The sequence below is a fragment of the Ciconia boyciana genome, chromosome 4, assembly GCF_034638445.1.
Source record: "Ciconia boyciana chromosome 4, ASM3463844v1, whole genome shotgun sequence".
NCBI classification, from domain to species: Eukaryota; Metazoa; Chordata; class Aves; order Ciconiiformes; family Ciconiidae; genus Ciconia; species Ciconia boyciana.
In genome coordinates this window covers 72,782,214-72,910,591 of record NC_132937.1, presented here as the reverse complement: position 1 = coordinate 72,910,591, position 128,378 = coordinate 72,782,214, and the positions used below count along the sequence as shown (strand labels likewise).

The 128,378-nt window shown below is 46.6% G+C and overlaps 1 protein-coding gene across 1 annotated transcript; it reads left to right on the top strand.

The window, feature by feature from the left end:
- The first annotated feature begins 41,794 nt into the window (after positions 1-41,794).
- Positions 41,795-105,768, top strand: LOC140650839 (neuronal acetylcholine receptor subunit alpha-7-like). Its single transcript, XM_072859640.1, has 10 exons — positions 41,795-41,873; positions 59,502-59,641; positions 75,752-75,796; positions 77,556-77,665; positions 80,116-80,195; positions 82,771-82,938; positions 85,025-85,219; positions 86,458-86,544; positions 99,923-100,032; positions 105,250-105,768. Exons 1-10 carry the CDS (start codon positions 41,795-41,797, stop codon positions 105,766-105,768), a joined length of 1,533 nt encoding a protein of 510 aa, XP_072715741.1.
- The last annotated feature ends 22,610 nt before the right edge of the window (positions 105,769-128,378 follow it).

The following is a 128,378-nucleotide window of genomic DNA, read 5'->3' as shown; positions in this document are numbered from 1 at the left end:
ACGGTAGCTGGGCAGGCTATGGGTGTGTTCAGAGCAAGATGTCTGAGGGCCCTGAAGCAGAGTTTTGGGTGATGTGGGGACCCTGGGGCACGTTTTGGTGACCAATGGCAGGATTTGGCATCTCTGGAGGCACTTGGGCATCATTTGGGATCTTTGCAAGGCCTGGCTTATGGTTTGGACAGGTTTGGGGGAAGTCTCTAGGGACCATGAAGCAGGGTTGGGTGTTCTGGGCTTTGGGGGCATGTTTGGGGGTGTTTGGTGTCACTTGGGAAGGGTTTGCTAGTGTTTGGGAGTCCTGGGGCAGGGTTTGGCAGCAGGGACTGCTTGGGCTAGATCAGGGGGTGTTTGGGGAGCTCTGGGGCAGGGTTTGGAGCTCATTGGTGGCAGTTGGCAGACAACTTTGAGGGTCCTGAATCAAATTATCAGGGTGTTTCAGGACCCTGATGCCGGATTGGGAGGGGTTGCAGTTACTTGGGCAGGGTGTGGGGGAACCTTTGGGAGCCCTGGGGCAGGGTGTGGGTTGGGTTGCAGGAGGGCTTTAGGGGACCTGAAGTAGGGTCTGGAGGTATTTGGGGGCATTTGGACCATGTTTGTGAGGCTTTTGTGGCTCTGGGGCAGAGTCTGGGAGTCTTTGGGGTAGGGAAGCTTAGAAGCAGGGTTTGTGTTGTGGCCTGGGAGTAGGTTTTTGGGGATTGTGGGGGCACACAGTCAGGGTTTGGGGGTGTCCATGGTCCGATGACAGCTCTGAGATAGGGTTTCAGGTCTTTGAGGGTCCTGAAGCAGGTTTTGGTGGTGGTTTGGAGCCCTTGGGCAGGACTGTGGGACACTGGGAATACTTGGACACTGTGTGGAGCAAATGGGGTACTTGAAGCACAGTTTGGTAGGGTTTTGGGGAAGTCTTACAGTGACCTGAAGCAGGGTGCAAGGATCTTTGGGAGAACTTGCACAGAGTTTGGGAGGGCTGGGAATGCTGGGACAGGGTTCAGGGGTGTTTGGGAGATATCTTAGCAGCCTGTGAAACTGGCGGGTTGTTTTTTTTTTCCCCCCAGCAGTGGGCCAGGTTTTAGGGTCCTTAGGGCATTTTGGCAGGCTTTGGGGGAACCTGGAACAGGATTTAGGGGCTGGAAAACATCTCTGGAGGACCTGAAGCAGGCTTTGGGGTGTTTTGGGGCCCTAGTGCAAGTTTGGAGATCTTTGGGGCTATTGGTCAGGGTCTGAGGGTCTTCAGTAGCCTTGGTCATGAGTTTGAGGGGTTAACTGAAGGTATTTTTGGGTTCCTGGGGAACACTTTGGGGGTTTTGGAGCATGAGGCAGGTTTGGAGTCTTTAGGGTCACTGGGGAGGGTGTGGGGCTTTCAGCATTGCTAGGAGATTTTGTGGCAGTGGTTGGGGTCCTGTGGTAAGGTTTTGGGTAGGTTTCTGAGTGTCTTGAAGTAGGGCAAGGTTTGCTTGGGGGCCTGGGGCAAATTTTGTGTTTTTTGAGGAAAATTGGGCAGGGTACAGGGTCTTTTGGAGACAGCAAGAACTGTAGCACGTTTGGGGATATTTGTGGTTTGGTGGGAGCTTTGAGACAGTGTTTGGACCCTTTGACATGGCCTGGGATAGGTCTGAGAAGCTTGGAAATAGGGTTTAGGGTGTTTGGGGCCACTTGGACCATTTCAGGAGGGTTTTTGGGGGCACTTGGATTTGATTTGAGATGTTTTGCTGACCCAAGAGCAAGGTTTCAGGGTGTTTGGGGGAAGCCTTTGGGGACCTGGAGGCAGGGTTTAGGGACTTTGTGGGCCCTGGGACAAGTTTTGGGCTGTTTGGTGGCTCCTGGGAAGGACCTGTGGATGTTCTGTGACCCTAGAAGGGGTCTTTGTGGGAAATTAGGGTCTGTGGGTCTTTGGAAGAGGGCTTTCAGAGCCTCAGAAACAGGGTTTGGGATTTTTTGGAGCTATGAGGCAGGTTTGGGGGACTTTGGGAGTACTTGGGTAGAGTTTGCAGGTATTCATGACGCCTGTATGACATTCTCTGAGGAGTGTTCAGAACTATTTGGGGGCCTTGAAAGAGGTTTTGGAAGCATACTGTGACATGATTGGAGAATACTGGAGATGCTCAGGTAGGATGTGGGGGTAAATGGGGGCATCCTGGAGCAGTGTTTAGAGTGTTTCAGGCTGGTGGCATAGGGATGGGGGTGTCTGGGGACATTGAGGTAGGTGTGGGGCAGTGGGGGGAACCAAAAGCTGTTGAGGAAGGTTTTGGGGAGGGGGCTGAAGGAGGGTTGGGGGTGTTTTGGGGCCCTGGGGCATCTTTGGGGTTAGTCAGGCAGGGATTCAGGGCCCTGAAGCTGAGTCTTTGGGGGCCCCAAGCAGAGCTTTGGGTGTTTGGGGCCCTGGGGCTGGTTTGAGTTTTTCTGGGGGCAATCAGGCCGGTTTGGGTGCATTCAGGGACCGCCGAGTACCCTAAGGCAAGTGTGGGAGTCTTTTTAAATTGAGGGTAAGTGTAGTGAAGGGCTGGCTCTGTGCTGCTGGGACACGTTCTGCAGGTGTCTCTGCCGCTCCCCCGGCTCCCGGCGGCGACGGTCCCCGCAGGCAGAAGACCCCCGACGCCCGCGGCCCCCCGAAGGGCGGCGCCCGCCTCGCCAGCGCCTCGCCCTCAGCGCCCGACCGTCCGCGCCCCAACCGCCTCCCGCGCGCCGATCGCAATGCCAAGCGGCTCCCGCCACTGCGCCTGCGCCGGCTGTAGGGACGGGCGGGAGCGACAGGTCGCGGCTCCCGAGGCTGCGCAGGCACCGCCTTCAGGCATGCGCACGGCCGCCGGCAGGAGGCGCCCCTGCGCCCCGGAGCTGCGGTGCGCGGTAGCCCTGTCCGTCCTCGGGCGGCTGGTGGCCGCAGAGGGGCAGTCGTGGTGCGCGGGCACCGCGGAGCAGCTCCGGGCCGCACTCACTCCCCGGTGACTCAGAAGTGCCGAGGATCGGTGCCAGTGGGCAGCGGCGGCAGCGAGGACGGCGGCCACGGCCGGTCACTTTTCTATTACCAAAGCGCAGGGAAGCCGTAAACACGCCCGGACGCAGCGCGCACGCGTGAGGGGCTGGCGGGTGTGCTGCGGGATAGCCCCGCGGGAGGCCGGCTAGTAGGAGGGTGCACATTCCCGCGCCGCGCACGCGCAGCCTTGTGCCTGCAGTAGTGCGGGCTCCGGGGGACTGCGCATGCGCATGGATCTGCCCGCACTACTGCGGGTGACTGCAGCGGGAGCAGTGCGCATGCGGGTGGGTTTGCCCGCTATGCTGAGGGCAAGATCGGCGCATGCGCATGGCTCTGATCGCAGTCCCGCGGACTGAGGGCAAGAGGGGTAGTGCGCATGCACACAACTCCGCGTGCATGCTGAGGGCGGTGTAGCCGTGCGCGTGCGTGAGGCGGTGCCAGCGACCTCGGGGCGGGAGCAGCGGGGTGGGCGGCGGCCCCAGCCCGGGAGAGGGGGAAGGCCGGAGGGAGGCACGGAGGGAGGGGGAAACGCTGCCCTGCGGCACGACTGCTGGACGGCCAGAGGGAGAGGGCGAGAGCAGTGGAGCGGGGGAGAGCGGGATCAGGGGAGGGACGGAGGAGTGGGAAACACGGGCGGAGTGAGGACACTGGGGCCGAGGGTGGAAAGGAGGGACCGGGAGACGAAAGGGACGGTGAGACAGAAAGTGGCATAGAGAGAATGAAGGAGGGACAAGGAATGGAGGAGGGGGTGAGTCTGAGAGCTTGGCAGAGGGATAGAGAGAGAGAGAAAAATTGGGATGCGACCAGAACAGAGGGGCAGAGTGAGAAAACCAGGAAGTGGGACAAAGACAGAAGAAAGGGGGTGGAGAGCAGGAAAGAGGGAGATGGACACCAAGATGGGAAAAGAAGTGTAGAGATGGGGAACAGGACAGATAAGAAGAGGAGATCCCCAGTCCTGCGGTCCCTCTGGAGCACATCCTCCAGGGCTGTGTCCTGGCGTTCACCACTCGTTTCCCCACCAAACCAGAAAAAGGACTCCCTTCCCTCTTCACCACCCCACACAGGCGTCAGGGGAAGCTGTCTCTCCAGGTGCCCTTGGCAGGCATGGCCAGGAGGGAGGGATGGAGCTTTGGGACAGCATGGCCGCGGCAGAAGGTGATGCTGCATCTCGGACGGTGTGTCCCTCTCCCGCAGGTCAACGGAGAGCAGGGATGCTTTTTGGGCTCTGCCACATGGCCAGGACAGCCAGGGCTGATTCCAGGACAGGGCCTCTGCCTCTGCACTGCACAGGAGCACAGTCACCCATCTTGGCTGCGCACTGCACAGACCCCTGTCCCTAGTGAGCCCCTGCCAGCTGGGGCAGGGGCTGGTAGTGCCCCCTCACCAGCTGTACTTCCACTATCCCCAGCAGCGCGGACCCCAGCACCTTGGCTTCCTGCTCCATTTGCTGCTTGCCACAGTCCACCGGGCTTGGTTGGATAAGTACCTCCATCACCAGGGGGGCTCCCCGCTGCCACATGCGCTCCCCAGGCCCATGGAGCACAACTGCCCTGGCTACTCGTGTTGAGCAAGGGGTCCCTAGTTCCCACGCACTGGGCATTTTCCAGCTCCTGCGCTTCCTCTTGCAGGTGGGCTAGTTCATGATGGAGCATCTGGGAGACAGAAGGTACCAAGTCCATGTGGCCACTACAGCCTTCCTCCAAAGCCTCCATGCTAGTGTGCACCTCCCCATGCCCTTGGCCCCTTGGCATGGCCCTTCTCTGCTCTTCTTGCCCCCACAGCTGCTCCTCCAGCTGGGGTGAGCACTATTTCTCCTGCCAAACAATGGGCACACAGTGCAGGGTGGCTAGGCTGGGACCTGGGGACACCTGACCCCCTCCAACCCTGGCAATGTATCCACTCACTACCTACCCGCCTGCTCCAGGGCTCAGGGACACCTGGTGGTGGCTCACAAGGCACAGGGAAGTGATGGACCCTGGGACTGATGCCAGGTTGTGGCTCTGGGAAGAGGAGCTGGGGACAGGGGTGAGCTCCAGTCACTGCCCAGCTGTGGCACATGGGCTGAGGAGGGGACCTCAGCCTCCCAGCTGAGCTCTGATGTGGTGCCCTGTACTGCTTGCTTCTCTTCCTCCTGTGTGGGGAAGGGACAGAGCAGGGGCTGAAGTGTCAGAGCCTCAGCCCCCAGGGACGAGGGGTCACTGCACATCTGCCTGACATTGCCGGAGCTCCTTGCTCCTTGCTTTTATCATGCAGCTCTGCTCCATGTGCCATTGGAGCATGCAGAGCTCAGGCAGCAGCTCGACCACCACCTTGGCCATCCACTGGGGCCTCTGCTGCCTGCAGAAATGGGGAGCCATGAGATCCCCAGTTCATGCAGACCCTCCTGCCACCATCTGCCTCCCGTCGCACCAGCACTGGGACCCCCATCACACACTTCCCCAGCCTCCCCGGTCCCAGCACCCAGTAGCATTGGGATCTCACCAGCTGTCTCCCTGCTCCACCAGCCAGGCATTCGCATCCTGCCGTGCCTTCCTGTCCTCCTCCAGCATCCCCAGCCTCACCAGCAAGGCTGCTCAGCCTGCGTGTGCGTGCCCTGCTGTGTCAGAGGGATCTCAGCACAGCCCTGCTATCAACTTTCCTTGGAGAGGAGCTGAACACAATGAGTAGGCTATACAGCTTGACATGCATGGGGAAACCCTGGCAACATTACTGATGATCAATGCACTGCAGAGCACATCTATGCCAGCACTTGACACCTTTGCCAGATGTTGTGGTTTAACCCCAGCCAGCAACTAAGCACCACACAGCCACTCGCTCACTCCCCCCCGGTGGGATGGGGGAGAGAATCAGAAGGGTAAAAGTGAGAAAACTTGTGGGTTGAGATAAAGACCGTTTAACAGGTAAAGCAAAAGCTGCGCGCGCAGGCAAAGCAAAACAAGGAATTCATTCACTAACTCCCATCAGCAGGCAGGTGTTCAGCCATCTCCAGGAAAGCAGCATGTGTAGCGGTTACTTGGGAAGACAAATGCCATCACTCCTAATGTCGTCGTCCCCCCCCCTTCTTCTTCCCCAGCTTTATATACTGATCATGACATCATATGGTATGGAATAGCCCTTTGGGGTCAGCTGTCCCAGCTATGTCCCTTCCCAACTTCTTGTGCACCTGGCAGAGCATGAGAAGCTGAAAAGTTCTTGATTTAGTATAAGCACTACTTAGTGACAACTAAAACATCCCTGTGTTATCAACACTGTTTTCAGTGCAAATCCAAAACATAACCCCATACTAGCTACTATAAAGCAAATTAACTCTATCCCAGCCAAAACCAGCACACCAGACTTCCCAAAACTATTTATAATACACCCAAACCTGGGGAAAGCTTTATGAAAATCAAAGGCTCTCCTGAAGATTCAAGACAGTCCTACGCCTTTTCCAGGGAATAAAAGCAGAGAGTCTTGTGCCTCTGCTCTTCGCTGGAGCCTGCAGTAGCTGACAAAAGCCAGCAGCTGCACTTTGCAGCACTGCCTTCAGTACAAGTGCTTTCTTCATCCTCCTTTCTCCTTGTTCAGCTGTTAAGTGTGACTGTGGCTGACCATCCTTTATTTGTGTTGACGCCCAGCCTCAGGTGCCGGGGTTTGGCGTGGAAGTCAAGCCAGTGCTGGAAGGGCTGACTGGGGAAGCTCAGCAGCAACCTTTGCGAGAGGTGGTGGCAGAAGCAGAGCTGGTTCTGCCAGTGGCCCACCTGCAGGCACACCCATGTGTAGAGGAGGGATGGCCAGTGCCAAGTTTGCTGCACTGCAGTGCTGTGACCAGCAGAAGCGACCCCAAGAAAAGGAGGAACAAGTCACATAGCTTCACAAGGTTAGAGCACAGCCTGAACCTGTAGGTAGAGCTTTGATATGGACCTTCTCTACAAGCCCCAGTCTGCAGTGGTCTATCCCACTTTTTCACAGAGGGAAATGGTGGTGAAAGAAAATGTTTTCCTCACAGCTCTTTGGTGGAAACTCTTAGTTTCTATACTCATTTTATCTGCTTCTATAGGAGAGGGAGGCTGAGCAATGAACCTAGCCAGAGCTGAGGGGCAGGTATGCATCCTTCCTGTAGATCTCAGCCAGAAGAGCCGGGTGTTATCATCTCTTGGAAAGCCTTTGGCAGTGGCAGCACAGTTCACATGAACAGGAGAGAGGAGGAGCAACACAGACTTGCACAATGAGCTTGCTCTCGCTGTTTCCTTCCTCGTCAGCAGACTGTGAGCAGGCAACTGCACCTCCAGGCCCGTGCACTGATGACCAAGCCCATGTGAGCGATAAACCTGACAAGGAGCCAGGCTCCAGCTTGGGAGTCCAGTAAGTTAAGTGCTCTGCCTCATAGTGCCAGTGCCTTCTCATGATTTTCAAAGGAGAAAACTTGTTCATGGTTTATCCTCAGTCCTCACCTGCCTGGCCTGCCACGATCCCTGTGCTGAAGCTGGCCGTTGCTGCTCACAGCCTGACTCCATGGCACCAGGAGTGGCCCCCAGCTTCCCTCTTCCCAAGTGTGTGATACAAAAAGCATCCATAGGTACATGTCCACCACTGCCTCCCAGGACCAGAGTCAGAAAGGATGATTTTTCACTATGATTTTCTAGGCTCCAGCATGTATATTTGGTAGTAAGACATGCTCACTTCTGCCACCTGGTATGCTTAAATGGCTGTGGGACAGAGCAACCCAGGCATTTCCAAGGATTCACTTGTAGCCTAATTTTGGAACATGATTAAGGGCTGAGGAGCACAAAAAGCCCCAGGATCCCGGCTGACTGCATTTGCAGGCTTAAAGCGGGAAGATGTAGCACCAGGTCTCCAGCTTGCAGGGAGCCATAACATACGTGGATTTGCCATCCTTGTGGGACCAACCACCCCTTCAGCCCAGCCCCCCATGAGACAGCTTCAAAATGGGGCTTCCCAGCTCTGGGAGAGGAAAAGTGGTTTCCAGCCCTGTCATGAGGAGTGGACAACCCTGTGCTGGAGACACGGTGCAAAGACGTATGGGATGAAAGGCTCAGAGCATGGGAACAGAGGTTTAGCAATGGCTCCTGTTCACAAGATAAGGAAAGCTATTAAAAGCAAGGGGGACCCTTCATGCAGCTAAGGCTGTGTGCAGATGGGGCAGTATGAAAGACCACAATCTCTTCCAGGTGAAGTGTAGAGACCGTTGGCCACAACAACAGGAGGAACACCTTGCAACAGCAGAGTGCAGCGGGTACAAAGGACAGTTGCTGCATAGCTGTGGCCTTACAGAGCCAAAGGCAAGGCAAGGCATGGTGCTGTTGGGGCTGTACTGAGCTGCCTCCCATGTTGGCTGAGGGGGCACCTGCAGCTCAGCATCCTGGTGCTGGGGCTTTGTTCTAGGGCCACCATCCAGCTCCCAGCCCTTGTGCTCCCAGGGACCTCACTGGGGCTCTGCAGTGCCCGCACGCTCCAGCCCTGCCTGCAGAGAAAAGTCCAATTGCTGTGGGGCAGGGGACAGGAAGAAATGCCTCCTATGTGGGCAGAGGCTCAGCACTGGCTCTCTCTGTCCCCAGAAGCCCTTTGGACCCTCCCGTCTCTGCTGCCTACATCTCCTGGCAGTCCCGAGGGCTCATCACCTCCGTGTCTGCCCCAAGCCCAGGAGCCTGTATTTGCAGCTCCTCTAACACATGGAGGACCTTTCCCATCCCCCACGAGCAGGCAATATCTCAAGACTTCCATCTTCAGGAGCAGAGGCAGATGTGCCTGGAGCACAGAGTGAAGTTGTCACATGTTGTGGCCCTAACCCTGGAAGGGAAATAATACTCTGGGGCTGTGTTTTTCTCTCTCACTGTGGTTTGGGGGTACCTAACCCTGTGTCAGAACGGTGATGAGGCTGTTCTCTTCCTGCTGCAGGGAGCAATTGCAGCTGCCTTTTCCTTTTCTGCTCTGCCTTGAGTGCTGATCCCCTCTGGGAGAGCTCTGGGACCCAAATTAAGGTAGGGACTGCCCAACTGCCCTCCCTCGTTGCAGCCCAGGACCTCTTAGGAGACTAGAAGTACAAGCTGATTGACAGCTAATTGCATGTAATTGAGAAACCGGTAAACCACTTTGATTCTGGCTGGTTTTAAGCCATGTGAGTTGAGCACCGTTCCCCTGTGACAATGGAGGAATCAGAATTAGCAAGCAGCTCTGGGGAAGGATGGCAGTTCAGTTAGCATCATTTCATGGTGCAGTGTTAGAGGCTGTGGTTACTCCAGGGAGAACATGTGGCCTGGCCTGTAACTGTGTTTGCACGCACTTTGGCTTCTCTTAGGGGACACCTTACCCTGCCACTACATAGTGCTACTCTTGGTAAAGGAAGCCCTTGAAGATTTGGGTCTGTGGCCAGGTATGGGCCTGTTTCTAATATCCCCAAGTTGTAAACACTAAAGGACCAGGTCTGACATCTTCATGCACAAATAAGCCTTCACATTTCACAATGGTTGTCCCCGAAATGTGCATTGCCCTAGGCTGCTCGTTAAACTCTTGGCCTTCTGTCCAGGGATGTGGAGTGACTGGAAAAGGAACAGATGAGGAAGCCCAGATCAAAATGGATGAAATCAATTAGCTGGAAGTAGCTGAAAGCATAGCTTTTTGACAACTCATTGCTCTGGCAAAATAATTTAAGTGTTCAAATAAGCCATGGATGCATGCCACCAAAAGGAAACATCCCCCAGCCTCCATGGGAGGGAATGTGCTGCAGATTTACACCATTACACCATACAGCATTTAGCAACTTAACCGTCAATGATGAGGTTGTGAGGAAAGAGATTTGGCCTTGTCCAAAGCTGTAGTAGAAGTCAAATACACTTCAGGAGTGGTGTATCAGAGTGTATCAGAAAAAATGCTTTTTCTTCCACCTCCATTAGCAGTATTGGGATTGCTCAGCGTATCACATTGCAAAGGAATCCCTTCCCTCCAGATGTTGATGTGGGTAAAAAGGCACTGTGATCCATTCAGCCATTGGTCTGAATATGTAATTTTGGGGTTGTTGCTTTTTTCATGTAATGGTTCAAAAAAAATCTTGCAAATCTGCAGTCCTATGGTAATGAACTTGGTCTTCATCTCTCTCTGGATCTGACCCCCCAAACATGGCATTTTCTTCCCCTTCTGAAGGGTTGCTGCAAGCGGCAGAACAAGGGCTTTGTCCAGAGTGCATGGTTACTCTTGCTGTGGTATTATTGCATAACGGCCAACATGGCTCCACCACGGGCAAATTGTGCCTGACTAATCTAGTGGCCTTCTACAATAGAGTGTCTGCATCAGTGGACAAGGGAAGAGCTGCAGATGTTATCTATGGACTTCTGAAAGACCTTTGATAAGGTCCCCACAACATTCTTGCTGCTAAATTGGTGAGATACGGGTTTGAAAGATGGACCGGTATATGGATAAGGAATTGTCTGGATGACCACATCCAAAGAGTTGCAGTCAATGGCTCAATGTCCAAATGGAGATCAGTAACAAGTGGGGTCCCTCAGGGGTCTGCACTGGGACTGGTACTGTTCAATATATTTACTAATAGCATAGACATTGGGACTGAGCGCACCCTTAGCAAGTTTGTGGGTGACAACAAGCTGAGTGGTGCAGTTGATAGGCTATAGGGAATGGATGCCATCCAGAGGCACCATGAACAGGCTTGAGGAGTGGGCCAGTGTGAACCTCAAGAAGTTCAACAAGGCCAAGTGCAAGGTCCTGCACCTGGGGGCAATCCCCACTGTCAATACAGACTGGGAGATGAATGGATTGAGGGCAGCCCTGTGGAGAAGGACTTGGGGATGTTGGTAGATGAAAAATTAGATATGAGCCAGCAATGTGTGCTTGCAGCCCAGAACGCCAATTGTATCATGGGCTGCCTAAAACGAAGCATAGCCAGCAGATCAAGGCAGGTCATTGTCCTCACCTATTCTGCTCTTGTGAGACCCCACCCTGAGTACTGTGTCCAGGTCTGTGTTCCCCAGTACAAGAAACACATGGACCTGTTAGAGTGCGTCCAGAGGAGGGCCACAAAAACGATCAGAGGGGTGGAACACCTCTCCCATGAAGAAAGGCTGAGAGAGTTGGGGTTGCAGCCTGGAGAAAAAACGGCTCTGGGGAGACCACACTGTCGTCTTTCAATGCACAAAGGGGGCTTATAAGAAAGATGGAGAGATACTTGGTGCCAGGACCTGTAGTGACAGGACAAGGGACAATGGTTTTAAACTAAAAGAGGCTAGATTTAGGTTAGATATATGGAAACAATTTTTTACGATGAGAGTGGAGAGGCACTGGAACAGGTTGTCCAGAGAAGTTGTGGATGCCCCATCATTGGAAGTTTTCAAGGTCAGGTTGGATGGGGCTTTGAGCAATCTGATCTAGTGAAAAATGTCCCTGCTTACAGGAAGAGGATAGAACTGGGTGATCTTTGAAGGTCCCTTCCAACCCAACCATTCTATGCTATGGCGGGGGGGAAAAGTGCTCAGGGACCAGCTGCCAGTGAGACAGGTGACACTGAGTCAAGGTCTTCGTCTTCTGTCTCCTGTCATAGGAATCAAGCGCTCTACCCTCACCACTGAGTTCAGCGCCCCCTTGTAGTTTTTCAGCCAAATGCCACTGGGTAGTGGTTTGTCTTTCAAAAACTGCATAGGGTGTCCCTCTGCAGGACTTGCTCAGGACTTCAGAGGACAAGCATGGTGCTCTACTATGCTTTCTACTTGAAAGCCACTTCTGCCATTTGAAATGCATCATCAGGTACAGCTGGTGGCCAGATCCACATCAAAGCAGGCTCTGTGTGCTGAGAACAGATTACTCAGGGCTCTGGGTTTCAGTACTGTGATCTTCTGTAGGAAAACCCTTCTCTCATTCTGCAACATGCCCAACTCAGGGGCTTGGAGGGAATAGACGTAGGGGAAGAAAAATATGCTGTTTCCATTGCCACATAAACACACAGCAGCACTCTCACCACAGGAAAATCTGTAAGCAGTACTGTAGCATCAGTAAAAAGACAAAAACCAGACCATAGTCCATCACAATGGCAGATAATTTCCTAATGCTCTAACTGAAAACTGTCTCATCTTCACCTGAAACTTAAAGATGTGTTTAGCAGCCTGTTCACTCACAGAGATCCCAAAGAAATCATGTAGAAAGACTTCAGGCTTCTATAAATCAAATACACATGGAGTTTTCTGTCTTATATTTGTGTTTGTCCTGGGCCTTATAACCAAGACCACTCGGTGTGAGTAATGACATTTTTCAGGAGGCAAGAACTTGAAGATAAAATAATGGCAACTGCCCTTGACTGTCCTCCCAAGTTCTTCAAATAATCCCTTCAAATCAGCATGGCAACATCAATAACACATGCTGAGATTGTCCGTGGTTATGCATAAATGCACCTTGATTTGTCTTCCACTTGTGAATCCTCTGAAAGTAACTGTACCAGGGCTCATTCTTGAAGGAAGGCAAAGGTATTAGGTGAGTCAGCAAGCAACCTAACAGCACTGCATTCCCAGCAAGGATTGTAGATAGTAATCTAATTTGATTTACAGTAGATCTTCCCTAACACTAGATCTAACCGTAGGGTTAGTAGGTCTACCCCTAACCCTAAACCCTAACCCAACCCCTTACCCTCACCCTACAGTAGATCTTCTTTTTTCATGGGATCTTCCTTCCCATGGAAACCTTTGGTGTGATGCAAATACAGTTTCTGCATATGGTATTGTCAGTTGGGGAAACCAAAATAGAAAGTTTAATTTCAGGTCATCATCTATCCCTGCTGAGTTGAACTTCACAGCTTTAGGAAGTGTCCCCTGTGTGCCCCCAGTTTTAGGAAAGCACCTCAGGGTCTCCTCTGAGCACAGAAGCAAGACAGACACACATATGGTCAGAGCAAAACAGACTTATTTTCCTGTTTTGTTGTGACAATCTGGTTCAGGGCTCCTCAGCAGGTTCCGTGATTAGCCTCACCCACATGATTTGCTTCTCCCTATATCCCTTTTTCCCCTCCTTGCCGTGTTCTTCTTTTTAACATCTTCATCCCCTTCCAAATATAGTCCATCATGTTGACTCATTCCATAGTGGTCCTGGGTTTGACAGCTTCATACCTTTACTTGATATTTGTGATGTGGTTGTCTTCATAATACCCATCGTTGGTCAGCAGCTTCTTTAAACTAGTAATCTCCTTTTTGGTGTTTCTCATTTCTACCATTTTTCATGTTTCTGTCTTGTAAGTGTAGGTCAGGGCTGGCTATCTGCATGCACAGATGCATTGGTATGTCACATACACAGACCTTCCAGCACCTTATACTTCCAGCCTTTTCCCCAAACCTTGCTCTTCAGCAGAACAATGTCCCTCATGTTGCACCATGGCTGAGTTATCCTGCGCAGAGGCCCATGGATGTGGCTATGCCTCCTGCAGGGCTCTACACAGCCTATTCATAGGGTGTTACACTGGGGGAAGGAGAAGAAAGAGGAATTAAAACACACAAAACCCTGTAGTGTTCAGGCTGTAGTAGCTCAGTGCCAAACCCACCTAAGAAGAAAGGTGGAAACATTTCAGAGAACTATCAGTCCAGAAATGTAAGGGGGAATGGTTTTGAACTAAAAGAGGGTAGGTTTAGATTAGGTATAAGGTAGAAATTTCTTATGATGAGGGTGGAGACACACTGGAACAGGTTGCCCAGAGAAGTTGTGGATGCCCCATCCCTGGAAGTGTTCAAGGTCAGGTTGGACAGGACTTTTGAGCAACCTGATCAAATGAGAGGTGTTCCTGCCTATGGCAGAAGGGTTGGAACTAGGTGATCTTTAAAGGTCCCTTCCAACCCACACCATTCTATGATTCTGTGATTCTATGAACTGGAAAGCCTGCTACATTTTGTAACTTGGTTTTAAACAATCTTATGAACAAGCAAGTCTGCCCATCTGCTGCACTTGCCTGCAGGCAGAGCAGATGTCCTCCTCTGTCCTGACACTTGCATCAGCATTTTGAGTCTGGCTGGTGCTGGATATATGTAGAAGTAGTGACTAAAACTAAACAGGGGCTGTCAAAGCAAATGAGTCAGCTTCAAAGGAGGCAATTAAACTGTAGGAATCAGTCAAGGTACAATTTCCTAGTTATGACTCTTGGAAATGTTTGTATGGAGAACCAACAGCCTTTCAGCGGCTCCATCACCCCTTCATTTCGCCTATTTATTTGTCTTCCACCTTGCAACTTACAAATTATCCAGACTGTTAGAACTCCTTAGAACTGAGAAGTGGGCCAAATTATGGTGTCTTGCAGAGTAAAAGCCCAAGGGCAAGGGAAATGACAGGATGTCTCTGAACTAGACTCAGTGGAGAAAGGGAAGCAAGTTTCTGAAGTTTCTGATCATAAGGTGGTTTACAGCCATCAATAATCCTCACCATGTTTAAGTAAAAAATATGCAAAGGAAGTAGAACCCACACCTATAGTGGGTAAAAATCCTGGGGTTGAGCCAGCAGGAAACTATTAATGCCTCCCAGTTTTACCGATGCGACTTTTTGGAATCACTTTACGATGGAACTTGAGATGATCAACAGTGATATTAAGGTCAATGGGTATTGCCTTCAACTTTTTCTTTGTGTTTTTATGGCAACTTTCTATGTGGTTTACTAAACTGGTGATATTGTAATTGACCTACTGGATAAAACTAGATTAAAATGTTGATTAATACATTGCATTTGTTTTTAGAAATACACATTACTCATGTGCTTGTGCCAAGCTCTTCCTTTTCTAGGGCAGTTTAGTAGTAAGGAAGCGTGTGATTCCCTACAAACACATCTCTCCTGTCACCAAGAGTTGGGAACGCTCTTCACAGGGTCAGCACTGACAGCTGCTCCTGAGGTGTAGCTGCGGAGAGTCTCAGCACAGCCAGTTTCTAAGCTTGTACCAGTGCCACTGAGTGTTTATTGCTCTACAAAGCTGTGCCCAGAGCAAATACAACTTACAGTACACCAACATCTACAGTTCTTCAGTGCTGAATGCCAAGGGTAATCCCTTTACAGAACTGGACCTAAATCACTATCCCTGCACTTTGCTCAGCATTGACTGTCAAGCAAGTGTCGGAGTGCACAGCCCCGAGCAGCAGAGAGCTCTGCCTGCCAGAAGAGACTACATTTACTGTTGCATCACTGCTGGCTCAGCCTGGTCTAGAGGGCAGGGAACAACCCCTGTACATGCACAGTCGCTGGTATTCCATTAGAGTCCTGGCTCTGAGCATTAGCATATAGTGAAAAGCTGTGGTTTCCTCTTTCTCTAAAAGGGTTTTGCTACACAGTCTTGTTCAAAGCAGTATGTATGTGGGGAAGGAGGAGGTGGCTTTCCCAGACTGGAGGCACTGCAGGCCTGGGGTCTCACATGGAGCAATAGCAATGAGTAGAACAGAACAGACTGGAACGGAATAGAATACAATAGAATAGAACAGAACAGAACAGAATCGAATAGAATAGTTCAGCTGGAAGGGACCTACAACGATTGTCTAGTCCAGCTGCCTGGCCACGTCAGGGCTGACCAAAAGTTAAACATGATATTAAGGGCATTCTCCAAATGCCTCTCAAACACTCACAGGCATGGGGCATTGACCACCTCTCTAGGAAGCCTGTTCCAGTGTTTGACCACCCTCTCGGTAAAGAAGCGTTTCCTAATGCCAAGTCTGAACCTCTCCCGGCGCAGCTTTGAAGCCATTCCCACGCGTCCTGTCACTGGATCCCAGGGAGAAGAGATCAGCACTTCCCTCTCCGCTTCCCCTCCTCAGGAAGCTGTTGAGAGCAATGAGGTCGCTCCTCAGCCTCCTTTTCTCTAAGCTAGACAAACCCCGTGTCCTCAGCTGCTTCTCACAGGACATGCCTTCCAGCCCTTTCACCAGCTTTGCTACCCTCCTCTGGACACATTCAAGTGTCTTAACATCCTTCTTAAATTGTGGGGCCCAGAACCGCACACAGTATTCAAGGTGAGGCCGCAGCAAAGCTAAATACAGCGGGGTAATCACCTCTTTTGACCGGCTGGTTATGCTGTGTTGGATGCGCCCCAGGATGCGGTTTGCCCTCTTGGTGGCCAGGGCACCCTGCTGACTCGTCGTCAGCCTTCTGTCAAGCAGCACCCCAGATCCCTTTCTGCAGGGCTGCTCTGCAGCCACTCCTCTCCCAGTTTATACTTGTGTCTGGTGTTCCTCCGTCCCAGGTGCAGAATCCGACATTTGGACTCGTTAAATTTCATCCCATGTAATCATTGCTCAACTCTCCAATCTATCTAGATCCCTCTGCAAGGCCTCTTGTCCCTCGAGAGAGTCAACAGCACCTCCCAGTTTAGAATCGTCACCAAACTTGCTAGTGACGCATTCAACTCCTGCCTCCAGATCATTGATAAAAATATTGAACAGGACTGGCCCTAAAACTGAGCCCTGAGGAACACCGCTGGTGGCTGGTCGCCAGCCAGATGTAGCCCATTCGCTACAGCCCTTTGAGCCCTGCCGTTCAGCCAGTTCTTCACCCAGCGCACCATGCATCTGCTCATCTCACAGCTGGACAACTTGTCCAGAAGGATGCTGTGAGGGACAGTATCAAAAGCCTGACTAAAATCCAGAAAAACTACATCCACCACCTTCCCTTCATCCCCTAGGCGGGTGACGTTATCGTAGAAGGGTATCAAATGAATTAAACAGGACTTCCCCTTTGTGAACCCGTGTTGGCTGTGCCTGACGATTGCACTGTCCTTTAAATGCCTTTCAACAGCACCCAGTATGATCTTCTCCACATTTTTTCCAGGTCCTGAGGTTAGACTAACAGGTCTGTAGTTTCCTGGGTCTTCCCTCATGCCCTTCTTGTAAATGGGAATAACCCTGACTAGCTTCCAGTCAGCAGGGACCTCGCCAGACTCCCAAGACCTTTGGTAGATGATGGAGAGGGGTCCTGCTGTAACATCCGCTAGCTCCTGCAGTACCCTGGGATGAATCCCATCTGGCCCCATGGACTTGTGAACGTTCAGCTGGTACATCTGGTCCCTTACAATTTCAGTGTCCACAAATGGAACGTCACTGTTCCCACAGTCGTGGTCCTCCAACTCAGAGGACGGGGCAGCCCAAGGTCTATTGGGGTTATTATTATTGGTGTTCCCCCCATCACCCTGCAGACTCCAGCCGGGGGATGCTGGGCCCCATCCAGCCCCACATCGGAGCTAGGGCCCAAGCACTATGTCCACCCCGGCCCAAGGGGCGGCAGGAACAGAACACAAAAACCCATTCGGAGAAGTGCCTGCGTGCTGTGGTGTCTCCACGGGGAGGTGAGGGGTGCAACCACCTTCGGCAAAGGGACATCCAGAGCTTGGGGCTGGAGGCATTGGTCTGATGTCTCAACAAGTAGGAGAAAATCCCCGAAAGCAAGCCAAGTGCTGCCTGCCTTTGATCTCCCATGGGAGGAAGCAGGGGAGCCCAGAGGGCTGGCCAGCAATGCTGGGCTGCGGGGAGAGCCTGTGGGACTTTGTCCTGCAGCCTTCAAGGGAGGCACGAGGTGTTATCGAATGACCCCTCTTGCCATGTGTGCCTGGAGACGTCTGCCACAGCCAGAGCAACCTGACGGAGCCCTGGGAAGACACGGCCGAGAGCTCGGTGTCTGGCGTGAAACACCGATGCCGAGCGCAAGACAAGCGATGGGGGGATGGAAGGGGCGGTGGCGTTGCAGTAACCCCGACGCGTGTGCGGGGGCCGGACCGCTGCCAGCGGGAGCGCCGCAGGTGAGGACGGCCCGTTGTGATGTGCCCGCACGATGGATGGTGCCGTCACCGAGCGACGGGTTCTGATGTCCCCGAGCGATGGATTGTGACCGCGCGTCCCTCGCCACTTGTATCCGGGCGCCGAGTCTCACCCAGCCGGCTCGAGCCTGCACTCCAGCTGAGCGAGGACGCGAGGTCTGGAGTGTCGTGCAAGGCTGCTGTTGGTGCTGAGGTCGTGCCTGGGGAGTTGTTGAGTGCAGCTCTCGGTGCCCGGCCCCAGAGCCATCGGAGGATTTTCCCGGCCCTGCCTGGTTCAGGCAGCCGGGGCACCCAGGAGGCGCTCGCAGCAGCAGAGGTGAGCTGTGCGGGGAAACCTCACCCCGGGGGAGTTGGGAGGGTTTCCTCCTTGAGGGACCTGGGCCCCAAGAAGGAACCCCTCCTTCCACCCCTCGTCAGGCCAGCCAACAATTGTGGCCTCTCTTCCTTTTCTAGTGTGACACCCGCTGCTGCAGCGGCAGTGAGAGGGAGCAGCTTGTCATCCCCAGCTCCCCCCAGCCCACCGCAGCACGTGGAGAGCATGGCCACGGAGTTGGAGAACCGCTGTCCAATATGCCTGGACAGCTGGGAGGAGGCCAGCTACGTGATGCCATGCCTCCACCAATTCTGTTACGAGTGCATCCTGCGGTGGGCTGAGAGCAACCCCGAGTGCCCCTCTGCAAAAGGAGGGTGAGCTCCATCTTGCACTCGGTGCAGGAGGACGACGACTTTGAGGAGCACGTCATCCCACCACCTGCGGCAGCATCAGTCGTCGTCCACCTGACAGGAGGAGCTGCCGGACACCCAGCCGCCCACAGCCTCCATCACCCTGCAGCAGCCCGGCCAGCAGCCGCGGGGCCACTGCCCTGGGCTCCAGTGGGTGGCTTCCACGCCTACGTCTGGGCCTCCCTCTTCCGCGTCTACCCCACTGTCCTCCGTCCCCTGCTGCCCTGGCTGCATCGGGAACTGGGGCAGCTCTTTGAGGATGCCCAGGAAGCAGCAGCAGCGCAGAGCCTCGTCACATCCAGCCTGCGATACTTTGGCCTGGATGAGGAGGCTCTGATCCAGCTGCTGCAGGCCTCCCTGGGCAGGCGCACGAGGAGCTTTGTCCACCAGCTCATTGACACCATCGTGCGCCTGTGCAGCGCGGAGGCCCGGCGTCGGATGGGCCTGGGAGACGGCCATGCTGCCGGGAGGCGGGAGGGCGGCCCTGCGGCTGCCCCCGGCCCCGCTGCCTCCCAAGGGAGGTCTCCTGCCCCCAGTCCAGCCTGTTGTGGGGGTCCCGGCAGCCCCCCCTCCACCCCCGTTCCCACCCGCGGGGAGCAAGAAGAGGCCCAGGAGGACCCAGAGGAGGCTGTGCCCGGGCCCTCCACGCGCAGCCGGGGCAGCGAACGCTCACCTAGGGGGTGCCGGCGAGCCCCGAAGAGGAGGGCCAGCAGCTCCAAGGACCCTTCCCAGCCCCCCAGGAAGCCACCCCGTCATCGGTGACCCTGGGAGAGTGCCTCAGGGGCCGGCTAAACCAGGGCCGGGCCGCAACTGGGGCACACACCAGCCCCTTGTGGTCCTGGCCCCCCAGATCTAGTTACCATATAATAAAAGAAAATGAAAGCATGAAAACGGCAGAAAAAGTCTCAGTATTACTACCAGTCCCGTTGGTGTCGCTATCCCCACCTGTGCTGCTTTCTGCCCCTTCTCCTGGTGGTGCTACAGCCACCGTTTCCTCACGTGTCTGCTGGGCCCTACGGCCACTGGGGTCAGCCTGGTGAGATAGCGGGTGCAGCGATGCAGCAAGGCAGGAGCCCCAAGAAGTTCAACAAGGGGAAGTGCAAAGTCCTGCACCTGGGGACGAACAACCCCAGGCACCAGTACAGGCCGGGGGCCACCTGGCTGGAAAGCAGCTTGACAGAAAAGGACCTGGGGGCCCTGGTGGACACCAAGTTTGAACACGAGCCAGCAATGTGCCCTTGCCACAAAGAAGGCTAACGGTGTCCTGGGCTGCATGGGGAGGAGTGTTGCCAGTAGGTCGAGGGAGGGGATCCTTCCCCTCTCCTCAGCACTGGTGAGGCCACACCTGGAGTGCTGGGTTCAGTTCTGAGCTCCCCAGTACAAGGGAGATACGGACATACTGGAGAGAGTCCAGCAAAGGGCCATGAAGATGATTAAGGGATGGGGGCATTTCTCATGTGAGGAAAGGCTGGGGAGAGCTGGGACTGTTCAGCCTGGAGAAGAGAAGGCGTCGGGGGGCGATCTCATCGGCGTGTATAAAGACTGAAGGGAGGCTGCAAAGACGTCGGAGCCGGGCTGTTTTCAGTGGTGCCCAGTAACAGCACCGGAGGCAGTGGGCACCAGCTGAAACATGGGAGGTTCCTCCTGAACGTTGGGAAACAGTTTTTCACTGTGAGGTTGACCGAGCACTGGCACAGGTAACCTAGAGAGGTGATGGAGTCTCTCTCCTTGGAGATCTTCAAAAGCTGCCTGGACATGGTCCTGGGCAACTGACTCGAGGTGGCCCTGCTTGAGCAAGGGGGGTGGATGAGATGACCTCCAGAGGTCCCTTCCAACCTCAGCCAGCCTGTGATTCTGCAATTTTGTGATACAGGCATTATCCTCAAAGGCTGTTGAGTTTCCCCCACTCTGCCTCCCCAAAAAGCCCTCCGTCAGTGACTGTCTGTGGGCAGAGCACTGGAGGGCGGGGCAGGAAGGCAGGCACTGAAAAGAGAACTGTCAGCTTAGTTTTGGCCTCCAAGAGTCTCCAGAATTCAGTCGTCACCAAGTAAATGTCTCTCCAGGGGCGTTCACTGGTGCTGTAGGCAGTTCAGGCCCTGCTCTGTGTCTTTTGGATGCTGCTGGCCATTGGTATCTGCAAGACTCTGGTCTGGGGCACAGAGCATCCAAAGAGAGGCAGAGAGACCTGGCTTTTTCAGCCAGGAGAAGCAGCAGCTTGTCACCCTTGGTAGCTGTTGCATGGGAAGGGAGAGAGAGACGATGGAGGCGGGCTGTCCGAGACTGTCTGCTTTCTCCCTGTCTCCCAGGAAAAGACCTCCATCAGCGCTGGGCAGAGCGCTGGGCAGAGCAATGCAGAGCACGGCAGAAAAGCTTGCAAAAAAACAAAAAAAGAGAGCCAAGGGCCTGCTGGTGTTTTCTTTTGCTGCATAACTATAGCTCCCACAGCAGGACAGGACGAGTGCTGATGCAGGAGGCCAAGCCCTGGAGAGGCAGGTGCCCTGATTAAAGAGCTGTGGGGCCTGGCCCACAGGTCTTGGAGGGTTTCCTTCCCCTCATTTGAGTGCCATGGGTCTGACCCTATGGACTAGTAGGGCCTCTTTGCACTGATTTGAGGGTCACTGAGCCTGGCCATCTCATCGTGCTGGACCTCTTTCTTCCTAGTGAGTGCCATGGGGCTGGGCCCTCTGCTCCTGCTCAGCCTCTTTGCCTGGATTCAACTTCCATGGAGCCTGGCCCTCTGTTCTTGCAGGGTCTCTAAGCCCTGATCTGAGCAGCATGGGTCCTTGCCCTCTGGTCTCGCAGGGCTCTTTCCCCTGAGTCAGCAACCATGGGGCCTGGCCCTCTGCTCTTGCAGGGCCTTTTGCTCTGATTCGAGTGCTGTGGGGGCCTGGCCCTCTAATCTCACATGGTCTCTTTGTCCGTAGCAGAGCACCATTGGTATTGCACAGTCTCCTTGCCCTGATTTGACTGTCATGGGGCCTGGACATGTGCTCTCTGAGTGCATCTTTCCCCAGAGCACTGCAGCATGGGTGCTGGCCCTCTGCTCTTGCAGAGCCCCTTTCCCTTGAGCAGGGTGCAATGGATCCTGGCTCCGCAAGACCACAGGGCCAGGACATCGTCTGAGCACCACAGAAACGGGTCCCCTGCTCTTGCAGGATCTGTTCCCCTGATTTGAGCACCATGGGGCCTGGCCCTCTGGTCTTGAAGGGAGCTTGTGTGCTCATTTGAGCATCACTGAGACTGGCCGACTGGTCTTGCTTTTCCCCTCATTCGAGAGCCAAGGGACTCAGGCCTCTGCTCTTGCCAGGCCTCTTATTCCTGATTGAAGCGCCGTGGCGCCTGGTGCTCTGCTCTTGCAGGGCCCCTTTCCCCTGATAAAAGTAACATGGAGCCTGACGCTCTGCTCTTGCAGGTCCTCTTTGCCATGATGCGAGTGCCACGCGGCCTTGGAGCGCCACGGGACCTCGGAGCGCCACGGGGCCTCGCCCACTGCTCATGCAGCATCTCTCTGCCGTAATTCGGGTGCAACAAGGCCGAGAGATCGCCCCTTGCAAGGCCCCTTTCCCGTAAGCAGGGTGCCAGGGGGCCTGGCCCTGTGCTTTTGCAGGGCCTCCATGCGCTGATTCGAATGCCGTTGAGACTGGCTGGCTGGTCTTGCTGGACCTCTTTCCTCTCATTCAAGTGCCATGGGACTTGGTCCTCTGCTCTCGCAGGGCCTCTTTCCCCAGAGCAAAGCTGCATGGCGCCTGGGCCCCTGCTCTTGCAGGGGACTTTCCTCTCATTTGAGTGCCAATTTGAGTCCTCGCAGGGCAAGTTTGCAGGATTTCTTTTCCCTGATTCGAGTGCCATGGTGCCTGACCCTCTCTTCCTGCAGGTTTTCTAAGTCCTGATTCATGTCCCGTGGGGCCTGGCCCACTGGTCTTTGAGGGTCTCCTTCCACTCCTTTGAGTGCCATGGGGCTGCCCTGTGAGCTTGCTGGACCCCTTCCCCTGATTCTGCCATTGCAGGGCCCCTCAGCCCTGACTGAAGCGCCACGGAGATGGGCCGTGTGGCCTTGCAGCCGAGCCCTGATTCAGGTGCCTGGGGGCCCTTGGAGCGCCACGGGCCTTGCCCACTGCTCATGCAGAGCCTCTTTGCCCTGCCTTGGGCACGATGGCCTCGCAGGGCCCCTTTCCTGTGTGCAGGCTGCCACGGGGCCTGGCCCTGTGCTGCTGCAGGCGCCCTTTGCCCTGATCTGATTGCCATGGAGACGAGCCTTCTGGCCCTGCTGGCCTCCTCCATGGGCCCGGCCCCCTGCTCAGGCAGGCCCTCTTTGCCCTGCCTTGGCCGCCATGGGGCCTGGCAAGGCACTCGAAGCAGGACAAAGAGGCCCTGAATGACCCAGGCCAGGCCCCATGGTGCTCAGCTCAGAGCAAAGAGGCCCTGCACGAGCCGAGAAGGATGAACATGCTGCTACTCTCAGACACAGGCTTGCTTTCCGCTCTTCCAGCTCCAGCCTTGGCACTGGCATTTCTTCTCCCCACTTGGAAAGGACCCTCTTTGGCAGGTGGGCACTGTCACTTCCCCAGCACCCCTCACCACCACCACCACCACCACCACCACCACCACCCCCTCACCATTGCATGCTGTCTGCAGGACTTCCCCCAGCACAGCTCCTCTCTGCTGCGAGTGAACCCTGCAGAAATGGCAGCGTATCTTCTCTGTGCTCTCCTGAGCTCCTTGCCTTCCTCTTACACACCGCTCTGTGACCCCTTCTGCAGCCAAGACAGCCACGCAAGATGAAGGGAGAGACAGAAGGCGGCTGCTGGGTTTGGCTCCGAGAGCTGCTGCCGGGCCCCAGATAACGACCCAGGTCCCAGTGCCAGGCCCACAGGTGATCCTGCATGCCTCAGGCATGCAGCAGGAACCTGGGGAGAAGTGGAGCAGGGTGAGGCTCTGGCGTGGGCAGGCAGAAAGCAGCGAGAGCAGGCCAGGCCCCACCACTCTGGGGCTGCACTAAAGGCCAGAGGTCTGCCCTGGGAGGAGAACCCAGCTGCAAGACACAGGCTCTCTCTGGAGACCGCACAATGCACGAGAGCAACCACCTTCAGGGGGGTCTCACGGGGTCTTACCACACTCCTTAGGCTCAGGAAGAATTCATATGTGCCCTCGTGCAATCCGCTACAGCAGTCTGACACAAAGCAATGACTTCTTTTTGAAGGGTTTTTCTCCCCCTTTATTTCCCTCTGGGTTTTTGTTCTTAGTGTCCGTACCCCCTTGCCCTCCCAGTTTCCTTCTCAATTTTGTGGGAAAGATGAAGATGACCCCAGTCAGCTACCAAATGATGGCAGAATTCAACCTGGGTCACTTTTGTGACCACTTCAACCACTTTTCCTCTGTCAAATCCAGGTAGTCCGCCAAAGGTATTCTTTGGCTGCAGAAAGTTGTTCAGAAAGCAAACCAGAACAACATATAGTCAACCACACCACACCTCCCCTCCCTCCCAAATTTGAAAGATTCTCTCAAAAGCTGTTGAACCAAATGAAAAAAGTGGTTTTCTGACATTGCAACATGTAGAAGTTGTTGCACATTTGGAAACCTTTCCTGCATTTCCCACTGGCAGTGCTTTCTCTTCCTGGACTTCACACGGCACCCCTTCACAGGCTTGTGACAGTCGTGCTCTGGGTTGTGCCACTCAGGTCTTGAGGACCTCCAGGGTCTGAGGGGATCCCACAGCCTTTTTGGGCAACCCACTCCACTGCTTAATGATCCTCAAGTGATTTCCCCGCCCCTTATCTCCTGCCTGAACCTCTCTAGTTTCAGCTGATGCCACTGTCTCTCACCCTCCTGCCAGGCACTGCTGGGGAGACTCTGTCCCCACCTCCCGGTCTCTTCCCCACAGGCACCGGGGTGTGCTGTTAGGTGCCCCAAAGCCTTTTCTGCTCCATGCTGAACCACTTGCCCCTCCTCAAAGGGCAAGTGCTCCAGCCCCACCATCTCAGTGGCCTCCCCTGAGCCCCTCTGATTTATTGACGCGTCTCCTGTCTGAGGCCCCAAACAGGACATAGGGCCTAGGGTGAGGCCTGATGGGTGCTGAGCAGAGGGGATCACCCCTGCCCCCCCTGCCCAGAGGGGAGAAAGATAGGAGAAATCCCTGAGAGCAAGCCAAATGCTGCCTTTGACCTCCCATGGCAGGTCATAGCGATGAATAGAATAGAACAGAACAGAACAGAATCGAATAGAATAGTTCAGCTGGAAGGGACCTACAACGATTGTCTAGTCCAGCTGCCTGGCCACGTCAGGGCTGACCAAAAGTTAAACATGATATTAAGGGCATTCTCCAAATGCCTCTCAAACACTCACAGGCATGGGGCATTGACCACCTCTCTAGGAAGCCTGTTCCAGTGTTTGACCACCCTCTCGGTAAAGAAACGTTTCCTAATGCCAAGTCTGAACCTCTCCCGGCGCAGCTTTGAAGCCATTCCCACGCGTCCTGTCACTGGATCCCAGGGAGAAGAGATCAGCACTTCCCTCTCCGCTTCCCCTCCTCAGGAAGCTGTTGAGAGCAATGAGGTCGCTCCTCAGCCTCCTTTTCTCTAAGCTAGACAAACCCCGTGTCCTCAGCTGCTTCTCACAGGACATGCCTTCCAGCCCTTTCACCAGCTTTGCTACCCTCCTCTGGACACATTCAAGTGTCTTAACATCCTTCTTAAATTGTGGGGCCCAGAACCGCACACAGTATTCAAGGTGAGGCCGCAGCAAAGCTAAATACAGCGGGGTAATCACCTCTTTTGACCGGCTGGTTATGCTGTGTTGGATGCGCCCCAGGATGCGGTTTGCCCTCTTGGTGGCCAGGGCACCCTGCTGACTCGTCGTCAGCCTTCTGTCAAGCAGCACCCCAGATCCCTTTCTGCAGGGCTGCTCTGCAGCCACTCCTCTCCCAGTTTATACTTGTGTCTGGTGTTCCTCCGTCCCAGGTGCAGAATCCGACATTTGGACTCGTTAAATTTCATCCCATGTAATCATTGCTCAACTCTCCAATCTATCTAGATCCCTCTGCAAGGCCTCTTGTCCCTCGAGAGAGTCAACAGCACCTCCCAGTTTAGAATCGTCACCAAACTTGCTAGTGACGCATTCAACTCCTGCCTCCAGATCATTGATAAAAATATTGAACAGGACTGGCCCTAAAACTGAGCCCTGAGGAACACCGCTGGTGGCTGGTCGCCAGCCAGATGTAGCCCATTCGCTACAGCCCTTTGAGCCCTGCCGTTCAGCCAGTTCTTCACCCAGCGCACCATGCATCTGCTCATCTCACAGCTGGACAACTTGTCCAGAAGGATGCTGTGAGGGACAGTATCAAAAGCCTGACTAAAATCCAGAAAAACTACATCCACCACCTTCCCTTCATCCCCTAGGCGGGTGACGTTATCGTAGAAGGGTATCAAATGAATTAAACAGGACTTCCCCTTTGTGAACCCGTGTTGGCTGTGCCTGACGATTGCACTGTCCTTTAAATGCCTTTCAACAGCACCCAGTATGATCTTCTCCACATTTTTTCCAGGTCCTGAGGTTAGACTAACAGGTCTGTAGTTTCCTGGGTCTTCCCTCATGCCCTTCTTGTAAATGGGAATAACCCTGACTAGCTTCCAGTCAGCAGGGACCTCGCCAGACTCCCAAGACCTTTGGTAGATGATGGAGAGGGGTCCTGCTGTAACATCCGCTAGCTCCTGCAGTACCCTGGGATGAATCCCATCTGGCCCCATGGACTTGTGAACGTTCAGCTGGTACATCTGGTCCCTTACAATTTCAGTGTCCACAAATGGAACGTCACTGTTCCCACAGTCGTGGTCCTCCAACTCAGAGGACGGGGCAGCCCAAGGTCTATTGGGGTTATTATTATTGGTGTTCCCCCCATCACCCTGCAGACTCCAGCCGGGGGATGCTGGGCCCCATCCAGCCCCACATCGGAGCTAGGGCCCAAGCACTATGTCCACCCCGGCCCAAGGGGCGGCAGGAACAGAACACAAAACCCATTCGGAGAAGTGCCTGCGTGCTGTGGTGTCTCCACGGGGAGGTGAGGGGTGCAACCACCTTCGGCAAAGGGACATCCAGAGCTTGGGGCTGGAGGCATTGGTCTGATGTCTCAACAAGTAGGAGAAAATCCCCGAAAGCAAGCCAAGTGCTGCCTGCCTTTGATCTCCCATGGGAGGAAGCAGGGGAGCCCAGAGGGCTGGCCAGCAATGCTGGGCTGCGGGGAGAGCCTGTGGGACTTTGTCCTGCAGCCTTCAAGGGAGGCACGAGGCGTTATCGAATGACCCTCTTGCCATGTGTGCCTGGAGACGTCTGCCACAGCCAGAGCAACCTGACGGAGCCCTGGGAAGACACGGCCGAGAGCTCGGTGTCTGGCGTGAAACACCGATGCCGAGCGCAAGACAAGCGATGGGGGGATGGAAGGGGCGGTGGCGTTGCAGTAACCCCGACGCGTGTGCGGGGGCCGGACCGCTGCCAGCGGGAGCGCCGCAGGTGAGGACGGCTCCGTTGTGATGTGCCCGCACGATGGATGGTGCCGTCACCGAGCGACGGGTTCTGATGTCCCCGAGCGATGGATTGTGACCGCGCGTCCCTCGCCACTTGTATCCGGGCGCCGAGTCTCACCCAGCCGGCTCGAGCCTGCACTCCAGCTGAGCGAGGACGCGAGGTCTGGAGTGTCGTGCAAGGCTGCTGTTGGTGCTGAGGTCGTGCCTGGGGAGTTGTTGAGTGCAGCTCTCGGTGCCCGGCCCCAGAGCCATCGGAGGATTTTCCCCGGCCCTGCCTGGTTCAGGCAGCCGGGGCACCCAGGAGGCGCGCTCGCAGCAGCAGAGGTGAGCTGTGCGGGGAAACCTCACCCCGGGGAGCTGGGAGGGTTTCCTTCTTGAGGGACCTGGGCCTCAAGAAGGAAACCCTCCTTCCACCCCTCGTCAGGCCAGCCAACAATTGTGGCCTCTCTTCCTTTTCTAGTGTGACACCCGCTGCTGCAGCGGCAGTGAGAGGGAGCAGCTTGTCATCCCCAGCTCCCCCCAGCCCACCGCAGCACGTGGAGAGCATGGCCACGGAGCTGGAGAACCGCTGTCCAATATGCCTGGACAGCTGGGAGGAGGCCAGCTACGTGATGCCATGCCTCCACCAATTCTGTTACGAGTGCATCCTGCGGTGGGCTGAGAGCAACCCCGAGTGCCCCTCTGCAAAAGGAGGGTGAGCTCCATCTTGCACTCGGTGCAGGAGGACGACGACTTTGAGGAGCACGTCATCCCACCACCTGCGGCAGCATCAGTCGGCGTCCACCTGACAGGAGGAGCTGCCGGACACCCAGCCGCCCACAGCCTCCATCACCCTGCAGCAGCCCGGCCAGCAGCCGCGGGGCCACTGCCCTGGGCTCCAGTGGGCGGCTTCCACGCCTACGTCTGGGCCTCCCTCTTCCGCGTCTACCCCACTGTCCTCCGTCCCCTGCTGCCCTGGCTGCATCGGGAACTGGGGCAGCTCTTTGAGGATGCCCAGGAAGCAGCAGCAGCGCAGAGCCTCGTCACATCCAGCCTGCGATACTTTGGCCTGGATGAGGAGGCTCTGATCCAGCTGCTGCAGGCCTCCCTGGGCAGGCGCACGAGGAGCTTTGTCCACCAGCTCATTGACACCATCGTGCGCCTGTGCAGCGCGGAGGCCCGGCGTCGGATGGGCCTGGGAGACGGCCATGCTGCCGGGAGGCGGGAGGGCGGCCCTGCGGCTGGCCCCCGGCCCCGCTGCCTCCCAAGGGAGGTCTCCTGCCCCCAGTCCAGCCCGTTGTGGGGGTCCCGGCAGCCCCCCCTCCACCCCCGTTCCCACCCGCGGGGAGCAAGAAGAGGCCCAGGAGGACCCAGAGGAGGCTGTGCCCGGGCCCTCCACGCGCAGCCGGGGCAGCGAACGCTCACCTAGGGGGTGCCGGCGAGCCCCGAAGAGGAGGCCCAGCAGCTCCAAGGACCCTTCCCAGCCCCCCAGGAAGCCACCCCGTCATCGGTGACCCTGGGAGAGTGCCTCAGGGGCCGGCTAAACCAGGGCCGGGCCGCAACTGGGGCACACACCAGCCCCTTGTGGTCCTGGCCCCCCAGATCTAGTTACCATATAATAAAAGAAAATGAAAGCATGAAAACGGCAGAAAAAGTCTCAGTATTACTACCAATCCCGTTGGTGTCGCTATCCCCACCTGTGCTGCTTTCTGCCCCTTCTCCTGGTGGTGCTACAGCCACCGTTTCCTCACGTGTCTGCTGGGCCCTACGGCCACTGGGGTCAGCCTGGTGAGATAGCGGGTGCGGCGATGCAGCAAGGCAGGAGCCCCAAGAAGTTCAACAAGGGGAAGTGCAAAGTCCTGCACCTGGGGACGAACAACCCCAGGCACCAGTACAGGCCGGGGCCACCTGGCTGGAAAGCAGCTTGACAGAAAAGGACCTGGGGGCCCTGGTGGACACCAAGTTTGAACACGAGCCAGCAATGTGCCCTTGCCACAAAGAAGGCTAACGGTGTCCTGGGCTGCATGGGGAGGAGTGTTGCCAGTAGGTCGAGGGAGGGGATCCTTCCCCTCTCCTCAGCACTGGTGAGGCCACACCTGGAGTGCTGGGTCCAGTTCTGAGCTCCCCAGTACAAGGGAGATACGGACATACTGGAGAGAGTCCAGCAAAGGGCCATGAAGATGATTAAGGGACGGGGGCATTTCTCATGTGAGGAAAGGCTGGGGAGAGCTGGGACTGTTCAGCCTGGAGAAGAGAAGGCGTCGGGGGGGCGGATCTCATCGGCGTGTATAAAGACTGAAGGGAGGCTGCAAAGACGTCGGAGCCGGGCTGTTTTCAGTGGTGCCCAGTAACAGCACCGGAGGCAGTGGGCACCAGCTGAAACATGGGAGGTTCCTCCTGAACGTTGGGAAACAGTTTTTCACTGTGAGGTTGACCGAGCACTGGCACAGGTAACCTAGAGAGGTGATGGAGTCTCTCTCCTTGGAGATCTTCAAAAGCTGCCTGGACATGGTCCTGGGCAACTGACTCGAGGTGGCCCTGCTTGAGCAAGGGGGGTGGATGAGATGACCTCCAGAGGTCCCTTCCAACCTCAGCCAGCCTGTGATTCTGCAATTTTGTGATACAGGCATTATCCTCAAAGGCTGTTGAGTTTCCCCCACTCTGCCTCCCCAAAAAGCCCTCCGTCAGTGACTGTCTGTGGGCAGAGCACTGGAGGGCGGGGCAGGAAGGCAGGCACTGAAAAGAGAACTGTCAGCTTAGTTTTGGCCTCCAAGAGTCTCCAGAATTCAGTCGTCACCAAGTAAATGTCTCTCCAGGGGCGTTCACTGGTGCTGTAGGCAGTTCAGGCCCTGCTCTGTGTCTTTTGGATGCTGCTGGCCATTGGTATCTGCAAGACTCTGGTCTGGGGCACAGAGCATCCAAAGAGAGGCAGAGAGACCTGGCTTTTTCAGCCAGGAGAAGCAGCAGCTTGTCACCCTTGGTAGCTGTTGCATGGGAAGGGAGAGAGAGACGATGGAGGCGGGCTGTCCGAGACTGTCTGCTTTCTCCCTGTCTCCCAGGAAAAGACCTCCATCAGCGCTGGGCAGAGCGCTGGGCAGAGCAATGCAGAGCACGGCAGAAAAGCTTGCAAAAAAACAAAAAAAGAGAGCCAAGGGCCTGCTGGTGTTTTCTTTTGCTGCATAACTATAGCTCCCATAGCAGGACAGGACGAGTGCTGATGCAGGAGGCCAAGCCCTGGAGAGGCAGGTGCCCTGATTAAAGAGCTGTGGGGCCTGGCCCACAGGTCTTGGAGGGTTTCCTTCCCCTCATTTGAGTGCCATGGGTCTGACCCTATGGACTAGTAGGGCCTCTTTGCACTGATTTGAGGGTCACTGAGCCTGGCCATCTCATCGTGCTGGACCTCTTTCTTCCTAGTGAGTGCCATGGGGCTGGGCCCTCTGCTCCTGCTCAGCCTCTTTGCCTGGATTCAACTTCCATGGAGCCTGGCCCTCTGTTCTTGCAGGGTCTCTAAGCCCTGATCTGAGCAGCATGGGTCCTTGCCCTCTGGTCTTGCAGGGCTCTTTCCCCTGAGTCAGCAACCATGGGGCCTGGCCCTCTGCTCTTGCAGGGCCTTTTGCTCTGATTCGAGTGCTGTGGGGGCCTGGCCCTCTAATCTCACATGGTCTCTTTGTCCGTAGCAGAGCACCATTGGTATTGCACAGTCTCCTTGCCCTGATTTGACTGTCATGGGGCCTGGACATGTGCTCTCTGAGTGCATCTTTCCCCAGAGCACTGCAGCATGGGTGCTGGCCCTCTGCTCTTGCAGAGCCCCTTTCCCTTGAGCAGGGTGCAATGGATCCTGGCTCCGCAAGACCACAGGGCCAGGACATCGTCTGAGCACCACAGAAACGGGTCCCCTGCTCTTGCAGGATCTGTTCCCTGATTTGAGCACCATGGGGCCTGGCCCTCTGGTCTTGAAGGGAGCTTGTGTGCTCATTTGAGCATCACTGAGACTGGCCGACTGGTCTTGCTTTTCCCCCTCATTCGAGAGCCAAGGGACTCAGGCCTCTGCTCTTGCCAGGCCTCTTATTCCTGATTGAAGCGCCGTGGCGCCTGGTGCTCTGCTCTTGCAGGGCCCCTTTCCCCTGATAAAAGTAACATGGAGCCTGACGCTCTGCTCTTGCAGGTCCTCTTTGCCATGATGCGAGTGCCACGCGGCCTTGGAGCGCCACGGGACCTCGGAGCGCCACGGGGCCTCGCCCACTGCTCATGCAGCATCTCTCTGCCGTAATTCGGGTGCAACAAGGCCGAGAGATCGCCCCTTGCAAGGCCCCTTTCCCGTAAGCAGGGTGCCAGGGGGCCTGGCCCTGTGCTTTTGCAGGGCCTCCATGCGCTGATTCGAATGCCGTTGAGACTGGCTGGCTGGTCTTGCTGGACCTCTTTCCTCTCATTCAAGTGCCATGGGACTTGGTCCTCTGCTCTCGCAGGGCCTCTTTCCCCAGAGCAAAGCTGCATGGCGCCTGGGCCCCTGCTCTTGCAGGGGACTTTCCTCTCATTTGAGTGCCAATTTGAGTCCTCGCAGGGCAAGTTTGCAGGATTTCTTTTCCCTGATTCGAGTGCCATGGTGCCTGACCCTCTCTTCCTGCAGGTTTTCTAAGTCCTGATTCATGTCCCGTGGGGCCTGGCCCACTGGTCTTTGAGGGTCTCCTTCCACTCCTTTGAGTGCCATGGGGGCTGCCCTGTGAGCTTGCTGGACCCCTTCCCCTGATTCTGCCATTGCAGGGCCCCTCAGCCCTGACTGAAGCGCCACGGAGATGGGCCGTGTGGCCTTGCAGCCGAGCCCTGATTCAGGTGCCTGGGGGCCCTTGGAGCGCCACGGGGCCTTGCCCACTGCTCATGCAGAGCCTCTTTGCCCTGCCTTGGGCACGATGGCCTCGCAGGGCCCCTTTCCTGTGTGCAGGCTGCCACGGGGCCTGGCCCTGTGCTGCTGCAGGCGCCCTTTGCCCTGATCTGATTGCCATGGAGACGAGCCTTCTGGCCCTGCTGGCCTCCTCCATGGGCCCGGCCCCCTGCTCAGGCAGGCCCTCTTTGCCCTGCCTTGGCCGCCATGGGGCCTGGCAAGGCACTCGAAGCAGGACAAAGAGGCCCTGAATGACCCAGGCCAGGCCCCATGGTGCTCAGCTCAGAGCAAAGAGGCCCTGCACGAGCCGAGAAGGATGAACATGCTGCTACTCTCAGACACAGGCTTGCTTTCCGCTCTTCCAGCTCCAGCCTTGGCACTGGCATTTCTTCTCCCCCACTTGGAAAGGACCCCTCTTTGGCAGGTGGGCACTGTCACTTCCCCAGCACCCCTCACCACCACCACCACCACCACCACCACCACCACCACCCCCTCACCATTGCATGCTGTCTGCAGGACTTCCCCCAGCACAGCTCCTCTCTGCTGCGAGTGAACCCTGCAGAAATGGCAGCGTATCTTCTCTGTGCTCTCCTGAGCTCCTTGCCTTCCTCTTACACACCGCTCTGTGACCCCTTCTGCAGCCAAGACAGCCACGCAAGATGAAGGGAGAGACAGAAGGCGGCTGCTGGGTTTGGCTCCGAGAGCTGCTGCCGGGCCCCAGATAACGACCCAGGTCCCAGTGCCAGGCCCACAGGTGATCCTGCATGCCTCAGGCATGCAGCAGGAACCTGGGGAGAAGTGGAGCAGGGTGAGGCTCTGGCGTGGGCAGGCAGAAAGCAGCGAGAGCAGGCCAGGCCCCACCACTCTGGGGCTGCACTAAAGGCCAGAGGTCTGCCCTGGGAGGAGAACCCAGCTGCAAGACACAGGCTCTCTCTGGAGACCGCACAATGCACGAGAGCAACCACCTTCAGGGGGGTCTCACGGGGTCTTACCACACTCCTTAGGCTCAGGAAGAATTCATATGTGCCCTCGTGCAATCCGCTACAGCAGTCTGACACAAAGCAATGACTTCTTTTTGAAGGGTTTTTCTCCCCTTTATTTCCCTCTGGGTTTTTGTTCTTAGTGTCCGTACCCCCTTGCCCTCCCAGTTTCCTTCTCAATTTTGTGGGAAAGATGAAGATGACCCCAGTCAGCTACCAAATGATGGCAGAATTCAACCTGGGTCACTTTTGTGACCACTTCAACCACTTTTCCTCTGTCAAATCCAGGTAGTCCGCCAAAGGTATTCTTTGGCTGCAGAAAGTTGTTCAGAAAGCAAACCAGAACAACATATAGTCAACCACACCACACCTCCCCTCCCTCCCAAATTTGAAAGATTCTCTCAAAAGCTGTTGAACCAAATGAAAAAAGTGGTTTTCTGACATTGCAACATGTAGAAGTTGTTGCACATTTGGAAACCTTTCCTGCATTTCCCACTGGCAGTGCTTTCTCTTCCTGGACTTCACACGGCACCCCTTCACAGGCTTGTGACAGTCGTGCTCTGGGTTGTGCCACTCAGGTCTTGAGGACCTCCAGGGTCTGAGGGGATCCCACAGCCTTTTTGGGCAACCCACTCCACTGCTTAATGATCCTCAAGTGATTTCCCCGCCCCTTATCTCCTGCCTGAACCTCTCTAGTTTCAGCTGATGCCACTGTCTCTCACCCTCCTGCCAGGCACTGCTGGGGAGACTCTGTCCCCACCTCCCGGTCTCTTCCCCACAGGCACCGGGGTGTGCTGTTAGGTGCCCCAAAGCCTTTTCTGCTCCATGCTGAACCACTTGCCCCTCCTCAAAGGGCAAGTGCTCCAGCCCCACCATCTCAGTGGCCTCCCCTGAGCCCCTCTGATTTATTGACGCGTCTCCTGTCTGAGGCCCCAAACAGGACATAGGGCCTAGGGTGAGGCCTGATGGGTGCTGAGCAGAGGGGATCACCCCTGCCCCCCCTGCCCAGAGGGGAGAAAGATAGGAGAAATCCCTGAGAGCAAGCCAAATGCTGCCTTTGACCTCCCATGGCAGGTCATAGCGATGAATAGAATAGAACAGAACAGAACAGAATCGAATAGAATAGTTCAGCTGGAAGGGACCTACAACGATTGTCTAGTCCAGCTGCCTGGCCACGTCAGGGCTGACCAAAAGTTAAACATGATATTAAGGGCATTCTCCAAATGCCTCTCAAACACTCACAGGCATGGGGCATTGACCACCTCTCTAGGAAGCCTGTTCCAGTGTTTGACCACCCTCTCGGTAAAGAAGCGTTTCCTAATGCCAAGTCTGAACCTCTCCCGGCGCAGCTTTGAAGCCATTCCCACGCGTCCTGTCACTGGATCCCAGGGAGAAGAGATCAGCACTTCCCTCTCCGCTTCCCCTCCTCAGGAAGCTGTTGAGAGCAATGAGGTCGCTCCTCAGCCTCCTTTTCTCTAAGCTAGACAAACCCCGTGTCCTCAGCTGCTTCTCACAGGACATGCCTTCCAGCCCTTTCACCAGCTTTGCTACCCTCCTCTGGACACATTCAAGTGTCTTAACATCCTTCTTAAATTGTGGGGCCCAGAACCGCACACAGTATTCAAGGTGAGGCCGCAGCAAAGCTAAATACAGCGGGGTAATCACCTCTTTTGACCGGCTGGTTATGCTGTGTTGGATGCGCCCCAGGATGCGGTTTGCCCTCTTGGTGGCCAGGGCACCCTGCTGACTCGTCGTCAGCCTTCTGTCAAGCAGCACCCCCAGATCCCTTTCTGCAGGGCTGCTCTGCAGCCACTCCTCTCCCAGTTTATACTTGTGTCTGGTGTTCCTCCGTCCCAGGTGCAGAATCCGACATTTGGACTCGTTAAATTTCATCCCATGTAATCATTGCTCAACTCTCCAATCTATCTAGATCCCTCTGCAAGGCCTCTTGTCCCTCGAGAGAGTCAACAGCACCTCCCAGTTTAGAATCGTCACCAAACTTGCTAGTGACGCATTCAACTCCTGCCTCCAGATCATTGATAAAAATATTGAACAGGACTGGCCCTAAAACTGAGCCCTGAGGAACACCGCTGGTGGCTGGTCGCCAGCCAGATGTAGCCCATTCGCTACAGCCCTTTGAGCCCTGCCGTTCAGCCAGTTCTTCACCCAGCGCACCATGCATCTGCTCATCTCACAGCTGGACAACTTGTCCAGAAGGATGCTGTGAGGGACAGTATCAAAAGCCTGACTAAAATCCAGAAAAACTACATCCACCACCTTCCCTTCATCCCCTAGGCGGGTGACGTTATCGTAGAAGGGTATCAAATGAATTAAACAGGACTTCCCCTTTGTGAACCCGTGTTGGCTGTGCCTGACGATTGCACTGTCCTTTAAATGCCTTTCAACAGCACCCAGTATGATCTTCTCCACATTTTTTCCAGGTCCTGAGGTTAGACTAACAGGTCTGTAGTTTCCTGGGTCTTCCCTCATGCCCTTCTTGTAAATGGGAATAACCCTGACTAGCTTCCAGTCAGCAGGGACCTCGCCAGACTCCCAAGACCTTTGGTAGATGATGGAGAGGGGTCCTGCTGTAACATCCGCTAGCTCCTGCAGTACCCTGGGATGAATCCCATCTGGCCCCATGGACTTGTGAACGTTCAGCTGGTACATCTGGTCCCTTACAATTTCAGTGTCCACAAATGGAACGTCACTGTTCCCACAGTCGTGGTCCTCCAACTCAGAGGACGGGGCAGCCCAAGGTCTATTGGGGTTATTATTATTGGTGTTCCCCCCATCACCCTGCAGACTCCAGCCGGGGGATGCTGGGCCCCATCCAGCCCCACATCGGAGCTAGGGCCCAAGCACTATGTCCACCCCGGCCCAAGGGGCGGCAGGAACAGAACACAAAAACCCATTCGGAGAAGTGCCTGCGTGCTGTGGTGTCTCCACGGGAGGTGAGGGGTGCAACCACCTTCGGCAAAGGGACATCCAGAGCTTGGGGCTGGAGGCATTGGTCTGATGTCTCAACAAGTAGGAGAAAATCCCGAAAGCAAGCCAAGTGCTGCCTGCCTTTGATCTCCCATGGGAGGAAGCAGGGGAGCCCAGAGGGCTGGCCAGCAATGCTGGGCTGCGGGGAGAGCCTGTGGGACTTTGTCCTGCAGCCTTCAAGGGAGGCACGAGGCGTTATCGAATGACCCCTCTTGCCATGTGTGCCTGGAGACGTCTGCCACAGCCAGAGCAACCTGACGGAGCCCTGGGAAGACACGGCCGAGAGCTCGGTGTCTGGCGTGAAACACCGATGCCGAGCGCAAGACAAGCGATGGGGGGATGGAAGGGGCGGTGGCGTTGCAGTAACCCCGACGCGTGTGCGGGGGCCGGACCGCTGCCAGCGGGAGCGCCGCAGGTGAGGACGGCCCGTTGTGATGTGCCCGCACGATGGATGGTGCCGTCACCGAGCGACGGGTTCTGATGTCCCCGAGCGATGGATTGTGACCGCGCGTCCCTCGCCACTTGTATCCGGGCGCCGAGTCTCACCCAGCCGGCTCGAGCCTGCACTCCAGCTGAGCGAGGACGCGAGGTCTGGAGTGTCGTGCAAGGCTGCTGTTGGTGCTGAGGTCGTGCCTGGGGAGTTGTTGAGTGCAGCTCTCGGTGCCCGGCCCCAGAGCCATCGGAGGATTTTCCCCGGCCCTGCCTGGTTCAGGCAGCCGGGGCACCCAGGAGGCGCGCTCGCAGCAGCAGAGGTGAGCTGTGCGGGGAAACCTCACCCCGGGGAGCTGGGAGGGTTTCCTTCTTGAGGGACCTGGGCCTCAAGAAGGAAACCCTCCTTCCACCCCTCGTCAGGCCAGCCAACAATTGTGGCCTCTCTTCCTTTTCTAGTGTGACACCCGCTGCTGCAGCGGCAGTGAGAGGGAGCAGCTTGTCATCCCCAGCTCCCCCCAGCCCACCGCAGCACGTGGAGAGCATGGCCACGGAGCTGGAGAACCGCTGTCCAATATGCCTGGACAGCTGGGAGGAGGCCAGCTACGTGATGCCATGCCTCCACCAATTCTGTTACGAGTGCATCCTGCGGTGGGCTGAGAGCAACCCCGAGTGCCCCCTCTGCAAAAGGAGGGTGAGCTCCATCTTGCACTCGGTGCAGGAGGACGACGACTTTGAGGAGCACGTCATCCCACCACCTGCGGCAGCATCAGTCGTCGTCCACCTGACAGGAGGAGCTGCCGGACACCCAGCCGCCCACAGCCTCCATCACCCTGCAGCAGCCCGGCCAGCAGCCGCGGGGCCACTGCCCTGGGCTCCAGTGGGCGGCTTCCACGCCTACGTCTGGGCCTCCCTCTTCCGCGTCTACCCCACTGTCCTCCGTCCCCTGCTGCCCTGGCTGCATCGGGAACTGGGGCAGCTCTTTGAGGATGCCCAGGAAGCAGCAGCAGCGCAGAGCCTCGTCACATCCAGCCTGCGATACTTTGGCCTGGGTGAGGAGGCTCTGATCCAGCTGCTGCAGGCCTCCCTGGGCAGGCGCACGAGGAGCTTTGTCCACCAGCTCATTGACACCATCGTGCGCCTGTGCAGCGCGGAGGCCCGGCGTCGGATGGGCCTGGGAGACGGCCATGCTGCCGGGAGGCGGGAGGGCGGCCCTGCGGCTGCCCCCGGCCCCGCTGCCTCCCAAGGGAGGTCTCCTGCCCCCAGTCCAGCCCGTTGTGGGGGTCCCGGCAGCCCCCCCTCCACCCCCGTTCCCACCCGCGGGGAGCAAGAAGAGGCCCAGGAGGACCCAGAGGAGGCTGTGCCCGGGCCCTCCACGCGCAGCCGGGGCAGCGAACGCTCACCTAGGGGGTGCCGGCGAGCCCCGAAGAGGAGGCCCAGCAGCTCCAAGGACCCTTCCCAGCCCCCCAGGAAGCCACCCCGTCATCGGTGACCCTGGGAGAGTGCCTCAGGGGCCGGCTAAACCAGGGCCGGGCCGCAACTGGGGCACACACCAGCCCCTTGTGGTCCTGGCCCCCCAGATCTAGTTACCATATAATAAAAGAAAATGAAAGCATGAAAACGGCAGAAAAAGTCTCAGTATTACTACCAATCCCGTTGGTGTCGCTATCCCCACCTGTGCTGCTTTCTGCCCCTTCTCCTGGTGGTGCTACAGCCACCGTTTCCTCACGTGTCTGCTGGGCCCTACGGCCACTGGGGTCAGCCTGGTGAGATAGCGGGTGCGGCGATGCAGCAAGGCAGGAGCCCCAAGAAGTTCAACAAGGGGAAGTGCAAAATCCTGCACCTGGGGACGAACAACCCCAGGCACCAGTACAGGCCGGGGGCCACCTGGCTGGAAAGCAGCTTGACAGAAAAGGACCTGGGGGCCCTGGTGGACACCAAGTTTGAACACGAGCCAGCAATGTGCCCTTGCCACAAAGAAGGCTAACGGTGTCCTGGGCTGCATGGGGAGGAGTGTTGCCAGTAGGTCGAGGGAGGGGATCCTTCCCCTCTCCTCAGCACTGGTGAGGCCACACCTGGAGTGCTGGGTCCAGTTCTGAGCTCCCCAGTACAAGGGAGATACGGACATACTGGAGAGAGTCCAGCAAAGGGCCATGAAGATGATTAAGGGACGGGGGCATTTCTCATGTGAGGAAAGGCTGGGGAGAGCTGGGACTGTTCAGCCTGGAGAAGAGAAGGCGTCAGGGGGCGATCTCATCGGCGTGTATAAAGACTGAAGGGAGGCTGCAAAGACGTCGGAGCCGGGCTGTTTTCAGTGGTGCCCAGTAACAGCACCGGAGGCAGTGGGCACCAGCTGAAACATGGGAGGTTCCTCCTGAACGTTGGGAAACAGTTTTTCACTGTGAGGTTGACCGAGCACTGGCACAGGTAACCTAGAGAGGTGATGGAGTCTCTCTCCTTGGAGATCTTCAAAAGCTGCCTGGACATGGTCCTGGGCAACTGACTCGAGGTGGCCCTGCTTGAGCAAGGGGGGTGGATGAGATGACCTCCAGAGGTCCCTTCCAACCTCAGCCAGCCTGTGATTCTGCAATTTTGTGATACAGGCATTATCCTCAAAGGCTGTTGAGTTTCCCCCACTCTGCCTCCCCAAAAAGCCCTCCGTCAGTGACTGTCTGTGGGCAGAGCACTGGAGGGCGGGGCAGGAAGGCAGGCACTGAAAAGAGAACTGTCAGCTTAGTTTTGGCCTCCAAGAGTCTCCAGAATTCAGTCGTCACCAAGTAAATGTCTCTCCAGGGGCGTTCACTGGTGCTGTAGGCAGTTCAGGCCCTGCTCTGTGTCTTTTGGATGCTGCTGGCCATTGGTATCTGCAAGACTCTGGTCTGGGGCACAGAGCATCCAAAGAGAGGCAGAGAGACCTGGCTTTTTCAGCCAGGAGAAGCAGCAGCTTGTCACCCTTGGTAGCTGTTGCATGGGAAGGGAGAGAGAGACGATGGAGGCGGGCTGTCCGAGACTGTCTGCTTTCTCCCTGTCTCCCAGGAAAAGACCTCCATCAGCGCTGGGCAGAGCGCTGGGCAGAGCAATGCAGAGCACGGCAGAAAAGCTTGCAAAAAAACAAAAAAAGAGAGCCAAGGGCCTGCTGGTGTTTTCTTTTGCTGCATAACTATAGCTCCCATAGCAGGACAGGACGAGTGCTGATGCAGGAGGCCAAGCCCTGGAGAGGCAGGTGCCCTGATTAAAGAGCTGTGGGGCCTGGCCCACAGGTCTTGGAGGGTTTCCTTCCCCTCATTTGAGTGCCATGGGTCTGACCCTATGGACTAGTAGGGCCTCTTTGCACTGATTTGAGGGTCACTGAGCCTGGCCATCTCATCGTGCTGGACCTCTTTCTTCCTAGTGAGTGCCATGGGGCTGGGCCCTCTGCTCCTGCTCAGCCTCTTTGCCTGGATTCAACTTCCATGGAGCCTGGCCCTCTGTTCTTGCAGGGTCTCTAAGCCCTGATCTGAGCAGCATGGGTCCTTGCCCTCTGGTCTTGCAGGGCTCTTTCCCCTGAGTCAGCAACCATGGGGCCTGGCCCTCTGCTCTTGCAGGGCCTTTTGCTCTGATTCGAGTGCTGTGGGGGCCTGGCCCTCTAATCTCACATGGTCTCTTTGTCCGTAGCAGAGCACCATTGGTATTGCACAGTCTCCTTGCCCTGATTTGACTGTCATGGGGCCTGGACATGTGCTCTCTGAGTGCATCTTTCCCCAGAGCACTGCAGCATGGGTGCTGGCCCTCTGCTCTTGCAGAGCCCCTTTCCCTTGAGCAGGGTGCAATGGATCCTGGCTCCGCAAGACCACAGGGCCAGGACATCGTCTGAGCACCACAGAAACGGGTCCCCTGCTCTTGCAGGATCTGTTCCCCCTGATTTGAGCACCATGGGGCCTGGCCCTCTGGTCTTGAAGGGAGCTTGTGTGCTCATTTGAGCATCACTGAGACTGGCCGACTGGTCTTGCTTTTCCCCCTCATTCGAGAGCCAAGGGACTCAGGCCTCTGCTCTTGCCAGGCCTCTTATTCCTGATTGAAGCGCCGTGGCGCCTGGTGCTCTGCTCTTGCAGGGCCCCTTTCCCCTGATAAAAGTAACATGGAGCCTGACGCTCTGCTCTTGCAGGTCCTCTTTGCCATGATGCGAGTGCCACGCGGCCTTGGAGCGCCACGGGACCTCGGAGCGCCACGGGGCCTCGCCCACTGCTCATGCAGCATCTCTCTGCCGTAATTCGGGTGCAACAAGGCCGAGAGATCGCCCCTTTCAAGGCCCCTTTCCCGTAAGCAGGGTGCCAGGGGGCCTGGCCCTGTGCTTTTGCAGGGCCTCCATGCGCTGATTCGAATGCCGTTGAGACTGGCTGGCTGGTCTTGCTGGACCTCTTTCCTCTCATTCAAGTGCCATGGGACTTGGTCCTCTGCTCTCGCAGGGCCTCTTTCCCCAGAGCAAAGCTGCATGGCGCCTGGGCCCCTGCTCTTGCAGGGGACTTTCCTCTCATTTGAGTGCCAATTTGAGTCCTCGCAGGGCAAGTTTGCAGGATTTCTTTTCCCTGATTCGAGTGCCATGGTGCCTGACCCAGGACATGGTCCTGGGCATGTTGTACCCTGTCAAGGCAGGAGTCCCAAGAAGTTCAACAAGGGGAAGTGTAAAGTCCTGCACTTGTTTTCATTGAAAGAGAAATGGCTGAGTGTGCAGAACAGGCAAAAGAATAAAAAAAGTCCCAAATGATGAATTTAATGAAATGTATTCAAGCCTTTGCCTTGCCTTGCCTTCTTCTGGGTGGTTAATAAAATGGACTGGGGAGGTAGAGGATCTGTCCCAGGGGAGTCAGGGTGTGTGCAAAATTCTATGGTCAGGAGCCAGCAGCAGTGGGCAGCTGGGGAAGAGGACGCTCAGGGCAGTGCTCTGCCTCTGGTGGAAGTTATTGCAGGAAGGGGTGCATCAAAAAGAGCAGGAGACTGGTAGTTTCACTTTCCCTGGCTTCTGTACTATTGAATCTCCTCAGCCACCTCTGCTGGGAGAAAGGGTAGGTGCATGGCAGAAGGACGATGCTACAGGTGCTTGCTGCAAGTTGTACTGGCAGCTGAGAGAGAGCAGAGAGGGACACAAACTCATTTTGCTGGGAAAGAGCTCTAGAGGCACTCGAGTGCAAGCACTGGAAGCACTGCAGACGTGCTGTGTCGAGTTAGGTACAATCTGTGGGGATGTGGAAAGCATCTCCCAGGCAGCATGCTCCCCCTCCTTGCCGTACACACACAGCTGTGTGCATGGATCACTAGCATTTGCTCCTGACCAAGGAGAGGCTCAGAGTGCCTGGGAATGTTAGTCCCAAGCAAAGTAACCAGCCCCTTTGTGTTTGGATTTACTGACCCAGCACTGAGCTGATTTGGCTCCTGGGGACTGGAGAAGCACACGAGCAAATGTACTTCTCTCTCCTGGTGGGAAGCTGGTTTGATGCCTTATTACTGTAATTGCCAAATCCGTCAGTCATTGCAGGCTGTCTCCAAGACTTCATCCTCTTTCACCCTCTGCTCAGGAAGGACAGCCAGCCTATTTTGACAATGCTCACAGAAAAGTGCTTGGGATTTGTTTATTCTGGACTATGTCTCTGGTCATCCTTGTTCCTGTCTTTCTTTAAAGGTAAGCTCATCCGTTGTTGTCCATTTTCTGGGGTTTTTTTGTTTTGTTTTTCTTTTATTTTTTGTAAACACTACTCAGATCCTACCCCAACTCTATTTTCAGAAGGACTTGTATCTGCTTGTAGTTTAAACTTTGTTAGAGTCCAGTGTTGGTCCCACTGAGTTTTGTAATCAGTTTGAATAAGTATGTGGATCTTACAGTGCTGGGCACCTTCTTTTAAGACAGGAAAAGGTTTTTAATTCACTTTTTAATGAAAAGTGAATCATTTTCACTTTCAGAAATTAATTGAAACGATTGAGTTTCAAAGGGAATATGTTCGTGCTCTCCTTTAAAAATTTAACATATCCATGGTTTTTTGGGAATGAAAAATTATAACTCCAGGCTGGACAGGATGGCTGTGAGAACCCTATAGGTCTGAGGGTGAAACGGTGGTGTTCTACAAAGAAAAATGACCAGAAGAAAATTCTTAACTGTTTACTTTCTATGCATCATTTGGGAAGATTTATAGCTGCATAAATACATACATTTACTATTTCTGATTTGCTTTTCTGTTCTAACTTTTAATATGTTTAATAAAGTCCTTCCAGGCAGTGATGGGTATAAGTTGGAAACATCTAATAAAAATAACAATGGGTTTCTGTAGCCTAAGGTTTCACCTGTGACCCAGCTATCTTCTGAAGTTTCAGCATGTTACTAACAAAAGTAGGAACTGTGTGATTCTTCCAAAACATGGAGGATTGCAAAGCTAACAATAAAGAATTTTTAAATGAGAAGGGAGATTGAAATAGCCGCAGTCCTGAAAGATATTCAGGATTCTACACAAAATGTGCTTTTATTGCTCCTTAACAGCTTGTTATATGAAACATGCATGCCTGCAGCAACTATAAATTTTAAAACTGAGTATTCCAGGTGTGGGGGACCATGTCATGTTACCCACAATTTATGCATAGAGACAGGATTGTCTTTTTAAAGCAGAGAAAGTGGTCCCCATATTTCAGAAGTGCAGGTGCACGGGAAACTTATGTATATGTGATGTTGCACTGAACTATTCATGCCACGCAGATAATTCCTCATTAGTTTATCTGAATCTGCAAAACACCTATGCATTTCATTACTACAGCTCCACATTTCAGCTGCCTAATGTAGCAATGATATTGCAGAAGAATGTTTCCCCACCTTGCTAAATTAAGAATCGTTCTATCTTTGTAAAACATTTCTGTGCTACTTCAGGAGCTGAACTAACAGGCAGGTGATGGCAGCTAGTTATGACATTCCTCACTTTGTGTGCAGTCCCATTTTGAGCAGTTGTGTATCGTGTAAATATCGAGTAATCACTAATTCATCAGGGGGGATGCTTAGTTTCTCTGAGTGGCACAAGAAGACATGAACTGCTTTTATAAATAATTCAGAGGATTTTTTTGTTAGGTGGTTTTACCAGCAGTTTACAAGTATGCACTTTTACAGACAACTGCTAAAGCAGAAAGAAATGAACCTCTGATTAAGATGGTCTGTATTTGACCTCTGCTTTGTGGATATTTTTTTTTCTTTCTAAAGAAAAGGAAAAAAAAAAAAAAGAAAAGCCCTGGGAATTGTGCAGTTGGGGCAGAAGAGAAAAAAGTCAAGATGATCTTAGCATGTTATCAGTAGCAGAGTCTTTTAACAGTTAGCTCCAAATAAACTCCCCCAGGATTCCTCAGTGTACCCACATGGAAGTCACAGTAAGTCCATCATAACTAACATCACTCTCACGTAGTGCTGATTGTTTCAACAGAATTCATAACAATTTCTCAACCACTGAAAATTCCTGCAGGGCTGTTTGACAGGAAAGTTGTGAAAAGGACTAAGTAAAAAACAAAACAAAACAAAACATGAAGAACTCGGTCATTTTTCCCAGTCCCTTCCACAACTTTTTGCTTCAACTTGCATCCACTTGCACTACTGCTAGGAGCCCTGATAGTCATGTCATTCATGTTAGATCATTGCAGCCCTCCTTCCTGAAAAGCCTGGAGCTAGTGATGCTTTCTTGGGACATGGGCCCTAGGGAAAATCAGGAAACTGGTCCTCAGCATCCCTGGATCCCAGATGACATCTCTCAGAGCCAGATGTCTCTTCCAGGCCAGGTGCAATCCTTGACGGAGCACCCAGAGGATGGAAGTACCCTGTGAGTCCCAGCAGCTACATAACAGCCTCAGGTGGAGGGACTTGAAAAACCTGCTCCAGGGAGAGATTGGAAGGGAGGGATCAGACGCACTCTTGCTCCTTTCTCTGGGCATGGTGCAGTCTGGGAGCCAAGGTACAGATGATCCTGCAAGGTAGCTCTCCTCTTGAGAAACATGTCCTGGTGACCACGTGGGCACCTAGCCTCTCCGAGGAGCATTACCTTCAGCTCAGTGCACAGGCACCTGCTGGGTTTGAACATCCAGGGAAGTTAAACATGCACTTTGCTAGTCTCCAGTCAACCCATGCATTCTAATTACTGTGCTTTTATGTGATTTTTTTAAGTGGGGCCACTGAAGCGCCGCACATGCCACACAGAGCAGAGTCAGACCTCTTAGTTTCTTTGCTCTGTGCAGCCTGACATCAGGCTCATACTCTGGCCATGTAGCTTTGAAAAGCCCAGCAAAGGCAAGCTGAGGACAGAGCCCCTCCTCTGCAGTCTGGTGAGAAAGTAAGTGCTTAGCAGTATCGGACAAATCTTATGGCAGGGGGTGCTGCAAGTGAGCTAATCAGCTAAAAGATGTAAATTACGAAGTAACTCAGCCTAACTTGGTGTACCCCGCTGCTGCAAAACAGTTTTTCTTTGGCCCACTCACAATACAGAGTTGAATTCCTGAGCTACAGTCATTTCATGCTTTCTCACTGCTTTGCTGGTTTAGATGAGCTTTAGTGACCACATCAGAACACAACTGATGATCTCTAGGAGCAAATCCTCACAAGGATACTGTTCTTGTTTCACTTCCATACAAGCAGGTGCTATTTCTGCAGCAGCAGTAGCATTGGCAAGACAGTCTCAAAAGGCCAGATTCTGATGCCAAGCTACAATTGCTTTAATGTGAGTTAGTTAGACTGAGGTGACACGAGTTTAGAGATCTGTGTAGCAGGAAGAACCAAGGCTGGTACTTAAATACCTATATATGGAGTCTAAGCTTCGGGCCTCAGCTGGGTAGGACTAATGGAACTGCAGTGAGCTGTGTTAATCAAACTGGTTTACTCCAAAGAGACACTGCTGAATAGATGTGAGAAGTCCTGTGCCTTAATAGAGTACAATGTAATGTCATTGGTAATTTACGTGATTGTTGAAGGAGCTCCACCTTTAGATCTCATAAATGTTACCAGACTAGAACCAGGTGTTAAAGTAAGTCAGATAATTTAGAATCTTTCATACTCTCAGTTTGAGGTCTAAAGGTCGCATTCACCTCAGTTCCCCACATTCTCTGTGTTGATGCTCTGAGTTGTATCACCGCTGATACAATGAGTGATACACAGTTTCAAAGATAACAATGCAGCTGATGCCAGTTCAAAATAGAAAAGGTACGAAGAAGACCTTTGCTTGTACAAGTAGGTCTTTTCTTCCATATTGGCTAAAAAGATGCCAAACATGTACCTTGCAGAAATGGGAAATTAACTGCCAGATCCCTGCCGTTACTATAACATCTGGGAGCAGAGACACCAGAGTCTGGTCACCCTGGATTCTGAGAGTGTGCTAAGGCATCACATACGCATGGAGTCAGATGGGATTGAATGTACTTGTCACAGCACATGTCTGTGTATAGGTGTCACTCTGCTCTGTGATTAAGAACACTAGTGCAGAAACATGTGTCAACACATTTAAGAGAGGCAGGCAGAGTCCTAGGCAAAGGGGATCAAATCATCTCTGAGATGATTTCCTGTGAGTTACTGTCTGCTACACTAACTTGCTGTACATGCTTGCCTCTTGAGACTGACTTTTCAGATCAATGAACCAGACTTCATGTTCAGTCACTAATCTTCTGTGTGTGTTCACTGGCACAGCTCTAAGGCTGCTCTGTATTATCGTAGGCACAGCTGCAACTGTGGAGCTAGCCGAAGCTTGTGAGAAGTTGCCAGGCTCCAGGAAAGTTGGAGGTATTTCTGTGCACATTTGCTGATAGTGATCAGGGCTAAATCTTCTTGTGTTAACTCTCCTCAAATCTCACTAGAAAAAGTGGGAAGGTCCAGAAAAAGCACCTGGGCCCTGACATCACCAGCACCTATTGTTATATGCATCTCTGCATGTAGGGAGGGGTATACCACTCTGCATGTAGGGAGGGGTCCAGAAGCAGATACAGTGCACGAGAAAGTAGCATCCATGTGGTGTTTGGGATGATGCTAGATGGTGCCTTGGGAGCCTTCAACCTTGCTCCAGTGCAGGGGGCCTTGTGATGGTCTCAGAGCAGAAGTTCCTGTTCCAGGCACAGGATTCATGTCCTAAAGACAGCTCCAGACCTTTTTTCTCCCTCTGGTTTGTTCTCCTAAGACATGTGGAGGAGAACGTAAGTTAGTGATGATGGTAACATATTGGATGATTTTGTCAGCAACCATAAACTTTTTCAAGCAGTAACAGAGGTATTTTATGTCTCTGTGGTGCAGTGAGAACAGTGAACAGCAGCATCCCTTCTCACACTTGCATGATGAAGTAACTCTTTCCACAGTCTAAGAATGGGTTACATCAGTCACAAAACAGGAAACATTTCCATCTGAGCATGATGGCTGTGATTTTTAAGGGAACACATGTACCCAAATACCATTCAATTTCACTGTATGTCCTGAACAAAGGGTTAGTGCAGAATTTCATTTGTATGTTACAAGCAAGGAGGGAGATATAAAGTCTCTCCAGCTCTAGAGTGTGATTAAAGTAGATCAAAACCCTTTGCATCACTCCTGACATGGTTGTTCAAGGATGCCTACTGCCGAGAGATCCTGCATAATCTAATTAAGGAAGAGAGCAAATCTGCCTCAAACAGGTAGGGCTAGCACTGGCAATTGGTAACACGCATGGGATTGAAAAAGGTGGACAGGAGTTTATTGCTGTCTTGGGACACACTCCTGAGCAAATATGGCATGAAAAAGAGTTTTGCTTATCAAGTACTTTCTGCATTGAGCAAAGCAGGTGATAACAAGGCTGAGACCAGAACCAGATGATGTGTTTGGAAATAACAGTCTTCCCACCTGGGCCCTGCAATTAAGTCAGTAAATTGCAATGGAAAGAGAACTTGTAGTCAGCATGAGTACTTATGCATGTCAACAGTAAGGTGGAGGTGACTATGTCCTGCCTTGCTACCAAGTGGCTTTGCTCAGTTAGAGAAGCTGTGTTTACCAGAGTGCTGAAATGGATGTCTGCAATCCTTATCACCTTCCAGAAATGGATGTCTTCAGTACTTATTGCATTCCAGAATGTTGCAGAGAAAGACACAGTCCTCCTTTCTGTCCTTAATGCAACATAGATTTGGACAGAACAAGGACTTAGAGGGAAGGACAGGCTTGAGGAGATCTCATTTCGCATTGAGGACTCAAACAGCCTAAAGCCAGTTTGCAGATTGGGCTAACAAGACTGTACACTGTGTTCCCTGAAGCTCAGTTGTGGCTACGTGGAAAAGAATCTCTGGTCACTTAGATGTCCACCATACCAAGAGAGAAAATTAAGTATAAATTGGAAAAGATATGTTTGTGGCAGCTGAGGTGAGAGAGGATCTGATCTATTCATAGACTGGTAGAATAATTTGGCTGGATGGGAATTCCAGAGGTTGCCCAGTCCAACCCCTCTTCTCAGAGCAGGGACAGCTCTATTAGGTTACTTCTTTGGCCGTCAAGCCGGGAAGATCTCCAAGGACAGTGGTACCTGCTATGGTGAGTGCCCTTCAGAGAAAAAAAGTCTCCCCTGATAACCTGGCAATGCCCCATGATGCAACTTGTATCTGATTAGTGCTGTCCCTGTGCACCTCCCAGAAGAGTCTGGCTCCTTCATCACAGAGCCCTTTTCCTCATGGCAGCTGAAGGCAGCCAATACAGCTCCCCCTTGCTTTCTCATCTCCCCCAAGCTGATCAAAGGCATGTCTCTCCACCTATCATCAGACATGCTGTGCTCCAGCAGCCTGTTGTCTCAGTGGACTCCACTTGACTCACTCCACAGGGTCAGTGTATGTCTTGTGCTGCCCTGGGGAGGCGTTATTAGGCACAGAGCTAACTTTGTGCCATGCAGTGGGTCTCACTGATGTTGAATGTAGGCTGGCTATAGAGGAGGATGCTGCTTAGTGTTTTCATCACCTCTGAGTCAGTAGGTTTGGGAAAAAAACAAAAGTAGGAGGTCATATAATGATGCAGAAAATATATTCTGTAATTCTTAGCCATCTTGTGCTCTTTTTGAAGAACTTCCTCATCTTGAGTCTGCAAAGTGGAAGAGCAGGTCATGGCAAATGATGGAGTACAATCCCTTGAATATTGTGTCATTTTAGAAAAGTCATCAGCAAACTGAAATCTAGCTTGAACAGCTGTAACAATAGGGAGAGGAGATAAAAAATGAAATAAATAGTTGTTAGATGGTTTGCAGTTGTCAGTGTTTCAAGTGGCAAACAGGCAGCAACTTTGAATTGGAGCCATTTTTGTTCAGGCTTCACCCACAATTCATAAAAGGCAACTGAACAGCTTCAAGAGCTCTAAGCAAAAGACTTGTCTTTCTAATATAGGGTCTTTCTAATAGACCTGTCTTTCAAACAGCTATCCTGCAGCATAGTCTCTGCAGCAGTGTTTCGTTCAAGGTCTAAGCCTTCTAATGTAGTCTCCAAACATCTTAGGGTCCCCAGTTTCCATTCACTTCATAATTCAAATTTGTTGGATTGGTGTCTCAGCCCAGGCACTTCAGCACTCCGGCCATCGTCAGATCTACTTATGCATTGCCTGGCAATGACAACGAGAGGGCAGGATGATAGAGAAAGGATAAATAGAATGGGAACAGGTCTGTGGGTAAGGAGTGGAGACAGCCTTCTCCAGAGGAGGCCTCTTCCCAAGTGGGCAAATCATTTCCCCTTTGGGTGAAAATGCTCTAGCAGACTCAGGAAGTCTGTATGCTGGGGAATACAAGAGGGCAGGCCAGACAGCACAGGGTCACTTTCTGCTTTTCAGGCTACTTTTGATCTCTCTCAGAGACTAAGCATCCTGCATCTGCAGGCATTGCTACTATATCGTGAGATCACAGTCATACTCAGCTGGACACGTGGGGCACCAATTTTGTTTTAATTTTGTTTTGTTTGCACTGACATAATTGAGGAACATTAGACTGATGTTACCAAAGCTTTAAATCAACAAAATAAAGTTAAGACAAAATCAGGCTCCCCAGATCATAATTGTCTGGAAGTACCTGATTTTCACTGTAGTTCATTTCTGCTCCCAGTCAGGATCAGTGACTCAGACAATGCAGGTTTGGCTGGCAGGGTGCAGCAAGGACACCCACATATTTTATTTCCCCACAGATCCCAACAAAAACAGGACTCGAGGCCTGTACCTGAGGAAAAGACAGTAGCATCTAGCATTCTGAAAACAGACAGATCAAGGCTAACCAATGCTCAACTGTCACTGAGACCTTGTGGCATTCAGAGTTTGGGGGAAAAAAACAGCAGTAAACTTCATGATACAGACCATGCTAAGCCACTTTATATGCACATAAGCAAATCTGGACCGAATCAGCCAAAACAAAGAACTTCTTACAATTTCACGTGTCCTAGGTCAGATCTCCACAGACCTTGTTTGATTGGTCACAAGTCTAATTTGCTCAGAGCCAGTCATTTACTTCATCAAGACAGTCTTAGAAGCAGCTTTTGTCTTTAGTGTGAAAAAAATTCAGACTCCCTGCTAAGAATTTTCATGCCTCTATTTACAGCTCCTTTTGTCTTTGAAGACCTGGACCACCAAAGGGGACTTCTTCCCCTTGGAAAAAATCCCTTGATAGCAGCCACTTCTGCTGCCAAAACCTCCAAACTATCACCAGCCAGCTAGCAGCACAGCATCTTTCACATAAACAGGCAGCCAATTTAGCCTGGCCTAGTGAAAGCTCAGCAGTGCTGCTTAAAACAGGGCTGAGTCTCATCTATAGAAGTTTTATGTAAGTTTTGCTTCCCAAGTGGGAAACTATTTCAGATCTGGGAAAATGTATCTTCATATTTTCCAGTTCAAGTACTAAGCACTGAAAAGGAGGACAAATAAGCAGCCATTCAAGATGCTCTCGAAATTTCCATCAGGGCAGCCCACATCCCTTTCACAGGGTTCTAACACCATGTTTCACATCATCCAGCATTTGAGTTTCTGATGTTGGAAAGACAAGCTTGCAACTTTCTCCGCAATGCCAGATCCATGTTCACTTTGGACATTTGTGCCTTGCCTGTGCCTTGCAGCCAGTGCAGCTCTCACTTTGCTCACAGGCAACAGCTGAGGCTTGAGTAATGCAGGAAGAAGGCAGGAGGAGCCATCACTAGCCTTGCCTATTGCATCCTTGGTACCTTTGCTGCTTAGCATTGCTATGCAAGTACAACTGCCAGGCTGGCAAGGCAAAAGTTCATTGTTCAGCAAACTAACCATCTCTGGGATCATAACCATTGCCACTGACCAGCACTGCAGAAGGAGAAGGGGAGAGAATCACTGCAACATCTTTGGGCACACTGGGGGGTTCACTTCCACAGTATTACTGTCTGTAACATTTCCACTCCAACCTGTCCTCTGCATTGCCCAGAGAAGTTAAACAATATCACCACTGCTTCAGTAACAACACACTGAGGCAATGGTTTTGAGGCAAAATCCCTCCCTCACCTCTGAACTATGAAAAAAGGAACAAGCTTTCTCTGCCTAGTAAAGGCATGTGTCTAACTGCGGAATAGCACTTGGGACAACTAAGTTTGGTTTTTTATCTTTGCTCTCTTCATGTCTTGCGGACAAAATGACTTCTCTTTCTCTTCCTGGGAGGTTAACTGATCTTCTTCCTCTTCCAGGGTCCTGCTGACCCTGGTGTGGCCTTCTTTCTAATTTGTGACATTTTCAGGGTGGGAAGTGGAGCCTGAAGAATGGTATTGCACAGTAAACTGAAGATTTAATTTCAGGCTCTATCACTGCTATTATCTGCACTGGGTTTCGGAAAAAACCCTCTTCCTACCTATCATCTTCTCAGCCCGAACCAGACTTGCCTAATGCTTTCCACGGAAATCATTATTACACCTGTCCGTTCACATATGGCTTTACCAGACCTGAGCTCTCCACATGTGCCTGGCATGGCATTGAGTTGGTTTTTGATGGGGAGGTGCAGATTCCCTGTGATCCTTTTCAGACCCGTCTGTGAATGCTGTGCAGATTGCCATGGCTACCTCATTGACAGCACTTGGCTAGTGAAGTTCATAATTCTTTCCCAAGAAGGGCTTTCCCTTGGTTTGCTGGTTTGGGTGCTGGAATATGTAGAGGTGAAGGGATGTGACAAGGTGCTCTGCAAGTCAATAGGAGTGGGGAGTCTGGAAGCCCACTCCAGTCCACTGATGACCATATCATCGGTATCTCACTTTCGTCATATGATTTTGTTTCTTTCCATTGGCTTCCATTACTGCTCCTCCCCACAAATCCCAGGATGGCTGGCAAGAGTCACCTTCAGACAGCCACAGCTCTCTGTAACATGTCTAGCAAGGGGAGTCCCCCTCTTCACCACTGCTCCAACTCCCTCCTTCTGTGCTCCCTCCACATCTAGTATTGTAGTAATTACAGTTATATTGCATGGAGCTAATGTAAACTAGCATTACACTAAAAATACCTTTTTTTCCCTTTCTACCTGTAGCCGGTTATGTTTCTGACCTGGAACAATGAGGCAGTTTAGATAAGTATCACACATTTGAGAGGTATCCCACTGTTAATATCTTAATGTGAGTCACTTCACCTTACACACATATCTCAGCCTTTAAAAGATCTGCACCAAGCCAGCAGGACCAAAAATATAATCCCATCCTTTCATTATGTAATGGCCTATATTCTCTTTTTAGCATGTTGTCATGTGCCTAAAGACTTTGAGATGAAACCTTTCCTAGCATACCCTTTAATACCCATCTCTGCTAGGAGCTCTTTATCTGCTATGAAAGAACAGAAATGACCAATATCAGGAAGATTAGGTCCTTTTTGCCTAGGAAAACATGGCATTTCTCACATTCCTCTGGGTATCTAACTAGTTTTGTGTGTAAGATGCAGAAACAATCTGCATAGCGAGAGCCAAAGATTAGAGTCAAAGATTACCCAGAAGGGAAGTAGATTAAAAAGAGGTTTTAAATGAGAGAGGTATTCAAATGCTCAACACACAAACACACACGCATAGACAGAGACACAGACACACACACAGGGTTGAGGCAGCTCATGCGATTCCATTGTTTCTTATGTGAGTACTCTTCCCTGAAGGTATGATGGCATGGATTTGAAATCAAAGGACGTCGAAAGAAATAATACATTTGCAGCCACAGATAAAAGCAACAACAAATGCGACACATCTGTGTCTCTGGGGATTAAGTGACATATGGCAGTGACATGCTTTACATTCTCAGATATCTGCAAAATATACAAAATAAGTGGGTGGGTTTTTATAGCTACCAAAGCATTAGAACATGCCATATTTTTGTAAGTGCTGTTGCCATTCCAATGCTTTATGCCAATGACGTTGCCTGTGAAACAACCTGCTTTTTCTCTGATATTACTCCTGTTTCTTGCCCCATAATTCATAATTGCATAGTGTGTGTGTGTGTGTGTGTGTGTCTTCCTGTGATCATTCTATTCCCAAAGAAGCTATTCCCAAAGAAATAGCTAAAAAAAGGAGGAGCTATGGCAGAAGAGTCTGCAGGTTGTTAGGAAAATACTTGGAAGTTCTAGGATTTAGGTCTGATACCCATAGGTTTTCCTAATGGCTTTTTGCTCTGTAAATGTTCCAATTATAACAAGATTGTATACAATCTTTACACAATAAAATATAACAATACTTCTCAGTATAATGACACTGTTTTTCAAAAAAGGCCAGAAATTTCTTTTAGGAAACAGTAAAACAAACAAACAAAAAAACCAAAACAGAGGGAATGTGGCAAAGTAATACAGAGAGAAAAAAATGACATAGATATGGTGAAATACCTGCAGAAAGTACAAGGGGAGTGAATAAATACCACAACCACAATATTGCTGAAGTTTAGGACCTTTTATGAAGTAGCAGGGGACAAAATATTTAAAAGCAATAATGTGATGGACCAGGAATAGTGCTGTTGATTTTAACTTACTGTGCTCTGCAAAGAAGTCGTATATGCAAATGATTCTAGGAGCTGTTTTGAGAAGGGAAGAAAAAAAAGGCATGTTTTGTAATTCAGAGACATGTTAGCATGCATATGTGTAAATACAAAGTGATATGGGAAGAATACGATATTTGGTCTGAAAACCATTGGTCCTTTAGGTACCAATAACTCCCATAATTTTGTATGAATAAAGTAATAACTTGTGTGTAAGGCTCAGGCCTCTGCCAAAAGAAATGAGCAACAGCTAGAAAACATTCAGCTAGCACCTGGCCCAACAAAAATTTCAGACTATGAAAATAAAACCAGGGAACACTATGAACTAGAGGTAGAATGATCAATAAATACAGGTACTGTGGCTGAAAACCTCTTGGAAATCCATGTCCTTCCATCTACCCTCTTGTTAATATTTCATTATTTATTCTTTACTGTGCACAGCAAGCCATTATGTGGCCCACACCAGGGATGTTCAGTCAAGGAGCTGACCACTTTTGGAACAAACCTGGGGAACTGGCAAGGGCTGAACTCTTGCCTTATAGCTCAGGGAACTCTGCATGCAAAGCTGAGCAGGAGGATCGATCAGCCAAGACCAGGCATGACAGCACAGATTCTAAGAAAGGAGGGAGCATCTGCCTTCCTGGGGATGGCATATGGATAGTCTGGCCAGAGCTAGCTGCAGTTTTGACAGCCATTCCTACCAGACAACACTGAACAGCCTCCAGCCCGAAGAAACACTTCCCCAGATCTGATCCCAAACCTACAGAAGAAACAAGGAGCATTATGGTGGCACAGTGGGGAGGACAGGATGACACTCAAGTATAGAAGTGACAATCCATGCCCAGAGGATCCCACCCGGACAGAGAAGGTGGAAGAGGTTTGTTGTTAGCCCACAGCCATATGCCTAGAGCCCTATGTCTCCTCAACAGGCCAAGCAAATTGTAAAGGAACAAACCAGTGCAACCAGTGAAACCATACACATCACACAAGGAAGGAGGAAGAGCTTTGCTAGTTTTAGTCAGATTTCTTTTGCTTTTGCTTTTGCTTTTGCTTTTGCTTTTCTTTTGCTTTTGCTTTTGCTTTTTTTTTTTGCTTTTGCTTTTTCATTTTCTTTTTTGTGATTTTTGTTGTTATTGTTATTTTTATGTTATTTATTTATTTATTTTTCTGTTTCTTTTTCTCTTTCCTTTTTTTTCTATGCAGAGGTTTGGGTTATTTGTTTTATTTTCAGCTTTGCAGCAGAGCAGATATCTGAGTTACACCAAGATCAGCATGTCTTAGATCACCATAAAACATGCAGGCCTATTGAGGCAGCTCTCCTTGCCATTACTGGCTATAGGACATGAGTTCAGTCAGAGCTTGAGCTTGGGCATGCACAGCTGCTGACTTGGAGCTGACATCAGCCAGTATCAGCTTGATCTAATTTAATTGCAGTGTCTCAGAGATTTCAAACCCCTTTATAGATACCATGAAGGCTCACAGTCAGTATGAGACACCATCTGTGCAAGCCTCATCAGAGGTGCCTCTTTCCCTCTAGCTATGAATCCACACTTCGTCTAAATACATGGATGCAGTTATTAGCTTGCTTCTAGGCTTGTTCTGAGGAGGTCTCTGCAAATTTTTTTTTAATATACAGTTGTCCCATGTTTCAGTCCTAGTCTCTCAGCCTAACCTGTCATGGATATTGCAACATGTCTGCATTTAATAAAGAGGATGAAATCTCACATGCAGACCATGCATGTGAAAGGAAAGAGGGAGCTCAGACTGTAAGTTAACAGCAAGATTACTTGCTTTATTTCCTGCTGAAATAATTCAAGGCAAGCATGTTGTGGTGGAAAAAAGGAGGCGAAGGACAGCTTTTCAGATGCATTTCAGAAATAAGCCCATAGGGAAGCTGCCATCTTCTGTTTTCTTGCTACAGGTTCTGCCTTCACATCATGGGACTCCCTAATCCAGCACAGAGGATACCACACAGTACCACCTTACCTGGGGAGTTCCCTAGTCTCACAGTAATGCATTTGGAGGCACCCACATTTTCTTGTATCTCCTGTTAGAGGAGGTGGTAGCATTCTGCAATAGAGAAATAGCTCCTAGGCAGGTTACCTTGCTGTGCAATTCTCAGCAATTCCATCCTAGAAAGAAAGATGAAACTCAACTATAGCATGTATTCCCAAGAGGTTGGTAGCAGGTTATAAGTTGTGTTGATCAGTCAGTGGGCTTCTTGCAGACTTCTTTGCACATGCAGAAGCATGGGAGGACATTCAGAGAGGTATTTAAGAGTTGAATGTAGTCCATGAATACCTCCGTTGTCCATAGAGCTCTTCACAAAACCACCAGGGGATTGGTTGCCTTGTGCCTCCCAATTGCTTGCAAACTCCTGGAGCAGTTCATGGAACCATTTCAGATTATTCAGAGAGTAAAGCTTGAGGGACAACCTAGTCCTTGGTCTAGTAACTCCATGTCTCCTTTGTATTGAGGAGCCCAGAACTGGACCCAGCACTCCAGGTGGGTCTCACCAGTGGTGAGTAGAGAGGAAGGATCACCTCTCTTGACCTACTGAGGAGGCTCTGCCTGATGCAGCACAGGGTGTTAGTGGCCTTTGCTGCAAGGGTGCATTGCCGGTTTATGGTCAACTTGGTATCTATAAGGACCCCCAGGGCTTTTCTGCCAACCTGCTCTCCAGCCAGTGGGCCCCCAGCCTATGCTGGTGCCTAGGGTTACTCCTCCTCAGGTGCAGGACTTTGCACTTCCTTTCATTGAACTTCATGAGGTTCCTGTCAGCCATTTCTCCAGTTTTTCAAGGTCCCTCTGAATGGCAGCAAAACCATGGGCTGTATCAGCCACTCTTCCCAGTTTTGTGCTGTCTGAAAACTTGCTGAGGGTGCACTCTGTCCCATCATTCATAATGACGTTAAACAGCATTGGCCCCAGTATGCACCCCTGGAGTACTGCACCACTGGCTGGACTTCACATGGACTTTGTGCTGCTGAATACAACCCTCTGAGCCTGACAGTTCAGCCACTTTTCAATCCACCTCACTGTTCATTTATCTAGCCTGTAAGGCATAGACAAATGTCTGTGAGGGTGTTCTCGGAGATGGTGTCAAAAGTCTTGCTAAACTTGAGATAAACATCATAAGCTGCCCTTCCCTCAAATTTTAATGAGATTGTATGTTTTCCTACTGCTTCAAAGATAATTCAGAAACAAGAGGGACACAGTCTGAGGCAGTGGGACATAAGAGGCTCTCTGTTGCTCAAAGATCCTTTATCTAGAAAGCGTCAAGCCCTTTGCCAGTTACTTGTACTTTCCTGTAACATACACAGGCAAGTAAGTCTGGCATTGCTTTTGGGAGACTGACCTGGCAACCTTAAATATTGACATCCAGCTTCCAGCCTAGTTTAAAAGGTGAAATAGTGCCACTGCTTTTCGTTAGATTTCTGTGGCTGAGGGGTAGGCAGTGGTAAAGCTTATTCTACCACTACTCCTGAGAGATCCAGACTTCCCCATCACCAGCAAGCACTCCATTTAGCACACAGAGATATAGTGTCACAATGCATTAGCACAAGCATTAGAGGGGAAAAAAGTAGAAATCTCTCTGGAGCATGAAACATTACGTATTTGAAGATTACGATTTAAAGCAACAGTCTATGAAAATACAAGTCTGACTTGTCACCCACCTCAGTTCCTTCTCCAAAGCAGCTGTAGCAGAGAGGTGGCAGTGTGATTAGACTAGCTAGGTCTTTGTGGTACCAACAGCTGCCATGGCTATTTCCCAGGACACCCCAAAGACTCCTTCTGAATCTATGTAATTTTGTGAGAAAACCATGCAGCACACAAACGTGGTCACCAATGCCAACTCAGCAGGCTAAGAATAGATCAGCTAAGGCGATGTTAACAATTTCAGATACAAGAGGTCACAAAGTAGATCACATTACAGAGGGGGGAGTTGAAGAAAGGATGGAAAACCAGGTCAAAATTGCAGTACTGGGCTACTTCAGCTCATGAAGTTTAACAGGGAAAGGGGCCTGGCTTCAGCATTGTGAGAGCACACAGTACAAAGACAGCTTCCCAAAGCATGCAGCAAAGGGTTATGCTCAGACGTCTCCAAGTCAGACCTCCCTTGGGGGGGATGCTTTAATGCACCATGACAGTGATGGTACCAGGGCACTCTAGCCGCCCAGCCGACTTCCAGGGACTGGTGAAGGGCACTCTTCCCTTGTAAAAGCTGAGGCAGCCAGTTTAAAAGGAAGGTTAAAGGCAAATATTACATAAGTACTCAGATAAGAGCAATAGTGCAGGCAGTCATTTCTTCCCTAAAGCATAGGAGCACGTGAGAGTGGTGGTGGTGGGGTGGGCAGGTGAGTGAAAGGACAGCAAATTTGCTCAAAGCACAGAGCCTCTTCCCATAGAACAATGTGTAGTGATTTTCACTGGTTTCCTTTCCACAGAAGGACCTTACAAGGGAGTTGGGGTCTGCTGAGGCACTAGAAAGCAAGTATTAAGGCCATAACAGAGGACCTAAATCACTGCCTTGCACAGGGAAGCTTACTTAAGCTGGTGAAGGAGAGATACTGTAGCCAGAGCTTGTCTTTGCCAATCGTGACAACATAGCATCCAATACTGACATGTCAGCGAAGGCTATTGGAGCAACGCTGACAGCATCTGCTCCTCTGGATCCCCATGATCATGTAATGTGTTACGCAAGAGCAGAGAGGGCCCATGAAGATGATATGTTGGTGTAACTTACCAAAATAAACAAAAGTACTCTTCCTCCTTGTTCACCAGGCACTGCCATACTGGAAAGCCACAAAGCTCCTTTTAGTATCAGAAAAACTGGAAAGAACATGAATTAAACAGACTTATAAATTGTTTATAAACTAAATTTATTATTAGCTTTAAAAGGCAAGGCTGCTATGTTGGCAGCAGCTTGTTCCATGCTTGCAAGGTTTGCTGAGCACAGTAAGAGTCTGGGGAAGGCAGAACTGGTTGTTATAGTTTGTTTGCATTGTCAAAAAGATACTAATCATAACCACTGTGAGAGGAGTCCTGGTCTCAATGTGCAGAGCTCTGCTCAAGAGTTAAAAGTCGCACACAGAGACCAGGAGCTGCAGTGGATAAAAAAATGGTTCAGTTGAAAGTAATAATAATTTAGAGTGCAGATTCCCTGCCAGGGATTGGATTTCTACAGTTCAGGGAATATGCACTCATGCTGACAGGACTGGTTTGGCCTCAGGGAACCTGCAGCCCATGACCCTCACTCTGTTAGAGGTGGCTCTTAGGTAGAGCTCAGGCTGCCACTGGCCAGAGCACCACCACCTACACAGTTTTGAGGGACCCAAGCTCCTGGGCAGTGCATCCCAGCAAAGTGCTCACCTTCCCATGGGAAGAGAGCCAAGCCATCACTGCTACTGTGCACCATCCATTAGACTTCTGCTGTGGCAAGGAAAACTTGGTTGCTGTGGCAAGGAAAGCTGGTCACACAGGTTAGATGGATGCTCTCCACACCCACTCCAAAGCTGGGGAACAGGGGCATCTTGCAATTTAAGCATAGGCTGAAATTCTGCTAGTCTTTAACATGCTCATGTGTTTGCATGACAGCTTCTGTGTTGAGGCTGTTTCCCAGTGGAAGCTAAGTTAAACATGTAACACCAGAAATTCAATGTCATTATACATACCTGTCAAATACTCTAGCCTTCATACCACCACCTCATTAGGTGTTAACAAGGTGTGCTGCCATTAGAAGGAAAAAAGGCAAGGGAAGTAACCCAAACCCTGGATAGACTGCCACACAAAACTGAAGAGGGTAAGAAGAAGGTTTGTTACTGTTTCCTGAGCACAGAAAAGGGCCTGATACATCAGCTCCAAGAAATAAGAATACCTGTTACTCATGCTGGGTAAACACACAATATGTCCAAGTAATACCAGCACTGGCTTACAGCAGACAGTCTCTAGGAAATAAGAACAAGCAAATAAAAGCACTCTGACTGCCTTCCAGGAAGCTGTCTGATGGTTTTGGAGCCACATCTCCACTGACCATCAGCAGGAGGGGCACCAAGGGCAGGAGACATTTACTCAGAGCCCCAAAGGCTGTTCACTAGTTCCTGAGTGTTGGTAATGACTTAGAGAGTTAGTAGTTAATTTTTTTTTTAAGAGCTCATCAGTCACATATGCAGAAAAGCTGTGTCTGTCACACCCGTGTGCAGAATTTGGGGGATATTTTGGGAACAGCTTTCAAATTACAAACCTATTAAGAGGGGGTTTTCAACAAAACAGACAAACAATAGGGACAGTGTGACCAGCCTGAATGACAAATGCTTTCTTTCTTTTCCCCTAGTCTCTCAGCAGGGGGAAAGCCAGAGACGCCTGTACAGAGAACTGCTGAGAAACTACAATCGTCTTGAGCGACCAGTAGTGAATGACTCCCAACCCCTTGTAGTTGAGCTCCAGCTTTCTTTGCTGCAGATAATTGATGTGGTAAGTTACTTGCTGTTCTGTTCTCTACGGCACCCGTCCAGCGTAAGAAATCTGATCGCTCATGTAGGGACCATACTTTTCCTCTTAATCAGGCTATCAGAGATGAAAGCAGACTGTCTGTGGCTAAGCATCCTCCCTAAATGCTGGAGTACATGCTTTGACACTTTGGAGGAGTGAATATCCTCCTAAAAGCACAGTCATCTCTGATACAACATGAACTGCAAGGAAATTAATTATGTAGTTTTTTTCATTTGTTTTAAACCGAAAAAAGAATTCAATAAATTAGAAGCCATGTGTTACTACAAATTATTAATGATACGTTCTTCTCAGAGCCATGCAGGATGCAATAACTGAAGACCATGTGCAGCGTTCAAAGCTGGCATCTCTGCACTTACATTTTTTCATTAGACATTATCATGGCATTGGCCTCTTCTCCCATGATGTCTTTACCATGCACTGCAGTTGAAGGAGCCTGCCCTGAGATGAGGTTAGAAATACATAAAAGCAAAACCTGGAGGCACAGACCTTTAATTCTCTTGACTGCAACATGCTTTTTCAGGATTGGAGATATGACCCGTGGAAAATTTTAACATAATAATCCAAATCCCTTTTTTCATCATAAAGAGGATTCTGTATGATAAACCATGATATATAGAGATTATTTCTTTCATCTAAATGGAAAAAACAAGCCAGGAGAACAATTTTGACCACCTTCACCCTGTCAACACAGCAAACATCTGAACATGTTAGTGCTTCTTTCCTCATCCTACCCTTTCCATAGTCCGTATTATGGGCTGGTTTCCAATACACCATCACTGTCATGGAGGGAACAAGGAATATAGAGGGAGATGTGCAAACCTTTGTGCAGTTGCAAACCAATTTGACAGAGGCCTCAAATATTAAACTTTTTAAAGCTCTCACACAATCTTTCTGAAAATGCATAGTGCACCAGGTGCTCTCCCTGGAGGGGTAAGCAGGACTCTGAAAGTCTAGCCCTTCAGCATTGTGTCCTACAAGTGGCAGGTCCAGCCAGTTGTGGTGTTCCTGGAGGCAGACAGCAGCCACTCAGGCAGGGTAAGCAGCTTTCTGTTTTGAAATGTTAGCAACTGCATTGAGCTGGAAGAGAGAGAACATCAGTACTCTCAACTGAAGTCACTTATTCACAGCAGGAGCTCACAGTCCTCTTCATGAACGAAAGAGCAGAGAAATCCTCCAGCTAATTTCAAGTAAATTTCAGCAAGCAATTCCAGGTTTAGCAGAGGTGTCTTAGCTCCAAAGATCTTGCTCCAGCCCTTCTTTTTATGATGGTATTTTCTTCTAGTGATTTGAAGGTTGGGGGTGGTAAAGGGGACTTTTTAGCCTTAGGGCTGTGACTGTACATTTTCGAAGTCAGTCAGGAGGAGTTACATAAAACCTTTTTTCAGTTGAGTTTCACATTCACATGTGAAACCCATCCTTTCAGGAAATCAGCATTTCTTTAAGCACTTTATCTACATTATGTCAATGTCCATTACAACAAATTTAATTCCAGTCTTTCCTTTTGATTGTCCACAATAAGAAAGAGGTAATCTAAATGGTCATACGTACCAGAAACAAAGCTTTGCTTCCCTCCATCTCTGCACACACTGCAGATGCTAGAAGTTAATCAGCTCGGAGCATTAATGACTTGTCCCAGGCTCATGATCTTGCAAACTGCAGTCATGGTGTTTTTTAAAAACATCCAGAGTCACCTGAAATCTTTATCTTGCATGATGTAAAAAGGTGCCTGTCTCCTCTGGGGATGGACAGAAAATCCCTTGGCAGTCAAGTCCCTGTAACAGAAGGGTCATTGTGGCATCAACAAGTGGCTAAACCAACCAGCCTGAAAATCCACAAAACACTGCTCCCGTGGGTCCCTAAATCAGGAAGCAATGCAGGACTATGCTAGCAGCAAGCAGGTCATGAGCATGGACACAGCCCCTCAGCCTCCATGGGTAGCTGAACAGACTGCAGTGTCTGGATACTCCAGCTGCTGAAGAAAATGTCTGTTTAAAAGGAGGGTCATCATAGCCACAGTGATGTAAAAAGTACCAGGCAAGGTACAAAGAAGCTGACACACCATGAGGCAAACCGAGCGGCCATCTCTCTGGGATGGGAGCCTCAGATGGAAGGCTGGGGGTGAGTAGATTCTGCACCCTCAGCTGCCCTGCCTGGCAGAAGACAAAGCAACTGCTTCTTGGTCGGGGAAGGGGATGGACAGCATCACAGTCTTGGCAATGGTGTATGCACTAACAAAGTGCAACGCTGCTCTTTCCGAGGACTTGTGTGTCCAGCATGCTCCGTTACCACAACAGAGCAAGGTGCTAGGCAAGGTCCCAGCCTGAGGGGGACTTCATGCACCATGCTTTCTGGGGAGGAAACAAGGACTCCGTGCTCAGGGGAGTATGGTGTGCCAAGGCATACAACACTACTGCTGAACTCACTGGGATGCTTTGCAAGTAGTCACTGCAATGGATGTGAGACAGTGGACCCTGGACTGATCTCCCTGTGGGAGAAAACAATGTAAAGAAGATGAAAACAAGTCTCCTGTTTTATTGTTGCATGAAAGGAAGAAGAGGTCTGCCACCGATACTTACAGAAACTCACTCCTTACCCTTGCCAAGACCTGGCATCACATCTAGTGCACTTCTACCTGGGACAGGTTCCATGACGTGCCTCCGTAAGTCTGTTTCCTACATATACTGTATTATAATCAAAACTAAATTAATCTTTTGCAGCCAGCCTGCTGAGAACAGCATTAACCACAATCTAGATTCACTTTGCTATATGGAGAGGAAAGACGGCTCTGAGGTCCCTGTAGTAGCGACAAATAGTAGTGACAAGTGACTTTACTTAAAATCTCACCTCCTCTTCTCACATCCATTCAAAGAAAATGTCAAAGCATGGCTACCTTGGATTAGGTTTTCTGCTCCTACCAGCATGTATTTGCCTGCACAGGATCTGTGTGGGTTTTAGCACTCAAAGACAACAATCTTACTCAAAGCCGTGAACAACATGTTCTCTACTTGTCACAGTTGTGGTAGACAAATGCAAGTGAAGGACTACTTCTCATTAGGGTTAGGACTTTTTCCAAAATTATATTAATTCACAACTACAGCCAAGACAGGCCTCTTACATCCGGGAAACAAATAAGCAGAAAGAGGGAAAGTTACACCGCCTGTTTAGCAGCAGGGCTCAGTTCAGTTTGCCTTGTCCTCTATGTGTAAGAACAACTTCATGCTGAGCTGTCTCATGTCTATGCAGTTTCTGAGGGTCACTTTTGCTTGGAGCCTGCCCTCCACCCTTCCCTGGCAGAAGCCAGGCACTCCCTGTGCATCAGCAGGGCATTTGACTGGTCATCTCTCCCACAGAGCACTGTCAGGACCTGCCAAGCCCTGCCAGCCCAAGCAAGTGTAGACCACATCCAAGAGTACAGGGAACAAGAATTCTTTTCTTATTTTGTCTAAGATCCCAGCCAGTTGGTCAGGCTAGAGCACTTCAGAAATGAGGCATGACATTTTTCACAGCAGAGGAAATGCAAGAATTTTTCCCTTGGCTCAAAATGATAGGAGCCTGCTAGGTAAAAACCATTTGTCATCATGAATGATGGTTTTCATTGCTGCTGTTGGCATTTGCAGCGGACCTTATCTGAAGGGGTCTACATCCTTTATGTGGATGGTGAGGTACTTAAAAAAATACAGTCTTTATTTTCCAGTGATACTATTTATCATTATCTTTGGGTCATGCATCAGTACCACTGCAACAATAACCTCACTTCACTTGGTGGTCCACAGGAAAAGCTTGTTTTATTAGCTTTCTAGGCTGCATGTTTCCTCAAACTGCAAGTTTACATGTACAAAGAGAAAAAGAAACCAAGCAGTCAACCAGCAGAAGAGTATGAAGAAGAAAACCATGGCCAGACCAGAAATTAATCACATGTTTTTATAAAACCCTCTAAATGAAGAGCTTAATTTTAAGAAGAGGGCTACAAGGTGGCTGCACAATGCTGCAGTGATAATAAATGCCTCAAAATCCCCTTCCAAAAGCAAACACACGTCTGAGGTTTCCAGCAGCTACTGTGTTGTTGCCTTTCAGAGGCTGTACACTGCTAAGCACACTCATTAGCCTTGTGCAAGAAGGAGGGCCTAGCCACCACGCTGTCCTTGATAATGTTGTCTTCTACAGAGCCACCCCAAGAGTCTGGCTGTTAGGCTCCCTGTGTATGGCGAAGTCCCGTAGTACTTTTCTCCTCCATGTTCACCCTTACAGCTGCCACTGACCCAGAAAACCAGCCCAGCAGCTGACAGGTTGCTGGAGTATGTAATGCCACATGGTTGTTCAGGTGCTCTTGTGGAAATTTCTTCCTGTTTAAGAGGGCATAACAACTAGAAAAAGGGACTGCAAGTGGCCAGTGGGAAGCCACAAAAATACTGAAAAAACCCCCAACCACCCATGAGTCATTTTGCACTTCCAGAAGCCAAAAAATACATAATTTTACTGTATTTTGGGCTGCAAACCCAAAACAAATGCTGTATCTGGAATATTTAGTATGTACTGTTTTGATTTGATTGAACAGTGTGTAAAATGATTGTACATTCTCGGGACTGCAGGATCATCCCAAACCTGATCACGTGCTTGCAAAAAACCCACTTAAACTGCAGATTTTGTTGCTGCAGTGTGTCAGACCTCTTGACAGGTTTGGAAAGCAGCAAGACAAGATAACAGAAGAGTTTAGTGGGACAACAAAGAACAAAGATTCAGGTTTTCTCCTGAAAACTGGGTCTATGCCTTGTTGTGCAGGGAAACGAAGGGAAAAGATCTGGATATACTTTACCTGAGCACTCAGATGCAGTCATTACCACTATAAACAGCATACTAGCTTAGCAGCACAGCAGTTTTTATCTGCTCTACCAGGAACTTATCAAACTGTTGGGGTCAAGCTTTAGTTTGCACTGGTTTTCCCCTAAATCAGAGACTGCAGCCCCGAAGGGGTGGGGTTTTTTGTGATTTTGGGCTGGTTTGGGTTTTTTTTGAGGAACTGTTTGGTGAGAGAACAACTTTCAAATGCAGGCATCTCTTCACATCAGAGGTGTCCTCATCAGCCTGCTCAGTTCCTGGGTGATCTGCTCCTCAGTTAGCAGGACACTCGAACTCAGTGCCCCAGAGCTGGTGTGCAATGAGCTCTTTGCTGGAGAGTTCTCCATTTGAGTGAGAATTGCCAAAGCTAGAGGCTGCCTGTCAATAGACTCTGTGCCATAAGGTGAAGGTGAGAAGGTAGGAGGAAGGTGATGCCCAGCCCTGTGGTACCTTCTGTCTGACACAGCCCTTGTAGTGTCAGTTTCTTCACATACTCTCTGTCAGAGCTGAATGCCTTTAGCCGTTGATTTCCTTGCTTTTAAGTGTTTTTGTTTCATAAGCTGCAAGATAGAGAAGGGCCTTGTTAAACTCTGCTAACTTGTGAAAACAACTCTGCTTTCTTATCTGAAAATGTGCTTATTCATTCCGGCACGCATTAATGTAGCGCACGCACTGTTTCCCCCTTTGCGAGGTGTGGCTGGAGGCAAGAGATGCCGCAGGGCTGTGAGGCAGCCAGTGCTGGCAGTGATGCTGCCACCAGGGCAGAGGAGGGCGGCAGCCAGCTGCACTGGCCCCGGGTGCTTCCCCAGGGGAAAGCCAGGCCATCAGCCTCCTAACCATCCTGTCCTCTAGGACAGAGGGTTTCTAGGGCTGATTCTGCAGGTGAATTGAATGGCCAGAAAGTTCGAGGGTTAAATTTCTAGCTCTAATTCTCCTCTACCTTCCTAAACTGACTTTACAGCAGCTAGGTCATCCCCTCTCACCTTTCATCCCAACGCCATCACATGTCCAAATCTCTGGACTGGGTGTTATGTAGCAAACCCAGATCAACAGACAAGTGATTCAAGGAAACAAATATAAATATGCCAGTACACAAAAGCACCTGTTCACATATTATTCCCAATATAGTATCAGTATTCACTAGATTAAACCATAATCCTGATAGTACATCCTGTACAAATCTTTTATGGATAGGTAACTTTAACAATGTAAGCTTGACCACTCAAGACTGAAACAAAGAGTATATGGAAGAGAGAGAAGTAATAAGGAAAGGATTATGAAGAGGTATTCTGAATTTTATTCCATTACAAAGCATTGATAAATGCTAGAGAGAGAAACTGACTCTTTCAACCCTTCTGAAGTGTCTTTATTTTTCCTCTCCTAGTAATGCCTTTGCATTTACTTGTGGGCTTCCTGCATAGCCTTTGCGAGCTATGTTTGCTCTGTTTCTCCTTGTATAGACCTACTCTACCAAACTACGTATCTTTCTATAAAGTTTTTTCTCCACCAGAAATTTCAGTCTCATCTTGCAAGAACAAATTCAGTAGACCAGAGCAGTGAGACTGATGCAAAATGGTGCAACTGAGAAGGAAAACAGACTGGACATCATTATAAAAGCTGAAAATCAGTAATTAGTGATCATGAATAGTAGTCATTAAAATTCCAGGCAGAAAAATTACAGAAAGGTTGCTAGACCAACAGATTCATTAAAGTTAAATCCCCAACTCTCTCTCCTGGTCATAAAGCTCACTTACTGTGACCAATTTTGAACTCTGGGAAGAAAAATTAAATAAATTTGCCTCTTCATTAGCATGGAAGGAGCTTGAAAAGTGGGAAAGCCAGGGCTAATTGAGCCATAAATTAGTATTTTGGCTGCCTTCTAAGTGCCAGGCATTATCAAAATATCAGTCTCACTAAACCAATTAAACACGCGACATGCGGGTTTCCTAGCACAAGGAATTTAGGCACCATGGATATTATGGCTTCCTGTCTAATATTACTTTGTGCACATACTTGCATGAAGCATTATGATGAAGCCTTAATTACCTGAATTTTACCTGCAGCTTTTTTTCATTGGCTTCTGCCTGGCTTAGGGCAAAGAGTGGAGTGGGCTCACTTAGTGAGCAGCAATTCAATAGTTTGCTTTGTCTCAGCATGGTTCCCCAAGCTGTACTTGTGGCTCTAAAAAAAGAATGGCTGATTTCCTTCTGGGGTTTTCAGTGGAGGTCATCCAGCTTGGGCGTTTCACAATAACTAACCAATTTTCTGCCTGCCTGGTGAAAAGGCTGTACTATGCTGTTAGAAGATGTGGGAATTTAGATCTTGAGCCCATGGATATTCCTTAATCTTGGGTAACTAATTTGAGCCATCAAGGCTTTTTAAGAGACTTTAGTACTTTTACATCAGCTCCCCAAGGTGCACAGGAGCAAAATTTATCTAAAGTGATATTTTCCTGATTATCACTCAGAAACTTAGCAGGAATGGCAGGGAAAGTGGCAGGCTTTGGAGAAGCACTCAGCTGCTTGAAATGGAAAACCTTTTCCACACCTCCTTCCAGGAAAGGCAGCAGAGTCCCCAGAAATCAGAGACTTCCTGGTCGTGCGTCGCTGTTGCCAGGGGACTGTGGAAGCTGTCATGGGGCAGGGGCACTGCAAATGGTCATGTTTCTAAAGCCACCAGTTGTAATAAAGCGGTTAAACCAAAGCTGTTGGGGTGGCCTTGAACCTAGTATTTCTTAGTTTCTCAGTGTTTGGAAGGTTAGTATTTTAACACTGAGTGTAACTTCTGAGAGACACTGACTTCAGCTCCTCAATAAAAACCTTTCCCCCATTTTCCATCCCTGATCACAGGCTTTAAGAGCTCACTTGAGTTTTGGAACAGGCCTACGTCCCCTTACTTTTGTGTGCTGTCACAGCAGCGTGCAAATACAGGAAGAAAGAGTAAAGGCAGCCTTGCAGATAGTCTGAGTGTGAGTCTCTGATAAGTAGTCAGGGTTGGCCTAATTGGGACCTTTCTCAGCCTTTCTCCCACTGCTTTCCCTGTGATTTCAAATGCTGAAAAAGGCAATGAATAATGAATAGCTTGGAATAATGATTTATGTCGAGTCCTGTTTATTGAAACACCTGCCAACTGTACACAAAACACGTGGAGGGCTATTTCAGAATGAGGTATCCACCCTGGAGAATATACAAAACACCTACATGCTATGTGTGGATGACTTGGGATTTTAATGGAGGACTGACTGCTTTTGGATGGTGACATAACATCCTTTCCCCCAGGAACCAAACATGTACATCAGTTCATCCAAGCAGTCAGAGAGCAGTGCTGTGCTGGAAAGCCATGTGAGGCCCTCTGACCCAGCTCCTGGCGTTTCCATGCATCTGTGAAACAGTGGGACAAAGCTGGTGGCTTCACTCTCCCCAGGAACCTAATAGCAGTGTGGGGACAAGCAGTCCCTGGAATTTGCAGGTCTTTCTTGAAGGACTTGAAGTCAAACAGTCTCAAAACCAGTACTGGAGTCTATAAAGTGACACATTTCACAGCAGTCCTGATCTTCAGGCACTGCTGAGAGGTGCATCTTGGAAAAATAAAATTAGTTTCCTAAGGCAGATACCTACAGTCCCAGGCTGTAGGTGAAGGTCATGTCACATGTGCAAGGCAAGAACAAGTCTGCCTTTTTTCACCCCAGAAGCAGTGTAAATTGCAAAATGTGGGCAAAAAGGCAGGTAAGGCACAAATCTGTAGGCTTGACAGACTCTCAGTCACCAGTTGTGTGAGTGAGTGGGAGGGCTGCTTCCTCTGACGACCTGGCTGGCAGCAGAAAATGGCATTTCTTCCCTTGTTCCTTCCTCCCGCTCTCACCTTTGGAGAATGCACAGGTTCAGTACTTCCTGCAGCAGCTTTTGCATCTAGGACTTTGCATTTAACATCCATACCAAAGCAACTGGTTGGTCTCTGATGTACAGGGAGCCAAAGCCTTCACAAGGCACACCTTTCACAGACTTTGTTGGCCATGCATTATGTTTCCTGAGGAACGTGGCTGGCATCCCTGCATCTGGAGGCTGTTCTCACACAGGCCCTGTTTGAACGCTGTGCCCCTCCCCGTACAGGGTTCTCTTAAATTCTCCACTCTCACCACAAGTGATTGCTCCTGGCTCCAGGGGTTTGCAAGGGGAGGAGTGTCATCTGACAGTGGCCAGACCCTCCAACATGTAAAGCTCCTGCTATGAAAGCAAGTGTGCAAAGGGCTGCTGTAAGCAACAGATAGGGGTGCAATGATAGTCCCCCCAGAATGCTCTTCTGTGGAGGAGAACACTGTGAGTGATTAGAGGCAGTAGGAACAGGCAGCCTCATACTGCTACCCAATCGAAAGACCAAAGGCAGATTGCACTGCTTGCCCACAGTGAAGGGACATGTGCCTCTCCAAGACAGAGAGGGACCAAGAAAGGCATGACCTCAAGGAGAAGCCAGTGGCAACAGATGGGAATGTGGCTCACTTAGGTGAAAAGCAGTTATAAGACGTGACCTCCAACCATTCATAGAAGAAAAGGCCTAAGCAACAAAATGAGAAAAGCAGAAGGGCATGGGTGTTCAGCTATGAGCTCTTAACTACATCCGCCTTGGCTTGACAACACTGGCCTGGCCGCGTCTCCATCCTGATGGGCAAAGAAATGCTCAGCAGGTGGCGGTGGATATTTGTTCATCCTTTGTTATTCCAGTGTATTTTTGTATCTCTCAACCTTTCACCTTGACTCTGGGCCATCCCCTCTGATTCCCATCTTCCTCCTGAAGGTGCTTTGTTAAAGGTATTGAGATGAGGTACTTAAGCATCAGGTAGCTCTTCAAAGTTGATGTTACCATGGCAACATTTATTCCAACTTTTTAATGAGACCCCTGAAATATAAAGGCTTCCAGCAATGCTTACTGAATGTTGCCAAGGCAACCCGGGTTTTCCTCAAACTGTCTGGTTTTGTGGGATTTCAACCATACAATGCATTTAAGCTGAGTTTTAGTTAATCAGCTGATGGTTGTGTGCAGATGGGTGTTTCAGCAATGGAAAGGACTGCCTGCTGCCGTTGTAGATTGAGTGTACAAGCATTTGAAAGCCTCATCAATTCCTTTTGATACTCTTGATCAAAATCCCATGCGGAGACCTATGCCTCTTCTAACAAAACTTTCCAAGTCTCCATGTCAATGTCTCCATGTCTCTTGCCCATATCTCTCCTTGTATTCAGGCACGAAAATAGTGATTAAAAAAAAAAAAAAGAAAGAAATTAACCAAAGTAGCCACATATGGCCTTTGGTGGCCTCTGAGAATTACCTGTTCAATTTGGGACTTTTCTGGTCAGTGTCTTGCAACAAATCAATGGCTGATCCAACTCCCAGTTCTGTGGCTCTGTGAGAGGGCAAGGATTAATGATGCCTGTCAGTCACCTGTTAACAAGTGCCTTGCTACGGAGATTACATGTTACCATATGATGTGACTACTGAACCAGGAAGGGCTTTGTTTTTTTAGTCCATGTGCTATGACCCAGGTGATTATGTGGCTGAGGGCAGTTACATTTTATCTAGATGTTGGCCTGCTAAGGGAAAATCTACTGACAGGCAGTGGTGCAAAAGGCAGGCAGACCTACATACATTGTAAGCTTCAGATTGAGAGCAGGGAAAAGAAAACCAAACTAAAACATTCACATGTCGCAGCATGTGCACCAGAACAAACCAAACTGACTCTGTCACTCTCCATGGGTGGCTGTAAGAATAAGCAGATATCCAGGGCAGGGGATTAACTGGGGTCAGGCTGGAGATAGAAATGGGAGAAAGTGACCCAGATAAAGACAGGAAGGATTTAGAGGACAACTGTTGCACTATCTAGTGACCACAGCATTAGTTTTCTAGCATTTTTGAATACCAGAAGCAAACTGATTTGTCTGAGCTGAACATTTGCAGCCCAGGGGAACTGCCAGGGGAGTGCTGGAAAAGCATCTCTGGGGGCTAGTCATCTCCAGCTTCACCTGGGATCTTAGCAGGGCTGCTTTGATTGCTTTGCTGCAGGGAGAGCTGGGAGCTGAGAGCCTGCCAAACGTGGAGGGAATGTCATCCCCAAGGCTGACAGTGCCAAGTGAGACAGAAACCTTGCACAGAAAAAGCAGGGTGATGGATTATTCAAGTTTTCTCCTGGGAGGAAAGGCATCCTCAGAACTAACCTTAAATCCCTCTGCACAAACCAATGACACACAGTGAGGCAAGCGCCTCCAACACTTCCCAAGCTCGAGAATTAACTTTTATTTAAGCAAAGCAGTACCAGCCAGCCACCTCTTGGGACAGAGTAAGGCACACACACGCTCTCATGGCTGTCTGTAATTGTCTTTGTAACAGACAAATACGGTCCCTCCTGTGCCCAGGTATCTCAGAGATGCACACAGTCCACAGATCATGATGAAGTCAGCAGGAGCTGTGATTCCTCCACAGCTCTGGAAAGGCAACGCAACCAGCCCACTCCAAAGGCCAAACTATTTCCTTACAGGATGCAAAGCTACATGGCTGAGTAAACCACCACATCTGCAAAGATGGAAAGCTCCATAAACACTTCTGCCCTTCAAAGCCTCTTGCTCTAACAGGGGATGGATTCAGACTCTAGACTCCCAGAGCTCTCACCTCCTGGGCAGCTCCAGCATGCACTCTTCCCCTGGCCAAGATCCTTGGGGTCCTTCTCTAGAAGGGGCTTAGCAAGAGACCTACACCTGGACAAATGCCTGCCCAGTGTAAAGTAAGCTTTGCTGCTGCTGCAAACCAGGCACTTCTGGCAAAATCAGATCCTTGTTTGGAAAACTTTCTGTTCCATCCTGTGATAAGAAGAACCCATCAGGCCGCATCTGTTGATCAGTGCTGAATACAGAAATAACATCTTCTGTGTTTTGCTGTCCATAAAGCCAAACATCCTTTGAAAGCTCAGCAGCCTGAAGGCAAGGATGAGAATAGACTCTGAATGGCTGTGAAAACATCCTGAAGTGACATTTTCTTCCCCCAAGGCTGAGAGAGACGTAAGCAGCCAAAAGCCCTGGTTAGACCTTTGTGCTCTTGCTGACTGCTGTTATCAAAAGACAAGACAAGGAAGACCACGCAGGGCATGGTTATGCTGTAGATAAACCTGTGAGAACTCTAATAGACAAGCTTTCCCTTTGACTACAAAACAAATTTGAGAAGCAGGACAAACATGGTGAGCATAATAGCTCTGTGAAAAGGAGGCAAAGCGTACCCAAGATAATAAATTTAATGCTACCTGAAATACATGGCTGATGAATTGCTTGGAGTCAAAGCTGATCAGTAAGGTCATTAGCATCTGAATTTGAACAAGGAGCTCACAGAGGTGTGACAGGGGATCAGGTAAGGGCAACAGTCTGTTTTGTGAAATACAGAAGTCAGCCCTAGATGTTTCCCTTTGCAGACATGGAGTCTGTTAAGTATAAACTTACTCTGTCAGGTAAAAAGGAGTTTCCTTGTAAATCCAGAGCCATACATGAAAGGCTCCTGACAGGAGGCATCTCCACATGCAGGAAACCCATAGGCCTCCCAGATCTCCATTGCACTTTAATGCATCACCCTGTGGCTCTCAGGTAGCCAACAAAAAGAGGAAGGTCCTCTCCTCCCCTTCCCTATAGAGTGCAATGTAGATGGGGAAAATCCTTTCTCTTTCACAGGAAAGGAATTTCCTAACTGTTGCAGCCCATCTTTTTGGTCATGGTGTTCAGGCTTCTTTAGCAGTATGCAGGAAGACTTTGCAAGGAGGACATGTGCAGTTTACAAGTATCAAGCAATTATTGATTGGCTAGCAACACAAAATATTGCTAGGATTTAATGAGCAACTCAGACAAGCATCATGCTCACCATCCCTAGAAGACACCTGAGGAGTCATTGGTGGCCAGGAAGGCATCAGTCAGATGGGGAAGGGCTGGCCTCTGAGGATCCCTGGGACACAGCCTCTGTATTGCTGGGTTGCTTTCATTTCCCAGGTCACTTGACACAAATAGCTCTGATGACTCCATAAAATACCAGCTCTGTTTTTTTTCACTTTATGATTTTATATCTTTCCAAGCTGGTGTTTAGTCCTTTGAATCCTTCAGCATCTAAAAAACGCTGTCTCAACAAGCTTAGTCCTGTGTGTGATTTTTTTTTCTTATTTTTCTGGAGACTTTCTTACAATTACTTCAGCAACTGCAACCAAGGGGACAAAGGGAGTTGCAGATGGGACAGGGCCTCTGGAGGCATGTTGTGGTTTGCACAACGAGGGACACATATTTGCTGCCACGATTTGGGGAGCAGCAGAGAGGCGAAAGGCAAATGTATGAACAGTATAATGTGATATAAATTCCCAGCTGATTTTTGTGTGGCATCTCCCAGCAGCAGAAGCAGTTTAGGCAGGTCTCAAGGGGACTCAAGTGGAGCAGAAGAGGAGGTAGTGTCATAAACAGTTTTGCATGGAAGACTATGGCAAAGGCCTATTTCATGCCTGAAGTTTGCTTTTCCTGGGGACAGGAGCCTGACTGCAGAGGATAATTCTGCCCACAGTGCCAAAACAATCAGGAATCCTCCAGATAAATGATGTCTCCCTTGGGGTGTTTCTGCAGCTCCAACAACCCAAGTGACAGAAAAGAGGAAATCATGACACAGACAAGGTTCATGGTAAGGGTTCAGCAGTACCAGTATCCTGTGTGCTGGAGAATCAGTAATTAGGAGGCTTCTCCAGGCAGTTCTGCTTCATGCATTAGCCTGGGAGTTTGCAGTCATGCAGTGGTTCCTGCATGAAACACACAAGAAGTAAACCCAGAGGCCTCACAGAAGAAAGCACACACCTAGTGATGCAGCTCAGTGTGAGATAATGCAGTCTGCTTTTGAGGAGCTCACATCTTTCCTGGCTCTTCTTGGGTAGTTTCTTTGCATATGAACTGTGAGGGGAGGAAATAGACCATGAATGTAGCTTTAAGGTGAGCAGACTGGTATTTTTCCAAAGTGAATAAGGCAGTTCTGGCTTTACTACTTTGTTAGCCAATAAGTACTGCAAAAAAATAGCATAATTTAGGATCAGAACGAACCAAAAAGTCCAGGCTACTTCAGGACTGTGGTTTACCTTGTGATTTTAGAGACCAGGCTTTTTGGATCTTGAGTGCCAATGAAGAGTAGAAGTGGCATGGACTCAAGTGGAGCAGGAGAGATGTAGTGAGATAGACATTTGGCATGGAGGACAATGGCAAGCACATGCTAACTCAGCTTCCACATTAAGGACATGACCAGAAAGGGCCTGCATGCCCAGGGTACTCTGTAGGGTTTAAATGCCTGCCAAGAAGTTTGCAATTGCAACATCTCCCACCCCAAACAATGCAGACAACCATATGCGCTTCTTAGGGCATGAACACACACAGAGACACATAAATAAGTAGCTCAGCCATCCAGAGGAGCTGGGCACTGGCACCATGTGGTTATCATCATGAGCCTGGGAAGTAACTTGATCAGGAGAGAGCCTGGACCCATGGATAGGCAGTGGAGATTCTTCTTTGAAATTTGCTAGGCCAACACATCATCTTGCATCTTGGTGAAGCTCCCTGTCTGGCTGTTCTTACAGCACACTTGCCATGAGTATGTGCATCCTGTTGGTGCCTCCATGATCCCACACTTCTGTGTTGTATCCCAAGGTTTGGTCACTGCAGTCCAGCAATGATGGGCTGGAGCTCACAGGGTTTGCTGCAGTTTCACAGCAGCTTTGTGTCATGCTAAAACGTACCTCTGTCCTTCAGAGATCTCCTTATCTTCCTTGTAATGTAGCTAATCTCTGGTCTCTGCATGGGTTCTATGTTTCTCCTTGGCTATGGAAGAATGGGAAGAGAACAATGAAACAAAAATTTGGCCTCTAATTAAAGAAGAGTAGGGTTTCAGATGCCCAAATCATAGTTTATTTCAACTTATCTATAGAAGAGGAGTCAAGTCAATGCACCATGGGGTGGCAATCCGGGATAAAACAAGTTGAAGGTGTTTCCACTTTGCTATGAACAACTGAGTCACTTGGGCCAGGCTGTGCCTTCCAACATGTACTCAAGAGAGCTGAGCTGAATCAGAGGGGGCTTTCTGGCATGCCTTTTGGCCAAGAAAATGTCATTTTTTGGAAGAGTGGCTGCATTGGTCAGGCCTGCTCCCAGCTACAGCATCAAAAACAAGTTTCAGGACACACCTGAGTCAAAGCTGCTCTCTGGAGAGATAAGGGTTGAACACAAGTGATGCTCTGAGGGGGAAGAAACACCTCCCCCTGGTGTGGAGACATCTGGGCATATGGTGAGCCAGCCCCACTGAGTAGCCCAGCCTCAGCTCCTGGGAAGTGGAAGGCACACCTGTGATGGTATTTGGAGCTGTGCCAGGCAGCAGTGCGTATCTGGGTATCTGCACCACAGTAACTCTGCAGCCCTGCTTCTTCATCCCTGCTGTGGCAGTAGCACTGCAGGGTCCTGCACCTGCAGGCTAACTGCAGCAAACTGGGCACCCTGCAGCTCCCCAAAGCACTTTGGAGAACAGCTGGGTGAGGCCTTATTTGTTTCTGTTGTGAGTCAGAGCTGCTTCCCCATGGTCTCTACATGCAGGTGTCCGAACCTACACACTTCTGCTCTCTGCACACGCCGTGTGAGCTCCCTTTCAGGCAGCATTTGTGTCCTTTTGCCATGTGCTAGCTTTTGCCCAAGGCCAGCCCTTTCTTCCCTTTCAGCCTGAGCTAAGCTACATAATGCCAACACTCCAAAGGAACAGCTCTTCCAGCACTGTTTCAACATTGTTTTGTAGTGGCAGCAAATACATCATAAAATCTCTCCAACTACTGCATGTGGTACTGGAAATCATCTTGTTTTGACCAACTACCTAGAAGGAAAAACTTGTGCTTTTGGTAAGCAGTCTGATTATCCCCAGCAAAAGAAGAGTGATTATCTATTATTTTCACTTCTGTTGTTGATCAGTTATGATAAATGCAGGAGGTCTGTATGTTTAAAAGATAGAAAAGAGCCATTATTGTCTCAGCTATATAATGCAGTTCAGTGGTTTTGCAGTGAGCTCACAATCTACTCCATAAAGTTTGTGTTTATTTACCCCAAGAGTCTGGGTTTTCTAACGGAAACAGAAACTCTTCCACCTGTAAGCAAACTGTACTTTGAGTCTCATCCCGTTTTCTCTTCTCTTCCCTTTCCTTTCCCCTTTTGTTCAAAGGACGAGAAGAATCAGGTGTTGATCACAAATGCTTGGCTGCAGATGGTGAGTAACCTGTGTTAATAAAGAAAAAAACCCTTTCTAATAGTAAGTGATTGAATGTGATTTTTTAGCTGAAAAGCAAGATTGCTGTCTTTTAACCTGTCTATAATGTGAAACAAGCAGGCATTTTGAGTCCTTTGAAATTTCTCTCGTGCTCCTTTTAGCCTTGAAAATTAAATGCAAGAGACTACATTAATCCTTTGGGCAGACCTGTTGGCCTTTGGAGGGTGAAACCAACTGTGTTGTTAAGCCAGTGGATGTAGGGATCTAGTAACAAAGAGCCCAAAGTTATGATCACACCGTAGCAGAAGGAGAGACTTTTTAAGGGGCTCAAGGCCCTTTCCAAGGCCAGTGACAGGGACTTGTTGTGAAGGAGCCAGACACCCAGTAAGAGTCTGGGCACCCTGCACTCATGGCTTCTGGGCAAATCCCCACCTCTGTCTGAAAGGGGGAGCAAGGGATGCCCCCATGGAGGGCAGGGCACAAAGATCCCCAGCACTTATCCCTGAACACAGAAACAATGCAGCCATGCTGGACCATGTGGAGACTGCTCATGCTGGGTGGTGGGGTGGCCAGGGACTGCAAGGAGCCCCATGCTGCATTGCTGCTGGCAGTGCTCAGGCACATCTGTGGGAACATTGCCTTCCCTCCTGCTTTACAGACCTCATCCATAAATATTCCTCGTCCCTCTTCTGCAACCTGCTCCACCTGAGGAGTGACCTGCACTGGTCACGCAGGATAAGCAAAACTGATCTTCACTGAGGGCTTTGAGGGAGGGATTTTCCTGTCATGTCTGCTGCTGGCAGTGTACAGTGAGAGATGTGGTCTTTTCTTATGGTGCGTAAACTGATCTCTCCTTAATGGCTTGTGCTCAGTAAAGATGCAGCTCTGGAGGGAAAAGCCTGTGAGAGACTTGAATGATTGAACTAATTCTGCTTTGGCTTTAGCAGCCAAACACTATCTCATGTTAATGGGTGCAACTGAACAGGCTGTTTCTTCCTCAGCTACCTGCTGGGATTTGCAGCAGAAATGAGTTGTTTTCTATTGCAAAAACTAACCCTGACCAACCTATGGGACTACAGGATTGTTAGGACAGAGCCTGTGGGTGTCCTGTCCCTTGCAGAGGTGTTCTTCAGTTATAGCACCGATAACTGTTTCCCTTGCAGCCCTCCCATAGAGCTTTGCTGTAAGTCACAAGGTTCAGCACAAAAGCTGTGCCTGCACATTTCTTGAATTAACTGTTTGTGTTGGGGTGGAGAAGGGGGGATCAGAAAAAACCCCTTGGGATATGAAGTTCACTTGCCTCCCTCTCATAGCAAGGTGGTTATTAAAAGAATCACCCAACCTTTGTAACAAATTAAATTATATCCACCAAAGAGGGACTCTGAGACCGTGGTCCATGTACCACTGACAATACCCAAGTCATTCAAACCACCTCAGCTCAGAACTGGCATGCCTCGTGGAGGTGCCTACTGCCAATGTTTCTGCCAGCCCACCAGAAAAGGTTTGGGATGCCTGGCTTCAGACCACAAGGTGGACGGATTAGACACTAAATTAAAATACAGCTCACAGCATTCAGTTGTCACACTGTGAATTCCTCAGTATATATACCAACCTTTCTTAATAATTAAAGCCGAGCGTTAAACTATTATCATACTACTGCTATTGCTACTGGCAAAATCCATTCTGGTCTCATAATATTCCAGACAACTTAGAAGACTTTTACCAGCTCATATAATCTGATGTATGTATTTGCCAACAGTACTGGGTTGATGTTTACTTGTCTTGGGATCAGTATGAATACCCAGGGGTGCAGAACTTGCGATTCCCAGCCGACCAGATTTGGGTACCAGACATTCTTCTGTATAACAGGTAAGCAAGATGCACAATGGCCGGTGGGAGCCTAGAACTAGAGCATTAGATGCTGGAAATCAGGCATGCTTCACTGATATTCTGGGGCTTTTGCCATCTGGGGATTTGGGTCTTACTCTTGAAACAGTAACAATAAAAGCAAACACGCACCAGCTAACAGATTTTTCTAATAGCCAGTCTAAGTATTCCTTGCTGTAGTTCTTCAGATGCCTTCTTTACCTTTTCCCAGTGAATGCAGAGAGAAAACAATCCATATTCTCCTTATAATTACCATGGCTCTCCTGGAAAATTATTATCATGTCTCTGCCGTAGTGTTTCCGCCTGAACTAAACAAATGGATTTTCTTCTCACTTTCCTCATCACTCATATTTTATAAATCTCTCTATCATACCTCTTCCCCTCTGAACATGCTCTAAACTGTTTTTCCTCCTCCAGAGCTGAATCCAGCTCTCTAGCCAGCACTTCTGCAGTGCTGAATGGAGTGGAAGCTCTCTAGACAGATGTCTCCTTAATGCTTTCCAGGAGGAAGGGATTTTGGCTTTGCTCTGATTAACATCTTAGGTTTGGACTTATTTTTTGATCTGTCACAAACCCCGGATGTTGTACTTCAGCCTTGCTGTCTTACTAGATTTTCACTGATCTGTCTTTCTCTGACAGTTTTAAGGGTAATACTTTCTAATCATCCAGACTGAATTTCATTCTGTTGGTTTCCCCAGTTCACCAAGATCCATTTTCCATTCCAAGGCCTCACTATAAGATATCCGAAGGAGGTTTGGAGTGACCTGGATTGTTTAAGTGTTCTTCTTTACTTCAGCTTTACTCCTCACAATCTCTTTATTCCTTTTCAGTCTCTAAAAAGGAAGCATATAGCCTGGTCCATATTACCGTAGTTTGTTTATAAGAACATGATGTAGCAAAGGCTTTGTGAAGTTCAGATTTATCACCTGCCTCTTCTTACTAAGTCAGTAAGAAAATTAGATTGATTTGATGCAGTTGGCCCTTGACAAACTGTGCCAGCTGTTTTCACCTCACTGTCTTTGAAGTTAGGCTGATGTGTCTATAATTTCACCTTTAAAAAAAAAAATCAGAATTCTCTTTGATCTTTCCTAATTCACTGAGCCCTTCCCTGTTCTCCACGAGCTCTCACAGATAATTGTTAATGGTTCAGAGGGTATTTCAGCCAGTCCCTTCAGTTCTCAAGAGTAAATTTCATCAGCCCTGCCAACTGCAATCTGTCTTATCTACATTTCTTTAACCTGTTCCTCCCCTATTCTGCCCTGGACTCCTGCCACTGGGCAAGAATTAATTGTGGTGAACCACAGTTTGTGAAGAGTGAAGCATAGGGGGTGCAGGATGCCACAGCTCTCTGCATCCTGTTGTTTGCTTTCCTTCCACAGCAAGTAATGGATCTATCTGGTCCTTTGTCTTTTCTTTGTTTCCTTGCATTTATAAAAACCTTTCTTGCTGTGTTTTATGTGTTTTGATAGTTATCACTTGTTCTGCACTTAGCCTTTTCGATTTTATCCCCTTTGTTTTGTGCTGGGGACAATACTGAGGACCAATGACTCAGACATTAATAAAGAGTAGGTCACAGGAGGGATGGAGGGTCTGAATTTTCCACATCTGGTTGTGAGATAGGGTGTGTAAGGTGGTGTAGTCATGCAACATAGACCTGCACATATAGCCATGACAGGCAAGGCTCTAGAGCATCAGCCAGGGGAACCACCCGCAATTAATCTCTTCGCAAGAGAACCTCTGGATCAAGCCCCCAGGCCTGCTTCCTTGAAGAATTCTTGTCCTTGCCTGGCTCATTACTCCCTTATTTTTATCAGAATTGCTAGAATCCTAAAGAAATTCTCTCTTCTTGGTCCCTTTCACCTGGTTTCTGCTCTTCGAGTCTCAATGAATCTCCTCCTACAACCCCCAAATCTAAAACAACTTCTCCCCAATGCTTTCCTCCATTGCTTGAAGCAAACCCTTGGCCCCTCTGCATCCTAACAGACTGCAGAATTGTTGCCTCAGGCCACCATTACTCTTACGACAGATGTCTGGGTAACAGTTAACAACAGGCACTGTGAGCTGCCTGATTCTGACAGCAACCCCAGAAAAGCCTCATCCTCCCGACTGTCTGGTCTTTGGGTACAGCTACTGTGACACTTTTGCTCCTTTCACTTCTGTCTTTGTTCTGAGACATCCAACAGCTCTGCCTCTCACTTCTTGGAGGACATTGCAGCGCACAACCAGCATGCCTGAGTGCAGGCCAACAGTGTCTATAAGAAGTCGAGATACTGATCGAGGGTGGACACTTCACCCAGGTGTAGGACCTTAATTCAGATATTCTGTGCATTAAATTCAGCCAAAAGGTTATTTTTATGTTGACAGTTGCTACATCTTAACTCAAACGTCAGCTTGCTTTTTCTTTGCTTTGTTTTGTTTATACTGTGTTATAGTGCGGATGAAAGATTTGATGCGACATTTCACACAAATGTGCTGGTGAATTACTCTGGATCCTGCCAATATATTCCTCCAGGTAGGGCACAGAGAGCATTTTTTTGCTTAAAGTCAATGTGTAGCTTTGAATAACTACAAGCAGTTTTCCTTCATGAATGAAACCAAGGTGTTTAGAAGCAATCTGTGGAAATTTTGCAAGCTCTATAATTATGGGACAAACCCACTGAAATAATTTAGGTCCATTATTAGTGGTGTATTTCCACTTCACAAATCAATAAATCAGTCTCTTGAGCAGTTTGCTTAGAACATTCCGAGGCCCACCTGAGGCATCATCTAAAGCAAGGTGGTGTGCACCCCCACATCACGTTTCATGTGCAATCCAATTAGCTCTTTCTTGAGAGTGAAGAGGTATGTGACCACAGGAGACCCCGAGAGCAGCACTCCCTTTGCAGTGAAATCCTTCCTGCCAGGCTGAGGCTACAACTCCAGGTGAAAAGACAAACTTAGATTGGTCTCAGCCAGCCAGACCCGAGTGTCAGCCTGCTTTCCATCTGTATTGCCAATTCAGTGCCTGTAGGGCCCAGCAGCCAGGACCTACCAGCAAATACACAGACTATCCCCACAGTCACTCGCTGTGGTGGACAAGAAATGCCCAAACTTTGTGTCATAGCTGCTGGCAGACTGACCCCAAGCATGTCCACAGGGCCCACCAGGGAACAAGTGGGTCTTCCTTGATGGCTGGTCCTCTGTTGATCCCTACCCCTGAGACCCCTTAAACCATCTCTGTGGTTTCACTGGGACAGGCCCATGGGTAAGGTTGCCCTCCAGGGAGCAACATGAGACAGGAATAAAATTGACATGTATCAAAGCAGAGCCTTCTCCATCCCTCCAGGTAGGGAGGTAATGCAGAGGGTGCCTATATGGGCAGATCTGGTGTCCTGCTCATCTCTTGCCGAGCTACAAACTCCATGGTGAAGAATTGGTTACTTAAGAACTCAATAAAACAGTAAAGATAGAAAAAGTAATAATGGAAATCTGTTGTGTAAAGCACAGGAAATCCTTTGTTACAGGGATTTAAGTGCTGCCAAGCTACTTTGCAAAATTTTAGAAGGAAAAAGTTGGTAATCAGCCTACTGACTGGCAACAAGGGGTCACAGAAGCAGCTAGTTTAATCAAGACAGTGGAAAACATGGAAGTGTGGAAAAGCTGGTGTTTCGAAAGCTTCATGAAAGTTTTATTTCTCATGACTGAGAGCATGCTGTACTCACTGCTGCTCTCCATTAGAGAAAAAAGATAGGTGGAGGAGTAGAGAGAAAGGACAAGAAGGGGACAGCTGTCTGCTAAGGAAAGGAGCAGAGCCAAGATTCAGGAGAAACTGGCAGAAAAGCCTCCATGTGGCCCATCCAAAAATGGCCATGATGGTGGGAGTCAGACCTCCCAGAACATAAAGGGACAAATGAAGGGAACCCAGCCACCCCAGAGCATCAGTGTTTGTGCAGGGACATGGTCTTGCACACATGGTTGTGCTACAATGCCCTCAGCCTTTGCAGCAGCAGGCAAAAACAATAATCAAGGATCTCTGTTTGGGGGATTTTATCTTCAAAAGGTATGGCTCAAGCACTTACTGCAAAACATCAGACTCTGCTCAGTTAGGTGACTCAGAGCTGGGATTCACGTTAGTTGGTGTTTTAGGGAGCACACAGAAACAATTACTGCAAACAGGTAAGCTAAGTGCAGTGTTGGAGATAATTTTCCAATGAAGCAGAAGCTGCCTCTCTTTCAAACTGTGCCTCTGAGCTGGCCAGCACGTGGTGAACTGGGGAGGTAAGGTGAAGGCTGCAAAGCTGCAGGCCCACAGGGGTAAGGGATGACACAGGGATGACCTCTGTGTTTTGCCACTGGCTGCCAGTCATGAAGGCTGCACAGATCATCTTCCCCACTCTCCAAGCCCTCCATGCTGCCGGGCACAGGCACAGCTGTGGTCCGAAGAAGAAAGTTTGGACCATCCATTAGGTTTTTTTCTCTTGTCTTAGCTGAAAAACAACAGCAACAAAAGAAATAATTAGATTGCAACAGTATAGAATTATTAATCTCTTAAGCTGCTTAAAATGTCACATGAAATAATGATAGTGGACTAGACACATCCAGAGTAAAATTCAAGGCCCAGGTTAACATACAGAAGATAAAGACCAGCACCAAGCAAGGTTTAGCATAACAATGTATTTTCAAGGGACTGTGGGTCTAATGCAGGGCCTAACAAGGAACTCCTTTCAAAGAGCTTGTCAGAGTACTTCCAGCCACAGTGCGTGACATCTATGTACTCTACGCTCCTGTCAAGCCCTGCAGCACTGCCTGTGATCTGCTGGGGACAGACAGCACTAGGAAACAGGCTGGGCTGCTCCTGAGTGGCCGGTGTCCTGGGCAACCTACCTCAAGGATGCAGTGAAAGAGAGAGGCATCTTCACCGGTGCTCCAGGAAGGGAGGTCATTCCACTCATGGCAGCATCTTCCACCTGTGCTACTTGTTTGGTTACCCCATGACTACATCACACAGACTTTTGGAGAAGAAAGTTGCTCACAATCGATCGGACAGATAAGGGTAGAGATGAATTGCAGCCTGCACATGCTTCATTCTGACTGATTTCTATCCACAGGCATTCTGAAGAGCACATGTTACATTGATGTCCGCTGGTTCCCCTTTGATGTGCAGAAGTGTGATTTGAAGTTTGGATCCTGGACTCACAGTGGCTGGTTGATTGACCTGCAGATGCTCGAGGCTGATATTTCAAACTACATCTCAAATGGAGAATGGGATTTAGTGGGTAAATTGGCTGGCCTAAAAATTTTTGGTAGTCTAATTTTCAAAGGCAAACCCCAAATATATAGAAATGATCAATCCCACTGGGACATGAAATACAGATATTAAAAATTTCTATGTAAGAGGCAGCAAAAAAAAAAAAAAAAATCACAGATCAGAGACATCCTTTCAGCTGCATTCACTGAACTCTGTCTGAAAACACTGTGTTCTGAAGCAATTGCCTGCAACTGAGTACGTAAATGAAATCTACTGGTCCTGATGCATCTGAGCAGTTTGTCAGTACTAAACTTGGATGTGTCTCGTGTAGGTGCACGGAACACTACTGTCACATCTACTCTAACATGTCAACCAAAAATTGATTGGTGTAAAAAACACTATTTCAGCAAAACTGGAATGAGCTTTTACAGAGATGAATCTCTCTCACCCAGAAAACCATCAAAGTGTCTACCAGTTCATAATAACTGCAAATAGCTGCAGTTCAGTATGTCTCTCTTCCCTTCTGTGCTTTGGAAGATACCTGTATTTTTAAAAGAAGAATCTATGCCCAGAACTACTTATTCAGAGTGAGCCCCTAGTGAGTTATTTTGAACCCATTTATGTAGGTGTAAGTCAGAAGCAATGCCATGGAAATTGATAGAGCTTAGACCACCTTAAGGACAGCTTGCAGGAAGGATATTTCATCTTCTAGTCTGCATATGGAGACAAGAAAATGTCATTAACTGTCACTAAACTGTCACTAACCAACTGCATGAAGTAGTTCTACCATTCAGGGCATCTGACAAATAATACAGTAAGAAACATAATCAGTATTCAGTTTCATGAGAAGCTGAAGGACTCTGTAGTGAATTCCTCCTAAAGTCCATCCATTTCAGAGCACTCTTGACATTCCAGTGCTCTTTTATAGTGGTTATTTCTGTCCAGTAACTTTGCATATCTGATTAAGAGACTGGCCTGTGGTTTATCTGCCTTCAACGCTGAACAGGGGTGGACAAAACAGGCCCTTATCTAGCTTATACAGCAAAAGCATTAAGTAACAACTCAGTCAAGCCATGGCCATAACCTTTATGGAGACTTTGCCATGCTCCTGCCAAAATGTACACATTGTCACATCTTACATCATATGCACAGAAGCAAAAAAGAGGTGAGCTATGATGGCATGAAAGATACAAGGTGCTGAGTTTTTCCAGCTCCCCTGACATTTCCTGTGCTGCTGCAGTCCCTGCCACACAGCATCTCAGACAGTCTACTGCAGCTGGGTCACCATGGCCAACCCTGCTGTACAGCTATATTGGACAACTATGTCTCTTAACCTTCAGATATAGCAGACTTTAAGCTTAACTTACACCTCTTTTGAAAATTAAGCTATATCCTCTTTGTTTTTCCTGACAAAACAAAGCAAATATGTATAAGAAAATAGCAGAAAAATGAGAACCGGTGGCACTTGTCACACAGAAAATCTGCTGCATGGGCTAGTGAACATGACATCAGCTGTTTGTCACCATTCCCTGGATGAAGGAAGGCAGAATGCATGTTTTACTGAGTTAATCTTTGTCCGCTGCTTGCAAATCTTTCCTTGTTGAGACTGGGATGCTCAGAACAGTTTTCATCTGGCCCAGATGAGCTTTCTTGGCTAAGCCAGGTTCTAATGACTCAGAAGGCATGAAAATAAACCCTAGAAAACACAGAAGGTAGACTAAGAACGGCAGACATCTTGCACTGTAGCCTCAGACGTTGCTGAAGACATTGACACACTAAGAGTTACCACGGCTCATTTAACCCTGTAGTGATGTATTTCAGCTTTCAAACAACATTGAACTGAGGCACATTGTCCTTTGTTCCCTTTAATCTATTCATCCATGTGTGCATCACTGGCCACAAGTGTTAGAAAATGTCTTTTGCCTGGTAACTGATTTGGGGGTGTCTTTTCTCCCTTGTCAATTGCCACAGGACACTTCAAAACACTCTTCAATGCACAATGTGTGGCAGAGATGCCACACATTGGCTCGTAAATGATCAGTTCTTGGACCATTCCAAGGGGTTATCCGGGAGTCCTGCACCTCTCCCCACTGCTCTGATCTCCCTCTCTGTAGGTGTCCCAGGAAAGAGGAATGAGATGTACTATGAATGCTGTAAAGAACCATACCCAGATGTGACATACACCATCACCATGCGCCGACGCACCCTCTACTACGGCTTGAACCTGCTCATTCCCTGCGTTCTCATATCTGGCTTGGCACTGCTTGTTTTCCTTTTGCCAGCTGATTCAGGGGAGAAGATTTCTTTAGGTAAGTGCAAAGAATTCATTTCTTTCATAAGCACTTCCTATAAAATGGAAAATAAATATCTCATGGTGCTTGATGAATAAAGATTTCCCTGGAGGAGCACTAGAAGCACTTGTTTGGTTGCAGAAACCAAGGTAACAGCTTTCTGTATGGCATTCACACATCCTGTGCTAAACACTTCTAAAATCTTTTGGATTTTACCCTGGGATAAGGTAGAACTTGTCACTGGCACAGGCAGCAGTGATAGTACTCCGTCGTCCCTGTTTTTCTGTTCTTTAGTACGTCTCAATGCATTTCACAGCTGATTAACTCTGTTTTTCGGATAGGACATACTAAGACACAGAGAGTGAAGGGTTGTGAGCAGCAGCAGCTGGGCAATGGATTTTCACCTTCCCAGTTCAGCTCCCAAAACACCAAGCCATGAGTCCCCCATGAATGCAAAGTAGTGACAGCCAAGGAAGGGCTAAATGAGATTTACTGTTGTGTGTGTCAATAAAGACAGGAGGGGTGCTTCCAGAAGAAAACAGGGGAGAGCTGGAAATACACAAGACTGGCCCGGGTGAGATCTTAAGAGTTAATTGTGCACAATTCCAATCAGGACAGAGACCTTTAATCACATGAAGTGCCCTCAGTGTTAGTAGGACAAGCAGGGATCTGAGCATCTGTCTTACAAGGAGTAAAACACAGGCTGTGGGGGATACAATTTCTGTCTATGAAAGATAGGATGGAAACAAGGAAAAGAATTATTTGAGTTGAAGTACAATGTTGACACAAAAATAAGAGGTAATAGATAGAACAAACAAATAGCTACTTTTAAAACAGGCTGCAGGTCTTTGGAGGGTGTTATATAATTTGCAATAGCCAAAAGCTAGATTCATGTCTGTGCAAGTATCTCCAAGCCCTTAATAAACATCTGGGCTTTGTTTGTGCTATGTTTTGGAAAAGCAATGTAGTTTACCAGTTCTGCAAGCTTCTTTTCACTCGGTAGGGAAGATTTCTCCATTACTTTAAGAGGAGCAAGGGTTTGGGTGTAATTGAGAAAAGTGAAAAGGCAGCAGATAAAGTTGCATCCAAAAATGCTCTCACTTTATGGAAGTTCTCATCTGCACTGACAGACATGACGTCATGCGTTCGGCTTAGCCATAGATCAGGACAAGGTTATATTTAATGGCAAAGACATCAGAGGAGCAGCTGCAAAGTCCATGTTCCTCATCCTTCCCCTCTGTGTTCACCCCCTGCAGGTATCACTGTCCTGCTTTCCCTGACCGTATTCATGCTGCTTGTGGCTGAGATCATGCCTGCAACTTCTGACTCAGTCCCACTAATAGGTAAGTTGGTTTTCTCTGCTCTGTGCACAAGGTATGATGCTTCTCAAGAGCTGTTCAAAGCCTATTTGAGGACTGACTCTTTTGGTTACTATAGTTTTGCATTTCAGCAATGTCAGGACTAAATCTCTGTCTGGGCTTTATTGTTTGCATGTATGAAAACGGCCTACATGAGGGATACAAAAAGGCTCTGGAAGTATCAGATAAGCTGGTAACTGCGAGGACTGAGGGGACACAGAATCAATACACAATGTGGAGGTTTGGGTAGGCAAAGCACAAAGCCAACACCACCAGTGCACAGGCACGAGTAGGATACTGCAATAGTACTCAGCCCTGGCTCTGGATTCATTGAGTCTGTCTATAGAGTCCCTTCAACAGCTCTTTGGATGAAGCTGTGTGCACAGAAAGCTCTTGAAGGTCTCAGTGCTGCTGGCTAGAGAAAATTAATCTTTCTTCTTCCGCATCACCCACCCTCCCTGCTGCTATGCATCTCTTCCCCACCTGCACTCCTCTTCTCTTCTCTTCTCTTCTCTTCTCTTCTCTTCTCTTCTCTTCTCTTCTCTTCTCTTCTCTTCTCTTCTCTTCTCTTCTCTTCTCTTCTCTTCTCTTCTCTTCTCTTCTCTTCTCTTCTCTTCTCTTCTCTTCTCTTCTCTCTTCTCTCTACCCCAAGAGCAACTCAAGGTACTACAGTCAAAATTCAAATATACCACTGGAGCATTTTTAACGTGCTGAAAACTATGGGACAGATTATCACCTTGGGAACGTGGGCCAGACAGACATTGTTACATCCTCTGTTTTCATAGGACCATCCCTTTACCTTGATCTCATGGGGTCTCCGTTTCTCAACTGTGAACTGCAGAAAGTGTTATTCCCTGACGTCATAGCAGGGTAGAGAAAATAAACCTGTTCTGGTTTACAAAATAAAGTATGAACACCACAGGAAAACTCAGAACCTGTTTAATTATCATCTCCTGAGCTAAGGTCTATCTTTGCATACAAATAATGACTAAAGTACACATTCCAGATAGTAGAAATAAACAAAATATTAAACAATATATCTATGTGCTGATGGAAGGTGCACCTCACCGTTGTATAATTGAAGCCTCGCACAAGTTATATCATGAACAGGACAACAGAGCATTTACTCAGACAACTTCATTATCTCACATCAAGGATTAAAACCTCAGACCTAACTGTGGGGACAGAGGGTGACTATGCAACAGTAAGGGCAACAGCACCCATACGCAAGAGTTTCTGAAAGCCCCCGAATAACTTGGACATCTTATTGCAAGTCAGCAGGCCTCTTGCCTCTGAGTCACCCCTTCTCCAGGTGAGTATTGGCTCAACTGTTAGGACCTCTCACATCTTTTCACCCTTTTTAGATCACAAAGTCAAGGACATGATAAGGGAGTCTCTTCTCACGAATATGCCTCTTTGACAGCATGTATTGTTGCACATTTTCTCCTAATGCGCAAATAATTAGAGCATATCAAATGTATTAGAAACGCACCTCTTGAAGTTGTCATATAGGTCAAACAGTCTGTTTCTTTCATCTGTTCATTAGACAAATTTTATCTTGTGAAACACTGTAAAAGAATAATCCTTGCACATGGATTCTTTGTAACACCCTGGAGACTGACTTCAGGTATCCAGATGAGGGATGTCTAAAACAATCCTGTGGCTACTGTCATCTGATGCTTCCCTGTTACAGCCCCAAAGCAAACTGAACCTTGACACACTGGGGTGCACTCAGGCTGTGTGTTCTGAAGCTCGACCATCCCTGTGCAATGGAAGCTCTTGTTTCATAGGATCACAACACAGTTCAGGTTGGAAAGGACCTTGGGAAGTGGAAGACAGTGTCAAAAACCTTGCTAAAGTTGATGTAAATGGCATATACTGCTCTACCCTTATCTGCAATTATTGTCATTTTATTATAGAAGGCAATCATGTTGGTCAGACATGATTTATCCTTGATAAATGCAGGCTGGCTGTTCCCAGTCCCCACCTTCTCCCTCAAGTGTCCAGAAATGTTCCCCAAGGACTTGCTCCCCAATTTAACCAGGGACCAAAGTCAGAAAGACAGGGCTGTAGCTCTCTGGATTGTCCTTTTGGACATTTTTTAATATGGGTGCAAGATCTGTCTTTCACCAGTTGTCAGAGATCTTACCCCAACTCCGTGGCCTTGCAAAGATACCCTTAGGACTCTTGGTGACACCTATCTGGTCCCATGGACTTGGGCAGGTTCAGATCTCACAATCAATCCCTGACTCCATCCTCATCCACTGCTGATTATTTTCCTCGTCCTTGAACCACGTCTATAAGCACTGAGACATAGGAAACCTTGATGGCGAAAACTGAGGCAAAGTATGCACTGTCTTGGTCTTATCTCTGTCCACTGTCACTAAATCATCCTCCCCATTCAGCAGCAAGCCCATGTTTTCCTTGTTCAGCTTTTTACTGTTTGTGTGGCAGTAGAAACTCTTCCTGTTGCCCTTGACTCCCTTGGCAGTCTCAGCTCCTGAGCTTTAACATTCCTAACACGAACCCTAATGCCCAGGCAATGCTTCCAAATTTTCCTTTTGCAGCCTGTCCCTGCTTCCCGCATCCCTCCTTCTTCTGCACTGGAGCTCCACCATGAGTTCCTGGCTTAGCCATGCTTATCTCCTGGTGTGTTTGCTTATTTCTCTGAGTAATAGAAGGGACTTTTCTTGCACTTGGAGGCCGCTGTACTTCAAGTCCTTGCAGTTTTCTTGTGCTGCTTTATCTTTCAGAGCTTCCTCCGGTGGGATCCCAGCTACTAGTTCCCCAAAAAATGAGAAGTCTCTTCACCTGAAGTCCAAGGTCTATACTCTGCTGTTCTCATTCCTCGCTCCCTTCATGGTCTTGAACACCACTATTTCATAATAACTACAGCCTAGGCTGCCATTGACTATCATGTTCCCAACCAGTTCTTCCTTGCTAGTGAAGAGCAGAGCCAGCTGTGCCCCACCTCTGGTTGGCCTGTATCTTGTATCAAGAAGTTATCACTGACATCCTTCAGAAATCCTCTTGACTGCCTGCATTACACTGTGTGGCCTTTTCAGCAGACATCAGGAAAGTCCAAGTCCCCTGTAACAACCAGGATCTGTGATACAGAGGCTTCCCTGAGTTACTTTAAGAAGGCCCCATCCCCGTATCCACTGTGTTTAGGTGGTCTATAATGCAATCCCAGCACAGCATCACTCTTGTTGGCGTCTTCACTGAATCTGACCCACAAGCTCTCCAGCAGCTCTCATCCATCCCATAGACGAGCCCTTCACATCCAAGTGGCTCCTTCACATAGAGGGCAACCCATGCAGTCTTTGCTCTGTTCCCCCTGAAGAGCTTGTACCTATGCATGAGAACATTCTGGTAGTGAGAGGTGTCCCTCCACACCTCAGTTGTCCCACCAATGTTATTGTTTCATGACCACACGCAGAGTTCCAGTTGCTCCTGCATATTTCCCAGACTTCATGCATTTGCTCACTCTGCAGGTGAGCCCCTCCACCTTGTTTCACCATTCCTTTCTTGCTCTGGCCACCCAGCACCATTTTCTTTCAACCCTTGTCCACTGTTTCTCCATTTGAATTTGGATTGTAATCTCCCTTCCACAGTATTCCTAGTTTAAAGGCCTGCTCCTAACTCCTTGCTCCACCCCAAATAAGCAGGGAAAGACTGCTCACCCATTTGACTTCTGCACCCAAACAGCCCTTGTTCAGCAAGTGCTCAAAGCTGGGCTGTGTGGTTTTACATGATCTTAAGCTCTGAAAACCTTATCCTTACTCTAACAGGGTAGCACAGCATAATCTCTCCACAGTCATCTTATAGGTGACCCCAAATTGGATATTTTAGCTACTGAACTGGATATACCAGGTTCTTCACAGTTCTTCAGTGTGACTCTCTGGTCCAGTTGAAAATTTTCAGGAACTAGTGTCAGGAAAAGGAAGACGCTTGGACAGCTTGTTCAAGTTTTGGAGAATCAGCATGGTTAGCACCAGGTTACAGGAATAAACAAATATTCTAAAGCATGTGGTTTGAGTAGGATGCAAATAATTTGATCTTGAAGTAGAAAGATCCATTGCTGGCCTGCAGAAAAGCCAGTGTTGCTGGTCTTCATGCATGTGGGAGCAGATATGCTCTGAATACGTGACCCTATGCACTTTAAAAATCTGCATTATATTCTTAGGGTCTGGGTTTCTAAAAACAAACACGCATCCACACCTACCTGGACCTGGATGAACACTCACAGCCTTTGCTAGTACAAAAACACTAGTGCCTAGCATGCTGTAGGTCTTACTTTTCTCTGCCTTCTGAGCTCAGCTTTAACTACTTAACTGTAATAACACGGGAAATTCTCACAGCTGCTGTTTGGACTGTCTTTGTGGAGGGAGAAAAGGAAAGCTGGTCTAATATGACACCAAGAAAAGAACTAGCTTCTGAGGTCTGATATATTTGCAAAGAAATGTGGAAATCATATCCTGATTCTTCTTAGGAAAGGCCACTCTCCCTTGACCTCAACTTACATTTACAATAAATGAAGCACCTCTAGCCTAAATAATCACAAGCAAGCAGGTGGGGCAAGACACTTGCTTTTTTCTGCCTCTCTGCAAAGTGGCTCCCCCCTTCCTTGGTATGTCCTCTGCATTCTGCATCTGTTTGTAAAGCTGCCCAGAGCAGAGACTGTCTTACTCCGCACATGCAACTTCCCCACACGATGGACTCCCATTTCTGTGTAGCCTACTGACTGTTGTGTTAATACACCTTAAAAACAAGCCAACTTCTTTTCTGTAAAGAGCAAGTGACAAAGCTTAGCCTAGAGATCAGCAGCAGGCTTCTCAATGCCTTTGAACACCAGGACCCTGCTGCTCCTCTACACTGCAGGGTGATGTGTAGAGCTTTCCTTTCCACAGTGAGCCAGCCCCTTTCTGTGCCAAGAAATATTCCAGTTGGACAGGGTGCGTCACTACATTTGCCCCTTGCTCTCACTCAGCTTTCTTGGGAGCTTGCATTCATGTCAGTAACTAGCTACTCCTTGCCCAGCAGCATGTCTGCTCCTGTCCTTCTCCAGGAGAGCCTCCCTTTTTGGGGGAACAAGATATTTCCAAAAATCAGTTTTCAGCAGCATGCATATGTGCAAAGCAAGGCACAGCAATCTTTCAAAAATTGAATCCTGCCCTTCTGCAAACTCCTCTGCAATGCCAAAGAAGGGAGAAGTCTGGGAACCATAGCAAAGATGCCTCTGTTTCTGTTTGAAAAATTAACCACCCACAGCAATAGCCAGGCAACTGGCTCAGCCATTTGGATCAAAAGCATTGAAATCCCATGATGTCTACAAACACAACAGTTTGGCCAGAATCCAACACAAGTCGACTATATGAACAAGGCTTGTTTCACTACAGGGTCTTGGAGGTCCCTCTTGGCACTTAAAATCTCTGGAGTGTAGCTCCTGAAAGACTTTCAGACCAGAACTGTACTGCAGCAGCTGTGTCCTAAACTTACCCTTCCTAGTGTAGCTTAATCATGCCTCATGGGAATTGTGTCTGGCTGCACTCATGATTTGACTTACTTTTAATTTCTCTCTTTAAAAATACTTTTATCAAGAGTCTATGTAAGTAGACAGCTGGAGTTCATTACTTGAGGAAAGGATATACAGAAAGGCAGAGAACTCCAGATGTGTTACACGCCTGAAATTACTGGTCTTAGTGCACTAATCACTGGGTAAAATCATAAAGCCTGTGTGATACAGCTCAGGTATATGACAACAATTGTTCTTTCTGCTTCTAAAAACCTATGCAATTATGCACAGATTTGTCTCGCTCTATAAATGCCAGTAATTTCATGGGGATTTCATGGACCTTCCTGTGCCTACCACATAACACCATTGCACCCAGTTTAGCACATTATGTAAGAAGGGATACCCATGTCCCAGTGTGTTGATTTCCTGGTTCAGTGACCAAATTGAAATTAAACAAATACTGCTATTTCAATTAGAGCTTTTGTACAAGCTCAGGTCCTGCCCATTGAAACTAAAGGCTTAGTTAATTCATCTGAGAACTACATTTGAGGTAATTAGATCTAAACTGCAATAACTTTTTTTATTTCTATAAGGACAATGTGATCCATGTAAATAGCACTAGATAACCAAATCCGGTTTTGGTAATGGTTTTATGACCATCTCTGAAGAAAGGACAAGTTCCTTCCTTAGGCAATAGACATACACTTGAATTCCTTTTTTTAAAGAGCACTGTGCCTCCCTGTTTACAGTTTCCATATCCCTGATCTGTTTCATTAAACTGTGTTTTCCATTTGAAAGCAACCTTGTAATTAAGGCTAGGAAATCATGTGTTAAGAAGACACTAAGGAACAAGTTCCCCTAAGTCAAGACAGATTCCTAACTGTAACTCTTCCCCTTCATGACTGTCCTTTGACTAGAGCCTCCTTAAGATTACACAGTTGGTGGTCATGGTTACCCACATCTAGCGGTACCTGATAAAGCAGTGACCAGAATCTCACTCATCTTGCACTGCTGTAGGAATGTCTTCAAAAATCAATGTCTCAGTATAAGCTGCTAGTCTGGACTCATAGGCTTAAAAAAATTCAGCTCCTAATGTTTAGTTACTACCAAAACAAGACAGTTTTTTAGAAAGACAGATCAATCCACAGCCCATGTTAAAGTCAGATGTGGCCAAAAGCCATTGCTTTGGAAAATTGTGAGCAACACAGTTATGAGCATAACCAGCACAGCTTCCTGACCCTTCTTTCTCCCCACCTGCAATATCACCTCCAGAGGGGAAAACATTCAGGGCCACATGGCACTGAAAAATTTGTAGCTGTCCCCACTTTCCCCTCTCCCTCTGTGATCCCAGCTGCTTCCAGCACCAGATATTTTGTTTTTAGGAAAACACTGTTAAGCCCCCAGCCCTAGTCAGCAGGAGGTTCACCTCTTGTTCCACTCTGCAGTGAGACACAGGCTGTGGGGTCCCTCTTCCACCCACCCACATCCACCTTGCTCTCACCTCTGGTTTACTGTGCTGCAGTCCCACTGCTGTGAGAACAGGGTGACACCGTGCAGAGACAGACCCTGAAATGCTTACTTCGAAAACCCCACTCAGCTCTTTACTCTCATATTGGTCCAGAGCTACTGCAGTCTTTGAGGTTAGGCCCCAGGTGGCACAGAAAGTGCAGTCACACAGAGAAACAGCTAGGAGCACCCACAGCAGGATGCTTTCACCTTGAGACCAAAGCTGCAATAAGTTCTGAGTTGACTGCTCTTCCTCCACCCCAGCCAGTGTTCTGTGGGAAGCATCACTTTCAAAGTACTTTGTTAAAGGAGATATGGCATGCTTCTGCCCAAAAGCCAAATCTTGAAATGAAATGTTCAGACCTCTCAGGCCAGTCAGATGATTTGTTTCTCTCATGAGCACTTTTTACACCTGGAAATTCAAGGCATGCTCTTGCACAGGAGAAGGTGCTTAATCATTTCTGATTTTTTCCCATGCCCAAATCACTCCAAAGCGCTGCAAATCATTATTTCCTTCCAGCTGTCTCCAAAATAACACCATTGGTTTGGGATCAAGAATCTGTATTTTTCTCTAAAAGGAGTTTTATAGCAGAAAGTGTGGAACACCTGAAAGCTGGTGTGTGCAGAGAGTGTTCAAAAGGGGAACACAGGGCTTATGAATGTGAGGAACTTTCACTTCCTATGATTAACATCCACATGATGCTTGACACCTTGGCTGGACGTATCCAATAGTGCATAATAAAAATTAAGTTATCTTCACCTGCAGTTATCTTCACTTGCATTTCTCTGTCTTCTTTTGCTGAGCTCCTCTGCTTGCTTCTTTAAAAACCACAACACTTACTTGCTGCTTAGGGGTCTACTATCATGACTTATTTTCAGCCGTGACCCCTCCTTGCCATTCTTTATCATGCCTATGTTATTTCAGTAAGAATGAAGGTTTTACGCTGTGAATAAGTACGTTTGCAGCAGATGCTTGGGGTGATTTCTTGCAGTTAGTCATACAGCAAACGAGGCTGCAAATTACTAAGACGAGGAAGCAATGTGGTGCTTTACCACCTCCAGGAGTTACAGATTGTTTTAAGTTAAGGCATTAGTGGTTCTGACCAGAGAGAGAAAATGTGATTAATATCCTGTTACATTTTCTGTCATCTGCCTGTATATCCTCAGCTGCTGCCACTTCACTTTACTCTGTCTCTTTTAAATTTTGTGGAGTGCTTTTCCTCCCTCACTTTCATTGTCCTGCGGGCTACCTTGCTGGTGCCAGGACCCTGCTCAGCCTCTTCTGTGAAAGAGAAATTCTCATTCGCAACAGCTCTTACAGTTTCATGCCTTGGGATCAATGGTGCTTTTCCCAAAGCCATGAGTCTTGGATACTTTTTCTTTATTAAAAAAAAAAAGAACAGTTTTACTTTTCAAACATGCAGTTCTATTATTCAAAAGTGTGTGGGAGGAGAAGAGTTTGAAAACACTTCAAAAACACTGCTGCTATGTGCTCTACAAGTACCATAACCAAAAGGTAGACACGGAGTCCAATCCTGAAGTCTCTCACTCTTTTAAGACATTTCATGTTTATGAGAGACCAGCTGGACTGAGATGATGCTCTTCACTTTCTTTGGTCAGTGAGAGCTAATGGACAGCACAAGGTGTCCCAGCTACAGCAAATCTCGACAATGGTGGAAATTGTTTTCCTGCCTACATCCTCTTCTGTGTTTCTTTGCTGTTTGTGTACAACAGTAAATCAGCCAGCAAGGGAATCCCTCCTCTACCTTTTGGTTTCCCTGGTCTCTGAGAAACTCTGCCATCACACGTTGTAGACTGCAACAGCATCTGCTCAGCACCAGCACTGGTCCCTGCCATAGGAGAAAAGAAGGGTGGTTGGAAGCCCCTCTGCTGGTGTTTGAGGTTTCCTGCATCCTCCACAGGCTTCACTTCATTAACCTGGACCATTTCCAGAAGAAGGAGCAGTGAATATCTCATTCTGTGCATGCTCTGGGACATTTCTCCTGTTTTCTGAGAGTTCACCAGAAGCACTCAGCACTGAATGACTGAAATGACCTGACTCGGAGCAGCTCCAAACTGGTCCATCATTTCATAGGCAAAACCTGACATTTCTTGCAAAGAAGGAATACAAACAGAAACACCAGTGGGAAGTATCCAACTTGGTCACTGTGGATACCTGAGCTCAACAATCTCCTCTTTCCCCCACTATTTCATAGGAACAGCAGGACTGTAACTGGTTACAACAGAGAAGCTCTGCCTATCCTGTGATTAACTGTGTTAACAGATCTGGGTAATATACAGCTTTCTTAGTCAGTGTGCAGTGATAAAATCAACAAGGCAAAGCATCCATCTGGAATCATCTTGCTTCTCTTAGGGTTTCTGTTTTATTTACCCTGCTGCTAATCAGTCCTTAAAGTTAATCCAGTTCCACTCAAGCAGCAGATCTTCTAAAAAATCTTTAAAATAATCCTAAGGTTCTTCTCTAATCTCAGATAATGGCACAGAAGATCAAAAAATGGTACTGGAAGCCTCTCAAGTTATGAATTGCAAGTCATTGCCATCCTTTTGATGTAGGTGATGTCAGAGGATACCTGCAAAAACAAACAACTGTTGTGACTTATTTTTTAAAAAGACTTTCTGGCTATCTGTGGTTGTATTAGATCCATATTTGCTATACAACAGCACCTGATCATCTTCTGATAGTGCTGAGACAGAGGCTGACAACTCCCAGATGTTAAAACATCTGTCTAGGTAGTGTGTTACATCATGCCTCCTTTGGGAATGAAAGGGAAGAAAATAAATTGTAGAAGTGCAAATACTTCATACTACTTGAAAGAGATCAACCGAGCATCCAAAACAGCTTTTCTGTTCACACACAACTGCTGAAGAAAGCAGCATGCAGATTTGAAAACACAAGAAGAGCACCTAGCAGTGACCAGTGCAGACCTCGGTATCCCTGGGGAATGTTGCTGTGTAAGTCAGGGATATTGAGGGGCTCCAAACACAAGTCTTCTGGTCCCTTTTCCTGGCCTATGGCAGCTGTCCAGGGCAGAGAGTGCAAATGAGCCAGTTCTTGTCCAAAAGGGGTCAGTCCCTTCCCAGATGTGCCTCAGAGCAGCTGACATACAACAACGAGGCCCCTGCTCTTTCAAAATGCACTCTGGTCTGGGACTGCTGTTCCTGACACTGCCCATGGTGAAGTAATTTGTTAAAGCCTCCAAGCTGACCCATCCATACCAGGGACGACCTAGTAACCAGGAGCTCTTAAGTAGGATACAGAGACATGCTTAGTGAAAGTTGCTGAGCATTTCCCTTCTGCAGTTTAAATGAAAGGGGCTGAACTTCTTTGTAAAATCAGATTTGCATTTACCACTGCCAACAGACACACGTAGGGGTAGGACTTTGTGGGAGCAGCAGCTTCAAAGCCCTAACTGCATAAGTGCTGTAGGCTTTAGGATGGACCCTAAAATACTGGCAAAAAAAGTCTGGTGGTTGGACTGTGGCTGCCACTTGGGAGACCGAAGCTCAGTTCTTATTCCACTGTTTGTCTCCTGTGCCACATCTCACAGGAGAGCATCCTATTTCTCTGCTCAGCAACATCAGTGGAGGCCCAGCAACGGAAGTCTCTAATTCAGGGCTGTGTGGGGCTAGGGTAGGGTGAGTGAAGACTGCGGTCCTGTGGCTCCAAGGAAAGTGTTATCTATGCATATTGTAGCTTGACCCTTTCAGCAGCTAGGCTCCTTTGCTCACAGGGTTGTTGGAGAAGGTCGAGTCATGGTCATATCAGAGCGGGTACTAGAAGTGAAAACTGACAGCAGCCCTTGTAGCTTTCACCAGGTGATGGGTTTGATCTGGCTGGTGTGAGAGATAAAGACAGCCAAGAACAGAGATGCAAAGCCACCAGACTGGAGGATGATTAAGCCATGCTTTTAGGGAGGTGCATGGGAGACAGCACAGGATTCATCCACATCAGTTTGCCTGACTGCTGCAGAAGGACCATGTTTTTCTGCTGCCAGGAAAGAGAGGATGTAGGAATGAACCCTGGAAGGAAAGATCAGGAGATGCTGAGTGGGTATGGATACTGTTTCAGAGACAGCACCATTTTGCTTCGTGGACGTACCCACTCAGTTCTGGGGCCTTTCCTTCCATTATAGGTGAACCGTCACTGAACCCAGGCCCAGCTAGGTCTTGGCCATCCCTACCTGTGGCACTGCCTCAATGCAGGGTCTGGTTTGTAAGCACAGACTCATGTTTTCAATTAAAAGAGACCCATGGGCAGAAGATCTAGCAATTCCTTTGTGAACAATGGCTATTAGGTCTACCTTGTCTTGTCACAAGAAAGGAGGCAACAGCCTTCATCATATCTCCAAGTAGAGGTGTGAAAGGCTAACATAACAGATGTGCCAGCCATTGCTACTTCCTTCATCCCCTTTCACCGCTGGCTCTTCAGGGCTGACAAAATCCAGCCCTAGAGTAGGTCTGGGCTGCTCCAAGGCTCTGGAGCTTTCTCCCCCTGCAATGAATAAAGCATGTGCACCTACCTAGGCTGCATAAGTCTACCTGCCAGTTCTCTTTTCACAGATATCTTGTGACATTTGATTTCCTGACAATGATAATAAGGCTGAAGTACCATGCCCTATTTCCTTCATCCTTACTTTCCAAGTGAAAACTTCACTGTACCTTGAACAGAAGCCCCCCCTACCCCCCAAATGCAGGTGATGCACACCCAGCCATCTTCCTTGCCTATCACCAGGCAAAAACATAAAACATCTTTCTTTATGGGTCCACAGGTCCCCTACAGTTTCCAGTCTGTTCCTGAGAGAACTATTTTCCCTGTTTACTAGTAGGTCTCCATAGCAGTTTCCTGACCTCTGCTCCTGGGTTTACAGCACAAAAAACTGAGAGCATGAATTCCTCTGCTAATCATTGGCTGGGATCTTGAGTCAGATGATACCAAGTTGTTTCCAGGTTCAACCAGGACTTGTTTTCCAAGGATCTGTGAAAAATCCTAGCCAAAGCCATTTCAAATAGACCACTTCAGGCCTTTGAAGTCTGGTGGTATCAAAACGTGTAGAGTTTACGGAAGTTATTTAGTGACTTATGGAAGTAATTAAACTAGCGATATCAACACTGCTGTGTTTCTGTTACATGGGGCATACTGGAATCAGATCAACCAGCTTCCCTGAAACCTGAGTTCCTGGTTTGCTCTGCTTCTGCCTGGTTGTTGACTCTATTCTCTCATGAGTAAGTGCAACAGAGACCTTTCAATTCACCTCACCCTTCGGACTATTCTTCTAATCCAGCTGCATAATTCATTTTGCCACAGAAAGTCATGCCACCCTCTTGAAGCAATTGCAGCATTGGTTTTAGGAAGGCCTGAGAACCTTATTATTATGATCAAGCTTTTGCTGCTGAGGCAGTGGGAAGTGGTATTAAGAAACAGAGCCAGAACAAAACTTGCCTTGGAGCCTGTATTGAATTTTTGACTTTTCCTGCATGCTGCAGGAGGGAGGGCTGGAGGTGGGAGGAGGCTGCAGTCTGTGGCAGTGTCACGTGCTCTCCCACATCGCCCCATCATATCAGCCAACGGTAATGCTCCCTGGTATTTTGCCACAGCAGCCTTCAAATGTCATTAGCCCTGTGGGTAATTCCTCTTTACACTCCAGTGCATCAATCTCACTCCTGGCATGAGGAAGCTGTACTGCCACTTAGGAGATACAGTTTCAAGTCTCAGTTCTGGTGTTCAAGATCTTGATTTCTTTCCTGCATCACAGGCTTAAATTTAGCGCTCAGCAAGGGTGTAGCGTGCTTTCATAGGAATCAAAAGAAGTGGTCTTGAGGGCTGAGGCATGTGCTGAAAAAGATGCCTAACCCCTTGTAAGCATTGGTGGGGCAAGGGAGGGGGTCTGGTAACACTTCCTGAGGGGGCCCAGTGACGCCATGAGGACAGCATTTCCCTCCAGCACATCTGCTGATACTGCAGGGTGGCCCAGGGCTAGGGATGCTGGTGTTCAGTGGGTCTGGTCAGCTCAGCTCCTCGCTGTCCTGGCAGCAGGCAGGGAGCAGGTCATTAGCATGGGGCCTGACATTCCTCTCTGGGAACAAAACCAAGCAGTTTATGCCTTCTGCTGGTTCTATCCCTTCCCTCATTGGAGAGGAGGGAGCTAAGCAGATACGCTGAAAACCTCAAAGGCTTCAAATGCTCCAGTGTGGAAGACCAGAGAAAAGAATGTTCAGATGTAACTCAGCAGTTCTCAAACATAGAGCTTGGGTCATGGCCAAGGAATATTATTTGCCTTTTGTTTGCTTTTTCCCCTCCTAACCAAGTCCTCTTACTTGCAGCTCAGTATTTTGCTAGCATCATGGTCATCGTTGGTCTGTCTGTGGTGGTAACAGTGTTGGTTCTGCAGTTTCACCATCATGACCCACAAGCAGGAAAGATGCCCAAATGGGTAAGCAGCTTTGGTGGTAAATATTCAACAGCCTACTGAAAGAAAAAATTAATCTAAAAGCTATAGTAAACTAGTTACAGATGAGGGGCAGAAGTTTTTCTCCATTAATCTGAAGAGTCAGCTACAGACAGTATGTGTGACACTTATGTTTTCTATTGGAGGGAAAGAACAAACATACTAAATTTGGTTTTCCATTAAAAACAGTATCTGTTATTTGGGTTTTCTATTTAAACTTACAATGAGGTGGCTGAGTCATGGCAGAGTAATCTTGCTCAGCACCTGCTTTGCAAGCGCTAACCCTGTGGGCAGCACCTTTGATTTCTTGGCCAGCAGACACCAGTACTGATAAAATGTGACATTTCAAAGCACTAAACAAACACTTACTGGTCTGTGCTGGGCAGTTTGTCTGCTTTGTTCCCTTACAGAGGTTCTCACTGCAGTTCTTGACAGAGCTGTAATCTCCCAAAATAAAGACAGAAGGTGAAGCCAATTTAATTGTCTTGCAACGGTTCCACTTATGAGCTGGCTCCCTGAGTTGCTGGAAGATCAGGAACCCCAATACCTCAGTGTAGTGAGGGTGTTGAATACTGAACCCAGCTATGCTTCTAAAAGCTTGGAGCTCACTGCTACTGCACCACCAGCAGAAACAAAAAGGCAACAGTGTTGGGCTTAGTCTGACTGGACTGAGGAGACCCCTGGACTTCCCTCGCTTGGAAATCTGCCTTCTGCTGAAGCCACATCCACTTGTCTGTGTGGAAAAACAATTTTGTCTGCTGCCATCTGATCAATTCTCAGTGCATTAGTATGTGGACCCTCTTTTCTCTACAGCAGCAGACTGTTAGCCTAGTGAGGTCTGGCACCAATGCCAGCTGGCTTTCAGGAGGAATGTGTTTCCTTTAGCTTTTCAAGTTAAAAGAAAACGATGCTTTTTTTTCTCTCTCCTTTTCCTAAGAACAGATTTTAGAATAAACAAGTGCTTATTCTAGCAGAATAAACAAATGCTTTGTATTTACAAAAAGAAAAGGAAAGAAAGCAGAAGCAGATACAAATAGTCACAGTCAACTATCTACCCACCCCGGTTCACAGAAGTCTGGTTGTACAGCATCCTCTGGTATCTCATTCACCACACTGGTCATGCTAGATGATTATGCTGACATGATGTTGAATGTTACAGCATTACCAATGTCAGCCTGAGTACAGAACAGCTTTCTAATTTAGCCTCTCTAAAAATAAACCGCAGCATCAATGCAAATTAAAAAAAAAAAAAGTCCAGTAGCAATTAAGCATACTAACAATTATTTCTTAAAGTGCTGTATCATTTAAAATCATCTTACTTTCAAGACAGCAGAGCATGTAAATTCTGGATGAACCTGCATGTAAGCAAGACCTGAGGGCACAAATCTGGGTAAACATGCTTCAGATGTCTACATGGACAGGGTATGCAGCAGCCTAACAGCCCCCCTGCACAATTTTATTGTTTCATCAGCTTTTCAAGGGGCCTAGACACAATGGCTCATGTTAAATCTGCTCACAGGCCCTGCAAGTCAGCTGTTGCTCTCTACCAGTCTCTTGCTCTCTTGGCTGGAAACACAGCATGCAACAAATCCTCACTCTTGAGGAACCTTATTTAATGGCCTGACAGCTGAACTGGCATACATTAAAAAAATGCCATCAGGAAGCAAAGACTCTGGAAAGCACTACTGGGAAGTGCAGATGATAGACTGTGAAAGCTGTAGACCAGGCAAGCTGACAGGGCTGAGAGATCTCAAGAGAAAAAGGGTGAATGCCAAGTGTGTAGGGAAGAGGCTGATCCCACAAAAGTGGGCATTAGTCCTCTGCAAGGCATGGGCAAAGCTCAGTCATTAGGATTCATGGCAAAGTCTCATTATTTTTTTTTTCCTGTCCACCTATGTGAGGTGTTTCTTACAGAGACACCCTGAAAGATTTTTGCTCAATAAAACCTGGGAATTTAAGATTGCCATCTGCAGAAAGAAGGAAATAGTTTACCTGAAATTTGTTCTCTGCAATTCCAGTCCCAGCAGATACCCCTACCATCTATTTACTCCCTGCACCCTCCTCATCCTGGCAGGGCCAGACATCAGCTTATTGCAAAGCTCTAACCCTGATTAATTGTTACAGGATTGTTCTCACCTCCTGCTTAAATGGTATTAGCTGCTGGAGTAAGTTCCAGGGGAAGGCATTGGGCTTGTGTGGGAGCAGGTCTGGACCTAGAAAACTTGACTGACCACATTGCCTGAACACCTGCTTTCTAAACTATTTACAGTTGAACAGCTTATTTTCTTTTCCCTGCCTGTCTCTCAAGGGCTCTGTGTTTGGCCTTTGAACCAGAAGGAGGAGGAGATGTGCGTGTTAGTGTTTAGCCTCTCTGTAGATGCACACTTCTTCCCTTACTCCAGTGCTGAGAATTGTGCCTTCCTTTCCAATTGTGCCTCCTTTTACCAAGAGAGGAGTTTAAAGCCAAGGTGTTCAGTCAGGGCATTTGTTAGCTACTCAGTTGAGAAGTGAGAGCTGCTGGCTACTTGACACTTTTGATAACTTCTGCTGAGCTAGCATGGAAAAGAGCTCTAAAGAAGGTCCAGCTAAGGAGCAATTTGAGAGTGGATAATTTCAGGCATGAGTTACAGCTCCATCAGCCTGCCTCTGCTGACAACCTTTGTTGCACAGGCGAGAGATATGGAGAGACCAAGTACAGAGAGAAGAAAGGGTTTTCTGGGAAAAGGTACAAGCACTCTGGCTCTTTGCTGTGCCTAAAGCAGGTGTCTCACGTTTCAGGCTTTTCTTTTGATATATTTTAAACCTGGACATGCACAGATTTGCTCAGATGCTGATGCCGAGATCAGGAGAGCTTTAATTGGAGACTCTCCCCTCTGTTCTAGGCCAGGCAGGTGGCTGTGATGGGAGCTAGCAGTACAGCTGTATCATGGTTAGGAGAGGACCTTGGTGGAGAGGGTCACAGCAGGCTGTTGACCTCTGAGGGCAGCTATACCTGTGCCCTTCCATCACAGAAACCCAGATATGATAATACAGGTGAGAATATCAATTCGTACCATCATGCCCAGGCTGTTTTCCAACAACCCCTATGCTGCAGCTGTCTCCTGAATTAATTAGTATGACAAGAATAGATTGATGGTTGAGTGTCTGTGTTTTCAAGGAAATAGGGCGTTTGGAAGTTCAAGCAAATTAAAAGCTCTGTTGCTGTCTTCTGTGTATTTATTTTTCTATGGGAAATGGGTTTGGCTGTATTTATAAATGTAATTTTCCTAATGAGTAAACACTTTGTCTTGAAAGAAAAAGTAGCATTCCTGTAGAATAGAGCTTTTTCACCTCATGTCTCCTTCCAGAGCTAAGGCAGACATATTAATATTTTCTAATAAGAAAGTTTGTCTGGTTTAGTATTTTGGAATTTCACAGTACTGGAAAATTAATTTCTCTCTCTCCTTTGCCACTGACACTGTTGAAATATTGCTAGCAATTAAGACCTTTATTTTGTTCCATAATGTTCCATTTTGTGTCCCTAAGCAGTCAGAGGACATTGTAATTAAGTAAGTTCAATTAAATCCAGGATCGATTTTTTAGGCTGCTACATTATAGTTTTCTATTTGTCTGTGGTGACTGTGGAGGAAATAATGAAATATTTAAAGACTCCAATGAAAGCAGAATAATATGAATCACAGGAAAATAGTCTTTCAGGATGAAGAATAAAAGATTCATTAGTGGGAGAGAAGCAGGAAGGCTCACAGGAAATGGCATAGGGCTGTGACCCAGAAGACCTCTCACTGCAGAATATAAAAATTGTGTAACCATCTTCCACTAGTCATTGTTTTTGGCTTTTATTTTTATTACTCCCACCTGTGGTAATTAATGCTTTCTCCTTTCTGAAATTCTGCTTGTCATTACAGCAGCAACTCAAAGTGCTAGCTGTAATTTCCCCATCCCTACATCTGTACTGTGCAAGCACAGGAGACAACTCATTCTGCATCTAAAGCAACCCTGGAGGCAAAGTGTGGTCCGGAGTCAAACATGGCCAAAGTGACTGGAGGAGGATCACACAGGGAGTCCTGGGCCAAGGCTCAGAAGTGAAACCAGAGGTCATGTCTGTTCTCTCGTGGACATCAGATTATTTGACTTGCAAGCAGAATGATAAAGTCATTAAAGAGGCAACCTATCTTCCTGAAGGGACTTTCACAAGCATATCGGAAATGTCCATTTTGTATACATAATACCTGAAGGACTTTATAATTACAAGATTTCAATGATTTAGTTTGCTGCCCTTCACATAAGACATTACTGATTTCATAGCCTTTTTACTGCCTTTCACAACAAACAATGTTAACAATAGGAATCATAGCAGGCTCAGATTTCAGACAAGACATCTGAAGATCAATTCACTGGGAAAAAATGTTGGATGCAGTCTCTGGATTTAGCTCATTTGATGACCTTGACAAGAAACATATGGGGCACAATCTGCCAGGTGCAGGTTAGAGCGCTCTTGTGATGTGCCAGAGCAGTTGTACACCAGAGCACAAGGAAATGACAGCAGTTAAGAGCAGCATTCAGATTTTGAACTGCCCAATTTAATTGATTTATTATTATTCTTTTGAAAAAAGGCTTGCTGTATTATGTGGCTGAACTCTTCAAAGGAGTATTAAAATGGCTTTCAAATAAAAAAACCCAAACAACCAAGGCATTTATGTAGACTTAAACAATAGACATGGGTGTGGGGAACGTGCTAAAAACAGGTGTTAGCCTGTTGTGTAGGGTTTTTTTCAGCAGAATCTAAACTTTGTGTCCCCCCTAAATATTTAAGTGTAACTCTTTCCATACTATCTGACAAATGGTTGAAAACCATGTAGCCAATTTTGTGCCATCGGCTCAATTGCAGAGATCTGGAATTGTTTGTTAAAGATAGGACTTCAACAAATAATTTTCTAAAGTAAGATTTTACATCTCTTTTGGTTTATAAGCTAAGTGGGCACTGAACACCTCTATGTTCAAGACATATCCAAAAAAGGTCATTCTTAGGAAGAAGCCAGACCCCCAAAAAATCCATTTGAAAGCAGATAGCTGCAGAACACAGAAACCAGTCAGTCTTTCTGAAGTACCATACAGACTAACTATAACAGTCATGAAATATTTCAAAAAATTTTAAAATGCACAAAAGTTCCCTTTATTTCTGTTATGATCACTCTCTTTCAGGTCCGTGTCATCCTGCTGAATTGGTGTGCTTGGTTTTTGCGAATGAAAAAACCTGGGGAAAATATAAAGCCCCTCTCTTGCAAATATAGCTACCCTAAGCACCATCTGAGCGTAAACAGCATGGAGATGAATGTCATACCTGGGCACCAGTCCAGCAATGGCAACACAATCTATAGCTACCACGCCATGGAAAATCCATGCTGCCCCCAGAATGATCTGGGTAGCAAAAGTGGAAAGATTACCTGCCCCTTACCAGAAGATACTGAGCTTGTTCAAAAGAAAGCTTTAATGGATACTCTTCCGGTGATTGTGAAGATCCTGGAGGAAGTTCAGTTCATAGCTATGCGCTTCAGGAAACAAGATGAGGGTGAAGAGATCTGCAGTGAGTGGAAGTTTGCAGCTGCTGTCATAGACAGATTATGCCTGGTTGCATTTACCCTTTTTGCCATCATTTGCACATTTACAATACTCATGTCTGCTCCAAATTTTATAGAAGCTGTTTCAAAGGATTTTGCATAAGGATTTCAAAGATGAGCATGATAATTTAAAAGTGAATACTTCCAGTAATTTTGCTAGATAATTTCACTCAAATAGAGAAGTGTACTTATATGTACTAACATACACAGAAGGGGATGAAAATAATTTCAGGAGGTATTTATTCCTGATGTTAGTGATTGTAGTTACTGAATAGTAAACATATTGAGCTCTGTTACTTATTTCATAGACTAGTTCTGCATGTCATTATGTCAAGATCTGTGACAAATGATAGACAAGAATTAAAATCTACAATGTATTTATTACAAGTTAACACTAGTATCAATGTGTTACTATGAATTTGTGAACTTTTAGATATTGCTAATAATTTAAATGATCATTGATGACTATAAGCTTTACAGCATTTTGTTGTTTTCAGTATATTTGTGTTTTATCATTTTTGTTTAGTGTGTCTGTGACATTCACTTCTCAGATTTGACAGACATATCTCCACAGTCTTATCATGCTGTATTATTGTATTTATGAAAATAAACTATCATAATGTTAGCTCTTACTAGTGCAGTGACTGGAATGTTTTCTCATTAAATATGTTCATTAAATGTTAATTTCTCATTAAATATTCCCACAATATTACTTTTTTTTTCAGGAAATGTTGGTTATGAGGTTGTAAAAAAATTCATTCTCCATGCTGACAATCATAGATATCATTAACAGTGCCTTCTTAGCTCTACTGCTGCTTAACTGTTGCTGTCATCTTGAAACTCTACTTAATTTGAAATGTCTCTGATCTCTTGGGACATGGTTGCCAACCTAATACTGACTAACTCTGTGTAATTAGGGCAATAATCTTGGCTCTGCATAATCTGTAGGAAATTTGCCACTGATTTAATTGGGCTCAGATTTCATATTTAGTCTACACCACTGAAGTAGTATTTTTTGAAAATTCTATTAGTACAGCCCCCTGTCCAACTAGGTCAGTATGGCTTTGTTAAAAGGAGTGTGTGAAAGACTACTTTTATTTTGCTAAATTTTAATGTAGCAATGTTTATTATCAATTAGCTGTCCATAAGTACTCTAATATAATGTCTATACATTAATAAAAAATAATCCAATTTTGCCACTTCCCTGGAAGATAAGGGCAAAAAAGCACTATTCTCAATAGCAGCTTCTTTCCACTCACTACTGTGGGAGGGAATGACACCTCTGTTGGTGTGATTTTATTTTGCCTACTGACCAAGGCAGAGGTACAAAAGGACATGGTCTGACGTAGATACCTTTCCTCTTTGGGCTAACACAGCATTTTTCTGAATGTTTACTAAAAGAGAACAGCAACTTATTATCTTCTCTGGCTGACTTTCAACTTCATGTTCTTCCAGTGTTAGTCTACCAAAATTAAAATTTCCCATATCTGTGTGATGGGATCCTTCCCACCATCACTGTTGGAGAGAAAGAACCAGATCATTACTCAATGGAAAGTATATAAAAGGTGATGGTGAAGCTGGTAGTTCTACAGACTGAAGGAATACGCAACTATTTATTTTAGGATAAGGTGCTTGATCTTTTCCACTATTGCTCTTTATTAGGTGGTGATGGCTCCCTTTAAGTAGAGACTTCACTGTAACATTACCTCTGTAGCTGTAAGATTAGATCATCACACCAATGGATTTATCACACTGCTTGCAGTTATGTTCAGAAAAGCACCTAAGAGCTATTGGAGGTCCTCACTACAATGGCCTGTTTTGTATTTCACTTAGCTTTTGTGCTTCTTGCAATTACTTCAGTTCTGGATGCAGCTTAAAGGGGTAACAATGACTTACAGTAAACGCCTCTACTGAAAATTCAATCCACATTTCAGAGTGATCTTGTTTTCCTTCATAGGAGCATTAGTGCTCTAAGTGGCCCTTTCTGAGCCTGCAGGAGAATACTCCCATGATCTCTGCTTCTTTCTCCTGCTCATTTTGCTGCTTCTACTTACAAAATTGGCCTTTCTGAGGTACAGAATGCAATTCCAGAGGGGTTTGCCTAATAGAAACTTCTAACCGAACAGCAGAACTGGTATGGGGGTTTGGGTTAGCTATATCAGGCTCTGCTCTTGGACAGCAGCTGAAATGCTCATTGTAATTTATTGCTTTAGTTATGAGGACAACCAATAAATAAAAAGTCTAAATATCCAATGACTTCTGCAGCTTGTGATGCAGGATGCTAAATGACCTTTAGAACACTTGCTCAAGGACCACTAATATTCTTGCTTGAAAATCTCCATTTTTGAAAGTAATGTCCAGTGACAGGATAAAAAGATAAAAGCTAATGTTAAAGCCCACCATCACAATAACTTAGCATCCTAATGTAAAGCATGTTTCCTTACATGAAACACAGAGTTGTTGTATAAGAGTATTTTTAACTGGATGTATACATCTTAGGATCAGAAGGAGGACAGAAACTATCTGAAAACAACAACAGAAAATTAATTTCAATCACTTTTTTATTTTATAAAGGCCAGTGCAACTAAAAAATTCTATTTATAGATTACTACCTTATACTGTTAGATTGCCAGGGTTGGGTTGTCTTTTATAGAAATGTCCTAAAACTCAAATTGTGTTAGTGGTATGCAGTTTACAAATCCTTACACTGGACTGAAACTGCTTGCTGCTTACTTTTTCAGATGACAAAGTAAGGCAGATCCTTTTGATATCCAGTTGTCATTTGGCCTTTTGGAAGGTAATAACACTGTTACCACAAAATTTGTAGAATGACCTAGTGTAAAATGGCACAGAAAAATGGTTATTGTACATGCAGAGCATTGCAGAATAAAGTGTGAATGCATTTAAGATTTTCCTGAGAATTACAGGACACTTGGAAAAATTGATGCATCATCCGTACTAATTCGCAGGTCTTCATGGCATCACTAGCTAGTGCTACAGAGTGTCTGTCAAGGTATTACATAGTTCTAAAAGAAAGAAAAATTCCCAAATAGATTACAAAGGGTAAATGGCAACAAGAAACCAACCCATAATATCCTTTACAAAATCCAGGCACTTAAACAAATGTTACATAAAGAGAGATGGTCTTACCCTCCCCCAGTAACACAGGAACATAATAGTAAAGGTCCTTGTGCACTTGCTCTTGCTGAGGAGTACCTAATTTCCCAGAAGGCATGGTAGATTTCTGGTATAGAGGTATTAAGCATAAGAAGATGCAAATCTGCACTGATTTATTCATTGAACATAAAGAACTGTAGATATCATCAAACATAATTTTGACTTATGGCTTACCAGTTGTTTTGAAGCGTCTAAACTATCTTGACTCAAATACCTAGATATACCTGAAATAATTTGTTTTCCTTTCTTGTTAGAACATGTTAGTCACCCTTGAATGTTTGCTATTTTATCTGCCACCATGAGAATTATGGCTGTATAACTTCCAATATCAAGTATTCATCTACTACAGTAAAGCTACATAGTGCTTTCAATCAATATTAACTTTTTAGTAGTGACTACAATAAAGAAGTAGAGGAACATGAGCTAAAACCATTTTCTTATTCTAAATTACGATGTGCCCAGGATAAAAGGATGGTATAAATCTGAAGAATGTTAATGAAGAACAGGACTAGGATGGTATAAATCTGAAGAATGTTAATGAAGAACAAGACTAATCTGGGATTTTAGATAATGAGTGTCAAATACTGTGAAAGCCCAACAGAAATAAACAGAGGGGAAACCGGTTGAAATCCCTTTCCTTTTGTGAGGCTCCTCTTGACAGAGTTTGGAAGAAAATTTTGAAACTCTGTAAAACACTCAGTGAGAGTACGTCTGCGTTAAGAGGTTGGGCTGAATGGAGATCATTTGGCTGGAAGGCTTCCTCTTCCCAGAATTATATAGTTTGGAATTATAAGCAAAACAAGGGTTTCTTAGTCTTTTTTTCTCTTGATGACATGCAGACTAAGGGAGAAAGGACACAAAACATATGAAACTCCAAATTTCAATTCAGTAAGAAAGCATGTGCTCAGAAAGCTGGCTCCCTTTCTTTCTTGTTGAATGAACTGGAGGCTGCTAAGGGTCTACTTATATCAGTTTGCACAGACAAGAGTAGAAGTGTCTCTTGGGTTTATACTTGATACCACAGCTGTTAAAGCTAGACTCCTTCACAACTGCTTTCCATCCCCATTTAAGATGGTCTTCAGATCTCCAACTCCAGCTCCTTATCAAGTCTGTTGAATCACACAAATCATTCACACAATCTTTCTCTTGTCCCAGTATGGGAGCAAGAGCAGCTGTGTCTCAAGTGTTTTCATCAGATGCTTAATCTTAAACCTCCAGTAACAGAGAATTCACTTTCCCTAATGTATCATTGATATATTTTATCACTGCTTGTTAATCTCTAGCATATAAATGAATCTACTAGACTCAATCATTTAAAAAAACACTTTTCATATGAGAAGGCAAAATTTCAGGATCATTAGCTGACAGTATGAGTAAAAAAAATTTTTTATGGTAATAATCATGATTATTATTAGTAATCAAAGTCCTAATGATCATCCATTATGGCACAGTTATTTTAATATTGGCAAGATCTTGATCATGTCACACTTATGATTTTGGAAGAAAAAGTTTCCAACACATAGCCAATTTCTTTTGTGAACAGAAACCTCTGCGTTGTTATGCAGGCTATCAGCAACTTGCCCCTGTAGATTTTCATTTAATGTAAGAAATTGGTGAAGACCTTCCCAAGTAAAACATAGTTTTGAGACAGTCTAGATGGACTTGTGTGACTAAAGGAAAAAAATTGGCAAGACAAGTGTTTGAACAAAAATAAATGCAAATACAATTAGAATGTAGAAAAAGGACAGAATACTAGGAAAAAAATGCAGTCATTCTGATCGTAAATTCTAAAAAGAGCTATTATTGCAGAAAAGAGAACTTTAAAAGATTAGCATTTTCAGGACGCATGCTTATCTCATACAAGCATTATATTTTCTTGGGTTTTTAAACCATTTATCAGAGAAAGTGGGATCTAAATTTCAGACCAATATGGCAGTGTGGTTTTAGGAATATCTATTTCTTTATATAGAAAATTATTTTTGTTGAAATAATTTGCATGGCTATACAACATCCAAAAAGAGAATGTATACACAGTAAAGTACAGTGAGATGTCCACTGATTTATAATAAAAATAAATTTTAAGATCATATTTGTGACATTCTTGGCTTTTAGACACATGACATTGCATTCCAAAATTTTCAAGGCACAGCCATTATTTACATTCAATGATAGAACATATTTAATAAGGGGAAGGTATACTTAGGAATCCCAATATCCTTTAACTGTTTGCATCACTCAAGGTTAGAGCTGTATATTCAGCTATTTTTGCAAGGATTATACCTTTTAAAAAGCCAACAAAGAACACTTGTTGTGTTACTTATCTAAATATATATAAATAACAGCATTTTTTTCTCAGAAATTTCATGTCCAAAAAAGCCATGAAGAGGCCTTTTTTCATAAAAAAAGCATGAAAAGCAAAAGCAAAAAAAAAAAGGTTATGTTGTTATGTTTTGTGAAACTACTGAAAAAAACCCGTAGGATTGAGGGTATTTCAGGTACAGATTTCTGAAATCTATGAAGTACAGAGTTACAGTACATGCTGATGTAACCTTAACTTTGCCCCCATGCAGCAAGTCCTGAAAGCAACTTTAACATCACTCCCATCCTTTTGCCTTCTACCTGTCCCAGTGTCCAAAACTGAGTACTATACTAGAAGTATATCTCTCATTTGTATGTATTGTTCATACATACAAATGCACTTCGGTCTAACATGATGGAGTAAATTCTGAACTTCACTTATATCTCACCTTGTTGCTGACAAGACCCATGTGCAACTCTCAGTACAGCTCACATAGGATAGGTCTTTAATGGACACGATGGGGTCTCACATATATTTTTGCCTTTTATCACATATTTGGTACTTGAAAAGATTCATACCCTCACAGATCACTTTGTATCCCATTAGTTCTGTTAAACTATTGGGATTAATTTCTTCACTATTTAATGTAGCCGTACTACTAGTGAATGCAGTTAGTATACTTACAAATAATTCCTGTTAACTATCACCAACTCTAAAGCAGCACTGGTAAATTTTAATATATCCTAATTGTGTTCTTCCTTGATTTTACGCATTTGAGTTTCATTAAACCCAGTATTACAGGAAAAGCATACAGCACCAGTCCATTCACCAAGTTTTGTCCTTGTATTATTTGCTTAGAATAAATCATTTCAGGGAAAACAGATCTTGAAACGAAACCGTCTGCATCCTTCCCAGTGCTTCTGAAAAGCCTAATGAGTAGTCAGCTGATACAAACTGGACACTCCCAGCATCTTAGGCTCCTTAGAATAATGCAGAGCAGTGAGTTCTGTCACAATGCCCAGAGATGTAACAACAGGGAAACAGCTAAGCTGTTTTGAGAGACAGGTCTAGTATGTGTATTTCTCACAAATAAAGACATTTCCTTTGGAAATGTTTATAACACGGTTTTCATTCAACATCCTAGCAAAGGTTTAGATTTGATCCTTTGTGCATTCAAAATGTTCATTTTACAGCTCAAACAACTGAAGGTTTTGAACAGAAAAATAGAATTTCAAAGAAATGCTTACCTGTCATTGACAGTGTACCTGCTCTGGCCCCAGTTATGGACAGTTGTGGACTGGCTTCATAGTTCCTCTGCAGTTCAGACTAGATCACTGGTAACAATGGATTCATTTGCCCCGGCGAGGCATCTCCTGTAACTATTTCTTCATCATCCCAAGGACCTGCAGTCAAAACCATCCCAAGAACCAACACACCATTTTCAGGACATGGCCACTGATGAGAACATAAGAAAGTAAAAACAAAGAGTAAAATGTCACAGACCAAAAAAAAAAAAAAAATCCACTCAGCATAAAATACTGAAGTTCATGAAGGAAGGGAAAAGGTCAAAGCCACAGAAACCCTAAAAATAGATTTACCAAAATTATTCTAAATTTCATTTAGTTAGAAATAATTCTGATGAAAAACTTTACCTAGTTTTTATGAGCTCTAAAGAAAACATATGATCTGGAATTAAGAATTTATTTTTAATTGATTAGCACTGTCAGTTTTATTTATTAAGAGAAAGTACTCATTGATAACTCTGGAAACAAATGTCAAAAGTACCTCCAAAACCTGCAGATGCGTATTTTTCCTGAGGAAAGGCTCTTCTTAATTTCAATGCAAAAAGCCAAGATTTTTCATTTTAGAACCAACAGAAGAGTGGTACAGAATGGCCTTTACGTCTCGGGAGAGTCTGTCGGGCCATGAGGACTATCCAAAATGGCAGCTGCTGGCTCCCTTTTTCCTCTTAGCTAGGGGCAATGAAAAGGAGGCATCCTGTCAGAAGAATAATACAGACAACTAGCACCCGTGACCCAGAACTTTGTGGCAAACAAATATGTTTCCATGTAGGGTATTGGGGTTTTGTTTTTTTTTTTTTTTTTTCTTTTTTTCTCTTTCACCTATCAAAAATCTTTGTAGAAAAGAAAAAACAGAGAACCAGAAAGACTTTGGATGACCTTTTTTTGATCCAAGACTGTAAAACCTGAGTATTTTATTTAATGCTAGTCACAAAGTTTAACACTGTGTACTTAAATTGTACTTGCTAAACTTAGAAGTTCATGGCTAAGTTCAGCCCATCTGAAGCACTTTTAAAATATCCATAGTAGGGTAGATGACAGACCCTTCTAGCCCAGTATCCAACTTCTAAGAGGGCCAATAATGTCTATGATCAGACTATGCCTTCCTAAATTGAAATTTGTTTCTATAATTTTGCAACTAATAGTCCTTAATGAACTAACAGGCCACGTGGTATGTGTTGAGAAGTGTTAAGAATATAAAACATGCTTATGGCTAATGTGAATAGTTCTGCATGTGACCAGAGTATTTTTATAAAGCATTTTCTCAGCACTCTAAATCCTAAGATACTTTGACTTCACAAGGAAGTCAGAGATGAGGCATAAAGTTTTTGCCAGTTCTGAAAGCTTCCAATTTTATAATTAAGTGCAATCAAATACCAAAATCTCATTGCAAAAGTGTGCTGAATCTTACGTAGCACAGACACATAGTAATAAGCAGAAATACGTGGAAGTGACAAAAGGGAAGTTTCTACATTAGTGATAGGGTGGATAAGATCCTGAACAGGAGAAATTGAGGTTTTAGGACTGTGTAGCATAGATAATCTCAAGCACTGGCCCAGCTCCAAACCCAACGTTTGAATTGCCCTGTTTGTCAAAGGCCCTTGGGTACACTTTGAAGATGTGTCCATTGCATACTACCACTCTAGCAAATCTCTCTGCTAAATTCCTGCTGCTGCTGAATTTAAAATGAATGTGCTCTGGAATTAAGTGACCCAGCATACTCCAGCACAAACAGATGTAACATCAGCAGAAAAGACTGCCAGAGTTTCAGGTTCTCAGCAGGGGATATTTGAAAGGCAAGTAGTGTTCGTGGTAATGAGGAGGACAGCTAGAGACTTAGGTCTCTCTAATTATCTTCAAGTGACATCAGTGTAAAGTGGAATGTTGCTGCAAGAAACCTGCTAGACCACATGCCTGGGAAAGCGTCATTAAGCACATGCTATTCTAAGAGGAAAGGAAAACAGTAGCCCCAGACAGATCAGACACATGAAGGGAATGACATCTCCGAGACTGGTGCAGTGCAATGACCTGGAAGCCTCAACCTGTGCAGTAGCTGACCACCACATGTGCCACAAGGGCCATGCTTCAGCACGTTCTTCCCACTGCCCAGAAGTCTTTGCCTTGAAGAAAAGCAGCAGATTGAAACCAAGTGTCCAGAAACAGACTTGACTGATGTAATGGTAATAACAAATAGCAGACTTTTCAGTGGGTGCACTGTGTGAATTTTACATTTTAATACCAAACTACCTTTGGAGAAAGGACTACACAGCAAATTTGGGCCAGCCTTTTCTTTCATATCTCTGAGCAGCTCCCATGGTTAAAGCTGAGAGAGATCAAGTTTGGCATGAAATTCCCGTACCATTAGAAAGGCTATCCTGAGGACAGGATCTTGTACACTGCTTCCTAAAGGCTTCAGAGGATATGCTGCATTGGCTCAAGGAACAGGAAGCTGATTGTTTAGAAAAAAACCGCAGATGTTCTCCGTTTCTTCTGACATAACCACAAAACCAGCAATAGCTTTTTTTGAGGATTTCCAAAGAGCTCTAAAAACAAGATTTTGAAGTGTTGCCACAGAATCAGAAGTGAACCATTTCTTACTTATTCATAACTATGTTTTTGAAATGGTTGCCTCTACAGGATAAGAATAACATGCTTTTTATCAAAAAAACAGTCTCAACTTTTGGTATTCGGGTATTTGTGGGAAGATGTCAATAGCAAGAAGCAACCAGATTTACACCATGGGCAACCAAGATTGCCCAAGTGAAAATCCGGACTTTTGGAAAACTAAGGGTTGATGATAAGCATCTGCAAAGCACTGAAGATTCCTGTGAACTTGGCAGAGTTCAGTAGTGAGGGAGAGGGAGACCTATTTGTAAAGAGGAATGTCCTTTGCACAGTTCCTGAGGATGCATGTCAGGGCCTGTAGCTCGTCTGCACATAAAGAAAAACTTCCAAAACTGGATGAGACAAAAGATCAACCATACATCTGTCCATGCTTTTCTTCCATGACTGTTAAAAGATGGAAGCCACAGGCACTGTGGGGGATTAGATAGCAACAACTATCTTCATCATTTTAGACAGGTTTTGATGTAAAAATACTGTATAGTGGCTTTTGTCATTATTTTTATTATTAACTTTGGACATGAGCTTCCCTCCCATGGACACATCAAAAAAGCCTGGCTTTTATCTCATTGACCAACCACCACAAAACAGTTCTAGCTTTTTGTAGCTCAGTGACCATATGTTTTCTACCACGTATTAGTAGAGTCTTCTTGGCAAGATGACAAAGGGTTTTGTTCTCAGGCAGACTGCATAGTTCCTCTTAGTTGAGATTTGTTTTTCCAGGTGGCACAACTGACGTCTCTCTGATGGAATTCCCAAATACAAATGTGACAAGTGAAATGCAGGATTTGGCCAGTGGCACAACCAGCTGTTCACAGTTCAGTGTTCATCATGGGCACCATCTTGCCATACTATTCACCACTTTTAAAGGGCAGAGGGCAAATAAGTTGTTGTATCTTCCCAGAAGTGCAACATACTAACTCTCTTACAATAAGAACTTGGTGTGCTCCTAACATTCTCCTCTGCATCAGGAGGAAATTTCACTCACAGCTCTGTATTATCCTGAGCTCAGAGCTAAGATTATGGCAGGTACCTGACGTGGGAGTACTAATCTGTTGTACAGTGAACATCTTAAGAACAGGGCACATCTACTGAATATTTAGCAGTGGTTCACTGTGCTCACAAAACACTGCACCCAAGGCAGGGACAAGCTCCCTTGGCTTCACATTGGAGTCTGTTCATAACCAAGCTCAACATCAATATCACTGAGTATCTGTAAACCTTCTAAGGAGTAAAGGTGAAAGTTTCCTGACAGGAAAATCCATTAAGAAATTACACATCTCTAAAAATGATGAGCTGTCGCTAAATCTGTTTTCCCATTCAGCTATTCTTCCTAGACCTTCTCTGATTTTATGAAATAGTCTCAGAAGTAAAGCTAACAAATACGCCTGTAATTTTTTTTTTTATCTGGGCAGGGAACTCTTCTCCCCACAACATACACAGAAGTAGAATACATTTCTTCTTCTCTGACTGCAGTGTAGGATTTGGTGCTGGCTTGTGCAGTGGTCTGCTTGTACTTAGCATGAAGAAGGTAACTGAGAAAGACTCTACTGTTGTGACCTGTGGTGAAATTCTAATGGGGATGGACCCCTCAGATGGATGGACCCAGAGCCGCCTGATACAGACTGACTGACACAAAAAAAACCCAAAGAAAAACCAAACAAAAAAAGCTTTCCATACTGTGATAGACATTACTAGAGAACTGCAGCTAAGAAACATGTACAGAGACACAGGTACCAAGCTTTCAACGGATCCTATACTTCTGGTGAGTGTAATTTCCAGGTAAAGAAAGACAGCCATGCGATACTGTGCTGTCTATACTCAAGGCAGAATTAGACCTTACTTCAGTAAAAACACTACAAGTATCAAGTTACTTTTGTTTACTGACTGAAGGAACGATAAAGGAGCAAGTGATTTGCGTGGTGAGAAACACTTAAGCTCACACTACCAGACAGTTTATTCCTGTACTTTTCTATTCTAAGAACATTAATGGCACATCTTCTCTATGATTGTTACCAACTGCATGGATGTAATGAAATCCTGCTGGTTTTGTTGCTTACAAGCAGCATTGTTAAAATAGCTTTTAGATCAAGGAGGACTAACTACTAAAGCACAAACATATCTTGAGTGAAATGTGGGTCCTTGCTTTCCCTTCTCAAGGGCGTCAGAAGGGTGAGTTCAAATAGGGAGCTACCAGTCAGGTGTGTACATTCACACCTCAGTAGCTAAATGCAGATTGTCTTTGTTTTGAATGATCTTCAGGCCTAAACTGTGGTTCAAGTACTTGGACCTCCAAAAAATGTGCTAGATCTAACTTACAGTTCCGTACAGAAACACTCATCTTGCATTTGCAACAACAACTTATGGACCCCATGCAAGCTCACATTAGTAAAATTAACTTGGAACATTCAGTGAATCATTGCAAAGCACAAGTGAAAAGATTTGTGTAATATGCAAGCAGTAGACTGAAATCTTGCTGTACTTGCTATGGAGACTGGATGAAAAAGCTCTTGGTGTCTGTTGGACATTGAAGTTGCTAAGACAATGAATTCAAATGACTACCAGAAGCAGAAAGCTTTGTATAATGCCAGAGTAATACAAAAGCATCTTTCACTTTCCATTTTGCTTTTCTTCTATTTCAGAGCCGTAGTAAAAGTAAGAGATATCCTAAATATTCAGAGACTTCTCTTAAAGAAATAAAACCACAAACTTGAGGGCAATTCAGGTTTTCATCATGGTGCAGTAAAAATTTCTAAAATAAGGATTCAATGACAATTATTAAATCTGTGACGGAGGGCAGCTGGGAATAATCAAATCTAACAATCATTATTTGCAGTTCAAAACCAGAATGTACAGACTTATCCTCAGAGTATGACACCTATATCAGCTGTCACCCAGTGCAAAATGAGCTACTTGGGTGCCATACTTTTAACAGTTCATGCGGATCATTGAATCTATCCACCTCCTGCCCAAGCACAGTGGCTAGTAGCTCGCAGGAACCTCCTTTCCATCACACAAGGAGCATGGCTGATGGAATACCAAGCTATCTACCTCCCTGCTTCACTCTGCCTCTGAATATCTGCTTAGTATCTCTGTGCAGAATCCCTGCATGCAGCAGGTACTTATTTCCCATGCAGTTGTCAAAAGCTATGTTGCTGTAGTGAGTAAAAACCTCTGCTGTGACATGTCGATCTCTCTCACATCATGTACAATAAGACAAAAAAAATGCCCAAACCAGATCTCTCATGCTGTGTCAGCCAACTAAACAGCAGCTCATGGAATCATACCAATTCATTTCAGCGGTGGATCTGGCCACTCTTGAATTGCATTTAACACTTTACACAGTGACCAGAGAACTGGCTTCAAAAAATTCTTCTCTAAATAAAAGATAAACCTGCAAGCTTCCTAAAAGTGTTGTAAAATCAATGCTTTTCATCATGTTCTAAGCAGAAAATGTTGAACTGTTAAGATTACACTCTTTCAAATGTATTATAAAACAGAAAAAAATTAAACGCCTTCAAAATTATGGTGCAGCCAATAATAGTATTCCTGTAGGCAAACAGGGGCAGGTGCTCATAAAAAAACATGTCATGAGAGTGACTGTTTCTGACTTGCTTGTGTATTGACTACACAGTATTGACTGCAGTGCCTGCCTGGGAAAATAAGGTAGTATTTCTAAAAGGATTTGGAAGTCTTAAGTGATTAGAAAAATCATCTCTAAGGCTCAAATAAATTTTCATGATGAGGTATCATAGCAACAATATACATCTTTTGTTCCACTAGGGAAAATATCTTTTTTTTTTTTTCTGGTGAACAGCTTTTATTACACATTCCCTTAGCTCTTATTTTAATTTATTTTCTAAAAGAAAATTTTAACACTCACATCACCTAAAATGCATAAATCCCACAGCTGTTTATATGCTCACCCGGCAGCCAGAACTACTCTGGCGAAATATTTTGCCTGCTTTGATTTACATTGATGTATTGAAGAGGCCTGGCATTTGCCAGCATCCAGTCTCACTGAATTCAGTGGGAATTGTTCCACTGGCTTGCCTGAATCCAGCACTGAGACTTTTATTATTGTATCATAAAATGCCCAGTGCTTGCTCTGGCTCAGGAGTCCCTTCCCCTTTCTCTCTTGCCATACAGTTGGTGGGCCCACCAAAGAGTAGCTTCTGGAAAACAGAAGAGATGGGAAGAGATCAGCTAGTGAAGGGGTTAAACCTAAGTTAACCACATTTTTCATGCACTTGCCTTTTCTGAGAAGCATTTTCTCAAATGCAAGGAGGCTTTTCTGATTAAGGAAACTGAGGAAATCCTGAAAGTAGGTTATTAACAAACTGAATTTACCATGCATTGAAATTCTCTCCTGATGCTTTGCTAAGATGTGATCTGTTGCTGACTACATATTCCCCATTGTTCCTGCAAGAGCAGCAGGTCAGCAGGAACCAACACATTGGTTTATCCTACCCACCTATTTTGACAGTTCCGTCTAGCCAGATATGCTGTTTACAACACTGGCCAGCATGGGGCACTTTGAAAGAGGCTATCAACACTATAATTTGTCCAGGAAGTACGCTTTCAATCGTCATTCTTAACACCTATTACTGCTTAGAGGTCTTACTTCTTGAAGCATTTGAATTGCTACTCCCAAGTGTTTATGATGTGTAGCAGTTGTTTATACTTAGAAAAAGAACACTTTTCTTAAAAAAAAAATCTGTTTTGATTAATCTTACATGTTTTATACTCACTAGTCAGAGCACCTTCATGAAGATGTTCAAAAGCACAAATGAGAATTTGTTGCTCAATGATGATTTATGCAACAACTTCCATGGGTTAACCATGAATTATGATCAGGGTTTTTTTTCCCTTTTTAGCATTCAAAGTACAGAAAATTTTCATGAGTATTAGAAGCTTTGGCTTTTTATATGTTATATGTATATTTACTATTTCATTAGGTAAGACCGGCATCACCACAAGTACACTTTTGTTAGAAGTGAGTTTATTAAAGAGCGAACCAATTTTCACTCTTTTTAACCAAAAATCTTTACAATATAGAACAGCAGCACTAAGAAGGATAGAAGTGACACTGTCATACCAGGAAGTTTGAACATGATGGTGTTAGCAGGCGCTTCAACAATTTTGTCACTGCTTTTTCCTGATCTTTGTGCTGTTGTTCATGGCTGCAACACAAGGATTGTTATAATTAAAGTATTAATCTCTTTACACCGGATAGAGGGGGGGAAATAGAAAATAGGAAGCCTTCAGAGCACTTTCCAACGGAAGCCTCATCTTGTCATTTCTTCTTTTTTCTTTGTTCATAGGAAATACTTCCACGGAATATTTGGGATTATGATTTTATTTACATGGCCCACTCCAAATTTAGTTCTGCTATTCTGCACCAACTTTCTACTTGTTCTCAGCTATTTAGTAAAAGAAAAATCTACAGAAAAAATATATTTCCTAAATTTAATTCCCAGGAATTAATATACAATATATTTTTTTAATTCTGCACAGCATCCATTCCATTGAATAGTAGACTATGAATACTATTTAAATTCAAGATAGATGCTTAAAATTAAAGTGTTTGTTAATACTTTATGCTGATCATTCTAAAGACAAGTTTTACTGTTTCCTACATAAAGAATGTTATTCTTCTCAGTATGTTTCTAATTTTGCCATTAAATTCCTTATGTATATTCCAGAATGAGACTTTAAACATAAGGAAATAAGTTAAAATGTTAATGCTTTTACTTAATTATCTTAGTACTAGGTGTTATTAAATGCTTGTTTCAAGCCCAGAGGAACAAAGCTTATTAAATATTGTGTTCTTTTTCTTCTCTATTTTCTAGGGGGAAGCATCTCCTTTATTCTGCTAGTACTTCAGTTTATTGCTATAGAAGTCTAGTTTTTATAATTAATATTATACTACGGACACAAACTGGAGCTTTTTTCCCAAACAGAGAGCTATGACAAGTAAATTAATTTGGTTCAAAAACTGCTTCTAGAAGTTGAAGTTGATACCATCTTCCCAAAGGGACTGATATATGTTTTGTTGCCTGATGGATTTAGAATAGATATTTAAAGAATTGGAAATTTTGTAGAAACTGGCAGATAAATGTTAAAAGTATGATTTACAGATCAGGTTATGCAGAGTGATATAGGGAGTATTAACATACATGTATTTCTAAACTTATGGGTTGTCTTTATTGAGGACACAGAATCACTCAGAGAAAACAATCAAAATTAGCTTCTTATGCACTTGGCTGTCTACAATCAATCTGAAGAGCTTTTAAATTAAATAGAACAGGTATAGGAAGCTATTCTGATGTGCAGAAGCAAAGATAAAAAGAGATCAAATGACTTACCCAGGGGGTCTGTGGCACAATCAAGAATTGTACAAATGCACTGCAGTTCTACCCCAAAACCTTAAGCATAAACTAGCATTTTTTTTTCCTTCTTGTTTATGCATCCATTAGTTTGTATTGAAAGTCTCAAACTTCCTTATCCTGAGTGTTTTTAAGCATATAACATCGTTTTGGTTCAGCTGCTGTAAATGTTCTGCTTAAGCAGATTTTAGAGGATTACTGGGGTCCCCCTAGGAAAAATGAATAAGATTTAACAAATATAATATTGGGAACTTGGATCTGAACAGCTTCTTAGTATTTCTTTAAAGTGTTCCTTTGTGAAATCAGAAAGTATAAAACCACTCGCCCATGAAAAGTGATTGATTTGTGCAAAACCATAGATAACATGTATGTTAGTATATAACATACAGTGTATAAATAATAAGTAATTCATTAAAACATGAGTTGATAGGAAATGGGTTGAAGAGAACATCCAGGAATCCTGTGTTACATACCTACGTGAGAGAAGCCAGATCTAATGAGTAGTACAGCCATTCCTCCTTATTATTTCTGCTTAACAAACTGTGATTGTTAAATCAAATTTGCCCTTTAAACTACAAAGTATAATTCATTTAACATAATTAGTTTAGAAATTTATTTAAGAAAAACCTACAAACCTGAAACACTAAATTGGCATTCCCATGCATTCTGAAGATTTCTGGATCAACAGTCAGAAGAAGGTTTCAATGTATTCTTTAAAATCTTGGAAAGTGTCACCTACATGAGCAAAATAACACCCGTGGCAGAAACACACACATATATATATATGACATACATATTAAAATATTTTCTTGTGACTTAAATAGGTAAAAATGAAGTATCAGGCTATACATATAACATATTATCAATATAAACCAAGGATTGTCTTTAAAGTAGCTGAAGATATACATAATTCACCGTAAGAAAACATCTGTAGGAAGACACTTGCAACTGCACATGGATGGCAAATTTTTTCATAGGCAGTGACAGATCCATATCAGCTTTTGACGTCATCAAATTAACATAAGCAGTATTTAAAAAAAACCCAAACATTTTAAAAACTTTCACATTCATGTGTAATATATTAACATGCATTAACATTTCAGGAAAAAGATTTTGAGACAGAATCTTTCCTCCCTCTTTTTACACTTCAGAACAGAAAACCAAATTATTTCTTGAGGGAGCAATGTAAAATAATACCTGGATGCAAGATGTGGCTTGTGGTACCATTTACACAAAACAAATAATACAGAAAATAAAAATAACAATACAGCTTTCCAAAGCCTAACTGTTGAGCTAAAAGCCTGACAAGAATCAGCTTATGTATCTTGATCATTCACCTGCCTTACCTTCCAGATCAGCTGAATTATTCTGAAGCATGGGTAGGGAAGCTTAGGGCACCTGTCCAAGTATTGGGAGACATGGATCTGAAACTGATCCATGCCAGACATCCCAGATAACTTCATCAGCTCAGAAGATGTGATTTTCAGCAGCCACACCAGATAACAGAGGTCGCTCCTCGGCCATCTCTCATGGCTCATTTTCTCTCTTTTGCTCTATCCTCCCGTAACATAGGCTGCTGTCCTGTCTGTTGTGCCAGAACAACTGGATCTGTTATAATTACAGCCTCTCATATCAAAGGAAAAAAACAACACACACTAGCTCATTAGACAGTGATCTTGCAGTGGATCAGCAATGACCACACAAGTACCTGGGCCATCCCTGTAGCAGGCACTGCTCTTACTGGGCATTGTCATAGGATGGGTAGACAGCTGCTGGCAGGAAGCAGTAGAGCTACTCCAAAACAAGCCATCTCCTTCATGATCCACAAATACTGTTCTCATGTTCTAGGCATGTATTTCACATACAGAAAGTCAAAGATATGCAGTGACTGCAGCTCCACTCTAGGTAGTGGGGTCCACCTCAGCCACCTGCTGAATGTAATGTTATATACCATGTCAGCGTTTTGTGGGGCTCTGATGCATTAGGGGTATCATCTCCCTCTGAAGCTGGCCAAGTCAAAGAATGGATGCATTGAATGAATGCACTGGTTGTAGGATTCAGGGAATTCTTGAACCTTGTAGGAATATGTAATCTTTATATTGTGCTAAATCCAACAGAATCTCTAAGGATTGAAAAGGATGTGTAATAGACAATAATCTCTTTAGTATCCATACAGCCTGAAGATCTGTTAACTTTTTTCCTGATTTTCACATCAGGTTCACTCTCATCTGGAATATTGCTCTGTAAAATTATCAGTGAAGTACCATACCTGCTGCATATCATTTCAAGTTTTCTAGAACAGGTAGTCTCAGAATGCAGCCTGAAATGGAGGGTTTTGTCCCCTCCACACATACCAACTGTCACACATACCAACTGTTCTGCAAACAACATACAGGTACCATAAAAGAATTAGAAATCCCAGGATCTGTTTCAAGTTTTAACATGAAAAATTAAATCCCACAGCGCAACTGAGACAAATGAACCACCTGCTGTCACTGAAAGGGAGGGGGCTTATTTACTCCTCTTCTACTCTCTGACATGAAGAAAGAATTAATTAAAACAATTAGGCCACTTTAGCTATTTGCAAATAATACTTTATAAAGGAATGCTCAAAGAATCTACAAGCAAGATTCATGACAGAAGATTACTAAATAATGCCAAGCTTGAGTCAAGAGTGCCTCCTTGCAACTCTGCCTACTGATCAGAAAGCTTTGCATGTGGGAATGGAGGGACACCGCCATTGTCATTCACCATAGAAAATAACAGTTTACTCCATAAATATCTATAAAGACTCAAACTGAATTTTAGCATATTGCTTAGATGCATGGACTGAGTTTGATCCTACTTGAAGACTATCATTCCTCTATATCAGATAAAACAGACATGAAAATACACAATCATTCATATTCATGGAGCATAAATATAATACCCAAGACTGAATGAATTCTTCTACTCACATTTTCAGTCAACTGAAAAATTGTCATCCTTTCTTTGAAATATCTTTACCTGATTCTGTATATTTGTAGTCATCTTTCAAAGTGTCAGCAAAAAAATCTCTTTAAGACTGTACAAAGACATTTCTGATCCTAGCTATCAGTACCTTGCCCTCCTGGGGTAATTTCAGCTACGGTACTGACAGATTTCTACTGAACATTAAAATGTACAAAGAAATAATATTTTATATTTCCAAATCTCTTGTTTTCTACAATCTAGGAGAAACTGATTTTTTTTTGTCATGTACATAGAAGTGGAGTGCTTTCATATCATAATCAGTTCCTTTCAGTTGTTAAAGTATAAACCAGTACTAGTAGTACCAGAAAATATCTATGTTAGGCAGTAAAAATAATGTAAATATTGAATTTTCAACATCATACATAAGAAATTGCATACCTGATTTGACTATCGTCATGGCTGCAGCTGTATATATGTACTGTATATCCATTCTTTGCCTCATTACCCATGTGGATGAACAACTAATTTTGCCCATCTACTTGCACAAGTGCCCAATTTCCTACGTAAACAGAATCAATGCATGTGCAAAACAAACACTTGTTCTCACTTTTTTCACCTGCAACCTCAAAATCTGGTCCTTAGTGTGATCATCAACATTCTTGAACTGTTTTTATCTTAATTTCAGATAATTACTATATTAAAAAAAGGTTTTAAATTCTATGCAGAAATACTAGTTTCCTAGTAGAGATAAATAAAAATTAGTAGACATACAAACCTTCTAAAACTAATGTTACATCATCACTGTTTATTTACATATGTGTATGTGAACAGACTCTATCAAAGACGTCAAAAAGCATTTTCATTTAGCCAACTTAAAAGCAGAAACATTTTCAAGGCAATGAGAAAAATGAAGACAGGTATTATTATGTGCTCTGACTTTTATCTCAAAGGGCAAATATCTGTGACATGGTAAACAAGAAGTAACAGTTAATAAAGAAGTGAATATGAGAAGGCTAAAAGAATGTTATATCTCCTAAATTCGACAGAATTAGTCTGTTTTCAAGACCAGTGCTAGAAGCAGAATGAAAACCAAGCCAAGAAATCTTTATATGGTTTGTAGTGAATGAATATGCAGATGCTTTGCAGAGTTTGTCTTCTGATACAAGGGCTGATACAGCTCCTTCTTAGAAGTTAATCCTGTATTACCTTGTGGTTTTGCTTTTCTGCACTTTTTTTTCTGGCACTAGTAGCTTTTCCATTTTTCAAGGTCTGGCAATTAACAAAAACCAGATTAATAGAGCTGATATTCTCAGGGATGTAGCATCTCTTTTCATGTGTATACCCTCTCTAATACAGTAAAAAGATTGTCAAAGGCATTGTAAAGTTGATGTCAAAATAAAACCAGTCATCTGTAAACAAGCATTTACTATCTGATGGTGAACTGAGTATCTGAACAAATCTTTTGCAACTCATATTGGGCTACAGTTTGCAAATCAAAAAGGATTTTCCTTAGGAGGGATGTTTGAAAGCATTTGTTTTCACTTCAGCAAATATGTAAGAGTCTTAATCTTCAGCTTTGCAAAAGAGGGCATACTTCAGAGCAGTATGCCCAGTTTTGGTTTGTAGTTCTTAGTGTATAGGGAAAGTAACTAATATAAAATATGTAACACTGAACAGAAAGAGACCTTTAAGTGTCATACTCAGGTATCTACCTTTTAAAGTATTTGCTTTATGAAAAAAAGCAATTTCAGTGTAATGGAAATACAGACAAATAACGGGGCTTTCGATAAATACAAGATTATATAAACAGGTATGAACCACAACAAAGTAGATTTGAAGAAAGCACTTTCATATTTCAACAGAAATCCAGGAGACATATTTGAATAGAAGATCTGTCTCATCAGGTAAATGTGCATTGACCTAAATCTTTGCACTCATGTTTGTCTGTTATAGTAAATTCCTTTATATCACATCCCACACTCTTCTTATCATCACAAGTTGCCAAATTTGTTTCCTGTGTTTGATACAGTGCAAAGTAAAATCTATTAATAACAGCTAGTCAGGATTGTGAAAAGATTTTTTCACAACTAAAAATTAATTAATTAAAATATAGTTAATTAAAAATATAATTAATCTAGAATTTACAGAAATTGAGGGAAGTATCCACAACAGTGATACTTCACTTCTGTGCCATAATGACTATGAGATCAACATAGTGATTCATGGGAGATTTGGGACTCTATGAATTACAAAAAAATTTTCATAACTAGAAAGAATGCTGCTGCAGAGAGGATTTAGTACTATATTTGGAATTTTATAAGTTAACAAATATTTTTTATTTGTCAATTTGAAAGGACTATTTCCTTCATTGTTAAAGAAGAGCTTGAAAACCTTTATTTCAGTGTACAAACCTTTATCTCAGTATGAAACAATGTAGAAAATTATGTCAAGGGAAATACAGCAGTAGCTAAAAATGTAGTCTGCAGTGAATTTTATACCTGAGAAAGGAGAAAAAGTCCTTTTACACACTCATCAAGGCGACACAGTGAATAAAAAAGAAAGTGCAGAACATTATTTGTATTAGGAAAAATGCCACATTCTGCAAACTAATGACGAATTGATTAATAAGACCTGGAAGGATAATTTTGAAAGTATGTTAAATAATGAGAGGTGATAGAGAAATTAGGAACAAGAATATGCTGTAAAGAAGTATTCAGGAATAAGAGTTTGCAGGAACACTTACAAACATAAAAAGGCAGAACAGTCTTTGGCCATGTAAGATGTCGGGAGACGCACGGAAGATTGGGAAAAGAAAGGTTGTCAGGTATCTTATGAATTCTACAACATTTTTCAGATGGGAAAAACGGGGAATGAATGGGGCGAACGCTTTGCAATGTCTGTTTTTAAACATATAGCAAATATCACTCAGGGAAGGAATAATCTCAGACTCTCCAGAAATTATTAAAAATGCTCTCAGTGGAACTGCTGAAATCTTAAACGGATAAAGAATTTCATCCTGGGTAATCAGCACCTTATATGTACTATGCACTCCTGTTGACAAAACTCACAGACAGGCTGCAGTTGGTTAATGCTTTGAGAGAATCTGTTAAGGGTGTACAAGTAAACTTAGAAAGCTAGAGAAATTTAATGGAAGAATAAGTCCGCCTTAGCCTGCTATATGTAAGAAAAAAAATCAATGTTCATATCGAAAGGAATGGGGCTAGAGTAGAAAATATAGAGTAAATGATGATACATATTAGAAGTCAACACTGAGTCCTTTTAGTGTTTTTGTGATGGTAGCAAGAGAGAAAACAGTTGCCTAGGACTACGAGGTTCACTTACCATCAGTATTGTAGGTGGAAGCTATGACTCCAGTGGAATTTTGGGCAGTAACAACGCAGTCTTGAGTAGCCTGAATTTAGCATCAATGTTGGCAGGTACAAAGACTATGATAATTGAGGGGAGTAATACACCACCAATTCTAGAGCAGAATGTAGGAGAGGTGTTCGTAAAAGTGAAAAGCTGTAACAACTTTGCACAAGTGACTGCAGTACCGTGAGTGCCTTCTTCAGTAACACATGGTAGCAGAAATAAATAGTGCAAATCTGTTCATTGATTCCCTCAATACGTGGAACAGATGCCTTGTCAGCCACAGGGGAAAAAAACTTCAGGCGCACAAATAAGCAGACAGCATTTCATTGCAAATGCAATGAAGGTATGAAGTTGAGCAATTGTGTCTTGCTCCTGTTGCAGAGGGTGAGGGTGTATTGCTGCTGTCTGCTCTGCAAAGACATGAAGAGTCTGCTATATGGTGGCTCTTTCAGTGAAAGTGAGAAGGAGATAATCAGCTGGGTGATGGCTAACACACTCGGTAGACAAGATAAGAGTAGAGTTCAAAGAGGACTGTGACTGAAAACTGTAAGCTATGAAAGGTCCTTACTGTAAGAAAGAAAAGACATTGCATTTTGTGTTA

What these genes read in the sequence shown, in the direction of transcription:
- LOC140650839 (XM_072859640.1), top strand. Translation starts at nt 41,795, where the DNA reads ATGCTCACAGAAAAGTGCTTGGGATTTGTTTATTCTGGACTATGTCTC. An exon ending in AGGGGAGAAGATTTCTTTAG is followed by an intron (nt 85,220 to 86,457) that starts GTAAGTGCAAAG and finishes CACCCCCTGCAG; the next exon opens with GTATCACTGTCCTGCTTTCC. An exon ending in CAGGAAAGATGCCCAAATGG is followed by an intron (nt 100,033 to 105,249) that starts GTAAGCAGCTTT and finishes ACTCTCTTTCAG; the next exon opens with GTCCGTGTCATCCTGCTGAA.